General features: G+C 36.0%; 2 protein-coding genes across 2 annotated transcripts; one reads left to right on the top strand and one right to left on the bottom strand.

Moving 5' to 3' along the window:
- The first annotated feature begins 62,319 nt into the window (after positions 1 to 62,319).
- On the top strand, positions 62,320 to 100,380 carry LOC107853110 (poly(ADP-ribose) glycohydrolase 1). Its single transcript, XM_047406472.1, has 11 exons — positions 62,320 to 62,792; positions 62,866 to 63,054; positions 63,589 to 63,692; positions 68,533 to 68,737; positions 68,821 to 68,925; positions 93,250 to 93,368; positions 93,562 to 93,705; positions 98,517 to 98,661; positions 98,838 to 99,038; positions 99,409 to 99,471; positions 100,111 to 100,380. The coding sequence occupies exons 1-11, from the start codon at positions 62,544 to 62,546 to the stop codon at positions 100,282 to 100,284; spliced, it is 1,698 nt and encodes a 565-aa protein (XP_047262428.1). The 5' UTR covers positions 62,320 to 62,543; the 3' UTR covers positions 100,285 to 100,380.
- A 29,996-nt stretch (positions 100,381 to 130,376) lies between these two features.
- LOC124895913 lies at positions 130,377 to 130,847 on the bottom strand. Its single transcript, XM_047406458.1, has one exon. It carries the CDS (start codon positions 130,845 to 130,847, stop codon positions 130,377 to 130,379), a length of 471 nt encoding a protein of 156 aa, XP_047262414.1.
- Positions 130,848 to 144,179: the final 13,332 nt, after the last annotated feature.

Here is a 144,179-nt window from a genome sequence, read left to right as displayed (position 1 = left end):
TCAGGAAATTAAGAACAAGCTTAAGAATTTCTTCAAGCACCTTCAAGAATTAACTTTTCAAGGTATGATAGGTATTCATTTATGGGTCCCTTTCACCCATAGAGTACACGAATCCATTTTCCAATTACAAAATTATTGAATTATGAACTTTCATGCTTGAATTGAATTGAATTCATATTCATGTTATTGTTGGGTTTTAGTCCATGATTAAATTACAAGCTTTTAAGAAAATTGATCATTTATGTGTTGAATTACATGATCTTCGTGATAAACCCTTCAATTTGCAAGTTGATTTATGTAGCCATGATAACTATATGTGTTTATTATTGTATGATCTAAGCATGTTCCCTATGTGTTTGATAAAATGCCTAAGTGAATGAAATAGTGTCACTATGACATGATAACTTGTATTCTCCCTTCATGTATGAGTAAATGCATTACAAGTGTTTGCTAAAATGTCTTAATGAGTAGATTGTGATCAAGTAGCCATTATTTTTTTTTCAATATTATGCTATTCTTTACTTTTCATACTATCGAGTCCTAGGGGTATTTAATACCCCACAATTTAGTTGTTTACCTAGAGCCAGTGGCAGTTACAAAATAATATCAGTCATGTCATGATCAGTAGTACTCTATGTCAGTTACAGAACTCAGTAGAACTCAGTCAGTTACAGAACTCAGGAAAACTCAGTAAACTCAATCTCAGTACAGTCCAGTTCAGTATAATTAGTTCAGTGTCTTTCTGTTGGGAGTAGGATTCAGCACCGAGTGAACCCAAGGATGGGGACTCATTTTCTAGTAGAGGGTGTGATCTCTAGAAGCAATCCTTGCATTCCGGAACTACATAGCCAGCGTAAGTTAAGACATTAAACCTGCTAGTTGAAGGTTGATGGGGTGTTTTAATCTGCTAGATAAGGGTTCTACCATTCTCATTAGAGTACCTACCAGATGAGGTTATCTCTTCAGTTGTCCTTACCCATGGCACAGTATTGATATCCTTCCAATTGGGGTTACAGATTAAACCCCAACTCAGTTATATTATCTTATTTGGGGCATGTATGTTAGATTATTACCTCCCACTATTTCAGTCTCAGTCTTTAGAATAGAACTTAATTCAGTTCTACAGACTCAGGATTGTCAGATATAGTCAATTAGTATTAGTAACTCAACTATCAGAAATCTCAAATTATTAGATACTCAATATCAAAACTCAGTACTTAGCTTCTAAAAAGCTCAGTTACAGGATTCATGTATATGCACAGTATTGCATACTCAGTATTTACAATAGTTATAGATTATCCATGTACTCTCATGTTCAGTTTCTCTATAATATTCAGTCAGAATTATTCATGCATATGAACCCTTGCATTCAGCATTACCTCATCTAGCGTACCAGTATATTTCACGTACTGACGCATACTCTTTCTTTGCGCTATGATGTCTCATATCATAGGTTCGGACGCTCAGGTTCCCGACCGCGAGTAGAAAAATTCAGATTCAGCCAGCATATTAGATTTAGCGGTGAGTCCTCATCATTCGAGGATATTCTTTTATTTCTTTATTTTAGTAAACTTAGAATTTTAGTAGATGGAGTTAGTTTGGGGGATTATCCCATCAACTCCGTTTTCAGACAGTTTTATTTAGGGGTTTTTCAGACTCATTTTCAGACAACATTCAATTTTACAGATTATTATTTCAGTATTTAAATTCTGAACCTGATGGCATTTTAGCCTATTTTTTGCATTTATTACAGTATATTATTTAGTGCTCACAGTAAATATCAATCATGGGTTAGCTTGTGGTCCTTTGGGGTCGTAATCACCATGTAGCGTCCAGGGTACAAACTCAGGGCGTTACAACTATGGGTGAGAATGGATGGGATTTGTAGGGGTGCTAGCCTTGGTATTGGCATTGGTATTGAGGCTAATACCATTTAGTTAAATTAATTTTAAACATGCACTAAATCATGGAAATATTTTAAACATGCTATAAAATTAAGGATATAAGTTATTTGCTGAAATATACATTTGAAACAAGACTATACGTAAAAATTGTAAATCATAGAGAATTTATAAATCATGAGCTGAAAATAATTTTGTAAGCTAGGAGGTGGTAGGAACATAAATGTTGTAAGCAATTCTCTTATGGAGCTGAATATGTTATAGAAGTCGTACTAAGGATGATGTATGAATACTGGGTTTGAAACTATGTGGTGAAAACTAACTTAACTTAAGGATCTGATTATATAAATATACTAAGCATGAACGAATAAACATACAAAACCAGCGTAGCATATACTAATTAGATCTGATTAACTGAATGACTGATGTTTGTATGACCGAATAACTAAAATTTAAGAAACGGGATAACTAACATCGGTATACTGAGTAATGGATATATGAATATTGATCACATAAAACTGAACTGTACTTAGTTTGAATAACTGGACTGAAACTGTGAGGTACTGTGCATATAAGATAAGGACTAACTATACAACATGAGATAACTGAGCATGAATGGATGAAAATTGTAATATATGAGAATTCAAGACCAAGCATAAACATATTTCTGAAATAATTTATAAATTGAAATACTAAAATCTGATAACTAAAAAATTGAGAATCTGTACACTTGGTCAAACAAACTGTAATACCCCGAAAAATCCAAATCAATATTAGAGCCATGTACCAAGCTCATGCATATTAAATCATGTTTCTTTTATAGTTTTATGAGTAAGTTACATGTATATTAAGGCTTCAAATAACTCCCAGCTATCAGACGAATCAAAACATTCCTTACCGATTGAATTCTTGAGAAGGATATTGCTATAGTCAACTTCAAACGAGAATATATCTCATTATACTTGGAATTTTTTTGAGCTCATGACCTATCAACAGATAGATAAAATTGAATTAGATTTCCAACGATACCAATTTCTCCTAAATTCGATATCGAAGTACAGAGTTATTCCTATTTTACTCTAGCATGTCAGGCTGGAAACAGTGTGACGACATTCGTGATAGCTTATCACATTTATCACGCCCTATCATGAAGGTCGTCAGCCTTAGGTAGAAATTAGCTCCTAAGTGACGACATTCGTGATAGCTTATCACATTTGTGATACCCTATCACGAAAGTCGTCAGCCTTAGGTAGAAACCAGCTCCTAAGTAATGACATTCGTGATAGCTTATCACATTTTTGATGCCCTATCACAAAGGTCGTCAGCCTTAGATAGAAACCAGCTCCTAAGTGACGACATTCGTGATAGCTTATTACATTTGTGATGCCCTATCATGAAGGTCGTCAGCTATGATTTTTCAGCAACTGAAATTTATTTCATAAGGGTATTTTGGTCATTTCCTTCACCTTCCACGGCTTATAACCCTAAAGAGGCATAATTTTTTCCATTTTTCTTTAGTTAAACATCTCAAAAACCTCCTCTTATGCTCTCAACCACAATATTAGGGTTTCCATCAAACTCATCTCTCAAAAGTAAGATTCAAGCCTTTTCCAAGATAATGGAGAATTAAGTTTCCCAATCCAAGAACTCTCCAACAAATCATCAAGGTTTCTTTTCTAAGGTATGCGTAGTGTTCATCTATGGATCCAATCCGTTCATAGAGCTCAAGAACCATGTTTTAAATATTATTTTGTAAATATTTTGTGGTGATATGAGTATGTACATGTTGACGATTGTTGTTTAAGTTTCAATATGATGTCTATAGGTGTTTTCATGGAATATATATGTTTGTTAATTGAAAACCATAAACTTTAGATGGTTTAATATGGTGCAAGTATGAAACCCACCTATGCCTTAAAGAATGCATGCAAGGTGTTTGATAAAATGCTTAGGATGCTAGAAATTCATATTTGTATGGTTCTATGATGTCTAAATGACAAGTCCATGTTAGTTATATACTTCAATACGAATTTCATGTTTTTCATGTGTTTCTATTGTGGTGGTATGAAGCATGTAAGATAACGGAGATATACAATATATACACAAAATATATCCATTCACTCCCTACAATGATTAAGATGTTGAATAACTATATGAAATATGATATCCCCTACTTATGATACTATGAATTGTGGACTCAAATCTTGTGATCAAGTCATGTAATGTCTGTTAGTTTCCTTCTACGAGTCCTGGGGGTATTCGTACCCAAAAAACATAGTTGTGTGCCTAGAGCCATGTCATGTTGTCATGATAATCTCAGTCAAGCTATAATCTATAGAACTCAGTCAGTCATGTGACTCAGGAAACCTTAGAAATCTTATGATCTCAGTTAACTCTCAGATAATAGTACTACTCCGTCAATAACAGAAGTCAGTTAACCTGTCCATGTATAGTCAGTTGAATCATGTTTAGTCTCTTCATATGGGAGTAGAAGTTACCACCGAGTGAACCCAAGGATAGGAACTCACCTACCAGTTTAGGGTGTGATTCTTAGCAGTCATCTTTGTGTTCCAGAACTACGTAGCCAGCATAGGTTGAGACATCTTAGCCTATCAGATTAGGGTTGATAAGGTGGATTAACATGTCAGTTTAAGGTTCCCACTATTCTCCTTTCGAATATATGTCATCTAAGGGTCACCCACAACTGTTCTTACCAGTAGAGCGGTATTGACACCCCTCCAGTCGAGGCAGATATTAGACCCCAACTTACCTATATGCATTATTGGGGCATGTCAGTTAAACAACTACCTCCCACAGTTTCAGAATCATTCTCAGTAAAAGAACTCAGATAGGTCTTCAGATTTTAGTATATCAGCATTGTCAAATACAGTCAGACTCAGTTACAGTATGGAACTCAGATAGTTCCATTAGATTTAGGATTGTCAGATACAGTCGCCTATGTTATCAGAATTTCAGTATCAGTCATGTTAGCCATCAGTAAACCATGTATTAGCACACAGGACTAGCTATCATGCAACCACGATTTCAGTTACTATGTATGCTTGTTTGTACTCTTATGTTCATATCAGTCAGACAGTTAGCATTATTCATGCATGTAAACCCTATTTATATTTAGCCTACCTCACTCGTATACTCAGTACATTCCCTCATACTGATGGATTTGCGCTATGGTGCTTTCTTTTCATGTTACACCATAGGTTCAGAGACACGAGCTCCAGATCAGCAGTAGCAGTAACATTTCCAGTCACAGAGATTCAGGGAGTCCTCTTCATTAGAGGATAATATTATTTGATTTATTCATTATTATTTTAGGTAGTTATCAGTTTATGGAGTTAGTTGGAGATATGTCCTTCAAATCCTTATTCAGACAGTACTTAGAGGCTTTCAGATTTAGTATTCAGACTTATGTTTAGATTTGATTCAATTTTTAGCTATTTTGGGTATCTTTCACCCATATAGATATTATGTTTTGACAGATTCTTTATTCAGTTAAACCTTATGGCCTATATGTTCATATTTTCTGCATTATTACATTATATATTGCAGTGTACAGGTACTGATATCATTCATGGGTTAGCTTATGATCCTTCAGGGTCATAAGTACTGTGTAGCATCCGGTTCAGAAAAATTAGGGCGTTACAAACTTGGTATCAGAGCCTAAGGTTCAATAGAGTCCTAGGAAGTCTGAAAGCCGCATTTAGTAGAGTCTTGTACATGGGTGTGTTGCGCGCCACATTTATGTACAGTAGGTTATGATATGTTTTAGGAATAGTTCGCTTTCTTCAGTATTCATGTCATTCTAGTAAACATAATTTCAAGTCAGTCTCTTAGTCTAATCCGCTCTTCTCTTATTTTAGAAACATGCCTCCAAAGAGAAGAAATCAGCCAGCTCTTCAACCCGAAGATCCTTTGGGCGAACATGTTTCTCATGAGGAGTTTAGGACCACATTTACCTCTCTTTCTCAGTCTGTAGCTGCCCAAAATAAACGACCAGCAGTCGTTCTGGCCAACCTAGTAGCCAATTCAACAACAGCTAGGATTTGGGACTTCACCCGAATGAACCCTCCGTCCTTCTTTGGGTCTAAGCCAGACGAGGATCCTTAGGAATTCATTTACCAAGTCTAGAAGGTCATTGATAACATGGGAGACTTCTTCTCAGAGTGTTGAGTTAGCCACATACCAATTGCAGGATATCGCTCATACTTGGTACAAGCAATGGTTAGCAGAAAGGTTAGAGAATGCAGGTCCTGTTGAGTGGGAAGAATTTGTCATGGCTTTCTTAGATAGATTCTTTCCCCAAGAGTTGAGAGAGGCCAAAGTTCTTGAGTTTATCAATCTCAGGCAGGGAAATATGATGGTTAGAGAGTATTCTCTTAGATTTACTCAGCTAGCCAGATATGCCCCTCATGTGGTTGCAGACAACAGGGCTAAGATGAGCAAATTCATGTCAGGGGTGAATGATAGCATGGTAAATGAGTGTAGGTCTATGATGATGAACAGTGATATGACTTTAGCCAGGCTCATAACCCACGCTCAAATGATAGAGGAGCAGAAGGTTAAGACTAGGGAGAGGCAAAATAAAAGAGCAAGATCAGGCAGTTTCAATTTTGCTCAGCCCAAATCAGAGGAAGGAAATTGTTCGTAGTTTCATCCTAAGTCAGTAGTTCCATACCCTTCCTCTACTAGTGCCAAAGTTTAGGGACGGCAATAGAGATAGAGCACCAGCCTCTAAATCTTAGGGTAGTGTTAGCAATGCCCGAACAAATCTTCTTTGTCACACTTGTGGTAAGAACCACAAGGGTATTAGTAGAGCCGGTAGTGATGTCTATTTTGGTTGTGGTAAGACAGGCCAAAAGATTAGGGAGTGTCCTCAGCCAGGCCCTCAAGGTCAGTAGAATCGTTCCACAGCTCAGTTCGGTCGCCCGAACCAACAGGGTGCCACGTCTAGTGCTACTAGTGGGCAATGCCCAAATAGACTCTATGCTCTTCAGACCCGACAGGATCAGGAAAATTTTCCTGATGTCGTTACTGGTACGTTACAGATTTTTCATGTTTATATTTATACTTTGCTAGACCCAGGTACATCCTTATCTTTTGTCACTCCATACAGAGCAGGCAATTTTGAAATCAGTCCAGAAATTTTAGCAGAGCCCTTTTCAGTCTCTACCCCAGTGGATAAAACCATCATAGCTTGGCGGGTATGCAGGAACTGCCCGGTTATGATATTTCAAAAATCTACGTCAGCAGATATAGTCGAGTTAGAGATAACTGATTTTGATGTCATTCTCGGCATGGATTGGCTTCATTCTTGCTATGCCATAGTTGACTGCAAAAACAAGATAGTTCAGTTTCATTTCTCGAGTGAGCCCATCCTAGAGTGGAAGGGTAGCACTTCTTCTTTCAGGGATCAGCTTGTTTCCTACCTTCGGGCAAGAAAAATAATTTCTAAGGGGTATGTGTATCATCTCATGCATGTTAAGAATTCCAGTTCCAAATCTCCCAGTCTCGAATCAATCCCAGTGGTTAATAAATATTCAGATGTCTTTCCCAAAGATCTTCCAGGCATTCCTCCCAAAAGGGAAATAGACTTCGGCATAGACATCTCCCAGATACTCAGCCTATTTTTATTTCGCCCTATAGAATAGCACCAGTAGAACTCAAGGAACTAAAAGATTAGTTGAAGGATCTCTTAGATAAGGGATTCATCAGGCCTAGTATATCCCCATGGGGTGTGCCAGTCTTATTCGTGCACAAGAAAAATAGTTCTCTCAGAATGTGTATTGATTATCGTCAGCTCAACAAAGTCACAGTCAATAACAGGTATCCGCTGCCTAGAATAGACGACTTGTTTGACCAACTTCAGGGTGCTCCAAGATAGACCTCAGATCAGGCTATCATCAGCTCAAAATTAGAGAATGTGATATTTCGAAGACAGCTTTTCGTACTCGATATGGTCACTTTGAATTTCTAGTCATGTCCTTTGGTCTTACCAATGCCCCTGCAGCTTTCATGGACTTGATGAACTGGGTGTTCAAGAAGTACTTGGACACATTCATCATAGTCTTCATAGATGATATTCTGGTCTATTCTCGGACAGAGCGTGATCATTCAGACCATCTCAAAATTATTCTTTAGACTCTCAGGGACCACCAATTGTTCGCCAAGTTCAGTAAGTGCGAATTTTGGCTAAGATCAGTAGCATTCCTTGGCCACATTATTTCCAGTGATGGCATTAGAGTAGATCCTCAGAAAACTGAAGCGGTAAGAAACTGGCCTCGCTCTGTCTCTCCATCAGATATCAGGAGTTTCTTGGGTTTGGCTGGCTATTACAGATGATTTGTTAAGGGGTTTTCTTCTATTATATCTCCTATGTCTAGATTGACCTAGAAGAAGGTCAAGTTTCAGTGGTCAGAACCTTGCGAGAAGATTTTTCAAGAGTTGAAGACTCGACTCACCTCAGCTCCAGTTTTAGCACTTCCCGACGATTTTGATGGATTCGTAGTATATTGTGATGCATCTAGAGTAGGTTTAGGTTGTGTCCTCATGCAGCATGGTAGAGTCATATCCTACGTCTCCAGACAGTTAAAGCCCCATAAGAAGAATTATCCTACTCATGACCTTGAGTTAGCAGCAATTGTCTTTGCCTTAAAAATTTGGAGGCATTATCTATACTGTGTTCATGTAGACATCTTCACAGATCATAAGAGCCTTCAGTTTATATTTTCCCAAAAAGATCTCCATCTTCGTTAGAGAAGGTGGTTAAAGCTCTTGAAAGATTATGACATGAGTGTCCATTATCATCCCGGCAAGGCCAATGTAGTGGCCGACGCACAAGAAATTAGCTCAGGAGATTCTTCAGCTTGCCAGACTAGGCGTTCATTTAGTCGACTCTTCAGAGTGTGGTGTACGTGTTCAGAGTACTTCAGAGTCATCTCTAGTTTCCAAGGTGAAAGAGAAGCAAGACAGGGATCCTAGCCTTGTCAAGATAAAAGAGTCAGTTCAAAGTCAGGAATTAGAGGTTTTCTCCCAACTGGGAGATGGTGTTCTTCGTTGTCAGGGTCATCTGTGTGTTCCCAGTGTAGATGAATTGAGGCAGAAAATTCTTGCAGAAGCATATGGTGCCCGATACTCTATTTATCCAGGGGCCACTAAGATGTACCACGACTTGCGGGAGATCTATTGGTGGAGTGGGATGAAGAGGGATGTTGCAGAGTTTGTGGCTAAGCGCTCTACATGTCAACAGGTTAAGATAGAGCATTAAAAACCTAGTGGTTTCATGCAGGAGTTCACTATTCCTACTTGGAAGTGGGAAAAAGTGAACATAGACTTTGTGATGGGTTTGCCTAGAACACGTCATCAACATGATTTATTTTGGGTCATTGTAGACAGAAGGACCAAGTCATCTCATTTCCTTCCAGTTCGTACCTCTTACTCAGCCAAGTATTAGGCCAAACTCTATATCAGGGAGTTGGTCAGATTACCCGGTGTTCCACAGCTATCATCTCAGACAGAGGTACCCAGTTCACCTCTCACTTTTGGAAAGCATTCCAAAAAGGTCTTGGTACCCAAGTTTATTTTAGTACAGCATTTCATCCTCAGACAGATGGTCAAGCAAAAAGGACCATTCAGACTCTAGAAGATATGCTAAGGGCATGTGCAATTAATTTCAAGGGAAGCTGGGATAACCACTTGCCTTTGATTGAGTTCGCATACAACAACAGCTATCACTCCAGTATTTAGATGGCTCCAAAGCTCTCTATGGTAGGAGATGTAGGTCTCCGATCGGTTGGTTTGAAGTTAGTGAGGCCACAGTCATAGGGCTTGACTTAGTATTTGATGCCTTCGAGAAAGTTCAGTTGATCAGAGAAAGACTCCGGGCTGCTCAGAGCCGACAGAAGTCTTATGCGGATGTTCGTAGAAAGGATCTCAAATTCGAGGTCGATGACTATATATATCTCAAGATCTCTCCCATGAAGGGAGTGAAGAGATTCGGCAAGAAGGGAAAGCTCAGTCCCTGATATGTCGGTCCCTTTAGGATTCTCAGTCGCTTTGGCAAGGTAGCCTATGAGCTCAAATTGCCTTCAGATCTAACCTCAGTTCATCAAGTCTTCCATGTCTCTTTGATCAACAAGTGCATAGGTGACCCAGCAGTTGTAGTCCCTATTCAAAGCATTGACATTTAGAATAGCCTCTCTTATAAAGAGATTCCAGTCGAAATCCTCGACTATCAGACTCGTAGGCTGAGAGACAAAGAAGTCCCTCTACTCAAGGTTCTTTGGTGGAATCATTCCATGGAGGGAGCTACTTGGGAAGCAAAAGCAGACATGCAAACCAAGTACCCTCATCTTTTCTCCGCTAATTCAGACATAGCTCGAGGTAACCATTTTCCTTAAGCTTATTCAGTTACATGTTCAAAATTCCAGTATAAAATTGGTATCAAATATCAGTGAATAGCTTATCATGCAATCATGTATCAGTTCAGTCAAGTGATCACGCATCAGATATGCATTCTCATTGCGAGAAATTTTAATTCATCCGAACATCAGTCATGTATTCATTAGTTTAGCTTATCAGTCATGCATCAGATATGCATGTTTAGTTAGGCTATATTCAGTTTAGAATTCAATTCAATCCTAAAATAATGTGCCAGTTGAGCATGATCAATGTATACGTCGTTTTATCTTTTCTCCTCTCTCAAGCAGTCATTATCGAGGATGAATATTTCCAAGGGGGAGATATTGTAGTACCCCAAAAAATCCAAACCAATAGTAGAGCCATGTACCAAGCTCATGCATAGTACATCATGGTTCTTTTATAGTTTTATGACTAAGTTATATGTATATTAAGGCTTCAAATAACTCCCAGCTATCAAACGAATCAAAATATTCCTTACCGATTGAATTCTTGAGAAGGATATTGGTATAGTCAACTTCAAACGAGCATATCTCTCATTATACTTGGAATTTTTGAGCTCATAACCCATCAACAGATAGATAATTGAATTAGATTTTCAAAGATATCAATTTTGTCTAAATACGATATCGGAGCAAAGAGTTATTCCTATTTTACTCCAGCATGTCAGGCTGGAAACAGTGTGACGACATTCGTGATAGCTTATCACATTTGTGACGCCCTATCACGAAGTTCGTCAGTATTAGGCAAAAATCAGATCCTAAGTGATGATATACGTGATAGCTTATCACATTTGTGATACCCTATCATGAAGGTCGTCAGCCTTAGGCAGAAACCAGCTCCTAAGTGACAACATTCGTGATAGCTTATCACATTTGTGATGCCCTATCACAAACTCGTCAGCCTTAGGAAGAAACCAGCTCCTAAGTGTCGACATTCGTGATAGTTTATCACATTTGTGACATCCTATCATGAAGGTCATCATCCTTAGGTAGAAACCAGCTCCTAAGTGACGACATTCATGATAGCTTATCACATTTGTGATGCCCTATCTCGAAGGTCGTCAGCTATGATTTTTCAGCAACTGTGAATTTATTTCATAAGGGTATTTTGGTCATTTCCTTCACCTTCCACAACTTATAACCCTAAAGAGGCATGATTTTTCCTATTTTTCTTCAGTTAAGCATCTCAAAAACCCTCTCTTACGCTCTCAACCACAAGATTAGGGTTTCCATCAAACTCATCGCTCAAAATCAAGATTCAAGCCTTTTTCCAAGATAATGGAGAATTAAGTTTCCCAATCCAAGAACTCTTCAACAAATCATCAAGGTTTCCTTTCTAAGTTATGTTTAGTGTTCATCTATGGATCCAATCCGTTCATAGAGCTCAAGAACCATGTTTTAAATATTATTTTGCAAATTTTTTATGGTGATATGAGTATATACATGTTGACGATTATTGTTTAAGTTTCAATGTGATGTATAAAGGTGTTTTCATGGAATATATATGTTTTTTAATTAAAAACCATGAACTTTAGGTGGTTTAATATGGTGCATGTATGAAGCCCACCTATGCCTTAAAGAATGCATGCAAGGTGTTTGATAAAATGCATAGGATGCTAGAAATTCATATTTGTATGGTTCTATGATGTCTAAATGACAAGTCCATATTAGCTATATACTTCAATATGAATTCCATGCTTTTCATGTGTTGCTATTGTAGTGGTATGAAGCATGTAAGATAATGGAGATATACAATATGTACACGAAATATATCCATGCATTCCCTACAATGTTTAAGATGTTGAATAACTATATGAAATATGATATCCCCTACTTATGATATTATGAATTGTGGACTCAAATCTTGTGATCAATTCATGTTATGTGTGTCAGTTTCCGTCTATCGAGTCTTGGGGGTATTCGTATCCAAAAAACATAGTTGTGTACCTAGAGCCATGTCATGTTGTCACGATAATCTCAGTCAAACTATAATCTATAGAACTCAGTCAGTCATGTGACTCAGGAAACCTCAAAAATCTCATGATCTCAGTTAACTCTCAAACAATAGTACTACTCCGTAAGTCAATGGAAGTCATTTAATCTGTCCATGTACAGTCAGTTGAATCATGTTTAGTCTCTTCAGATGGGAGTAGAAGTTACCACTGAGTGAACCCAAGGATGGGAACACACCTACCAGTTTAGGGTGTAATTCTTAGCAGTCATCCTTGTGTTCCAGAACTATGTAGCCAGTGTAGGTTGAGACAACTTAGCCTGTCAGATTAGGGTTGATGAGGTGGCTTAAACTATCAGTTTAGGATTCCCACCATTCTCTTTTTGAATACCTACCAGCTAAGGGACACCCACAACTATCCTTACCAGTGGCGTGGTATTGACACCCCTTCAGTTGGGGCAGAGATTGGACCCCAACTTTGCTATATGCGTTATTGGGGTATGTCGGTTAAAAAACTGCCTCCTACAATTTCAGAATTAGTCTCAGTAAAATAAATAAGATAGTTCTTTAGATTTTAGTATATCAGGACTGTCAGATATAGTCAGACTCAGTTACAGTACAAAACTCAGATAGTTTCATCAGATTCAAGATTGTCAGATACAGTCGCCCATGTTATCAGAATTTTAGTATCAGTCATGTTAGCCATCAGTAAACCTTGTATTATCATGCAGGACTAGCTATCATGCACCCACAATTTTAGTTACTATGTATGCATGTTTTTACTCTTACGTTCATATCAGTTTGACAGTTAGCATTGTTCATGCATGTAAACCCTGTTTATATTTAGCCTACCTCACTCGTATACTCAGTACATTCCCTTAAACTGACGTATTTGCGCTATGGTTCTTTATTTTCATGTTACACCATAGGTTCAGAGACATGATCTCCAGATCAGTAGTAGCAGTAGCATTTCCAGTCGTAGAGATTCAGTGAGTCCTCTTTATTCGAGGACAATATGATTTGACTTATTTATTATTATTTTAGCCAGTTATCAGTTTATGGAGTTAGTTGGAGACATGTTCCTTCAACCCCTTATTCAGATAGTACTTAGAGGCTTTCAGATTTAGTATTCAGACTTATGTTGAGATTTGATTCAGTTTTCAGCTGTTTTGGGTATCTTTCACCCATATGGATATTATGCTTTGATAGATTCTTTATTCAGTTGAACCTTATGGCCTACATGTTCATGTTTTCTACATTATTATGTTATATATTGTAGTGTACAGATACAGATATCGGTCGGATTAGTTTGTGATCCTTCGGGGTCATAAGCACCATGTAGCATTCCGATTCAGAAAAATTATGGCGTTACACAAACTTGGATTGAAAATACACTAAATATTGTACTGAGACTATGGGAGCTATCATGTAACCAGCATAAACCATGTGAGCTATCATGGAATACAACGTCTGACCCTTGTTGAGGAGGGTTGTTCTATCCTTGCTATCAGAATAGAACCTGAACTGTAGTGATCACTAAACTGATGTCCTGAAGGACAAGGGTGTCATCTAACAGACAGGGGACCCCTCAAAATCTATAGTGTCACTGTAGGCCTAGAACTTAGGGGCTGCTACTAACGTCTCATGCCTAACTGACGAGGGAGCCATCATCCCTACGTTTACTCGGTGCTAAATCGTACTCTCAACTGAAAGACACTAAAATACAAATTGGTGCGTGCATTGATAACTAATAAGCTCAGGTCATGGTATTCTGAAAATAACAGTGCATAACATATAAACTAATAATGCTCAACATGATCATGGTGTTCTGAATATGATATTAAAACCATGGTCTGACTGACTTATTACTTGAAAATGGAAATCATGTAAAAAACATAGGTATTGGGTGTTCAAAACCCACCAGCAATGAGTGATCATAAAACATGAAGTTTAGACTTAAGACTATAGTATTGAATCATGGTTCACCCAAGACATGGAAATACATCAAATATGTGGAAAGCATGGACTTGCACATGAGGATACTCTAAACATAAGCATTTGACAACATGAAATTTACTTGAATAAGAAATGGGAAACTAAAATTCATAGCATGAGGAAATCAAATTTTACATGGGATCATACATGGACTGAATTAATATAAATCAATATGAAAATATGAAATTCAATCTTTCTTGAATATATAAAATACCATAATGATAGAAAATTCATTCTTTAATTGAAAGAAAAGGGGTTTTGGGCTCCATGGGTGAAAGGGACCCAGGAATGAATACCCCACATACCTTAAGCCTTTAACTTGAGAGGAAAACACAATTTTTGATGCTTTCTTGAAGATTCTTGAACTTGAGGGAACTTGAATTCTAGATTTCTTGGGGAAAAAGGATTGAATTCTTGTTCTTGGGGGAAGGGAATGATTTTCTTGGTAGGAAAATTGGAGAAGAAGGGAAAAACTATGCCATAACTGATGCCCATGTCGTGTTATGGACAAATGGGATAAGGGGAAAAGACCCAACTGCCCCTCAATTATTTAAATCAAAAAAAACTGGACACAACTACATCACTGCGATGCGGTCTTATCATGGTAGTTTACTGGTTCTAACAAAAATGATCATAACTTTTTGGTCGGGTATCGAATTAAGGCAAAATTGGTATCGTTGGGAAGCTAATTCAATTATGTATAATTTGGTGGGTATTGAGTAGGGGTGGGCATGGTATGGTATCATATGGTATTTGAAACTTGGTATGATAATTTTGGTATTCAGTTTTTAAAAACATTACACCATTACCATACCATATTAATTCGGTATGGTTCGGTATTTTGACATTCGATTTCGGTATTTTGCGGTATGGTAATCGGTAATCATAGTTTGTTTAACTTTGACAATATATACTCATATACTAGAGTATTATTACTTTGAATTTTCAAAAGCATGTCTTAATTGTATCATAAAAATGCATTACACATGCAGAAATATTGAAAAAGAAGTACAAATAATTCCTTTTATTAGTCAATTACACCAAAAAGACATTTCAATCAAGATAGAGTAACGAAAGTTTCAAAATCTAAACATTTTTAAACTAATACTAAGTATTTTTCTTTTGTGTGTGTATATATATATATAAAAAAGTTACTTATGTAACTATATATACTTTGGTATGGTATTCGGTATTTCAGTATGTCATTTGTAAATACCATATACCATACCATATATCAAAAAAAAATTAAAACAATACCATATACCATACCAAATACCATAATACCAAAAATCACGGTATCATAAATTTTGGTTCGGTATGATAATTCGGTATATACCATACCATGCCACCCCTAGTATTGAGCAGAAAATTTTTGCATATATAAAAAGTTATACACCTTCAAAGTTGACTTGTAGTACCAAAATTTGATTGAATAAAAGGCCCTTAGCTCAACTTTATTCTAAGTGATTCCTGTGAATATTTTTCACCTCATAAGCACTCCACACACTAGGATAAAGATCATGACACATGTATTCAATTATAAATCAAGAACTAAACACAACACCTTCACTGTGATGCGGTCAACATGCGATCGGGACTAGTGCCACTTTGCGGGCCTATCGCGGTGACCCATTAGATTCGTGATCCAAACATACCCCAAACATTGTCCGAAAAAACCAAAATTCCCCTTAGGCATACTTCTTACATCCCTGAACATGAATCAACTCAGAAATTAACGTTTCAGGGTTGGAAAAGTCAACAAAATCATCAAAGTTTAGGGGTCTTGAAGATGACTAAGTCCCTAACACTTAGTGAAAATTTCAAGCCTTAAGCTTCATAAGCATGCAACTAAAAGCTGAATCGATCTAAGAATAGTACCATGTATTACAATATCTCCCTCTTGGGATCATTCGTCCTCGAATAAAACTGGTTAGACTAGAGTACTGTATTAAGGTAACTGAGATCATATACTGAATATGCATGACTTGGAACATGATTGCATAGCTGAGTTTGAGCATAATACCTGAACTGAACTGATTTTGTGAATATATGCAGTGACATGAGAATGGTTATAAGGCTAAGATAGAAAAAAAAGAGTCAACTTATGAGTAATCATTACCTCAGGGTGGATTTGTTTCCGTGAAGAAAAGTTGAGGGGTTTAGGACATGAACACTCGGGATATTATAATATCTCCCCCTTGGGATCATTCGTTTCCCAAATGATACTAACTTGGCTGAAATACTAAGAAAAGACTAAGATAATGCTCGAGACACTTACAAACTAAGTCATAACTAAATATCTGAATCTGAAACATGAAGCATGAACTGAACTGAATTCAAAATTTACATAGATGCGAACAAATTACCTCTTGGAAAGACCATACTCATGAAACTTCAAATAGTAAGACTAGATCAAAAGATAGAGACACCCTAGGAACTTGTCTGCCTGACTGCTAAACTGAATAGCTGGCTATACAGAGTGCATTATACGGAAAGCTTATACTCAACGGGAGTATTTCTTCAACACTCTTTGTAAGAAGTTGTAATAACATTAGGGAGAAAAGAATTCTTGGGCATGATATGAATAAGATATCTGAATAAGGAATCGCAGCATGGCTAAAATTCTATAACATGGAACCTAAGCCTATGAAACATAAGTTGGGATAGAATTACTAGCACATAGAAAATACAACTAATACTTTCAATCCTAGACATACTTCTCAAATACTCCCTCAACAATACATTTTTCCCTTCAATGACATGCTTATTTAAGTCAACTTATAATTCTCACAAGGACATTGATAACTCCATCTACTAAAGTTTAAACAAAACTAAATCCTCACACCATGTTCAAGCCTACTCAAAGTCACAGGTACTGCACATAACACTATAATTCTAGTCTGACCCATGAAAACAAGAAACACTTACTCTCTCTGATCTAAATAATCGTTCATCATCACTATCTTGACCTAAGGAGTGGTCACTAAAAGGTTAGAACATGAGATCCCGAAGTTTGGAAGGATACTATGCATAACTTTGACACTTAATTGAGGCCTGAGTAATAGAGTATAGAAAGTATGAATTTATTAAAGAGATCAAAGTTGAAGACATATATAACATAATCTGAATTTCGCTGATCATTATGGCATACCATGAGTTCTGGGAATTGAGCATATTGTAAAGTATGAGTACATAATTCATGAGCTATATAAACTGAGTTTGGAGTTCATAAATTCATGGAATATGATTTGTACTTCTAAGCGAACTGGAACTCCTCATACTAGGAACTAAGAGCGTATATGATTCTATGGAAAGTGCATGAATATGATATATGATCATGGGGCTAACGTGTAAAGCACGAGTAGATAACGTGATGACTGAAGTAAAAAACTTTGCACTGAGATAAGAATGGTTTTTGGGCATTTTTCTCCCCTATTGATGTTCTATAGCATACTAGCATCACTACTAGAATCTGAGAGCCTGACTTGGTTACTTGTCTTATTGTCTCCCCCTTAGCTTTAAGCCATTATTCTAAGTCTGTGGACCCCTTTAATAAACTCTAAACTAAAATGCAATCGTTTTACTCTAGAACTCGAGGTATATCAATACATGTAAATAATAAACTCAACCTGAAAGACTACACCTGAAAGTGTAAACCCCACTTCTAATACTTTCTTCTGAGATACAACTCTTATATATCTATAGCCTCAATAGTCATCATATAATAACTCAAACACTAACTAACTTAGAATCTTTATAATTATCACCATACCTTGAGTTCACACTACCTAAAGCTTCAACTCTTCTTTCTATTAGCTCAATCTTCAAAGATTCAAACTTAGATTCCAACACTTAACATAGATATCCCCAAACCTTTAATAAACCATACTAATATACTTCATAGCCTACTAATATCACATCTAAATCATAAGAATTACCATACACCAACATCAACAACATATAATTTTGAATCAACAAGCTTAAATTCTTGCATACACTACTTCAAGCCTACTGATTCATCTTTCATACAACTAGCCCCATGGATACATAATCCATCAAATTCAGATAACACTACCCCTACTTTACTGCTGCTAAACTTCTGGGTTCATGCTTCTAATATTAGGTCATATGTTGTCATAGGATTCTGAGAAGGGATCTGAGGTATATCTGACTTTGGCTTAGTGCACGATTTTTATGAACATGAATGAAATATTTCATACTTTGGAACATAAAGGCACTGAATGGATAATTTTGAGCCTATTTCCAATCCCATAACTATGTGTGGGGACTTTCTGAGAAAACTTTATTTGTAAGAATTTAAGCTGTCTATTTTTGTTGCCTTAAGAATAAGGCAGAGATGGCATGAATGGATTAACTTAAGAATCTGAATAAGTTCCTTAGAGAAAACTTCCACTGCATAATCTGAGAAATGAAAGAAGGGAAACAATTCTTAAATGCTATGTAGCCTCTCAAAGAAAAGTACAGACGTATCCATACCATTTCAAAAGACTCTACTAGATACGACTTCATATACACCCTAGTACACTTAAAATCTAGGCTCTGATACTAAGTTTGTCATGACCCAAGACTACCCCTTTGTCGTAACACGGTTCTTGAAACCACGAGTGATCTTAGGTTAACCCATGAACTGGCATACTGTTGAGTAACTAATTCAATAAGTAAAACAAAACTTAATTTGCTGAGCGGAAGTGTACTCATGAAAAGCCTGAATAAAGTTAATGCTGATACAGTTTACATCATGATAAAATTGAAGAAAGAAACTCAAATTATATGACTGGCTCTAACTGACATCTATGAAGTCTCTACTATACTGGCTATAGATAGTTGGGACATGCCTCCAACTACTACTAATCAATACATATGGGAAATTTAAAATATAGTACATGATCTACAATTGTCTAAAGTTCTCGAAATAGGAGAACTTATCACCTATTGGATAAAAGCTGCAAACTGTCTCACCCTGGTGTAAGAACTACATATGATACCTATATTATGAAGGATATATCTACAAATGTATATATATGGTCAGTACATTAGAATGTACTGAGTATATAGATACATGCACTAAATCATGAAAATATTTTAAATATGTTGTAAATTTAAGGATATAAGTTATTTGCTGAAATATACATTTAAAACAAGACTATAATTGAAAACTGTAAATCATAGAGAATTTATAAATCATGAGCTAAAAATAATTTTGTAAGCTAGGAGGTGGTAGAAACATAAATATTGTAAGCCATTCTCTTATGAGGTTGAATATGTTATAGAAGTTGTACTAAGGATGACGTATGAATAATGGGTCTCAAACTATATGGTAAAAACTGACTTAACTTAAGGATCTAAATATACAAATATACTGAGCATAAACGAATAAACATACAAAACCAACATAACATGTATTAAGTAGATTTGATTAACTAAATGACTGATGTTTGTGTGACCGAATAACTGAAATTTAAGAAACGGGATAACTAACATCGGTATGTTGACTAGCAGATATAAGAATACAGATTAAGTAAAATTGAACTGTACTTGGTCTGAATAATTGGGCTAAAATGGTGAGGTACTATGCATATGAGATAAGGACTAACTAAACAACATGAGATAACTGAGCATGAATGCATGAAAATTGTAATATCTGAGAATTCAAGACCAAGCATAAACATATTTTTGAAATAGTTTATAAACTGAAATATTGAAATCTGATAACTAAAAATTTGAGAATCTGTACACTTGGTCAAACAATCCTGGACTGAAAATACACTGAATATTGTACTAAGATTATGGGAGCTATCATGTAACCAGCATAAACCATGTGAGCTATCATGGAGTCTAACATCTGACCTATGTTGAGGAGGGTTGTTCTATCCTTGCCATCATAATAGAACCTGAATTGTAGTGATCACTAAACTTATGTCCTGAAGAACGAGAGTGTCATCTAATTGATAGGGGATCCCTCAAAATCTACTGTGGCAACCATAGATCTGGAACTTAGGGACTGCTACTAATGTCTCATGCCTAATTGATGGGGGATATGTTATCACTACTTTCACTCGATGCTAAATCCTACTCCCAACTGAAAGACACTAAAATACAAATTGGGGTATACACTGATAACTGAAAGCCGATAAGCTCAAGTCATGATATTCTAAAAATAACAGTGCATCGGGATTATAAGGTAATTATAAACATATAAACTGATAATGCTCAACGTGATCATGGTGTTCTGAATATGATATTAAAACAAGAGTCTGACTAACTTGTTACTTGAATAATGGAAATCATGTAAAACACATAGGTATCGGGTGTTCATAACCCACCAGTACTGAATGATCATAAAACATAACGTTTAGACTTAAGACTGTAGTATTGAATCATGATTCAATGGTTCAACCCAAGACATGGTAATTTATCAAACATATGGAAAGCATGGATTTGCACATGGGGATACTCTAAACATGAGCATTTAACAACATGAAATTTCCTTGAATAAGACTTAGGAAACTAAAATTCATAGCATGAGGAAATCAAATCTTACATGGGATCATACATGGGATGAATTAATTTAAATCACCATGAAAATATGAAACTCAATCTTTCTTGAACATATAAATTACCATACTGATAGAAAATTCATTCTTTAATTGAAATAAAAGGGTTTTTGAGTTCCATGAGAGAAAGGGACCCATGAATTAATACCCCACATACCTTAAGCCTTTAACTTGATAGGAAAACACAATTCTTGATGCTTTTTTGAAGGTTCTTGAACTTAGAGGAACTTGAATTCTTGATATCTTTGGGAAAAAGAATTGAATTCTTGTTCTTGGGGAAAGGGAATAGTTTTATTGAGAGGAAAATTGGAGAAAAAGGGCAAAATTATGCCCTAACTGATGCCCAAGTTGTGTTATGGACGAATGAGTTGAGGTGGAAAAGACCCAATTTTCCCTCAATTATTTGAATAAAAAAATTAGGCACAACTACATCACCGCGATGTGGTTTTATCGCAGTAGCTTACTGGTTCTAACAAGAATAATCATAATTTTTCATTTGGGTATCGAATTAAGAAAAAATTGGTATCATTGGTAAGCTAATTAAATTGTGTACAATTTGGTGGGTCTTGAGCTGAAAAATTCCTCATATTTTCAAATTTTACTCTTGTAGGATCGAATATTAAAATATGGCTGAATCAAAGGCTCTTAGCTCAACTTTGTTCTAAGTGATTCCTATGAACATTTTTCACCTCATAAGCACTTCACACATGAGGATAAAGATCATGACACATGTATTCAATTATAAATCAAGAACTAGACATAATACCTTCACCGCGATGCGATCAGTATGCGATCAGGACTAATGCCGCATCGCGGGCCTATCACGATGACCCATTGGTTCCGTGATCCAAACATACCCCAAACCTTGTCCAAAAAATCCAAAACTCCCCCTAGGCATACTTCATACATCCATAAACATGAATTAACTCAAAAACTAACATCTCGGGATCGGGAAGGTCAAAATAAAAATTCTCAAAATTTAGGGATCTTGAAGATGACTAAGTCCCCACCACTTAGTGAAAATTTCAAGCATTAAGATCCTTAAGCAAGAAACTAAAAGTTGAATCAAGATAAGAATAGTACAGGGTATTACAAAATCAACTGTTCTTCTTGACCCATTCACCATTGTCACACCCTTTTTTCACTCCCAAAGATTATGCTTTAAGGGTCAAAAGGGTTTTAATTATTAAAGTGTCAAAAGATGAAAATTTATTTCGAAAAAGGATTATTTTTAACAATCAAAATTCAGAGTCGCCACTTGGCATAAATCTGGTGTGCCGAGTCACCCATAGATATCCTTTTTCAAAATGGTTTTGACTCTTTAATATTGGTTTGCGAACAGAGATTTCGGCTAAGGAATTCTATTGACCGAGGGGAAGGTGTTAGGCACCCCTCGATCCCGTGGTTTGACCACGGTTGCTTGGCAGAGCGTATCGGCTAAATTGACATTACAAATGCATAAACCATACAAAGCACGCAAAAATAATCACTCAAGCAAACAAAACCAAATAATCCAAAACATAATGTCCAGTCCAATTATACAGTCCTGAAAAATAAAAAATGCGAAAATATTCTATTCTAAACTAATCCTAAACTACTCCTATGCTTTACCCGACACCCCGGGCCTTCCTCACGAACGTCTTCAGCCAACATAATACGTCGGGACATTCCCCGGTGAATAAACACAAATCCCTCGGGGCATTCCCTGGCCAAAAATTACAATAGATCTCAATGCATAAATCAAAACCACTCCACAAATATTTCAAACATTCCAACAATCCACCAATTCTAAATTTTTACCTACCCGAGCCTAGTGCTTGCCTACCCGCTCGATGACATATCACGTTTAACATCAACAATGAATCAAAATACTATAATATTCACTTTTATCAATTTTCGATTCTCATTCCCCAAATAATTAATTTAATCCTCCATGAGATATTATTTCATCACATACCTTATAATTAATCCATAATCAAGAAAATCAAACACCAAATCAAAACAAACAATAATTCACATCACCACGGATCAACCAACACACCGGATTCAATTCAACGCATAGAACACGACAAATAATGAAATAAAAAAGAGAAGAAAGAGAATTAGACCTCGATTCAAAAAGAGAAGGAAGAGAATTAGACCTCGATTCGAAGGTTTCAAAATTCAAAATGCTTCAACGAAAGGATAGAAACTATGCCGAAGAACCTCGAATCGAACCTCAACAAAGGACTCACCAACTCCGTACTAAATCAACCGCAAGAATCCCAAAATTAGACCCGAATACGAATTCACGAAAGCAAACCCGCAACCCAAAGCAAAGATCACAAAGCCCGACTAATTGTATCTAATTAGCACACTCCATTACTATTTTTGGTCGCTTTTCGGTGGATGGTCGCTGGAATTGATGCTGAAGGTCGGATTCAGTGGCTTCCCAGCATGCTCCGATCACTGTTGTAGCATCGTCGGAGCTCTGACGAGCTTAACAGTGGCGGTGCTGCTCTCCTCCGCCCTGAATCATCTCTCGTTTGATCTCTCTCCTATCTATCCTTCTCTCGCGGTTCTCTTCTCTCTCTCTTTCTCTCGTTGCTTCTCTCTCTTTCTTTTGCTTTTTTTCTCTTTTCTCTCCCGCAGCTCTCTCTTTCTATCTTTCTTTCTTTTTCTCTTCTCTCTCCCACAGCTCTCTCTCTCAATCTTTCCTTTTTTTCTCTTCTTTCTCCTACAGCTCTCTCTCTCTCGATTTTTCCCTCTTTTTATCTTTTCTCCCCCATAACTCTCTCTCTCGATCTTTTCCTCTCCAATCTGTACGTGTGTAACGGTGTGCGTATATAGAAATAGAAGATTTGCTGAGAGTATTTGATGTCAATTGATCAAACTATGACAAGGCTCCCTTATGTATTTGTGTTTAACAGTGAATTTATCCAAAGAAAAATAATCCCCCCCCCCTCTTCCGTGTATTATGGAAAATGTCACCCTTTTTGTTGTTACTCCATTGGAAAAATTCCCAGAATATTCAAAGTGGGCCCCCTCCTTTTGTTTCTTTTGTCAATTGGTTTTAAATTGAATAAAAACGTGGGGTAGGGGAATTGGTGGGTAGGTAGAGAGTGGGGTGGTAAGGTGTGAGGGTATGGGTGTGATGTGGTTTAGTTTGATTGGGTAGGTTGTTAGGATAAGATAAAATTAGTTAGGGGATTGGTATTTTTGTCATTTTGTGGAGGGATTATCACACGGGTGAGGGTGCATGGTAGGATAAGGTAAAAATGGGTAAAAACGATATCGTGGAGGGACGAAATTAGGTGTCTACATCATGCCCCCTTTAAATGTAAACACGAAGTGTTTTCAGACAAAGAAGTAGACAGCGAGACCAAATTTTGACCCGACCATTATTTAAAGAAAGAAACAGAAGGAAGAAGGACAACCGGGTCTTGACTTAAGACATCCTACCTACCTAAGTTATGAGAGAATCAAGTCACGGGTATTTCAAAGGATCGAAAAGAGATGGACTATACCGAGTTGGAGAGTCGAGTGAGGTTCCATCGAGGTTCCGATCTATGGCTCTGTCATTATATCAAAAAATGAAAATTACAAGTTAAAACATAAATAAAATTACAAAATCCTATCTATACAACTTCTGTTGGCTATTGACTCGACTTTTATCACCCTATTCTTCAGGCGGGCTCCTGACTTGCTATTTCTTTAACTTGTTGCTTGCCTTTCAATTTCTTCACCTTGTTCTCCAGGCGGGTTCCTGACTTGCTATTTCATCAACTTGTTGCAATGCTTTCAACTTCTGTACCCTGTTCTGCAGGCGGGATCCTGACTTGCTATTTTTATCAACTTGTTGCTATGCTTTCAATTTCTTCACCCTGTTCTGCAGGCGGGCTCCTAACTTGCTATTTTTCAATCTGTTTAACTTTCAATTTCTTCACCTTGCTGCTTGGTTTTCCATTTATTCGTCCTGTTCTTCGGGCATGCTCCTGAAATCACATCAAAACTGAAAAGAAAATTATCCCAAATAAAGAAATGCAATTTCTATGAGTTAATTGGAATGACTCAACTAAAAGGTACGTCTTTTAGGAATCAAAGGGAATGACTAGACTAAAAGGTACGTCTTCTAGGAATCCAGGGGGATGACTCAAATAAAAGGTACGTCTTCTAGGAATCAAGGGGATGACTCAACTAAAAGGTACGTCTTATAGGAATCAAAGGGGATGACTCGACTAAAAGGTACGTCTTCTAGGAATCTAGGGGGATGACTCGACTAAAAGGTACGTCTTCTAGGAATCAAAGGGATGACTTGACTAAAAGGTAAGTCTTATAGGAATCAAAGGGGATGACTTGACTAAAAGGTACATCTTATAGGAATTAAAGGGGATGACTCGACTAAAAGGTACGCCTTCTAGGAATCCAGGGGGATGACTCGACTAAAAGGTACATCTTATAGGAATCAAAGGGGATGACTCGACTAAAAGGTACGTCTTCTAGGAATCCAGGGGGATGACTCGACTAAAAGGTACGTCTTCTAGGAATCAAGGGGATGACTCGACTAAAAAGTACGTCTTATAGGAATCAAAGGGGATGACTCGACTAAAAGGTACATCTTCTAGGAATCAAAGGGGATGACTCAACTAAAAGGTACGTCTTATAGGAATCAAAGGGGATGACTCAACTAAAAGGTAATTCTTATAGGAATCAAAGGGGATGACTTAACTAAAAGGTACGTCTTATAGGAATCAAAGGGGATGACTCGACTAAAAAGGTACGTCTTATAGGAATCAATAGGAATGACTCGACTAAAAGTTACGTCTTATAGCAATCAAAGGGGATGACTCGACTAAAAGGTACGTCTTATAGGAATCAAAGGGAATGACTCGACTAAAAGGTACGTCTTCTAGGAATTAGAAGAAATGACTCAACTAAAAGGTACGTCTTCTAGGAATCAAAGGGGATGACTCGACTAAATGGTACGTCTTATAGGAATCAAAGGGGATGACTCGACTAAAAGGTACGTCTTCTAGGAGTCAAGGTGAAGTTAGGAAGTGCATTACCTAAGAAGCAAAATTCAAATTACCCAATCAAGGAAGTGTGTTTCCTTATCAATGTTGTTTGAATTATCCAAACAAGGAAGTGCGTATCTTAGAGATCTTGAATTATGAGTTTTACCGTGGTTTTGATTACCAAACCTGTGCAGCAACCTTACCTCTTGCATTTGTTGAGGTGAGAAATTACGGCCTTTGATGTTTAGGCTCTGAAATCCTTGATCTAAATGCAACATGTATTCCTATTACATACAAAGAAAACTTGTGAGTTTAAAAATATGGTGGCTAGTTTGTGGCTTTGGCTTTTGAGGCAATTGCTCCTGCCCCCATCACATTTAGCTTTGCTTCCAACCATTAGCATATGTCATTGACTTGTTGTATCATTGACCCAAACTTAGCTTATTAAGAGTGACTCTGAAACAAAGACAGTATTTCTACTTTGTCGTGTTTCTCAAATAAACCCTTTGAACCTTGGTATTTCCATAGTTCCCCGACTTCTCTGTTGACAAAACTTTCTGCATGCCCTTTTTGGGCTCACAATCATGTCTCTTTCATGTGCGATTTTTTGTCTTGCTTTGTGCAATTAAAGAAGCTGGTAGCCAGGTTTGAAATCTTTTCTCACTTGTTTTGACATGGACTTGACTCAAATTCAAGAAATGAAAAAAAAAATGGCAATTTTTGTTTTGATAACTAACTCAAGAAAGATAAAATTAAAATAAAGAAAAGAAAGAAAAGACAATGAATGTTCCCTTTTAAAACAAAGAAACGAAAAATTTATCTAAAAATGATAGTCAACACTAATGATTATGCCATGCATTTTGGATTAAGCAGCTTGATCTTTCATCCAAACTTTCTACCCATTGTTGTTGAGTTAATGTCCTTGAAACTGAGTTGCTTTCTTAAGTCAATTGCATTTAAGACACCATTCGGCTAGTGGAGCCTTGAAGGGTTTTCACCAACAAGCTTCTTTCATTTTCTCTGGGCTCACTATCGCCTTATGGTGCCCGTGAGGGTTTTCACCAATAAGACTCTCTCATTTTTATTTCTCTTAACTTACCATCGCCTTATGGTGCCTGTAAGGGTTTTCACCAATAAGACTCTCTCATTTTTATTTCTCTATTGATTCCCTATGCTGAGGAAGACAAATAGTTCCCAAATACATCATCATATCCCTTGCATACTCAGCCTTAACATTCTCAAAGATTGATTTGAAGGTCTTTCTTTGGTTGTAACTTGGTTTTTGGATAAGGTTAGAAAGAAAGGATGACATGGGGCCCAAACGACACTTGAAGTGGGGTAGGACTTACAACTTTTGGAATCGACTCAAACAATGAGGATTAACTCATGCCCCAGTTTCTTTTGACTGGGTGACTCTAAATTGTTTATTTGGTTGGACCGAGCCCTGAGTAGGCTAGCCTACGTATCTCACACCTGAGAGAGGAGAATCAGGTCATGCGTAGTTCTGGCAGCTTGTTCTTTCACTTGATACTATTCTTTTTTTTCTTTTTTTTTTGGATTTTTTGACTTTATTTTTCTTCACACTCTTTTTTTTGGACATATTTTTTCTCTTTTTTCTTTTTTTTTTTGAACTTTTCTGACTATTGTTTTGCTCGACATTTTTCTTTCAAGCTTTGCTGACTATATTGATTCCAAAAGAGGTGTATGAAAGAAAAAAAGACTAAAGCTCAAATGGGGTAAATAAAGGATGACACGATGTTTGAATGGCAGAATGAAATGACTTCATCATATCAATTCTTGAAAATGCTAGTACATAGCATGCAATGCGAAAGTGCACGATCAAGATCACTTATGAAATTTTTTACAACACTAACTTTCCCCGAGCATGTGTGCCACCTCTTTTTCTACACTTGCGCAGCATACAACTCCACTTTGTTGTACATTCCTCATGCTGAAGGACTCATGACTTTGTGGAGCTAATTTTCTTCCTGTTCCTCTTGACAGGATCACGTAGACACTGTTTGACCTAATTAAGACATGTCTTTCAATTGATGATCAAGTTATTCTCACGATTTTCAAAATAATAGCCTTAATTTTCAAAGAAGGTTTCAACTTGATCACCAAATGCCCCAGCACTCTATCTATTTCCTCAGATGCTCTCTTTTTCTAACTTTAACCCTCTGATTCAATGTTTATTATTAAATTGGATGTTAAGATCTAGCTGTAAATTTCACTAGCATATCATATCACTAAAGTCAATATAAAATGTACTATGTAAAAAAAACACATATTTAAAACCCAAAGAAAAAGGGGACACTCCATTTAATAAAAATGAAAGATATAGGAGTTTGAACATAAACGACAAAGGGACAAAACAAGATAGATCCCGAACTACAACCCTGAAATAATTCAAAAAACAGAAAAAAAGACAAAACAAACTACCAGACCTCTTCCTAATAGGGAGATGGGTGAATTCTCAATTGCTCACCTGACAACTTAGCCGCTGGTTTGCATATCAGCATGACTAGAGCTTCCCTCAGTATCAATGTTCACCATAATTGATCCATCATGAATCATCTTTTTAATTTCTGTTTTCAAATCTCGACAATCTTCAATACTATAACCCTGAGCCTCAGAATGATACGCACATCGTGTGTTAGGATTAAAATTTTTTGAACGTCGATTAAGGGTGTGCCCAAGGAGAGGAGTGATCATTCCTTCCTGTACCAATCTCTGAAATAAACTGGCATATGACTCTCCAATTGGTGTGAAGCTATCTCTCGACTTCTGCCTCATTTCATTGTTTGGCTTGGATAGAAAATCTAGCTTAGAAGGGTTTTGGTATGTTTGTAGAGTTAGAGGATGACTCTGGGGCGTTGAGGTATGCCATTGTGGGTAAGATGAGGGTTGAACATGTGGTTGTACATTATACACTAGATATGGATGTGGAGGAACAGAGTACAATGGATTTTGGGAGTGATTATGTGGAGCCTGGGCATAAACTTGAGCTTGAGCCTGAGATCGACGACGACGTGGTCTTCTTGACCTTTCATGCTGTCCAACTGTAATTGCAGATGCATCTTGCTCATTCGTTTTCTCTCCAACACTTTCTGAACCCTTTTGAATTACTTGAGTAGTCGCTTTCAATGTTGCAAAACTCACAATGCGATCAGTCTTAATTCCCTCTTCTATCATCCCCCCCATTTTAAGGACCTCAATGAACGGCTTGCCTAATGCAGGTAACAAGTGTTGATAATATGTTTCGTCCTGCGCTTGAATAAACACCTCCACTATTTTTCTTTCTTTCGTTGGCGGTTTTACTCAAGCAGCCTATTCACGCCATCAAATTGCATACTCCCTGAAACTCTTAGTATTCTTCTTTGTTATACTAGTTAGGGATTTTTTGTCAGGGATCAACTCCACATTTTATTAAAATTGTTGCACAAATTTGTTAGCTAGGTCATCCCAACTAATCCATTTGTCAATGTCTTGGTCAATAAACCATTCTAAAGCTAGACCTGAAAGACTCTCACTAAAATATGTCATGAGTAATTCTTCCTTCCCTCCAGCGTCCCTTAGCTAGTTGCAATAGCGTCTCAAATGTGCTACAGGATCTCCATGTCCATCATACTTCTCAAACTTTGGCATTTTAAAACCAAGAGAAAGATGTACACCAGGAAACATGCACAGATTTTTATATGAGACACTTTTGTACCCCCCAAGTCCTTGCAAGTTTTTCATAGTCAATTCCAAACTTCTCAATTTTCTGGCTATTTCCTCTTGTTCTTCTGTCATAATAGGCTTCTCAATGTTAGGAATAAATTCAGGCGGTTGAGGGCAATCGTAAGGACCAGTCGACTTAAATGTAGGCTCGAAAGAATAATGCTGATCACTAAAAATTTTCAATGCAGGCTCTCTTGTAGAGTAAGGAGGCACAACTTGTGGATGAACATTAGGAGGTGGGGGTGGTGCCGCAAAAGCATGAACAGCAGTTGAAGCCGAGTATGTGGTAGTCTTGGATTGGGGAGTGAGGAAATAAACATTAGAAGTGGTTGGATATTATTGCCCCGGAGTCGATCCTGATGCATGTTGTGGCATATCAACAAAAATGGGAAATTGTGCATGTGACACGGGAGGCAAGCTAGAAAGATATTTCAGATTATCAGTAGGAACTGGAGGAGGTGGCAAACCCATTAGCCCAAGCTTGATGTATTTCTATTATTTGCCACCTTAATTTCCGAATCTCTTCATTATCTCCTACATTCTCATTCCCCGAACTCCCTATCTGATTAGTGACAACTAACTCGGTATCCTTGTTGGCCATAACTTCCTCTGTGACTTGGAGCAATATGGAGGACCAGCCAAAATGCCACAAACCAACCACCTTATACTAACTGGACAAGAGATAGCAAATGCGTTAGAGTTCAACAATTTTTCAAAACCTCTTTTTATTTTTATTTTTATTTTTTTTTATTTTTTAAAACAAAAAAAATCACCGAACCCTAGAAGGGCGCCTACATATCTCACCCCAAAAGGGGATAATTAGGTGTGCGTAGTTTGTGAAGTCTTGTCAAAATGGTCAATTAAACTTTTTTTTCATTCTTTTGCTTGAAACTTTAAGAAGCAAAGAAAATAACAATTTGTCAAAAGAATTGACGAAAATCTTTTTGCATTTTTTTACTTTTAAAATACCTATACAAAACGAAACCTATGATTACCAAAGAAAAATCTTTTGGGGTTTTCAATTTTGAATTTCATATGAAAATAAAACTTGAAACTATTAAAGGAAAATATTTTTGTGGTTTTCTCTTGAAGATGTATATGAAACACCTACTCTAAATAAAGAGTGAAGAAAATCTTTTTTTGAATTTTTGGAATAAGATCAACTAAAAATAAAACCTACGACTATTAAGGATTTTTTTTTTTGTATTTTTATTTCAAGACATGTATGAAACACCTACTCTAGATGAAAAGTGAAGAAAAAAAATTTTTTTTTTAATTTTTTAAATAAGATCCCAGAACCAACAATAGGCTGCCTACGTATCTCACTCCCGAAAGAGGAGAATCAGGAGTGCGTAGTTCATCCAGATTAGACAATTAATGATTAACTAATAGATTGACCCTAACTTAAGAGACACAACCAAAGACAAACAAATAAAATCTTTTTTGGACTTTTAATTAGACACTTCAACTAAAACTGACACCAACAATTACGAAGGAAAGTCTTTTTGGCATTTTCACTATATAAGAATGTACAAAGCTCCTATTGAAAGGAAAAAATATTTTTTGAGTTTTCGAATTATGAATGCTTACTAAACAAATAAAAGAATTTTTTTTTTTAACGTTTTTGATTTTGTGGGAAATGAGTGCAAAAAGTAAAAAAATATTTTTTTTATTTTTTTTTAGTTTTGAATTGTGAAAAACAAAAGCCGTAAAGAACCCTAAAATCTACCAAATCTTTTTTTTTTCACTCTTTTTTTTTCTTCTTTTTTTTTTCAACAATTTCTTGCCTACACACTTTGTTTCTAACTAATGTTTTTGCCCAAACCAATCGGTCAAATAACCTCGTTACCCTCAAAGATGCAACATTTAGCACGTAGGGATGCCTTCGAGGTGAGTCTCCTACAAAGGGTCAAGTGGGCCCTGCTAGGTCTTCAATATGATGCACATAAGCATGACCTAAAGGCTGACCTACATTGTGGTTCACTAACAAGGCTGTTTGGGGGAGCGTATGGTCGATAGTGGCTGCTTTGCTTTCCACCTACTCCATAACACCGACGGCTCTCCCCCTAAAATAAGGGTGACTCAACTAAAGGTCATGTACAACACTTGTACTACGGACTTGTTGCAGAACAGAGGCCTGGAGGTAGACACATGATGCCAAATATAAAAGCGGTAACACATAGGATAAATTCTATAAACAAAGAGCACGAAAAATGCACAAAAAGTGATAAGAATAACACAAACAAAAATCACAAACAATTCTTATACACTCGTAATGCCAAACAAAGCCGACACGACTCCAAAATAAGCTTGAATTTTGAAAAGTCCCCGGCAGAGTCGCCAGAGCTGTCACACCCTTTTTTTCACTCCCAAAGATTATGTTTTAAGGGTCAAAAGGGTTTTAATTATTAAAGTGTCAAAAGATGAAAATTTATTTCGAAAAAAGGATTATTTTTAACAATCAAAATTCAGAGTCGCCACTTGGCATAAATAGGGTGTGCTGAGTCACCCATGGATATCCTTTTTCAAAATGGTTTTGACTCTTTAATACTGGTTTGCGAACAGAGATTCCGGCTAAGGAATTCTATTGACCGAGGGGAAGGTGTTAGGCACCCCTCGATCCCGTGGTTTGACCACGGTCGCTTGGCAGAGCGTATCGGCTAAATTGACATTACAAATGCATAAACCACACAAAGCACGCAAAAACAATCACTCAAGCAAACAAAACCAAATAATCCAAAATATAATGTTCAGTCCAATTATACAGTCCTGAAAAATAAAAAATGCGAAAATATTCTATTCTAAACTAATCCTAAACTACTCCTATGCTTTACCCGACGCCCCAGGCCTTCCTCACGAACGTCTTCAGCCAACATAATACGTCGGGACATTCCCCGGTGAATAAACACAAATCCCTCGGGGCATTCTCTGTCCAAATAAATACAATAGATCTCAATGCATAAATCAAAACCACTCCACAAATATTTCAAACATTCCAACAATCCACCAATTCTAAATTTTTGCCTACCCGAGCCTAGTGCTTGCCTACCCGCTCGATGACATATCACGTTCAACATCAACAATGAATCAAGATACTATAATATTCACTTTTATCAATTTTCGATTCTCATTCCCCAAATAATTAATTTTAATCCTCCATGAGATATTATTTCATCACACACCTTATAATTAATCCATAATCAAGGAAATCAAACACCAAATCAAAACAAACAATAATTCACATCACCATGGATCAACCAACACACGGGATTCAATTCAAAGCATAGAACACGACAAATAATGAAATAAAAAAGATCACAAAGCCTGACCAATTGCACCTAATTAGCACACTCCGTTACTATTTTTGGTCGCTTTACGGTGGATGGTCGTCGGAATCGACGCTGGAGGTCGGATTCAGTGGCTTCCCAGCATGCTTCGATCACTGTTGTAGCGTCGTCGGAGCTCCGGCGAGCTTAACAGCGGCGGCGCTTCTCTCCTCCGCCCTGAATCGTCTCTCGTTTGATCTCTCTCTTCTCTATCCCTCTCTCGTGGTTCTCTGCTCTCTCTCTCTCTCTTTATCTCGCTACTTCTCTCTATTTCTCTTGCTTTTTTTCTCTTTTCTCTCCCACAGCTCTCTCTCTTGATCTTTCCCTCTTTTTCTCTTTTCTCTCCCACAGCTCTCTCTCTCGATCTTTCCCTCTTTTTCTCTTCTCTTTCCCGCAGCTCTCTCTCTCGATCTTTCTCTCTCCGATCTGTGCATGTGTAACGGTGTGCGTATATGGAAATGGAATATTTTCTGAGAGTAGTTGATGTCAATTAATCAAACTATGACAAGGCTCCCTTATGTATTTGTGTTTAACAATGAATTTATCCAAAGAAAAATAATCCCCCCCCTTCCGTGTATTATGGAAAATGTCACCCTTTTTGTTGTTACTCCATTGGAAAAATCCCCAGAATATTCAAAGTGGGCCCCCTCCTATTGTTTTTTTTGTCAATTGGTTTTAAATTGAATAAAAACGTGGGGTAGGGGAATTGGTGGGTAGGTAGAGGGTGGGGTGGTGAGGTGTGAGGGTATGGGTGTGATGTGGTTTATTTTGATTGGGTAGGTCGTTAGGATAAGATAAAATTAGTTAGGGGTTTGTTATTTTTGTCATTTTGTGGAGGGATTATCACACGGGTGAGGGTACACGGTAGGATAAGGTAAAAATGAGTAAAAACAATATCGTGAAGGGACGAAATTAGGTGTCTACAACCATGACAATCAACCCATATTGTTATTGATTCCTTCATTAATGATACCTAAAGAAATTTGTTAAAAAAGTTAATAATGATAGTGTAGTAATAATTAATAATGATAGTATAGTATATACAAAAAAAAATTATATGCAATATCATCATCATTGTCCCAACGGATGAGCCATCTGTTACAACAGATGATGCATCTGTTGAACAACTTCAGGTTCTGTCCCAGTGCTGTAACATGAATCCAATAGATATGTCATCTATTGTAATAGATGAAACATCTATCGAATTCAACTTCAGGTTATATCCAGTGTAGTAACAAGAATCTAACAGATGAGTCATATGTTGCAACAGATGACCCATCTATTAGATTGAGCGGTATGTTCTATCCAGTGTTGTAACATGTATCCAATAAGTAAGTCACCTGTTGTAACAGATGAGTCATCTTTTGCAACAGATGACTTATGTATTGGATTCATGTTACATAACTAATTCAACAAGTAGGTCCTCCATTGCAACAGATGAATCACTTGTTGGAACTACTTTAACAGTAATGGAAACTATCTAACAACTATCGTAAATGAATATAACAATTGTTGGATAAGCTACTAAAAATTGTTAAAAAAAAAAATAGCAGATATATTCAAATGAGAAATTAAATCAAAAATTAATATTTTACTCTCCAGAATCACCTATGAAGTAATGTCTAGTGATATCCGAATCAAATTTAATCTAAAAATTTAGCCCAATAGCGGCAGCAGCATTAGCAACAACAATAACAACGGTACGACAAGCAATAGAAGAAGAAGATAAAGAAAGGTTGTAGAAATAATAAACAACAACAATAAAGAGTAAAGCTCACCAAAAGCAAAAAAAAAAGAGAAAACAAGAGCAGCAGTCGTGTTTTTTTTTTCTCTCCATTTGAAGTTATTAGGATTTTATATTGGTCAAAAGTATAAAATAAAAAATTTAAATAGAATTTACTACTATATATAAGAGAGAATAAAAATATTGATAGTCCTCACATGATTTTTTTGATCTCTTTTACTCTTAATTGAAGTTTTTATTACTTTATAAATTAACACATATTTTAGTAAAATTTAAGAATTTTAAGGTCTTTTACATAACACTAAAAATGAAGTTTTTATTACTTTATAAATTAACACATATTTTAGTAAAATTTAAGAATTTTAAGGTCTTTTACATAACACTAAAAATGAAAAAGGTGGAAGTGGCCCCCACTAAACATACTCACACGTATTTGAGACTTTAGTTTATGTGAAAATAGATCACACTTGTTTTATTTTATATTTTATATTAAGAATTTATTATAGACATACAAATAATTATTCTATTGTCCAATTTCTATCATAATATATGCTTGATTATTAAATTAAAATATTTTTCTTATAATATTATTCGTTGATGTTATTTATACCTTTTCATTTGTAATATGAATTTTTAATTGTCGATTAATAAGTAAAGCTTATTGTAATTTAACTTTACCTGTACTTTTATATTTTACATGCTAACAAATATAAATAATTAACAAAGATTTTATATAAGATAAAATTAAATTTTACATTAAAAGAATAACCACATTTAAATTATATCAATGTTAAATACTTTTAAAAAGTGTCAAAAATGTCAACTATAATCCTTTCATTTCAGTCGAATTTTTTTTTTTATAATATGATAGTTGCTTAATTTAATTTTATGTGCTCGCATTTTTAACATAAAATTTACTTGATAAATGATTATATTAAAAGATGAATAATAAAATATTATTTTTGTATATATTCTGAAAAATGCTTGTAAAAAAAGTTATAGTTTAAGAAAATGTAATTTGATCTCCAAATAATTTATGATAAAAGCTCAGTTTGAATCATCGGAGATTAGAATCTTGAAAGATTTCAGTAAAATAGAAATTAGAACTTTCAAACATACATTTGTTTTGATTTTTTTAAAGTCTAATATTTAAACTAAGAAAAATATGATCCTTTAACTTCCCAATACAATTTTGTACGGTACTATTTTAAAAAACCTTAAAAAGTATTATATTGATGTCACAAAGAAGAACGAGAAACATTTTAAAATATCTATAAATTTATTTTTTTTAATGGTTGTTTAGGCCCGGGCTTAGCACAGGTCAAATGACACTAGTACTTGCACATAAGAGAGGATATCAAAAGTTGGTAGTCCTCACAATGGCATTATGGTAATTTTAATTTTCTTAAAATCCTCTAAAATTGAGATATTTGTCGGTAGATTATTTTTCTCCTCTAAAATTATGACATATAGTTGATAAGAATATGGTAATTCTATTTTTTTTAAAGTCATCTAAAATTGTGATATGTAATTGGTAAATTACCTTCCCTATCTAAAATTGTTATATATAGTTGATAAAATTACTTTTCTTCCTCTAAATTTGTAACATGTTGTTGATAAAATGACTTTTTTTCAACTGAAATTGTGATATGTAGTTGATAAAATTATTATTTCATACATTTCCCTTCTTGTCACTTGGGCCTTTGCACTCGGGACATCATAATAATATGATAAACTACTTATTGAGTTTGTCTTTGTATTTTTAATTATTTGACTAATCGGTAAATTCTCTTAAAAGTTTTTATTATAATATTTAATTTCAGATAAATTACGCATTGTTTAATTAAATTACTTGTATTTCATGACTTTATTAATACATCTTTCAATAAAGGTATTTGTACAAAATTCTGACAATACTTATTTGATGACAAAATTTTAAAAGTTTTATTTTAAAACTATCTTTAGCATGTTTATTTATCTTCAAAAACTTAAAATAATTTTTAAAAAAATAATATTATACACGTATTCCTATTTTATGTATTTTCAAGAATTTATCTTGTTTAATACTCTTTTTTGATGCACCTTACTTTATGTTCTTTTTGTATATTATTAAAACCTACTTTTTTAAGGGTTTAGTAAAAGAAATTATTTATAAAATATTTAAAATTAGATAATATCTTTCATTTAATAATAGTTTTTTTACCAAAAAACATATTATGACTTGTGGAGAATTTTCTTCGGTTGCATGGACATTTCATTACTCGTTTTCTTTTTTCTTGATATTTATATTAAATAATCTTCTATGGAAGAATTTTTTACGAATACTTAGGGGATGAAGAAGAGGAAAAAGAAACATAGTTAAAATTGTTTTGAACTTTTGTGATTATACAGATTTATATTTTGTTTTCGATGAAGCAACCAGGATTTTCATGTAACTATTTTTTGAAGTTATTTTTTATGAATTGCATATAATTTTTTGTGAACAATTTTATTCATTGTTTAAGAAATATCAATGACATATTTCAAATACAAAAATTTAAAATTATTGATAATGTTAAATATGGAGGTGATGATATCAGTCACTATCAAATTATTTTTAAAAAAATAATCAAAAAATAATATTCTTAAGCATAAATTTTGTTAGAAGAACTAATTGTTTGAGGTTCATTTTAATAAATTTAATTTTTCTTAATTTTGTGTAAAATTAAGTTTAAATCATCACATTTATTTAGCTCGAATTTATGTTTTTTTTTATTGAACTAGAATTGTTTTACATATTTTAAGTCGTGCTATTATAAAATATCAAATTCCTGAGTTTGGGATAAATTTTATAAGAAGAACTAATTGTTTGACGTTAATTTTAATAAATTTATTTTTTTCTTAAATACAATTCTCATACATATGTCAAAATTTCTTAATCATCATTTAATATTTTTTTTCACAACCACTCAATAATTAAGGCTTGACGTAACCCTCATTTTAAAACTTTTTTGTCACTCTTTGTAAAAGTGTTTGAAAATGAGGTGTAGGTGACTCAAGTTTTAATAATTGAGAGTAGGTGACAATTACTCTATTAGTGATTAAGAAAGATGGAAAAGTTTGAGAATAGCCCACAAGTTTTTTAATTTACATTTTGATCCAAATATTGACCTAATATAACTAGAAATGGAGGAAATAAAAATTTATTTTCTCTCTCTTCACCATTTTGTTGTTCATTGTTGTTGTTGTTTTACTCATCATCTTGTGCTTCATTACCATCTCTTCTTCTTTATTATCATCATTATCTTCTTCTTGTTTACCGTTATTATTGTTGTTACCGCTAGTGCTACTACTTGACCAATTTTTTAGGTCAAATTTAATTTCGTACATCACTTTGGCATAACTTCATAGGCGACATTGGTAAGTAAAATTATGATATTTAGTTGAATCTCTTATCTGGGTACACTACTACTGTTTTTAAAACAATGGATAAAACCATAAATATGACCCAATAAAAAATTTATCTATTTCAATAAATAACTCATCTGTTGGGACGGATAAGACACATATCACAACGGAAGACTCATATTATAATTCCCAGAGAGTACACCCTTGGTGCTACGCGGTGCTTACAGTCTCGAGGGACCACAAGCTAACCCATAAGATGGTACCTGCTGTGAGTACTGAGTAAAACTGATATGAAAAGATCATATGTAGAAATAAGCTGAGGAATTCCATAAGGTTTTAAGTTATGGATCTGATAAGTCTGTAAAACAAAACTGATAATGACAACCAAAATCTAAAAACTGACTAACTGTCTGTACTAGTCTGAAAGGCTCTAACTGAATAACTGAGGAGTTAATGGGACAAGCCCCCAACTAACTCCACCTGTATGCTAAAACGAAGAAACTGAAATAAACATAAGTGGTCCTCGAAACATGAGGACTCACCACTGTTGCTGCTACTGGTGCGAGGGGATAACTAGGTACGGTCGGGAACCTGAGCATCTGAACCTATGATATGAAACATCATAGCGCAAGAAAAGAGTATGCAATCAGTACTTTGAATGTACTGGTATGCTAAATAAGGTAGGCTGATATGGATGGTTTCATGAATATGAATAATAACTGTCTGAATTTATGTATGTAAGTATAGGTAACGCGTAATACTGAATAGAGTACATGAAATCTGTAAGTACTAAGGATGTATGACCAAGCATATAACATGTTCTGAATAAAATCTGTAAATACTGAAATACTAAAATCTGATAACTAAATATTTGATATCTATATGCTATGGTCAAGCAAACTAAAACTGAATTACTGAACTGATTACTGGACTGAGACTGTAACTAAAGCTGTGGGAGGTATCATGTAATGACATGCCCCAGTCTGAGCTGATCGGGGTCCAACCTATGACCTCAGTTGAAAGGGTGCTAGTAGCGTGCCACGAGTACTAACACTGGTTGTGGAGCAGTCCTAATCTGACGGGTGACTCCTGGGATTAGTCCTAAACTGGTGTGTGATCTCTGAGAGTGTCAGTCCTAAATTGGCAGGTGACATATCATTACCTACGCTGGCTACGTAGTTTTGGAACTTAGGAATTGCTTCTAAGAACCCAGTCCTAACTAATGGGTGAGCACTCATCCCTAGGCTCACTCGGTGCTGAATCCTACTCCCAACTAAACTGACACTAATTATGGGACTGAGCTAAGATTAACTGGACAAGTAACTAATCATGATGGCTAACTGGCTAAATATTCTCATACGCATCTGAAACTATTCTGAAACTACTGAGACTAAGTAAGTGGCTAAATTTCGGGTATTCATAACCCCCAGGACTCGATAACAATAACAACAGGGTCACATGAAAGCTTTGAAACCATGGAAGAAAATTATTGTTCATAATTATTCACCTAAATATTTCATCAAATACATGAGGACCAAGACTTCAACATGAGGATATCTCTAGACATGATGAGATAGAAAGATCACATGATAAAATCATAAACTAAGGATTTATTTCGAATTTCTCATGAACATGATATGGAAATCACAATATTTAAAACATACTATAATGTTTTTCACTTGAAAACAAATTCCAAAATCTTTACTTGTATAAGTAGTCATTATTCAATACCCAATCATTTAGGCATTTCATCAAACACTTATAATTTATGGTTAAAACTAAGCATGGGAATAGTTTTAAAGCATATAGTAATACCAAGATTTTGATTAGGGTTTAAATTCAACAAACAACACTATTTAAACATGTAAGGTTTAATATCACCAACAATTTCATGAAAACATGATAAAGATTCGAAATTCATGTAAGTTCATGGACATAATTCATGAAATATGTAATAAGGGCTTCTTTCAATGAAAATAGATTATAAACATCGTGTATAAGTAAAATCATAAAAGCTTTATGGAGACAAATCATTATAAACATGCAATTTCATGATTTTAAACATAAAAGATAAATTCTTGGACTCCATAGGTGAAAAGGACCCATGGATGAATATCTAACATACCTTAAAGTTTTAATTCTGAAAGATAATTAAATTTTCTTGAACGTTCTTGGACTGGGAAACAGAAATCTTGATATTTTCTTGATATTTCTTGAACTTAAAGAACTTGAATTTCTTAGTTTCTTGAAGAAGGGTTTGAATCCTGTTCTTGGGGAATGATCTTGAAAGAAATCCTAATTTTGATGTTAAGGATGAATAAGGAGTTATGTTCTTTAATTTGATGGAATTAGGGGTTAAAAAGGGTGTAAAAAGACCAAAAAATCTCATTAAAACGTCGTTATAGTGCTGTTTCGGACTTAGTTGACGTTCTAGGTGACAGACTGTCACTCTGGTGACTGACCATCACTCAAGCTGTCATTTTATGGCAATAAAACTAGCTTAATAGCTGAGTTACATTGGTTTAGTTGACGGGCCGTCACTGGCTTGACGGTCTGTCAGCCTGGCCGTCGCACCTCGACAAGCTGATAGCTTTCTGGTAAAACGGGCATAACTTTTTACTCCGATATCGAATTTTGGTAAAATTGATATTGTTGAAAGCTAATTAAATTATCTATCGATTGTTAGGTAATGAGATCAAAAATTCTTAGTAGAATGAAATATATGCTTGTTTGAAGTTGACTATAGTAACATCCTTCTCAAGAATCCAATCGGTAAGGGATGTTTTGATTCCTCTAATAGCTAGGACGTATTTGAGACCTTAATATACATAAAACTCAATCATGAAACTAACAAAGAACTATAATTAATTTCTAATGAGCTTAAATCATGGTTCTAATATTGTTTTGGATTCTCGGGGTATTATACATATATTGGATTCATATTTATGGTTCTATAGTGCTTTAAGATAAGTCGAACAGATGGGTCATCTGCTGTAATAGACGAGTTATCTATTACGATATAGGGGTCATCTATTGACACAAATTACTCACCTATTGCAATAGAACCTGAACTCAGTTCCAACAAATGAACTGTCTATTGCAACAGGTAACTAATCTATTGTAATGGGTTATTTATCTGTTGCAATATGTCACTCATCTGTTGGAATCAATTTCAAAGGTTCGGTAGTACATCCCAATAAGCGATTCATCTGTTGCAACAAATATATAATCTGTTGCAACATAGGATTTAACTTTTTCAAGAGATAACTCATTTCTTGAAATTAGCTTCAGGTTCTATAGTACTGTAACATGAATTACCAACAGGTGATTCATCTGTTACATCATAAAACAAACCTGTTGTAATATATTATTCACCAGTTCCAACAGATTACTCATTTGTTATGGTTCATGTTACGGCACTATAAAATCAATATTAATTTTATTATGATGTCATTATTAACTTTTTTAACAAATGTCTTTATTTAGGTACGACTAATGGAGGGATCAATAACAAATGTCTTTATTTTGGTACCACAAGATGTAATAGCAAAACTTATGTTATTGTTTGTTATGGACTTTGATATTTTTAACTCATTATTGTGAATGTAAATATTATTATTTATTATATAAAATATCTTTTTATTAACTTGTGCAGCAATAAAAAAGAGGTAAAACAAGAACTAAATACAACAAACCAAATATTAATTTTAACAGACTACCTATCTATTGCAACAGATAGATATTTTTTGGAAGTCAAGATGGAATGTGTTCCTCCAATGTATAACCAATCTGTTGCAATAGATGGATAATCTGTTAGAACAACACCTACCACAAATCCAACAGATGACCAATCTGTTTAAATAGATGGTCCGTCTGTTGAAAGAACTCAAAAAACTTGCTTGCTACTGGATTCAAAATTGTTCCTTAGTCCAACCGTCGACATGTTTGTTGAGAATAAGAAATAGATAAAATGAAAATTAAATAAAAATTAAAAAGTCAAACTCGACCAAATATAAAGTTTACATTAAACAAAAATAAATACACTAGGTAGGTAGATCCGATATAGAAAAATAAAAATACATACTCTAAAATAAAAAAACATCACCTAATTATTATTATTATAACTATTCTCAGCTGGTCAACCGTCAACTAGCAGCAGCAAGGCACTCCTCAACTTGCGAATCTCTCAGAGCATCCTTGCTCTCATGGTGCACAACTCTCATTGGAGTTCATTAATCTGCCTCTAAAGTTCCCGCACGGTGTCACGCAGAACAACAATATCCCAAATAGGATCAACCATATCTAGAACATGCATGAATTAACAAAAACCCTAAGAACAAAAGTAAAGAAAGGAGTTCGTATGTAATACAATGTATACCACCAACTGGTAGATTTACACACAAAAAAAACTTACCTAAACGAGAAAGGAATCTGGCCTTTGAAGAGAAGTAGTTGAAGATGTAACATGAAAGACAAAATGCAAGAAATAAATAAAGTGGAGTAGAATGAACGAGTATGGAGGGACCTATTTATAGAGGATTGAATCTGAATGTGGTAGGTAAAAATTCACGACTGTTCGCCTCCTTCGTTAAATATAACTGGTGATGTTTTGATTATTGTGAAAGTCATAATTAAATCTGACATATGACTTCTTGATTATTGTGAAGGTCATGTCTTTTAAGTTTTTCAATAATATAACCATTTTTATTGAATTGTTGCAACTCTAGCATACATCTGTTGCAACATATTGTCTATCTGTAACAATAGATTAACCATCTGTTGCAACATATAGTCCATCCATTGCAACAAACACTCAATCCCTACCTCCAACCATCGACATATTGAGAATAAGAAATAGATAGAATAAAAAATAAATTAAAATTAAAAAACTAAAGTCGACCAAAAATACATAGATTTTTAAATCCATTATATACAAATATACAATAACAAATAAAACATACATTAGCTTCCTCCCTTAGGCAGATCCGATGTAATAAAAAAATACATACACAAAAAGGAAAAACATAACCTAATTATTATTATCATCATTATTATTATTACTATTATTATTATTATTATTATTATTATTATTATTATTATTATTATTATTATCAACCAGCGGCAGCAGGGCCCTCCTCAACCTTGCTCTCATGGCACCTAACTCCCACTGGAGTTCATGAATCTGCCTTTCAAGCTCCCTTACGGAGGCGCGCTTGATCACCTTATACAAACCTGGATCATCTATATCTAGAAGTAGAGTAGACTGAAAGAGTAAGGAGGGACCTATTCATAGAGGATTGAATTTAAATGGGTTAGTCAAAAAGCCACGACTATTCACATATTTATCTTTATTAAAAATAGATTTAAATATAATTTTATCTTTATTTTATTTTAAGAAGAAAATTGCTTTAAAATAAATCCAACATATGGGTAATCTGTTGTAAAATATATTCTATCTATTTGATAATTTATAATATTTTGGTTATTTGTTGCAACAGATGCATATATCTGTTAGATTAATTCCAACAGATAAGTCATTTGTTGCAATAGATTGATCATTTATTGTAACAGATGCCTATAATTGTTTGATAATTTTAACAGATGTGTCATCTGTTGTAACAGGTTAGTCATTTATTTATTCAAATTAAGCCATAGATGAGGTAGGAAGAATAAGGTGCGTGCAGATGAATAGATCCACTTTCATGTATAGGAGTTATATATTACTATAAATTGATCATGACAACACACATAAAGTATAATAATTTTGTGAATGTAGTTTTTAATCGATTATGTATTGATCATTCAAAAAAGATCCTTCATTGTAGAGTTAAGTTTGATAAGTTCGAATTGATAAGGCTGGGGGACCATAAAAATGGTGCCGATACCCTATTATAATTTAATGACAGTTGTTGGTCATATTTATGCGTGTCAACTTTTGAGAAGGAATCAATATTTGGTGGCATTGCAGAGATCCAATAAGGATAGGATTGACGTTAAGGGTGCACTGGACTTTGAAAAGGCCTTCGAAGTCTCCCTCTATAGCAAACAAAAATGAAAAACCAATAAAAATTCCCTTGGCTAAAATTTATATGGATGTGTTGTACGAGAATATGATTATACGCTAGAAGGAGACGTAGGAGAATACCTCCGAGGGAAAGAGAAGTTAATGAAAGACTATATCATCTGAGACCTTATTGAAGAAGAAACATAGGGTAGCGAGAAAGGAACTTCAAGCAAATCTGGTTGATGAAATTGACTTTAGACATGAGAAATCTGAATCAAGTGCAAATATGAAAGTACAACTAAAATGAAAATCCATTTGTCATCTCTCTCAAAGAAAAATACTGCAGCTGGTATTTTGCTAAGGAACTATGACTAGTTAGCGTGGTCAGAATGATTACCTTTAAAGAAAATAACAAAAAACAGCAAGGAAGTAGCTTTACAGGAACCGAGGGTTGAAATGATGTACAGTAAAGAATGAAAACTTACGCCAATAAATTTTGAAGTTTAAATAAGGAATCCAGCCAAACCGACAATTTTAGAATTTTAACATGCATCCCATGCCTTCTAATTGCGGTTCTGATTAGGTCAATAGCAATGGAAACATAAAGGTATAAAGTTGGGCAAAAATACCAGGCCTTTTTATTTTTATTGCGACTGACCTGATCAGAACCACAAACTGAAGGCCTAGGATGCAAGTGTAACTTCTACAATTGTCGTCTTGACTTGATTCTTTATCTCAACTTCAAAAGTTCTTGGCATAAGTTTTAATTCTTTATTGTACATCATTTCAACCCTTGATGCCCACAAAGTTGCTTTTTTTATGAAATTCAAGAGGGGGTGAATTGAAATTTTTCTGTGAGTCGACTACTGACTCCTTTCAGTCTACTCGCCTGCAGATCAGTGCACTTCACAAAGCAAATTAGATTTAACACAATTAAGCAAATAAATAGTTAAACATAGAGTAAAGACACAGAGATTTATCATGGTTCAGAACACCAATGTGGTGCCTACTACTAGTCCCGTAGGGTTTCAAAGTTTCCTTAGATCATTCAATGTCGGGCTCGAGTACAATGATAGGAAATAAGTTTTTAAGACTTATTTTGCTCTTCAGATCTTGTGACACAGCTGCAGTTGATGTTACAAAGTTGACTCGATCCTACTATTTATACAACAATTGCAAACTAAAAGTTACAAAGCCTTGTGAGACTAAGATTAAGACACTTTGATTTTTTTTCTTGAAGTTGTGTAACCCGTGTCTGTCTTCAGTCTTTATCTTTTATAGTCTTCGGCTACTACTCTTAATAAGGAAACCTAAGAGATTTATTCTCAATCAAGAATTTAAATTGATTCCTTGATTGAGGAATATAGTCGTATGATATGTCCATATACAGTTTTAGATCACGTCTATATCAGATACGTTCGTGATCTATTTTTTCTTTTGGTCTTGTATAGATTGACACTTTTCCAAATGTGCTTGTGACATTTTTTTCTTTTTCTTTAGTCATTGTTGATCTGATTTGTCTAGACTTTTAGGGCAGAGATTCTCTGTGATTGATTTGATTTGTCGAGACTTATGGGATTAAGATTTTCCTTCCATTTGTTATCATTCTGATTGATTTTCTTTGGTGTAGCGGATCATAAGTTGATGTCCATCCATTCCTGGAGTCGGCTTCCTTTATTAGGTGTCTTCAATGTCCTACAAAGATCCATTTGTTAGTTTGTCATTATTAAAACATAGACTTTGGAGTCTAATAATCTCCCCCTTTTTGATAATGACAAACAAGAGTAAACATTAGTTAACTTCCCTGTCTGTCAGCTTTCTCCCCTTGACTTGTAAGCATCTTTGCTGTCCTGGGTTTCTTAGGTATCCAAAAGTCAACTTGCTCTCCCTGACGTGTGAGCATTGCTTCTGTCCCAAGTTTCTTGGGTATTAGTCGACCTTTATGTGTTGAAATTCAACTTGCTCCTCCTGACTGATGGGTGATTCCATATTTCTTAATGTTTCTATATTCCTCCCCCTTTTGGCATAACCAATAAGAATAGTAGCGAAAAAAATAGAACACATAGAGTTAACAGCACACGAGATGCAATAGACAAACATGGACAATCCTAATCTATTAATTAGGTAGAGCAGTAAAAAAAATATGTCAGATAGTATGATAAAGTTTATCTTACAACACATCAACATAAGGGACAAGACCCACTTTTGAAAAAAAAATTCATAATTCACGTTTCGACAATAAGTAAGTTAGGGTATTATTCATATTATGATAAAACTTGTCATAGGATTTTTCAACATTTTTGATAAAAGGATGAGTAGGAGGTTTGAACAGAGACAGTCAAATCTTTATTCGAGGAAGATACTTGGGATTTGAAAGAGTCCATGCGAGAGAGAACTCAAGAGAACGGCTTGACTCCTTCTTGTTTCAGCCCATCGAGTGCTAGTTGGACCACACTTATGTCAGAGCTTATACTTTTCCCAAGATCTAGGAGTTTTGTAGTTCACTCCTGGATTTGCATGACACATTCCTCAATGGATTTAAACCTCTCCATGAGTTTTTTGAGTTCCTTCAACAAAGAGGCAGAGAGGTTAGAAATAGATTTACTTACCTTTGGAGGTTCAGCCTTTGTATGGTCAGACTCTTTCTTACACCATTCATATTCCACCAGGACACATCCCATGATGCTAAACATTCTTGAATCATAAGTTGTGGAAACTTCTACAGGGGGATAAGCAAATATATCGATAGAGTAGAACAGAAGGAACTGGGTGATGAGCAGCCCGTATGGTAAACTCACAGAGGCATTGACTTTTCTTGTACTCTCAAGCATGTACTCACGTATCCAAGTTGCCCAATTGATTTTGATCTTTTTGACCAGATAGTACAACATGAAGATATCATGATAAGTGATGTTGCTTAGGGATCCTTTTCACGAAATCAAAGTTATAGCAATGATATGGTCCATGATGCAACATTTGAGACATAAAGACAAAGGACCAAAGTTGGTTGACACAGAGTAAAGGTCAGATAAAAATTTCTTGGCTTCTTCAAATCCCACTTCAAAGTCCTCGGGCCAACACTGTTCTTAAAATGGACCACATAGAAAAACTTTGTATCAAAAATGTTTTCAAATAGGAAGTCGTTCAAGAAAATTCTTGTACCTAGAACAAGAGTCTCAAATTTACCACTGTCTGGGGAAATTCGGAGATTAGCATAAAACATGCAGACAAGGTCTTCATAAACTAAAAGTCCACAAAGGTAAAAAAGCAAGGATAGATCTTGAAATTTAAAAAAATGACTGACATTGCAAGAGGCATCTTTTAATAGACTAAGATTGACGATGCAACAGGGTACGATGGAGCAACTTTTAAAGGAGTGAAATTTTTCTTTGTGATAGTTTGTTTAGAATTGGTGCATCTCTTTTGGAGGAAGGGAGTTAGAAAGATTTGGATGAGTTTTTTTATAGAGGAGATGGGGCTAGAAGAGGGTTGCTGACTCATTAGGAGAGAGAATTGAGATGAGGATTCATTGGAGGACTCAGAGAGAAGAATGGGATCATCGAAAGATATTCTAAAAACGTTAGCCATGGAATAAGTCTTTTTCATGAGAGAGAGGAGAAGAGATTTAAAGGATGAGAAACGAAGGAGAAGAGCCGGTGAAGAAAACTAGAAGCAGAAGGGTAAGATACAACTATTTAGAAGGGATAATAAAGGGAAAAGTGAAGAGGCATAAAGTGAAAGAAGATTGATGGAAGTAAAAGGACAATACATGGGGAAGAGAAAAGGGCAACAGAGGAAGCACGGGAAACGGTGAAGTTAATAATGACTTCCCTTTTAGAAAAACTCTTTTTTGGTAAAATAGGTAAAGTTGGACAAAGTAAAAAGATTTATGTCCAAGAGTATGACTCATGAATCATTAATGCCAAATCCTTTTCTGAGAAACAAGATTTTTCTTCTAGCAATGGTTTTTAAAAAATTTATGAGCTGATTTTCAGAGTCAACAAACTTAAAAAAATCCCCATTTTCTACACGATCATGAATATATGATGATTAATGTCAATATGTTTTGCCCTAGATGCACAGAACATTTAGATAGACTAACAACACAAGTATTGTCACATATTCTGGGAGCAAACTCAAAAGATAAATTAAAATCAAGTAGTTAACACATGATTTACAGAATTTAAGTACAACAACTCCTAAAGGTTGTGTATACTGCTCCAATTATTGGCGAGTTAACTAAAGTTTGCTCCTTGCTGAGATATGAACTTGGGTCATCACTCATGTGACAAAACTTCCATCAGAATAGAAAAATTCTCACAGAAAGATGTTAGAGCTATCAGGGATAATATTAAAACATGAAGAAGATCTTTAAAGGAAAATGTTTTTGGACATAGAATTATATCAAAATTATTTTTTAAAAAAAATATAGGGAAGCACTCAATTTCTCATGCCAAGCCTTTGGATCTCGCTTAAGATTGTGGAGTGCTTCAGCAGTTTAAAAACATGGTTTTGGGTATAACAGATTTTCAAATTCTAGAAGTTGTCTCATGAAAATTTCTTCATGGATAAACCATATGAAGCAGCTTAAAATATTTAAGGGAAGCAATTGATAATAATGATTCGTATTGATTCTGATGGGGTCAAATATTTTATTAAAGTCAGTACCTTCTTAGAGGGAATAGCCTTGAGCTATATATATGGCTTTATTTCAGTTTCGCCATTTCAGATATAGAAGTCAACTCTAAAGGGGGTATAGTCTACCCATCTTGTGATGGCTCAATGATTGTGAGAACATTATCTCTGGATTATAAATCACTTACTTGTTCTTCATCACTGCATTGTTATGGGTGAAACATCTGTTGATGATGTGAATTGTTATATATGCTTTTTTCTATTTTGGGCATTCACCAAAGGGATAGATACCAATGTTATCATGTTTGATGAACTAATTTTTTTATTTGAAGGAGATTCCAAACCCGTCATCACACCGTTGACCGATGCTGAGTGGGTTATACTTAAGTCCATCTACCAAACGTACTTTGGTAGATTCGTATGAGAAGTTAAGCTTTACTGAATTGACTTTGGTGACATTGCCTCTGCCATTGTCACTGATTGATCCTTCACCGACATTCTTCAAAGCAGAGGAGGTCCTATTTTTCCAATCACGTGTTTGGAACATCTGATATCAGGAGCCCATATTTTTTCTTATAGTTTTTACGGACATATTCTTGCAAAATAAAAAGATTAATTCTTCTTAGGTACCCAAGTGGTCTTTAGTCCTTGCGGGTTAGATGCGCTTCCTTTGGGCTGCCAAACTCACACATTTTAGGCTTATGCTTGTAACTTTAGGATTTGTGCCTTCTCTATCCACAGATAAAACAGATGGGTCCTCAAGAGGAGAAAATGGTTTTAGCTGATTTAAATAACCCTGATGAGGAACTTAAATTATTTTTTAAAGAATCTGATCTTACGAAACTGTGGCTTAGGGATGTCTTAAAACTGTTTAATTTTATTTTTGCATCATTAAGCTCTTCATAAAGTAAGTCAATTTCAATTTTACATGCTTCAATTTTTATTTTCCAGTTTCTTCATTCCTCTTTAAGTTAGATTCAAGAATATTAGAGTTATGATAGTTGTGTTGTCTTACCTCGCTAGAGTTACCTGTTTCCATAAGGTATATATTGCCGGCCTATGTTCTTCTTCAATCTTTTCGTCATCACTCCAGGCTCCAAAATTTTAGTTCTTTTAGATGTTCTTTTTAATTCTGGATAGTTTTGCTTGAAGTGGCTAAACTTTCCACAGTAATAGCAGTATTCATCATTTCTAGAAAAATTATCATTCTCGGTTCCTTACGATCTTTGTTTTCTCTGTCTCATGATTTTCCTTACTTCATGGTTTATGAGCGTCATTCCTTTACTGTTAGCATCTTAAAGAATGACCACCTCTTCGGTTGGAGTAGCATTGAAGGCTATTGATTTCTTCTTCTCCCTCTTATGGTACCTATTAATATAATTTTTCTCATATGCCATAAGGTTAACTCACAGTTCATTATATGTCATGTTGTGAAGATCTCCGTCTTCCAGAATGGCAACCTTGGTTTCCCAAATCTTTGGAAGACTTTAAACCATCTTTTGGACTTCCAAGCTGTGTGGATAAATCATTCCTAGTGATTTCAGTTTGCATATGATCTTACTGAATCTGGAAAACATTGTTTTGAATATCCTCATTCTCTTCCATTTTGAACAGCTCGTATTCATTTGATCAAGGTAATAATTTTTTACTTCTTGACCCTAGTGGTTCTTTCATAAGTTACCTACAATTTGTCCCATATTTCTTTTGTAGTTTTATAATTTGATATCATATAGTATTCTTCCTCGCTAACTAAACACAAAAGTAAAGTTATAGCACGTGCATTAGTTTGAATTACCTTTTGTTGATCTTTGGTGACCTCAAAGATGTCAAGGTCTTCTATGTCAAAACTGCTAGACTCCTTAAGCCACAGTTTCGAGTTAACTTATAGAACGTGTATTATTTTGAATTACCTCTTGCTGATCTTTGACTTCTCTTTAAGTCCTGAAATTTGCTTTGGACCCTTCTTGATGACAACCCAGGCTTGAAAGTCATTTGATTGACAAAAATTCTAAACCTATTTTTCCAGTAAGAATAACGTTGTCCATTAAAGTACGGTGGTTTTGTGGATCAAGGACCATCCTGGAGAAGAGCACTAGGAATATGATAATTTGTCATTTGATCTTTGCTCACTTGCGGTTAAGATATGTTGTTGATGAGACCTGCTCTGATAACAATTGAAATTAGAGAAGGGGATGAATTAAAATTTTTCTGTGAGTTAACTACTGACTCCTTTCAGTCGAATCACCTGCAGATCAGTGTACTTGACAAAGCAAATAAGATTTAACACAATTAAGCAAATAAATAGTTAAACATAGAGTAAAGACACAGAGATTTATCCTGGTTCGGAACACCAATGTGGTGCCTACTTCTAGTCCCCTTGGGTTTCAAAGTTTCCTTAGATCATTCAATGTGGAGCTCAAGTACAATGATAGGAAATAAGTTCTGAAAACTTATTTTGGTCTTCAGATCTTGTGACATAACTTCAGTTGATATTACAAAGTTAACTCGATTCTACTCTTTATATAATAATTGTAAACTAAAAGTTACAAAGCCTTGTGAGACTAAAATTGAGATACTTTGATTTTTATTCTTGAAATTGTGTAACAACCCTATCTGTATTTGGTCTTCATCTTTCATAGTCTTTAGTTGCTACAATTCATAAGGAAACCCACGAGATTTCTTCCCAATCAAGAATTTAAATCGATTCTTTGATTGAGGAATGTAGCCATATGATATGTCCATATACGGCTTTGGATCACGTCCATATCAAATATGTCTGTGATCTACTTTTTACTTTGGTCTTGTATAAATTGATGCCTTTCTAAATATGCTTATGATCTTTTCTTCTTTTTCTTTAGTCATTATTGATCTGATTTGTAAAGACTTTTAAGCTAGAGATTTTTCGTGATTGATTTGATTTGTCAAGACTTATGGGATTGAGATTCTCCTTCTGTTTGTTCTCATTCAAATTGATTTTCTTTGATGTCGTGCATCGTAAGTTGATGTCCTTTCATTCTTGGAGTCGGCTTCTTTTATCAAGGGTCTTCAATGTCCTGCAAAGATCCACTTGTTAGTTTGTCATTATTAAAACATAGACTTTGGAGGCTAACACTTTGTGTTTTGTTATTTTCTCTAGAGGTGATCATTATGACCACGCTAACTAGTCGCAGTTCCCTATCAAGTGTCCAGCTACAATATTTTTCTTCGAGAGAGGCAACTAACGAATTTTTATTTTGGGTTACACTTTCATATTTTCACTTGATTCAGATTTCTCATGTTTTAAGTCAATTTCATCGAACAAATTTGCTATACTTTCCTTGGTACCCTGTGTTTCTTTTTTAATAAGGTCTGAGATGAGATAATCTTAATTAAATCCCCTTTTCCTCGTAGGTAATTTCCTACCATACCTTCTATTGTATAATCATCACCCCGAGAATTGGGCTAGGACAATAACTATATTGATTTTCATTCTTGGTTGCAGCAGTGTGACGCTTCGAAGTTCTTTCAAAAGTCCATTGAGCCCTTAAAATCAGTCCAATAACAATTGAATCTTTTTATAATGCCGCCAAAACTTGATCCCAAACTTGACTCATAAATATTTGCAAAACTATCATTAACCGCCTACAAGCTTCCTCAGCTTTATCAGTTTGGATCTATCAAACTTAATTGTAAAATTATAGATATCTTGTTTGAATGATCAATGCCTAATCGGTAAAAAAACTCCATTCACAAAATCGGTATACTCTATGTGTGTTTTCACGATAACATGATCAATAATACATACCTCTCATAAATGAAGTGGTTCCATCTGTAAGTAGTTTATTCCTCCGAACCCATTTTTACTCTAGCCTTTTATGTTGGTCGGGCAAAATTTGATCCACTTTCACTTCCTTATATTTGAAAATAAGAGAAAAACAAATGATATCAAACAAGAAAAGAACAAAAAGAACATTACAATTGATGTATGCAGAATTTTTAAAAAGGGTAACACATAATTGAATAAATACAACACATTACAACAAGCATTCCAACTTATGATCCATCTATTGCAATAGATTCTTTATTTGTTCAATAAATGAGTCATCTGTTGTAACTGATGACATATCTGTGGTAACAGATGGTTTACATATTGCAACAGATGGCTCATCTGTTAGAATAAGTAAAACCAGCCTTGCTACTGGTTTGATTTCTTCCAACAGTTGCTCCATCTATTCCAACAACTAATTCATCAGTTGCAATAGTTAGGGAATTGTTACAACACTACCAACACCAATAACAGCATCATCAACAACAACACGATATATTCCACACCATCAATAACACAAATATCACATGTTCCACACCATCAACATCACCAACACCACATGTTCCAAAAACACCAACACCAACATCAACAACAAAAAAACAAATAAAATACATACAAGAAAAAGATACTGCCAACAAGGCTTTTTGAGTTCTTCCAACAGATGACTTTTTTGCATATTTTAATAAAAATAATGGTTTGTTCATTCAAGACTTAAAATTCACCTTTAATTCAATTTCCTCAATAAATAGGATATAGGTAATGACTAAATAAATAAAAACAATAAATGTAAATAACTAATTTAACTAACATGCAAAGAAAAGATAAGAAGGAACAAACAATAGTAACCTACCTGCAATGTCAAAAGTAAGGGGATCAAAACGCCAATTTCAATCGAGAAAAAATATAGATCAATTGATATCAAGAAGAATCCTCATACAAAAGAGGAGAGAAAAGAGATAAAAAAGGAGACAATTGTGATTACCTAAAAAATAAAAGAAAAAAGAAAGAAGAGAGATGAATTAATTTATGACCGAAGGAGAGATAATTCTAGAGATAGATTAAATATTCATTAATAACTTTGAGGGACATGAGACGATAACATTGCAAATAAAAAATAAGACAACTCAAGGAGATGAATTTTGAGTTATCCAAGAAATATTGTTTACCGCCTTGGTAATTTATCTTTTCTATTTCGGATAGAAACTTGCTTTAAAATTAAAAAAAAAACATAAAATAGATAAGTCATCTATTGCAATAGGTGTCAATATCAGTTTGATAATTTCCAACAGCTCAGTCATCTATCACAACAGATGGCAACGTCTATTTGTTAATGTACAGTTGATAAGTCATTTGTTGCAACAGGCTAAACATCTGTTTTAATACAATTTCAATTGAGTTTATAGGTTCAACGACAATTTCAATTGATTTAGATAAAATTATGGATGAGTTCACATGGTCAACTACAGTTTTGATTGAGTCGCTATAGTTGTATGATATTGCTATTGCGTTCCTCCTGACCCAAGCAATCAATCGATCAATCTGACTTGAAACGATACATATTAACTCATTATTTGAGATACCTAAATTATTTTATCTAGAATTATGGATGATTTTGCAGGGTCAACTACAATTTTAATTGAATCACTGTAGTTGCATGATGTTGCTTTTGCGTTCCTTCTGCCTGGGATTTGATTCATTAGTTTCTGCGTTTGAATAAGATAAAGATATGATTAAATATGTTAGAGGGAAGAGGCCATATCCACATGGCAAGGACTGGACCAAAGCATAGAGGATTCTTGCAATCATGAACGTGGAGGTCAAACATTTCATGGCTCTTGAGATACTACTCTGGGAGGGAAAGATAAAAGTTTATGACTGCAATTTACCTATCTTCGACGAGGCTTTTTTTTCACCCACATGCAACCACTGTTGGAGTTGTTCCCCAACTTGTTAAGGCAGAGTAAACTGATGGATCATTTGACAGTCAAAGTGTTGAATAAAAGATGAGAATTTGAATGTCGAAATAAGGACATGATCCTTCCAAAAAATCAAACCGACACTACATTCTGGTTGTACGCTCTTGCACACATCGAGTGTTTGATACCCGGCATGGAAAGAGCCAACGACCTTTATGTAAGACAATGTTGTGGCAAATATGTTAGAGGTCTGGGCTTATGAGGTACTAACTAAATACTTGGAGCCTATGTATAAAAACGAAGATGTAGAAATACAAACACTATGAAAAATTTTATTTCATGAAAATTTTTTATATTTGATGAAAATTGAATATTTTATAACGCAACAGATTTTCTATCTATTATAACAGATAGTCTATCTGTTCTGATAGATAGTTTATCTGTTGTAATAGGTTGGTCATCCATTGCATTATGCAAATATTTATATCTAAGCTATCTATTGCAACAAATAGGTCATCTGTTGGAACAAACCAAAATAGTAGGAAGACCTATTTGATAATTTCAAATAGATAACCTATATGTTGCAACACATGTCTAAATCTGCTTGATAATTTCCAACAGATATGTCCTTTGTTGCAACAGATACATTATTTATTGCAATATTCAAATTTGGTATTCCATTTTAATTAATAATTTCAAACCTAAGGATAGCATAGACAAAATAAAATAAATCAAAGCCTTCAGAAATTATATGAAATAAATCAACAAATAAATAAAATGTAAAAAAAAAATTATGGGTACGATCTCAATAATTTAAGTTTTGGTACCAACAATTTCTAAGGAGAGATTATCACTTTGATGGACTCATGCTGTAAAGATCTACTCAATATAGACAAGTTATTCCTCATCCGGTGCTATGAAATTCGGCTTTGATCGTTGTGGATCTTTAATGTTTCTTGCGTATGGTTTCTGAGATTTTGCTTCTCTGTATTTCCATAAAGAGTAGTATATATTTTACGGAGTAATCCGGTATCAATTCCATTATTTGGTACTTGTAATCCATCGCTCAAATACTCGGTGTAAACGGTAACAAAAAGACCACAATCCTTGCATTTGTAAAAATCAGATAATCCATATCATTCAATTAATATAAGCGTTGTGAAATTTATGAAATGAAACTAAATCATGATACTTGATTGATACTTACAGGCTACCAATGGATTGTTGAGCAATTCCTTCAACATATTCTACATCAAATGGATTGCCTATTTTATCCCAGTATACTTCAATCGTTGACCAATTAGTACGAACTTTTTGGTCTAAAAAGCCACTTACATCAAGGTAAGTAGGCAATATTTGGCCAACTTTTGTATCTCAGACGATAGCCCTGAACGTCTCCTTCCCAACATCGAGTCGTAAACTCAGATGCGCTTCTTTTTTAAAACGATGATAACCAACACCCAATTAAATTCATCACCGTAATTAATTGGGATACACACTTCATAGATCAAATGCCAAGGTAAGCCAGCTGGAATGCTAAAACCTTTGATGATGTTGATTAAGCATTCCCCATTTTGAGAAATTTTTGGCTGTCGTTGACAATACCTATTGTAGGCATTATTGATGTAAACTTTGTACAAATAATTGCCTGTTGTGTGTCTCTATTATTCTTATGTTTGCAACTTAGCTTTTTTTGGAGGTAGTAAAAAATGACATCGATGTATTGCACATATTATAAACGAGCCATATGTTACAGCAAATAATGCGTCTGATGCAACTTTTTAGTTAACTATTGCAATAGATGCATATATCTGTTTGATAATTTTTAGCAGATATGTCAGCTATTGCAACAGATATATAGTCTATTTTATTGTTGAAACAGATGATATATATTCACTTTTTTAGCTCATGCGGCTCTCCCGTAACCTTTGCACATTGATCAAAAGTGCAAGACAAAGACAGATGAGTTTTTATGTTGCAACAAACGTGTTATCTATTGCAACATATAACAAACCTATTGCAACGAAAGATTGATCTATTATAAACAATAAAAATAGTTTCTATACTGTTGTAATTTCTTTCAACAGATCATTCATCTATTGAAACAGATGATTGGTTTGTGCAACAAATAAAGTATCAATATTATTTAGATTTCTTTCAACAGAAGCCTCATCTGTCGTAACAGATAAATTATCTGTTAGGAGAAATTAATCTGTTGCAACAGAAGCGTAATCTGTTGTAAATAATAAAAGTAGTTTATGTACTATTGTAATTTATTTCAACAAATTACTCATTTGTTGAAATAGATAACTAGTTTGTGCAATAAATCATATGTCATTATTGTTTAGATTTATTTCAACAGAAGCCTCATCTGTCACAACAAATGAATTATCTGTTGGTAGAAATCAAAGACTTTAACATGTCGTCCTGTTGAAATAGCTAGTAGGATTTCAAACAACATATGATTCAGTTATTGCATCAGATGGTTCAGTTGTTCCAACATATAATTAACCTGTTGCAACAAAAGAGTAATCTGTTGTAAATAATAAAAATAGTTTCTATACTATTGTAATTTCTTTCAACAAATAACTCATCTGTTAAAACAGATGACTAGTCTGTGCAATAGACCAACTCTCAATATTGTTTAGATTCCTTCCAACATCAGCATCATCTATTATAACAGATGAATTATCTGTTGGGAGAAATCAAAGTCTTTGAAATGTCATCCTGTTGAAATAATTGATAGGATTTTAAATAACAGACTATTCATTTGTTGCATCAGATGATTCAACTGTTGCATCAGATGGTTCATCTGTTACATTATATGGTTTAACTATTACATCAGATGGTTCAGCTGTTATATTAGATGGTTTATCTGTTGCAAGAAAAAAAATAAGTAGCAGGATTTTATTCAATAGAACGGCAACAATATCACCATTTAATATTAAATACACAATTTTTACCAAGAACAACAACAAATCAACCCAGCAACACTAATACAACACCCTCCTAAGAACATCAACAATGACCAAAAACACCAAAATTGTCATTTTGTTTGTACAAACTCAAAGAACAAAAATCAAACTTCAAAAAACTCAATCGACACCTACAAATCGAATCAATAGTTCGACAACAAGAACTACAGTAACAAGAAAAAAACATTTTTCACTCCAGAGAGAGAAGAGAAGAATAAGAAATACCAGAAATTAGTTTTTTCTTCGATCCCCATTTCAAATTTAAGCAGTAAATATGGAAATCGTTAACCGATTCTAGAAGAGAAGTTGACTCAAGTTCCTTTTTTTCTTAATAACTGAAAGCCCTAATTTTTACCTGTGAAAGAAGAAAAGGGACGATAGATAACTCGAAGTTGTGGTCGCCAGAGAGCAATGCTGTCACGTCGGTTAAAGGTTGAAAGATGAAAAATAACTCAAAGCCCAACTATTTGTCGCCAAAAATTGAAGTAAGAAATTTACAGAACTGTTGGTTGAGAGAAACAGTCAAGATAATGAAGGGGGGAGGGGAGAGACATTGTTTTGGTCTATTGATGAGAAGGGGAGCAGCTCCTCTCCAGTACCTTTATTGTCCAGTTTGTCCAGTAGAGGAGTAATCTACTGACAGCTAGACAATTGTACATCTAAGGGTTATTAAGTGATTAAGCCAAAAAGTTGTTTTAACCATGGTTAAAATATACAACACTTTTCTATTTTATTTATTTTTCTTATAGCAACGTTAATGGCGAGAATTGCTGCTCAAGTTGGTTGGTTTTTCTTTTCCTGGGAAGCTAACTTATCTTCATGATTTTTTTTGTTTATTTTTTCAATTTAATGTTCTTCTTTAGTTCATTATTTTCAATTATATTCTAACTTATTTTTTCAATTTAATGGTTTTTCTTTTCCTGGGAAGCTAACTTATCTTCATAAATTGTTTTCGTAACTTTTTCAAGAAAATGATGTAAAACTTAGAAAAATCTTAAATTCTAACATATGCAGCATAGCAAGGAGAAAATATAGGTCCTATGGGTCAGTGGCGGATCAATACTATAGTCAGAAGGTTCATCCGAATTCCGTTCGACGGAAAATTATGTTATATATACAAAGTTAAAATTATTTTTAATGTATATATAATAGATGTTGAACCCCCTTCGATTAGTTTTTATATTTACTTATGAGCCCCTTAGCAAAAATCTTGACCCCATCACTGCTGTGGGTGCACATTACACAACATCTATATGAAGCCTGGTGAAGACATATGGACTCATGTTCCTGAAAAAGATAATTAGCTGGTATTGGAAACAACTGAACAAGATGAAAATAGTTATGCAAGCCTGGTACCATCTAGGAAAGTACATCCTCACTAGAAACGAAAAATGGCACCCATATCTGTTATTGATGCTTTCATGAGTTCTCTTAGATTTCTTCCCTTTCGTAGTTACCATTTTCTTGATATCTATGAAAATAAAGGGGGAAAGGATCAACTCATAGAAATGAATGTCAATTACGCTCGAATACAAAGCCCGAAGTTAACCAACCTGCTACTCCAGACAAGGATCATAATGTAATCTCTTCTTTTATGAATTTTCCATAATTAATGTTGAGAATAGTTGTTTGAATCAGGAAAAGAAACATCCTGTAATTGATATAAACGACATCTTATGATGAATAACATTGCTTACTAGAAAAATACATACATATGTGAAGTAGTAAAAAAGTTTTTCACTAACTCTTGAGAGTTGAGTCAGACTTCCAATGGATGATTCTTGAGATAATTGTGAAGAGCACCATGGAGGAAAACTTTCTTCCGTAACATCCTATTAATTAAAAGATAACGAGATTTTTTACGTTATACAACAACAATATTATTAGTAAAATTTCGTAAATAAAATATTTATTTTTTACAAAAATAAAACAAACAACTAAAAATGTAAAATGTCGTGAGATACCATAGCATTTGATGTGTCAGATAAAGGCGAACATGAGACCTGAAGGCTTGGAAGGTGATCTAACTGCTGGCTAGTTTGACATAGAGAAGATGACAATGAAGTCCTACTTTTCTTCTTGGACTTTTCCGTAAAACTCTTTGGACGAGTATTAGAACGACGAGTTGGTTCCTTTCTTTTCAGCCTAATCACCTTTGTGAAGTTTGTATTGTCAACAAATACTATTTCACTAAATTCGTTTTGAATACTATTGCTTGGAGCCAACTTTTCTTCTAATTCATTCATCCTCTTAATATCCTTTAACTTGACAATTATTTCATTCGCACCTTTTACAGCCAATTCATATCCTTCCTTGTATTCTGAAGCTTCATTTGAAATTTGCACAAAAGTATGACATAAATGTCTATACCTTGTTGTTACTTCAACTTTTGGATCAATGTCTTTTTCAAGTAGACTAGCATTCATCTAGTTTATATTTGTACCATCTTTGGTCCACCTCTTTAATATGTAATGTACCGGAATCATATCCTTTATATTCAGTATGTCTAGGATCTTCAAGGCATGTCTACATAATATACCTAAAAATTCAAATAATTTACAACTACAAGAAACTTGAATTACTGATTGCTTAACTGCTACAACATGCTTCTTAACACTTCCAAGACTACTAACACTGTAGGTAACCACTTCTCCTTCGTCATAACAATCCTTTATTGAAACCAGTAATGACCTTTCCATTCATTTTGAAACATATTAAATATAGTTGGGGTGTACACTTCCGTAGCGTGAATCAATAAAGGAAGTTTAACCTTTAAAATAGGTATTCTTTGAGTCATGTCAAAATTTGACTTATTCTCATTCACACGTTTATCATCAACTAATCATTGAAAATGTTTAAAAAATTGAACAATATCCAAATCAGATTTTAAATATCCCTTAAAAATGCATTAAAGCTCTCACTTAATTGTGTGCTTCGCATACCTGCTAGGAATGTATTTCTTTCATATGTTATGGACCATTTCTCCCTTATTGCAAACGTATTTTTCAGCCAACTATTATCCTCAAGATCATATTTCTCAAGCATTTCCTTCCACGCACTTAAAAAATCCTCCTCATACTCATAATCATAAAGTAATTTGCTAAAATCTCTAGGAAATGACTCATTAGCTCTAAAGATATGATTAAGATATTTAAATGCATTTTTTTTCAAGTGCCATACACAAAGACGATGATATGTTTGTGGCATTACCAATGAGATAGCAGCAACTATTGCAGGATCTTGATCAGTAAAAATTGTTTGTGGTTTATCTGCAGACATAATCCTAAAGAATGCATTAAAAAGCCATTCAAAAAATTTAGTTGATTCTTCATATAAAAGGGCTGCTCCAAATATAACCATTTCCCTGTGATTATTTAAACCAACAAACAATGCCAAAGGTCTATACTCTTTATTTGTTCTATATGTCGTGTCAAAAGAAATAATATCTTCATAAATCTTAAAATCTCTTATCATCTTTGCATCGGTCCAAAATATATTTGTTATCAAACCATCATCATCTAATTATAAAGAATACCGAAAAACCGGATCTTCTAATATTCTTTTCTCAAAATAATCAATCAAACTTCGAGCCACTCCACGTTTCAAACTATCTTTTCTTTTATCCCGAAGATAATTTTTTTGATCTCTCTTTGTGTAACCTAGAAAAGATTGTCCTCCAACTTGACGAGTAGAAAAATTAAATGAAGCTTTAGGACGTATCCCTGAATCATCTAATAAGTCAATTTCATATGCTTGAGCAACGTTTATCTTTCTTTGTGAGGGCAACATATGAGACAAAGAAGAAGGAACAAGAGGATGATTATGATTCTCTTCAAACGAAGTGACGCGAAACATTCCACTTGACTGACGACAAACAATAATATGAGCTAAGCATCCTGTTCTAGTTTCACCTTTTTTTCTTTGAACCGCTGCATCTCTTTTGTCTTTGTTTCTATAACCTTCTTTATAACATGTCAATTTTCTTGAAGTCACATATCCTTAAATTTTGTTTTTGTTAACATATTCTTTCCTAATACTAAAACCAACTGCACTAGCGTATTGATTATAATATTCATATGTATATTCTTCCAAATCAAACTCCATCCCAAGTTTTATAGGCACATTACATCCACTTTGAAACCCACTAAATCCAATGTCTATTAATCTAAATACAAAGAATATAAACAAGAGAATAGTTAGTAAATTCTATAGTTAAAAAGAATTTTAATGTGAAACATGGAGTGAACCAATTAAAAATAATATCCAGAATAATGTTTAAAAGGTTCTATCCATCCATTATTGAATAATAAATAGAATGAAACGGGAAACCAATCAAAATACGTAGTTAAAGTTCTATGTTACTTCACAAACAAAAGTTAATTTCGCAGGTATATTACATTGGTGATTGGTAAAAGGATGTTAAATAATTTGATTACTACAAAAGTTTAGTTAAGGCAGTTTATCAAACATGTGATAGACACTTCTACACATTAACATTTGCAGCTATTTATCGACATTTGCAATTATAAGAAAAGGTTAAAGCAACGAATAACCTGCTTTTGTGTCTTTACTTCTTTCCGAGAAAATAAAATTGTTCTTCAACTGATTTTCTTGTTCTTTGCGATCTTTTGTTGTTGATCCTTGTAAATGGTTTAATTTTCTGTAATGTTGTATTGATTTCTCGTTGAAATTTCCTTTTTTTCATGGTAAGAAAAACTTTTTCCAACAGAAAAAAAATTTCTGCATAATTTTTGCCGCAATTCTCGCCATTAACATTGCTACAAGAAAAGTAAATAAAATATAAAAATGTTGGTATATTTTAATCATTATTAAAATAATTTTTTAACTTAATCACTTAATAATCCTTAGGTATAATTGTTCAGCTGTCAGTAGATTACTCCTCCACCGGACAAACTGGACAATAAAACTACTGGAGAGGAGCTGTGCCCGATGAGAAGGAGCTGGAAAAAGCTTGAACCCAATTCTTACGGTAATGAATATGAGAGGAGACGGGTGTATATTAATTTATATTTTCAAAAATATTATAAAATTTTAAAAATATTAATAAAGTAATCATTAACTTGATTAAATTTTCTTTTCACCCTCACCTTTCTTTCAATTTCCTTTCAATTTTCTTAAATCTTAAAAGCTTTGAGAACAAAGGAAAAGGTCCATCAATGGAGAATAGAGAAGACTTGAATTCAATCCTTCCCTTTTTGCCACTTTGTCTCCGATCATCTTCCCTTTTCTGGCCACCTCCAGTTGTTGAAGCATTCAAAGCCCTTTCCCAGGGCCCTCATTACAGCAACGTTAACTCCGGCCAAGTCCTCTTCCTCGCAATTTTTGACATTCGAAACTCCCTCTCTCTCCCTGATTCTTCAATTTCCTCTGCTGCTTCAGACGGATTTGCCCTCTTCTTTGATGATGTAAACCTTTTTTACTTCTCGCCTACTCTGTTTGTTTATTGTGTGGTCTTCAATACTCGAAATGTTGGTGCAGTTAATTACTAGGGATGAAGCTGCTAAATGGTTTGAACAAGTGGTGCCGAAATTGGCAGATTTGCTATTGCGATTGCCTTATTTATTAGAGACTCACTATGAGAAGGCTGATGGTGGAATTGTTAAAGGAGTCAACACTGGTCTTCGCTTATTGGAATCACAACAGCCGGGAATTGTTTTCCTGAGTCAGGTTTTAAGATTATTCTTAGGTTAACTAATATTTAAGGAGTATTTGGTAATTCGTAGTTTTGTGCTCTAAAAGAACTCAATTACTCATTGTAAAGCTTGGGCTACTTGAAGTATCAAATCACTCCATTCTATTATGCCTATTTTCATTCCAATGGCAAAAAGAATATCTTTTGAAAAAGCAGAATTGGGATGCCGCGCCTGGGACTCGCCCAGGGATGAGGCAGTCCTAAGATGCCCTGGTCTAACATATGGGGATCTTGTCTCACGAGACATACACCTAAAGCACCTGCGCCTTCACAAGGGACTCACTCCACAATAACTAAGATTTTTACTAACAAAAATTCACAGACCCACTTGCAGATTATGGTGGCATGCAGTTGAATGAATGATAAAGTTTCTTTGGAATTTAAAAAATAGCATCATGAGTTGCAATTTTGATAAGTTACACTATAGTGTGAATCGAAATTTGATTCTTAACTTTGCAGTAAGTATTTATAGCGTAGAGTGATCATGATTGTCAACCTTTTTCTTTCAGGAATTAGTGGGTGCTCTTCTTGCATGTTCCTTCTTTTGTCTATTCCCTACCAGTGCTAGAGGCGCCAAACATCTTCCGATGATCAACTTTGATCACTTGTTTGCGTATGTTTTATCGACTGCCTATCTTTTTATAGCTGCTTTTTCTTTTTTTTTTTTTTTTTTTTTTTTTGGAGAATGGTGTAGTCTATTTCTTTTTATAGCTGTTGCACTTATCTCTCACATTGGTTCTTTCATATGTCTTTCATGTCTGTTGCATTCTAAGTTCTGTGTTGAGGTTTTCGAACACAATCTTATTTCTTTTCAGCTGTTGGAAAACTGCATCCACAAACAGCGCCACATTTCTGTTATCTCTATGTTTGAATCCTTAAATTCCAACATTAAGTACCATCTGCTACAAAACAAGCCAAATTTATCTATAGCACTTGATGCTACTTCACTTGATCCTGATATAGTTATAATTGTGGAACTCTCCTCAAAGAGCAGATTTTACATTTCAATAACTTTAACTTGTGAGAAGTTTGTTCATAAGTATTTTGTGTTAAAAATAATATGGGAGAGTTGAATGTCATGTTTTATGATGCAGCCTTCTCCAACTATTGGGTACTGTGGCCTTTCACAATCCTATCACTGTTGTTTTCTAGTGCTCTTGAGTTCCATCCTGCATTTTTCAGGCATCCCCTTTTTTTCTGTTTTGTATGCGTAAAGTTGCACATTGTTAAGTATCCCACATCGGAAAAGGGATGGGTAATTGGTCTCCTTATATGGACTTGGACAATCCTCCCCTCATGAGCTACGATCTTGGTAGAGAATCAAAGAGCTTCCGCTGCTGGCGGGCGGCTATAACCGATATATGCCGCTCGTCCGGCCAATGATCATGTTAGCAAAAGTTAGGCCATCGCACTTCTTTCCCCTACTTTCTCATATCGAATTTGTGTAGCACCATGCATCTTTCTGGTGATTACTTTCTTATATCTAATTTGTGTAGCACCATCTTTCTGGTGACTACTTTCTCATATCAGATTTGCGTAGCATCGTGCATCTTTCCAGACTACTCATATTTAATTTGCGTAGTACCGTGCATCTTTTTGGACGACTTTCTCATATCTGAGTTGCATAGCACTATGCGTCTTTCCGGTGACTCCTTAGATATGGTATGTGTAGTTCCATGCGTCTTTACGGTGACTCCTCAGATCTGATTTGCGTAGGGTTGTACCATTATTCCGACCCTATCCATATAAGTTCTCTTTTTCAGTAGGGTTGTGCCGTCATTCCAACCCTGCCCATATAAATTCTCTTTTTTAGTAGGGTCGTATCATCATTCCGACCTTGCCCATATAATTTCTATTTTTTCAGGAGGGTCGTGTCGTCATTCCGATTCTACCCCTATAATTTCTATTTTTCAGTAGGATCGTGCCATTATTCCGACCTACCCATATAATTCTCTTTTTCAGTAGGGTTGTGTTATCATTCCGGCCCTACCCATATAGTTTTTTCTCAAATGGTGACCACTTTTCAGCCATCAAATCTAATAGCCATCAAATCTAATAATCCGGCGTGTGAGTATGTTCTGGCCAGTTCTCTGGTGACTATCTTGTTCAACATCTACTATCTCTTGATTTCGAGATGACCTATATATTTTAACCAGTTTCCGGCAATTTTTCAGTGACACATCGACTTTCCAGAGATGTTTACTGCTTTTCGGATCACTTTTCAATTTGTTCCGCTTCAATTGAGGTCTCCCAGACGTCCAAAGAAGTCCTTATCAGTTTTCTTGCAGATATCTTCACCAAGTCCCTCACCGGTTCTCGTATTAGTTACATCCATAAAAAGCTTGGCACATATGTCTTCTATGCACCAGCTTGAGGGGGAGTGTTAGAATATGAGTAGGAATCGGAATAACACATAGAATCCTACTTGGAAAGGGATTGTAATGTAGTGTCCTATTGGGAAAAGGATTGGAATGTAATGTCTATAAATAGGGCTTTAATGTAATCATATAATTATAACAATTCAATAATATTCTTCTCTTATATCTCTTCACGTGTAGTGTCCTATTAGGAAAAGGATTGGAATGTAATGTCTATAAATAGGGTCTCAATGTAATCATATAGTTACAACAATTCAATAATATTCTTCTCTTATATTTATTCACATGGTATCAGAGCCAGGCCCATCCCAAATCTTTGTTCATTCTGATGGAACTCTTGATCGATACAAAGCTCGGTTGGTTGTTCTCGGTAGCAAACAGGAGTGTGGTGTGAACTATGAAGAGACTTTTGCACCTGTAGCAAAAATGACGACGGTGAGAACTATTGTTGCCATTGCGGCTTCACAAAACTGGACTCTTCATCAAATGGATATCAAAAATGCTTTTCTTCATGGTGATCTCAAAGAGGATATTTATATGAAACCTCCACCAGGTTTGTTCTCATTGCCTACATCAGATGTATGCAAGTTGAAATGGTCTTTGTATAGATTAAAACAAGCTCCCAGAGCTTGGTTTGACAAATTTCGATCTACTTTGCTACAATTTTCTTTTGAGCAGAGCAATTATGACTCATCTTTGTTTCTTCAGAAAACATCCACAGGTTGTGTTCTTCTTTTGGTATATGTCGATTACATTATTATTACAGGAACTGATTTTTCACTAATCACTAGCCTGCAACAACAACTTAAGGATTCTTTTCATATGAAAGATCTTGGTACTCTTACATATTTCTTGGGTTTGGAAGTTCATCGTGATTCATTCGGTGTGTTTCTAAATCAACACAAATATACCCAAGATTTGATTTCTTTGGCAGGTCTTCAGGATTCTCCTCCGTGGATACTCTATTAGAATTGAATGTAAAGTATCGCCAGGAGGAAGGCGATCTTCTTCCTGATCCAACTATATTTCGGCAATTAGTTGGGAGCTTAAATTACCTTACTATTACCAGGCCTAATATCTCTTTTGCAGTTCAACAAGTTAGTCAGTTCATGCAACCTCCCCATCATTTTCATTTGGTGGCTGTCCGTTGCATCATTCGATACCTTCGAGGAACATCTAATCGTGGATTATTCTTTCCTAGTGGTTCGCCTATTCGTCTTAATACTTTTAGTGATTTTGATTGGGCGGGATGTTCCGACACTTATCGTTCGGTTACTGGTCGGTGTATGTTTCTTGGAGTCTTTGATATCTTGGAAGAGTAAGAAGCAAGACTGCGTGTCAAAATCTTCAACAGAGGCTGAATATCGAGCAATGTCTACTGCTTGCTCCGAGATTGTGTGGCTTTGTGGACTATTTGCTAAGATTGGATTTCCTCAATCTAATCCTACTCCTTTCCATGCTGACAATACAAGTGCTATTCAGATTGCTACTAATCCGGTTTATCATGAGCAGACCAAACACATCGAAGTAGACTGTCATTATATACGAGAGGCTGTAGATAAAGGTGTCATTACTCTTCCGCACGTGTCCAATGATCTTCAAATAGCTGATGCATTTACAAAATCAATGGCACGACAATGACATCAATTTCTCGTTGGCAAATTGATGCTTCTTGATCTACCAGCATCAATTTGAGGGGGATGTTAGCATGATGTAAATATTGTATATTAATGTAATCATATATTGTTGTATATTAGTGTAATTATATAGATTTGATTTAGTAGTTAAAGAGAATAATAGTGACTTTAGTAAGAGCAGATTTGGTGGGATAGAATAACGGATTTAAAGGGATAGAAAAACTGATCTTTAAGGATAGGAAGACGGATCTTTAGGGATGTAATCATTGAATATTTTCTATTTAATGACAAAACTCTCAATATTGAGAGGCATTCAACAGAAAATTGACAATTATATTGTCACGCTCCAGTTAACAAGGCCTGGGCGTGCGGGGGAGTGTTAAGTATCCCACATCGGAAAAGGGATGGGTAATTGGTCTCCTTATATGGACTTGGACAATCCTCCCCTCATGAGCTAGCTTTTGAGGTTGAGTTAGGCCCAAGATCCATTCTTTACACATCATAATGTAACACTGAGATAGAAACATATAATTTTTTTTGTTGGTTACTTGTAGATGGTGGAGTTCAAGAACCAATACTGCACTACTTAATATGTCTAGACTCTGGATTTACTGATTAGCAAGAGTATACATGGCTCTTCCATTAAGGAAAGAAAGACATCATAGAGATTCCACTTCCCAGCAGCGCCCTCTGACACCAGAGAAAATGTAGCATTGATAAGTTAAAAGCATATGGCTCAGTATGTTCTATCAGCTCATAGAAATGGGTTCAGGATAACTAGAGGTTACAAGAGCTCTAAAAACAGTCTGTTCTGAATTCTGAAAGAGGTTAATATGGTAAACCATTTTGTTACAGTTTAGATGTATTAGTGGCGTTAGTCGATATCAAAAGTAAAATCTTCGAATAAGCTGAGGAACTTTCAAGCAGAACATCTTATAGAGAATGACGAATCAAGTCACTTGTGAGTTGTTTTCTTTATGCTTCAGAATTTTATTTAATATGCATTATGTTTCTACATCTGAGTGTTTTATTTTTCTCATTGAGAAGTTTCCATATAAGTCTTTGAGAGAACAAAATTGTGCAAACAAAAGAAGCATGTTGAAATTGAGACCCTTACAAGATACTGACATTTTGTACTCATAGCAATCACTTAGTGAGGAGTTTGACCTAAGAAATCAGAGACAGAGAACGGCTGTCGAGCTATTTCACAAGAAAAAAAAGGTCTAGATAGCATCCTAACTATGGTGTATCAGGAGTAACCCAAGCCTGTATAAAGCACTAAAGTAGATTGTGGCTTTGTAGTTCTGAAGCTATTTATAGAAATTATCTACTGAAGCTATTGCCTTACTCTCTTTTATGGTTGCAAAATGCCATTTTATGTGTTAGATTCTTGGAATGCAGAAAGGAAGTTCATCTGGTTAAAAAACGTGTTTTTCAGGTATCTGTATGATCATTTTGACGAGAAACTTGAAAATAAATTAAAGTGCATTCTTCACTATTTTGAGAGGATTGGCTCAATGATTCCTGTGGGCTACATCTCCTTCGAGCGAAAAGTTATTGCTCTAGAACATGGTACATTTTCTTTTCCTTATCCAAAGGAAAATTTCTGGAGCCAATCCAGTATTTCTCTTTGCCCTTTTAAGGTAATAAATTAAACTATATTTTTCACTATTTTTTGATAGAAGGTGTTAGTTTTCGCAGGGATAACTTCTTTGTTTCTTTATAGATTTTCAATTCAGGCTTCATTGAAGATCACTCAAGTGAAGCTATTGAAGTGGATTTTGCGAACAAGTATCTTGGAGGTGGTGCTCTCAGTAGGGGCTGTATACAGGTTTTTTATTTCTCAATGTATTTTCAGCTTAAATTATTTGATATATTTGTTTATCTCAATTTTTTTTTTTTGATATATTTGTTGGCAGTTAGTCTATTACTCCCTGTGTCCTGTTTATAAAATGATATTTGACTCTGCAGTAGTTTAAGATGTTAGCTATGACATATGCATGTACTCCTATTTATGTGACACTCCTTCCTTGTTAGCAAGTTCCAAAAAGAATGACACCTTTAAGAATTTGACTTCAAAAATTTTAGTTACCCTTAATGAGATAATTTATAGCCACACAAATATCTATGGCTTATTTTAGACTACAAGATTTAAAAGTCTTCCTTTCCTTGATAAACTCGGTGCCCAGTCAGATACCACCACAATTGCGATGGAGTGTTCTTGTGTGTGTGTCTGTATGTGTGATATATATATATATATATATATATATATATATAAAAGAACTAAGATAGATAAATAGATACAAGATATATATAGTAGTAGAAGAAAATATCAAAGTAATGGTTGGAAAGCTAGCATCAAAAGTTTAAAATTTGAATATTTTAATGAATTTGAATTTTGGAAGTTAAACGGAAATGTGTCAAAATCATGAGACGCCCCAAAATAGAAATGGTCTTTTTTAGTTTTTATGGACCTTTTTGGTACTAGTTATTAATAAAATTCTTTACCTTATCTGGAAAGAAAAAAAGTTTGTCCAACCTTTTGACTACTGATACTAGTACAGAGAATAATGACTTGGTATATGCTGGTAGAGAGTTGAAAACACTGTTGATTAATATAAGCTTACCATCAAGGGAGAGAATATTTTTCCTCCAACAAAGACAACTTTCTTTCAAGCTTTCCTATATGCCATCCCAAAAAACAGATGTTTTTGCGTTTACACCATTGGAAGACCTAGATATATACAACAACAACAACAACAACAACAACAAACCCAGTGTATTCCCACCTAGTGGGGTCTGGGGGGTAAGATGTACGCAATCCATACCTCTACCTCTGATGAAGTAGAAAGGCTGTTTCCGATAGACCTCCGGCTCAAGGCACGAGATACCACACAAACACATAGTAAAGCACAGAAGCAGATTACATAACATAAATACGGCACCCATAAGTATTATAAAACAGAGGAAAGCACACAGATTCGTAATAAAACATGGAACACAGAACACGGAATCATAACAGGAATAAAACCCCCACCAAGTAATTCCCTACACTAGCGACCCAAACTGGCCCTAATCCTCTGCCGTAATTCGCGTCTTCCAGATCTTCCTATCTAGGGTCATGTCCTCGGTGAGCTGTAACTGTTCCATGTCCCGCCTAATCACCTCACCCCAGTACTTCTTCGGCCTACCCCTACCCCGCCTAAAACCATCCAACGCTAGCCTCTCACACCTACGGACCGGGGCATCCATGCACCTCCTCTTCACGTGTCCGAACCATTGCAAGACCAAGATATATATAGCCAGAAAATAGCTAACATTGCAAGCCAGGGTTCCTACAACTTCATGTAGATCGGGAATTTCATTCACGGGGTAGAGAACACTCTGTAAAGAAATAGATCTCGAGCCTAACTCAACTCCAAAAGCTAGCTCATGGGGAAATTATTGCCCAGGTTCATATAACGAGACCAATTACCCATCACTTTGCCGATGTGAGACTCTTAACATTCCCCCGCATGCCCAGACCTCGTTAATTGAAACATGGACAATATATTATGGGGCCAACATCGGTAAACAAAGATTGGGATGTGCCTGACTTTGATACCATGTAAAGAAATAGGTCTTGGGCTAGTTTAACCCCAAAAGCTTAGCTTATGAGGGGATGTTGCCTAATTCCATATAAGGAGACCAATCGATCATCCCTTTGCCAATATGGGACTCTTTACACTCCCCCATACGTCCAGAACTCGTTAGGTGGAGCGTGGACAGTATAATATGGGGGTCCAACATCAGTGAACGAAGATTGGGATTGGCCTGACTCTAATACCATGTAAAGAAATGGCACATGGGCCTGTCTCAGCCTCAAAAGCTAGCTCATGTGGGATGGATTTTCTAAGTCCATATAAGGAGACCAATTGCTTATCCCTTTGTTGATGTGGGACTTTTAACACTCCCCGCACGTGCCCACCTCGTTAACTTAAGCGTGGACGATATAATATAGGGGTCCAACATCCCTATAAAGAAATGACACATGGGCCTAACTCAACCTTAAAAGCTAGTTCATGAGGGGATGATTGCCCAAGTCCACATAAATAGACCAATTACCCATCCTGTTACCGATGTGGGACTCTTAACCTCTTTCGCATGCCCAAATCTTGTTAGCTGGAGCATGCCCAAATATGGGGGTCAAACATCGGTAAACAAAGATGGAATGGGCTTGCCTCTTATACCATGTAAAGAAATATATCTTGGGCCTAAATCAACCTCAAAGCTAGCTCATGATGGGAGGATTGTCCAAGTCCATTTAAGGAGACCAATTGTTCATCCCTTTGCCAATGTGGAACTCTTAACAATAATCAAGTGGAGAATTTTGAAGGAGACAAATGGGATTCTGAGAATTGCCTTGACCCAATGAAAACCTTCTTGGACTTTGGACAATAATCTAACCATTTCAGAGGAAGAGAACCAGTACATGCAAAGGCCATTTGAGGAGGATGAGATTCCAGGTTGTTATCATAGGTTGTTTTGAGGACAAATCTCCTAGTGCAAATGGGTTCACCATAGATTTCAACAAAAAGTGTTAGGGCACAATCAAATCAGATATTATCATGGCTCCACACTGAAGATTCATTAGGGAAAAGTCTCAATGCTTCTCAATAGCGCTAATTCCAAAGAAGAATGGTGTCAGTGACAAAAGCCACAGAAGTGATTTGTTGGAACTATTCCTGGGAGAAGAACCCCAGAAAAATACCTTTCAAAACACAGTCAAAGAATTCATGAGTTGGACTGAGACGGAGACACCCTCGAATGTTCGTTCCATGTTTCCTAATATCATATAATCATAATGTTTGAATCATCAACCTCCAAAGACAGAAAATCTTCCCTTCGACCAGGTTCAACTGACTGAAAAATGTTGTGGGAAGTGCTGAGCTTTTGTTTGTTTGCTGGCAGAGAAAATTCACATTCCTTTTCCTGAATAGTAGCTTCAAAAAACGCCATTTTTTTTCTAACCCCCCTTACATTCTATGACATGATTTTTGATTTCATCAATACATCATGGTGGGAACTTCCCTAGCGATAATTGATATTGAGCTCCAGATAATGCTATACATCTCTAATTAAAAAGGTTCTCTTAAGAATTAAGAGTATAACTTTCAAAAAAGAAAAAAGAATCGAGAATGAATTAAGAATCTGAAGTAAGAGGTATCATATTTTAGTATTATAGCCTGTTTGGACAAGCTTCTTGGAGGCGCTTTTTGAGGTGTTTGGCAAACAAAAAAGGTGTTCTTGAGAAACAGTCATAACAGTTATTCCGCTATTAGGAAGGAACTACAAAATTTTTGCTCTTTCCAAGAAGTAGAAGCAAAAATGAATTTTTCAAGACCAAGATATCCTTATCATGCAATTTATAATTACCAAATTATCCTTCATTAATTAAATACTTATAGTTTCTAATTAAATACAGCACTTTTCTTCTTTTTTTGACAAAGGTAACATTTTGTATATTAATCATCAGCTCAGAGGCTGGAATCCAAAAATTTACAACCCAGCCTACATCCTATTGTGTAGGAACAGACAACCAAAAAGAAAAGGAAAAAAGGAAACTATTCCTAGATCCTACTTCATCTTACAAGATCCTAGTATGTCTATAATAGCCAGAGGGTCATGCATATACTCAGATCTACACCAATAGCAAAAAGTGGTAATGCAGTTCGTTCCATCTATTCTTGACTATGTTGCCACTTCCCTCCATGTTCCAGTTTACTAGAGCTTGTCCTGTTCTCTCAGGTACAGTCCAACAGATACCCCTGAAGCTAGTAAACAAATTCCACAGCTGACCAGCCACTTTACAGTGCAAAAACAGATGATTTATTGTCTCTGCATGATGCTCGCAGAAGAAAACACCTTGGACACATATGTATTCCTTTCTTCATGAGATTTTCCTGTGTAAGAACCGCCTCTTTCACCACCAACCAGGTGAAGACTGTCCCTTTGTAAGGGATTTTCACCTTCCATTTTACTATTGCATTTCCATCTAAAAGTGTCTTCTTCTTCCTTTAGGCCTGTAAACTGTTCAAGTGTGCTGTAAAATTCAGCTAGTCTCCATCTCCCAGTCCTGCATTATTCTCTTGTAGGTCAGGTTCCACCCATGTTCAAACTTCTGAAGTGTGGACATCTGTTGTTGGTTCAACACATAGATATCTGGGAACAAAAGTTTGAGACTTCCATTCTCAAGTCAATTATCTTCCCAAACCTGATTTTTCGGCCATTGTTCACACTGAATTCTGTTTTCACATAAAATCCATGCCATAGATTCCTGATTGATCTCCATAAACTAGTCCCGTATATTGAGTTGACTTCCTTTGTTTTCCAAGGCTCTTCCTTTCCATATTTGGCTTGAATCACCTTACACCATAGAATTTGTTCTTTTTTTTTGGGAACCTCTATAGCCATTTCATGAGAAGGCTCCTGGTACGTTTTCTTAGATTCCTGATGGCCAAACCTCCTGATTATTTGCTAGTAGTAAGGTTTTCTATTTGGCTAAATAGAATCCTTTGTATTCCTTCTCACCATGCCACAAAAAATTTCTCCTCAAAGCATCAATTCTTTCTTCCACTTTGACTGGAATTGGGAACACTGACATCAGGTAAGTAGGCAGAGCATCCAGGACTGAATTGATCAAAACCAATCTGCCACCTCTGGATAAATATTGAGACTTCCATCTAGACAATCTCTTTTCATATCTCTCCATAACTCCATTCCAAATCTCTTTTGATTTGCTTTTGGCACCTAAAGGCATGCCCAGGTAGAGAGCCGGAAACTGTCTAATTTCCCCACCTAAAATATCTGCAAGTTGTTGTATCTAGGGCACTTCATTGATCGGGAAGATGCGACTCTTCCTCCAATTGATGTGCAGCCAAGATGCAGACTCAAATAGTATTAATATCCTCAAAAACTTCAGTTGGCTATCTTCTGCTTCGCAGAAAATCAGAGTATCATCTGCTTATTGCAAATGAGTGACTTCCACTAGCACCCACCTCCTTGGCAGCATTGAATCCCCTTATCCATTCATTGTTGTGTGCAGTTTTAAGTATATTGTTCAGACCTTCCAGAACTAGTAAAAACAAAAAAAGGTGAAAGAGGATCGCCTTGTCTTCGACCTTTACTTGCCGGAAAAAAACCTTCTGGAGAGCTATTTATCAGTACTGAAAATTTGACAGTGTTGATGCAAAAAATTACATCCATGTAATCCATTTCATCCCAAAACCCATATTACGCAAAACCCCAAGCAAGTAATCCCAGTTGACATGATCATACTCCTTCTCTATGTCCAATTTACACATTATTCCTGGATTCTTATCTTTAAATCTTGAGTCTAAACACTCATTTGCAATTAGGACAACATCTGTAATTTGTCTTCCTCTCAGAAAAGCCATTTGTTGAGTATCCACAAGCTTTGGCATCAACTTTTTCAGTCTTTCTCTGAGTATTTTGGAGATCAGTTTGTATACACTTCCAATCAAACTAATTGGTCTGAAGTCTCTCAGCGATTGCAATATAGGTTGCATTGAAGCTTTTTTCAGAAACTTCATGTGAGTGGAAATTTTGGATAGTTGCCATCACATCCCCCTTCAAGATCTCCCAGCATTTTACAGAAAAATCCATTGTAAACCCATCCGAACCTGGTGCTTTGTCTATTACACAAGCCTTGAGTCCCATTAAAACTTCTTCTTCAAAAGGTTTCTGTAAGTCTTGCTGCTCCTCTAGGTTTCTGTAAGTCTTGCTGCTCCTGATTACCGGACGTGAATTCATGTTGAAAGTAGGTCTCCAATCTTCACTTTCACTACAAAGTTTCTTATAGAATAGAACCATCTCTCTTGTGATGTCTGCAACCTCTGTTAGTTCTAATTCTTCCACCACCAGTTTATCTATATGATTGACTCTCTTATGCACATTTGCAATCCTCTGGAAGAACTTAGTATTCTTATCTCCTTGTTTAATCCACAATGTCCTTGATCTCTGCCTCCAAGCTATTTTTTCCTTTTTAGCATAGTCTTCAAACTCCTTGACAAGATTTGCCTTTTGAATTACTTCCTCATCAGCTAGGGATCTGCCCTGTTGAATATTGTCAAAATCAACAATATTGTTGAGCAATTCTTTTTTCTTCTTCTCCTGATTTCCATTAGTGGCTGAACTCTTCGCTTTTAGTTTGATCGTCAAAGCTTTTAACTTTGAAGCTAGTATATGATCAGGTCTCCCTTCAAACTCAAAAGATGTCTACCACTCTTTCACTTTATCATTGAATCCTTTTGTCTCTAGCCACCACCCTTCGAATTTGAAATAAGATTTTGTGTAAATCCAACTGCCACTATTGAGCGCGATTGGTATATGATCTGTGCATACTCTTGGCATCACTTCCTGTTTGATGTTGAATTTTCCCTCCATTCAGTTGAATATAGAATCCTGTCTATTCTAGAAGCAGTTTTCAAGTTGTTTCCTCTAATCCACATGTAAGCTCCCCCTTCAAGTTGGGGGTCGGCCAGCTCCATATCCTCAGTCATATTGGAAAAATCATTCTTATAGATAGAGGTTCTCAAGCAATTCTGCTTTTCTGAAGCATATTTGGCAACGTTGAAGTCCCCACCTAGAACCCAAGGTCCGATGAATAGACTTCTAACTGCTCCTATTTCCCACCATACTTCTTGCCTTTCCGCATTGCAAGTTGGTGCATAGACCCTTGTCATATGCCATTCAAATTCACTGACTTTTGATTTGAAGTTGCCAGTCAAAGTGTGCAAGCCAATTTATACAACTTCCCCCTTCCAAATCTTGCTATCCCACAACATGAGAATCCCTCCTCTAGTACCACTAGCTTCCAGTTGCCCGTATTTGACTCCCCTGTTACTCCACACCTGTTTAATTGTTTCCCCGTTTTCCCCTTCTAGTTTTATTTCCTGTAACATCTGTCTTTCACTGTTGAAACACACCATTGATAATCCTCCTCTTATCCCTGCAGTTCAATCCCCTCACATTCCACGAAATTATCTTCACATTCATCGTGCACCTGCTACTTTTCCTTTCCCCCTGGTTCAAAATTCATGTCAATTGTCAGCCCTTTTAACTCCTGCATCTCCTTGAATTTGATGTTTTCCCCCATTTGTCTTTTTGTTTCCTTGATGCTAGTTTGCCTCTTACTGTCTATTTTCATGAAAAGACATAACTTCCTGCATCCGTTAAAAGCCACTCCAACCCTCTTTCTCAACTTAATGATATTTTGATGCACCCATATTGGTACACCTATCTCTCCATCACTATCCTCTTGGTAATTCAAGGGTTCACCTCCTTAATATTCCAGGGCGTTGTTTCTACACCATCCGCTATTAGCATGTTTCATTGAAGGTCATTGGTGGCAGCATTGTCTTCTCCTTCATCTATAATTGTTATAGCATCGGCAAAGTCCTCTTCATCTCCAGAATTTTTAATTTTCACCATAGTATTTCCTTGCTCTTCTATCGTGATCTAGTCACCAGCAGAACTGTCGAAAAATTCACGATTAGTGGTGTTTGCTTCAACTTCAGTTAGCATAGGGTCTAACTTGGGTGGCGTCGCCTCTTTAATCTGTGAAAGTTCCAGCAGATGGGCTTCATTAAAAAGAATTGGGCCATCATTAGAAAAAAGCCCCACAAAAATCTATTTTTTTCTTTTGCCCAAAATCAACTCATTATTAAGAAAACCCTCCAGGGCACATGCAGTTGGACCCACGCCAGCTGTTGGATCTAAGAGTGGCAACGGACCGGAACTAGTACCGCCGAACCGGTTTAATCGGAACCGGTACCGGTACAGCCTTACTGGAGTTCGTCGTCGGAATCGGTACTAGAATCGGAATACCGGACATTTTTGGTGGTTCGCACCGGTCCGTTGGTTACCGGTGTGGAACCGGGTCGGACCAGACCGGCATCGTATCTATACTGGAAAAGATGACTAACTTCACGTTTTTTTTGTTTTAAATTTAAATTATATTATATAATTAACTTATATTATATAACTTATATTTTAACAGGATCAATTTTAATCTTTTCTACAAAGCGTGTAGATGCAGGTATAGATGCAGAATCAAATAGTATGTAAAGATGCTGCACGATTCCTAGCTGGACCATAAAATGGTTCAATAGGAGATATATGATGCATAACAGGCAATAATTTTGGCATAGAAAAGGAAAGTCGGTTATCAACCGTGGATTTGTTGTCAAATTGAAGACAAATCCTTTCATCTGGATTTTGAGTTACATGGGATAACTCAAAGTTTGTCACATCATCCGTGACTTGATTCGGTGAAATAACCAAATTTAAGATTCATGTTTTGGGAAATTCAATTTCATCCCATCTTATAGGTCTCTTGGTGGTGACTTTGGATCTTGCAAAGTTTGTTTCGACTAATAAGGTCTGATTAGATGCATCATCTATCAGTTTGCATCTTGGGTTCAGAGTAGATAATAATTTGTAATAAATTTTATAAGAAAGACAAATTAACTCAGAACCAGGGGCATAATTATAACCTTGAGTTTTTATATTTAAAGTCAAAGCATCAAGAATATTTAATCAGTCAAAGATAATTGCAAATTTGGCTGTGTTAAAATATACTGGACCATAGGCTATAGTGGATTCAATTGAACCTATAATAGACTGTCTGAAATTTAAATTTCTAGCATGCCGATGTGCAACTAAAAATGTCTCTGGTAACCCTTTAAGAGTTAAAGGTTTAAATGCAATTTGCACCATTCCTATATGCATAAAATTATAATGATGTTTATACATTTCAATATCACGTTTATTTAACAGTCTAATAGTCTGCTCATCCGCATTTAATGTTAAAGACTGTTCAGTAGTTTTTATAATTTGCTTATAAAGCACTTTATCAAAAGAAACCATATTCATAAATGATTTTTATATCTACCTTGGGGATAGTCCATTTATTTAATAAATCAAGATTTAGAGGTATATCTACCTTTTCAAGTTTAGTACTTTTAGTACTAACTTCTCCTATATCTATGTTGAAAAAGTTCATATCTATGCCAAAAACTTCAAAATTAATATTTGCAAGGTGGCAAGCTCAATTAACCCCTTTTGATTTTGAAATTCAATATAAAAAGGGAATTGATAATTCTCTGCCTGATTTCTTAGCCAGAGAATACTTAAGTGAAAAATGAATTTTTACACTCTTTTCCTCTCTGAAAAAATGATATTCACTATTATAAAGGCTATCCCTTTAAATGCAGATATGCATATACTTATTCTTGAAAAAATCATACATTCAATAACTAAAGATGAATTTGCTGTCTTTAATTATGAAGAAATTAGAGACGAAATTGATTGGATTGATATTGATTTATCTGATTAGTCTATTATGTGTAGCATGACTACAGATCTACCCTGGCAAATGGCCAAAGGAAAAGGTGGAGGCAGAGGAAGATACTCCTCTTCTGGGGGAAGATCCGCCCCCTCATCTTCACAGCCTCGGGCATCATATGCTCCATCATCAAATACCCCAGTGATACGAAGGGAAAATATGAGTTTGATAAATTCCAAGATTCCGCTGATAGGCGAATCTTCTTCACAATCGATCCATCTAGAAGATATTCCGGAGGATCATCCATTATATGAACAATTGCAGTCATATTTAACTGTGAAGCAAGCAGATACGTTTGCTAACATTGCAAAAGAAAACGCTGATAGCAAACCATACGCACAACTTGATAATAGAAAGCTGATAGTTCTTGTTGAAAACTCTGAAATTTAGAGACAAAATGATCCGTGGAAGATACTCCACAAATATTTGATTTCTAACCTCTATTTTGCAGGAGAGTCTAATAAGACTCGAACATATTATGAAACAATTCTATTATCCACGGGAAGTGCAGAGATTGAACATTTTCTGGCTTATGATGGAGAACCAGATGTGCATGGGTTCTCAAAAATTGTTATAAAAAAGATCATTACCCTTGGGTACAACCTCTATGGCAGAAAGACAGATGTTGCAATCAATTTTACATATTGAGACTACATTCAAGCCTTCACCAACACATTATATTACAATAATAATAACCATAAACATACATGGTTCATAAAGATTTGTGCGAAGATATTCGATGAACCAATCCCTAACTGGTTTATTAATTGGTGGGCATATCATGGCCCAACTATTCAGATATTACCGGATATATTTCTAAAACTATACAAAAGATGGACAAAGGTGTCCCCATTTCTGACTGACAAGATTGACCAGATGTACTTCTATATTGAATTCTCCATTCCATCGATTCACAAATGGAATATTGAATTTGGATTTACTAAAGAACAAATACCTTGTATTTATAGGGTATTTTATAATAACTTCTGGGATAAGCTGATGCTCAAAGGTCTCACAACTAAAAAATTAAAAGGTCAAGAACTCCTGGATACTATAGACTATAAAATTTAGGAATATGTTAATGCTCCTCAGAAAAATATTGTTGAGGATAAATCTTTAAAACATATCTCTAGAAGGATCGCTGTTTATGATGGAGATAGAATGGGGATGATAGAACAATATCTGGAAGAAGTTCGAAAAAATTTGATGAAAACTATCGAACAACATTCATATACTTCTATGAAGAGCATCACCAGCGATGATATTGCGGAATATGTTCAAAACTCTCAGCCAATTAATTCAGGAGACCCTGAATGAGGAAGCCATAGCCAGAATGGAGGAATTTCTCCGCGAACTAAAGAAGAAAATTTTTTATTTTCTTTATTTCTCTCTCTAAGCAAAGTTTGCTCTCCCTTCTCTGTTGTGTAACATAGTTCAAGGTTTGAATAAAAGGGCTAATAGTCGTTGTTTAGTATTCCGGCCTTGCATCCGGCCAGTCTTAAGGTATTTACTTTAATTTTGACATACTTTAGTACTTTCTTCCCCTCTCTAGCCATAACTATGTCCGGCTAAAAACTTTTCATATCTATGCCAGAGATCTAACTTCTCTTACTTAGTAACTATGAAAGATCCAGACTCTATCAAAATATGCAGGAATTTTTTTATAGTTTCTTGACTTGGTTTCGAAATGGTTGGTACAGTCGAAATTAGTACTGCTTATGGTGGCTTTATCTTAGGCTGCATTTGTTTTTTTTTAAGATTCAGACGTCTGAATCTGAATGCACATCGGAATGATTTAAGATGTCTCTAGATCTGAAAACTGAATGATTAAGACTTTATTTTTCAATATCTAAATGTGCAAAAATATTTTATTTTTATATAATAAAATAAAAAATACAATTCAAATAAAAAACTAATTATATATCAGAAAAGTATGTAATTTAATACAATAAATTATTTATTTGGTTGACAAGAGAAATATTTATGTTTGTTAGTGATAGTGGAGATGGTTTATAATGGTGATTGGGGTGACAATGATTGATGTTAGTGATTAGTAATGTTAGTGGTGATAGTTGTGATGGTTGGTATTGTAGTGACTGTTATGATGGTGCTAGTTGATAGTGGTGGTGGTGGTTGTGATGTGACGTTGCTTGATGTTAGTAGTTGGAGGTGTTGATTGTGATGGCTGAAAAATAAATGCATGATGGTTGACAATGTGTTGGTGTTAGTTGGAGATGTTAGTTGTGATGGTGGAGATGGTTGTTAGTAGAGATAAATTGTAGTGATGATAGTGATTGAAGCGATGGTAGAGGTGTCGTTACTAGTGACAATGGTGGTGGCTGTCGAAGAATGTGTGGAGGTTGTGATGTATTAGTGGTAGTTAGCGGTGGTGCTAGTAGTGACAGATGAGTTGGTCGATAGTACGGATTGGCCGGTAGTGGTTGATGATGGTGGTGCTGCTGACGGCGGTGGTAAATATAATTAGAATAATAGAGGTAGTAGGTGTGGTAGCGGTTGACCATTGTGTGGTAGTGATATTTGTTGTCGATGGTTGTTGTGATTGTGTAGATCGTTGGTGGTGGTTGACAATGATGGCGGTGGATGAGGTGGTGACTGATGATTATGAATAGAGTGACAATGAATATTATCCAACACCAGAATACCCCTTCAGACCTATTAAGAGTTGATTCTAGATCTGAATGATTAAGACCTATTCAGACCTATTAAGAGTTGATTCTAGATCTGAATGATTAAGACCTCTTCAGACTTATTAAGAGCTAAAATCTCAATAAAAAACAGATGCACTTAATGGTTTGAAGTCTGAACCTTTCAGATTCAGACCTCCATTAAGTGCAAATAAATGAGCCCTTAGTGACTACGTCTAGCAAGCTGTGACTTTTAAGCCCGTGATAATGAAAAAGGGACATCTCTCTTCACGGTTAGAATCGCTAGACACATGAGCTCATCCTAAGTATGTATTAATATTCTGACAGGCCCCTTGTTTGGGTAAAAGAATTCTTTCATACAATCATTAACCTATTTGAAATTCTTTTATATTTTGGTTGGTGCCTTGGTTGGTTTTCCGACTAGGCTTCTTGATATTAGTTAATAGGTCTGGTTGGCATGGCGGATTACCGCCCGCCTGTATAGCTTGCTAGACGTAGTCACTAAGATAAAGCCACCATAAGCAGTACTAATTTCGACTGTACCAACCATTTCGGAACCAAGTCAAGAAACTATAGAAAAATTCCTGCATATATTGATATAGTCTGGGTCTTTCATAGTTACTAAGTAAAAGAAGTTAGATCTCTGACATAGATATGAAAAGTTTTTAGCCGGACATAGTGACGGCTGGAGAGGGGAAGAAAGTATTAATGTATGTCAAAATTAAAGAAGTAAATACCTTAAGACTGGCCGGATGCAAGGCTGGAATAGTAAACAACGACGGCTATTAGCCCTTTTATTCAAACCTTGAACTATGTTACACAAGAGAGAAGGGAGAGCAAACTTTGCTTAGAGAGAAATATAAAGAAAATAAAAATTTTTCTTCTGACCTTCCCTAACAAATGAAGGTCCTATATATAGAAAAGGAAAAGCAAAAGGAATCTATGCACAGTACTTATGGGTCCCACATTCGGGTCCCTATGCTCAGTGGATCTATTATGTACATAGTAAAAAGGAAAAGGAAAGTATTAAAGTATGTCAAAATTAAAGAAGTAAATACCTTAAGACTGTCCGGATGCAAGGCTGGAATAGTAAACAACGACGGCTATCAACCCTTTTATTCAAACCTTGAACTATGTTACACAAGAGAGAAGGGAGAGCAAACTTTGCTTAGAGAGAGAAATAAAGAAAATGAAAATTTTTCTTCTGACCTTTCCTAACAAATGAAGGTCCTATATATAGAAAAGGAAAAGCAAAAGGAATCTATGCACAGTACTTATGGGTCCCACATTCGGGTCCCTATGCACAGTGGATCTACTATGTAAATAGTAAAAAGGGTCCCACATTCAGGTCCCATGCATCATGAAAGTTTTTTCAGATACTCTTTCTAAACATTTTGGCTTCTTTCTTCTTTAGTTTGCGGAGAAATTCCTCCGTTCTGGCTTTGGCTTCCTTGTTCAGGGTATCTCCTGAATTAATTAGCTGGGAGTCTTGAACATCTTCCGCAATATCATCACTGGTGATGCTCTTCATAGAAGTATCTGAATGTTGTTAGACAGTTTTCATCAAATATTTTCGAACTTTTTCCCGATATTGTTCTATCATCTCCATTCTATCTCCATTATAAACGGCGATTCTTCTAGAGATATGTTTTAAAGATTTATCCTCAACAATATTTTTCTGAAGAGCATTAACATATTCCTGAATTTTATTGTCTATAGTATCCAGGAGATCTTGACCATTTAATTTTTTAGTTATGGGATCTTTGCGCATCAGCTTATCCCAGAAGTTATTATAACATACCCTGTAAATACTAGGTATTTGTTCTTTAGTAAATCCAAATTCAATATTCCATTTGTGAATCGATGGAATGGAGAATTCAATATAGAAGTACATCTGGTCAATCTTGTCTAAATTGCATACATGATCTGAGTGGTATAACTCAGTCAGAAATGGGGACACCTTTGTCCATCTTTTGTATAGTTTTAGAAATATATCCGGTAATATCTGAACAGTTGGGCCATGATATGCCCACCAATTAATAAACCAGTTAGGGATTGGTTCATCGAATATCTTTGCACAAATCTTTATGAACCATGTATGTTTATGGTTGTTATTATTGTAATATAATGTGTTGATGAAGACCTGAATATAGTCCCAATAGGTAAAATTGATTTTGGAACCTTTCAGCAACATCTGCCTTTCTGCCATAGAGGTTGTACCCCAATCTCCGAGGGTAATGATCTTTCTTATAATAATTTTTGAGAATCCATGCACATCTGGTTCTCCATCATAAGCCTGGAAATGTTCAATCTCTGCACTTCCCGTGGATAATAGAATTGTTTCATAATATGTTCAAGTCTTATAACTCTCTTGCAAAATAGAGGTTAGAAATCAAATATTTGTGGAGTATTTTCCACGAATCATTTTGTCTCTGAATTTTAGAGTTTTCAACAAGAACTATCAGCTCTCTATTATCAAGTTGTTATATGTTTTGCTATCAGTGTTTTCTTTTGCAATGTTAGCAAACATATCTGCTTGCTTCGCAGTTAAATATGACTGCAATTGTCCATATAATGGATGATCCTCCGGAATATCTTCTAGATGGAACAATTGTGAAGAAGATTCGCCTATCTGCGGAATCTTGGAATTTATCAACTCATATTTTCCTTCGTATCACTGGGGTATTTGATGATGAAACATATAAATGCATGAGGCTGTGATGATGAGGGGGCGGATCTTCCCCTAGAAAAGGAGTATCTTCCTCTGCCTCTACCTTTTCTTCTGGCCATTTGCCAGGGTAAATCTGTAGTCATGCTGCACATAATAGATTAGTCAGATAAATCAATATCAATCCAATCAATTTCGTCTCTAATTTCTTCATAATTAAAGACAACAAATTCATCTTCAATTATTGAATGTATGAGTTTTTCAAGAATGAGTATATGCATATCTGCATTTAAAGGGATAACCTTTATAATAGTGATTATCATTTTTAGAGAGGAAAATAGTGTAAAAATTCATTTTTCACTTGAGTATTCTCTGGATAAGAAATCAGGCAGAGAATTATCAATTCCCTTTTTATATTGAATTTCAAAATCAAAAGGGGCTAATTGAGCTTGCCACCTTGCAAATATTAATTTTGAAGCATCATGTTTTAAAGTCTTTGTCAAACATATACTTCACCGATTGAGCATCTGTTTTAATAAAAAAAAATTTGATTATATAAATCGTCCTGAAACTTAAGAACGCATTTAACAATGGTTAACATTTCATGTGTAACCGTTGCATACTTCTTTTGACTAGCAGTCCATTTCCCGAAATGAAATTGTATCAATTCTTCAATATTATTATGGGGATTAACTTGTTTAAGTATTCCTCCATAACCAACATTAGAGGCATTACTTTCAATAATTTCTAGCCAAGCAGGGTTAGCTAAAGTTAAGCAAGGCAAAGATTTTACACGTTGCTTAATGCGTTTTACAAGGTTTGTGTAACTATCAGTCAGGGACCTTGAAAACCCTTTTTTAATCTATCATATAAGGGAGCTAAATCTCTTGACAAATTTTCATAAAATGGGGATATATAATTCAAACTCCCTAAGAATCTTTTCAATTGGGTTTTATCAGTGATAACATCAGGAAATTTATCAGCAAAATCAATAAAACGCTGAATAGGGACTATCTTCCCTCGACAAATATTGTGACCTTAAAGTCGAATACTTTTCTGGAATAAACTCATTTTAATCATTTTGTATCACAATCCTTTTAAACATATCAAGATGTTTAAAATGTAATTCTAATGTTTTTGAAAACACCAGAATATCATCAATATAAACAATAATGAAATTCATATATGGATTAAAAATGTCATTCATTATTTTCTGGAATTTAGAAGGAGCATTTTTCAATCCAAAAGGTATTACATTCCATTCAAATTGACCGAATGGGACATTGAAAACAGTTCTATAAGTACAAAAAGGGGGTCGACCCGGTTCATACCCACTCCGTGGGTGTCGGGGAAGGGATGTCTAGGCAGCCTCACCCCAGCTTCGCTGAAGGGCTGATTCGAACCCAGGACCTGGCACACCACGGTAAGCAAGCTTACCGCTGAGCCAAGCCGGCTCTTCTAAAGCAGTTCTATAAGTGTGCTCTCTAAGTATCTGAATTTGCCAATAATCAGATTTTAAATCAAATTTAGAAAATATATTGGCATCAAATAATCTGGACAATAAATCTTTTTTTATTTGGAATAGGGTATCTAATTCATTTCAAACATTTATTAAGAGGTTTATAATTAATTACTAACCTCGGCATACCATGTTCTTTTTCAGCCGCATTATTCACATAAAATGCAATACAAGACCATGGTAATTTAGAATGTTTTATTAGACCCTTTTGTAAGAGATTATCAATCTCTTTTTTTTGCAGAATTCGACTAAGCCTGCATTCATTTGGCAGGGTCTTGATTTCGTTGGGATCTTGTTCTCGCAGAAATCATTTTTATAAGGAAGAGTTACAATATGCTGTTTACGATTCCAAAAAGCATTGGGGTGATCAGTACATATATCAACAATCATTTGTTCGGAGATCATTTTTATTTTCTCCTGTATTCTAGTAGATTTCATGGTATTACCAATATTCATGCTAAATATTTCAAGCTGTAAAAAGTTCACATGTTTTTGCTTCATATCAATTAAAGCATTTATATCCCTAGTTATTGGATCTATAACAAAAGGGTAAGATATTTCTTTATTTTTATAAGTAGCAGTAAATCCTTTAGCATCAATATGAGTATAAGGATAAATTGCATTTATAAAGGGGTGCCAACTATAATTGGGGGATATAATTAATTTTTTACCAAAAAGAAGAAATGCGGAATGCAAACTTTGTTTCGGCAAATATATGCATTGGGAAGTTTATAATTAATATCAAGAGAATGACCAGATGCAGATTTAACAATATGTGTAGTCTTATGAAAATATCTGATTAAAATCAAACCTTCTTGAATGCAACTAACATCAGCACCACTATTAATTATGGCCACATTAGTCACAGAAAAATCATTAACAATTAATATAGTGCAATTTATATACCATTTATGAGCTGTAACAATTTGCATCATACCCAAAAAATGATCATTTTTTACATCGATGTCTTTGACAATATCATCGTGTTCTCCTACATCGAACATTTTTTCCTTCCTTATGGAACTGGAAGAAACATCATTGTGAGAAATATCTTTCTCAATTTTTGTAATCCTGTGATCACAAATCATTTGATTTTGCTTCAGAGACATAATCTTTTTTTTAGGTTTTCAACCTCAATTTTTAAGTCATTGAAAGATGTATCTTTGGTGGGTAATTTACTTATAGCAAGACATCTATTAACCTCAGCTAAAGAATAAGGTATGTAATAATCATTATCAGTACTTCAAGAAGTGTGAGTGCTATCAACAATTTTAGAAGTACTAGGGGCGCTATCAGCAGATTTTTTAGTAGCAATAGTAATAATTTTTTCACGAAGTTTTTCATCGAAAACTTTCTTTGATAACTCAAGAACGCTATTAGCACTGAGAGTTTGAACATTCTAATCTAAATCTTCAAATTGTGCTTGCAATTTATAAAAAGTTTCATCACAAACACAATTATCACCATTGCAGTCAGCACAAATATTGGCATGATCACTATCAGATGAATTAGGCAATTCAACATTATTTTTAGATTCAGAATCACAATTATAATCAGACTCGGAACCAAAAGTGTATATAACTAACCATATACTTGATCATGAATATCATCAGCAAGACCCAAAGACTTAAGCTTTTGGAGCTTGCAATTAGGAGCAATATGCCCAAAGTTACCATATCTGTAAAACTTAATTTTAGCGAGATCGCGCTTAGACCTATTTTTCGTAAATCTAGTGGACTTATGCTGGGCTTTGCGAATCTCACGATCTTCTTTGGATTTATGCCTAGATCTCTTCTTCTTATAGGGTTTATCAGACTTAGAATATCTTCGACCCTTTTCCTGAGAAGTAGAAGCCGGTTTATCCATACCAAATGACTCACAAAAATCTCCTAATTAGGATCTTTCTTTAAGCTTATTAAGCTTAATTTGTCTAGCTAATTTTAGCTCATTGCACAAAGCTAAACCTTGCTGAGTATAGGCTGCTATCAGTTGACCATAGGTAAAATTTTCATAGGATATTTCACCATAGGAACCCGAGCCCTTAAGCTCCTTTCTAACTCATTCAGCAAATAGAGAAGGAAGACTATCTATGAACTTCGCCTTCCAATGTGTATACTTACCTTCCGGTAAATCCATGACCTTGCTTAGAAAGGTATCTTTATACCATCTAAATTCTCCTAAGGTCCTACATCTAAGGTCATTTAAGAGTGTTCGAGTATTCTCATATTGATTGGTAAATCTACCACCAAAATGCTCAATAATAGTAAGCATAAGAGTATAAACATCTTCTCTATTCACAGGTAATGCTCTTCCTAGGTTATCAACACCTTCGATGGAATTCCTAGCTTCGAATATAGCATTTCTTTTATCATTATCTAAGAAATTGTCCCACCAGCCACGAAGTTCGCCAGTAAAGCCAGCAACAATCATTTTACAAATAGTTGCATCTGTACGTCTTTGACAATATTAAAATAATATATTAATATAACACTTTTTTATTAACTTTTTTTTTAATAAGTTTAAGTTTAAGTTTAATATATCTAAAAAATTTAAAACTTTAACTTTAAAATATATCTTTTAGTTTAAGTTAATAGATATAACATGTTTTAATATATCTTAAACTTAAAAAATATATCTTTTAAGTTTAAGTTAATAGAACATTTTTAATAAGTTTAAGAAGTTAAATTATATTTATATAATTTTAAGTTATAAAGTTAAAATTTTTCCTAACTTTATAAAGTTGAAAGTACTAAACTTTTTTTCTCCATAACTTCAAAGTTATAAATATAAAATTTGTAATTTCAGCTAAGATAATTGCATCAAACAAAAGACAAATTTTAAAATAAAATTAAGGCGAATAGCTGTTATATTTATTCAAATTTCGTATATTGTACATTTATTACAAATATTAAAAGAAAATCTAATCTACGCAGCCACCTTTTAGGAAGGGTTCTATTTGAATTAGATCTCTACCCTAGACTCTTATTAATATCTATAACATCCATAATATTCTAGGCGTAACTTTTCTATTTCTTCGGCGGATAAATTTTTCGAAATTGGTCTTTTTCCTTGTTCCTCCATTGCTTCCATTCCATCATCACTATTTTCCTAAAAAGTTTCATCTATTTCGTCTTCAATTTGGGGCGGTAATTTTGGAAGCCCAAAATTTCTTTGTTCGACATTGATCCAATCTCTAAATAATACCAAAATATCCAAACTATCCTTTTCTAATGAATATCGATGATCTCCAATTATAAATCTTTCTACGCTAAAAGCTTGCTCCAAAGCAACTGAAGAAGCTTGAGTTGATAGCACATCTCGAACCACCCTTGAAAGTTTTGAAAATTGTTTGATATGGGCTTGCACCATGATAAAAGTTGTTATCTAGTTTCATCTCTTATATTTTCCCGATCCTGAGAAAGATACGAATCAAAATCAGTGTTCCTACAACATTTGAAGACCAAGTTCTTCACCCATGTCGTCATCTAAATCATCATATCTATGTCTAGAAGTAGGAGGTTCGACCGACGCAATATTTTGTTCCATAACTTGATACAAGTTATATAAACTCCTAGCTTTAGGTACTATGTTAGCACAATAAGTTTCAACTGATGGCTTTTCACGAGGTCCAATTTCTAAATTATTGTATAATTTTTGAACCAACATCATTACACCATGTTCTTTGTAAAATGGGTTGAATAAAGTAGCTGTCAAATAAATTTGTGGAATGGGAAAATAATATTTTTTAAATTCATCAACCATAGCATTAATTGCCTCTTTGTAAGGGCAATTTTTTTTATATTCAACAAGTACTTTAGAAATAGCAGTAATAGTTGTTAAAACAGAAGAAATAGTTGGAGTATATTGAGCAGTTACTGTGTTCGTTGCTTGATAAAAAGTTTTCAAAAATTTACAAAGTTCTTTTTCTTCAGTCTAATCATCTTTATCTAGCCTTAAATCAACATTCGAATTATAAGCATTATAAATTAATTGTATAGGTTTACGATATATAAGAGCAACTTCAAACATTTGATACAAAGAATTCCATCTAGTAGGAACTTCTTTTGGAACTTTTCTATATGGAAGCTCACATTCTCTACATTGATATCTAAAGTTATCTATTAAACCTTTTTTTTATTTTTAAAAATATAACTACAAACAATTTGAACTTTACAACAACCATTTCCAAACAACTCAACACCATCATGTACTATCAAATTTAAAATATGTGCAGTACATCTAACATGAAAATGATCTTCATCCATAGGACATAGTCTAGTTTTTAACTCTTCAACAACTTTCAAATTATTAGAAACATTATCTAATGTGCATGCCATCGTTTTATCAACAAATCTAAGATATTTCAAGTTATCCACTATTGTACCAGCTATAAAGATACTAGTTTTAGTCTCGTCAACATATTTATTAGCAATAATTCTTTTTTGCATGTTCCAATGGTGATCAATTCAATGAGCCGTGACAGTAAAATAATCATTAGCGAGAACACTACGACCTATATCAGAAGTAATAAATATTCTACCATCAAATTTATCAAATAAGCAACAAAGATAATGACAATGTTCAGCTTAAAATTTAAAAATATCATTTTTAATTGTATTTCGTGAAAAACCTTTAAAAGAGGGATTATATACTCGTTGTCTATCCTGGCAACACAACACACCATCTCCCCCTTGGGAAAAAACCTCTACTTTCTGATCTCTGACTGACTCTTTCAACTTAACTAGACTGGGATCTCCATCGTGTTTTTCCTTCACTTCAGAAACCAGAGATGGTTCTAAACTATTCTGCACCAACACACTACCCTCTGTTGAATCGACTAAGCGAATACCTAGTCGGGCAAGCTGATGAACTTCCTGAACTAACTTCTTCTTATCATTCTGAACATGAGCAACACTACCCATAGACAAGAATATAATGAATAAAACCGGGATGCGAAGGAAAACTAAAAGACAAACCCATAATAACAACCATTTTCGATAGTTCTTCTCTATCTACATCTTCACTATATGTCGATGATGAACTTGGGCCAACCGGGTTAAACATGTCTAAACGCGTTTGAGCTATATTACCTCCTACAGATTCTTGCGTAAATGGTCTACCATTTTTTTTTTCCTTAGCCTCATTTTCTAGACGAATAAATTCTTTATTACATTTCCTTAAATGCATAGTTAGCAATCCTGTCCTGCCATTCTTTCCCCCCGTCAAATGTTTAAAAACTCTTAGGCATTTATTGTAAGTAACAGTACTTTTTACCTTATCATGCTCCATTAATTTTCAAATTAAAGACCTTTTAGGACGTTCGGTACCTTTGGCCCTAGTAAATTCCTGTAAAAGGGAAGTTCTTCACCGTCTTTCGGTAATTCCGTAACGGGACTAGTAGGGGTAGGGGTATCACCTAACTCTTGTTCTTCTATATCATCTTCTTCCGGTAAGTTTTCCTCAAAATTATCATAACGCCTACTTAGGGACTCATGGTCTAATTACATACCGATACCAACATTGAAACCATTAGGTTGTGATAAAGAAGTTTCACTAAATCTAGACGGTAATGAACCGGTAGTAGCCCTATTTTTTTTATTTCTACGAAAAACCTTACCAAAGATTGTTTTTTTACCACTAGTATTTTTATGAGAATCCATAATTAAATTTAAATAAAATTAAAATATTAAAACAAGCAATATAAATATTATAAATTAAAAAATTAATGTAAGTAAACAAATGTAGATACTAAAAAATAAAAATATAAATATTAAAGTAAATAAAAAGAGATTAAAGTTGGAACGAATATACCGAATGTCTGCGTAAAAGCAGATGTATACCAAATCGGAATTAAAAGATGATAATTGAAGCTTGTAATGTCTTCAAAAAATCTTCAACTCCAACTAATACAACACAGCAACATACCCAAGTGTATTCCCACATCGTGGGGTCTGAGTGTACGCAGACCATACCACTACCTCAGGTGAAGTAGAGAGGCAACTCCAACTAATACAATAACTATAAATATTTAGAGAGATTATGAGAATATTAAGAGAGAGTATGAGAAATTGAGAATATTTGTGAGGAAAAAGAATAGATATAATAGGTTATATATAGTGGAAATTTAGTGGGGTAATTGGTGGGAGGAGAGGGGGGGGGGGGGGGTAGCCGTTGTTGGCTAAAACAATTATAAAAAAAAAAATTAAACTAGCCATTGTTGGCATTTGGCAAAATAGCCATTGGCTGCCATTAAAACAATTTTAAAAAAATAAAAATTCCAACGGTCAAAACACTGTCCGGTCGTCGTCGGACCGGAACCAGTCAACCGGAACCGGAATTACCGGAAATTTCATCAGAGATGCACCGGTACCGTATTCCGGACCATTGGGTACCGGTATACTGGTTGCAACCTGTACCGTTGTGTTACTGGTAGCGGAACGTTACTGGAATTGGAGCGGAACGGAAAATTCCGGTTCCGTTGCCACCCTTAGTTGGATCTGATGTAGAACCCACATGTCCGTACCTATTTTTACCAGCACAAAATCCATTGTTTCTTCCTCTGTTCTCTTCTATTAACCAGCGGTCATTATCTTTCGTCTTCTTCACCTCGCCGGCCACCACTAGAGTTTGTGTTTCCAACCAGATCGGAATAAAGAAGGTGAGTCCTTTTTCCGAAATTTTGACTTCTTTCGGCATATTTGCTCCGTCACCTTTAACTCTTAGCGTTGCCCATTTCAGATGGTTCTTTAGAGATGCTTCTTCCTCTGTCTCCAACCATCCTTCGCATTGATCACCAATGGCTTTAAAAGCACTTTCTGTCCAGAGGTGAACCGGTAGACCCACAGCTCTTATCCGTGTTGAGTTTCTCCGTTGGGTGCAGCATCCCACTGTTGGAGACCACCATTTAAGGTGGAGCTTCAGTTGCGCCCAAGTCCAATCTCCATGAAGGATGGTTTCTGCCGTATGCTTATTTGGGAACTCAAAAAGAAAGGAGCTTCCCCCTATCTCGTATATGTTGATACCAAATGCCTTCTTCCATGTGCTGGTGGCCCATCTTCTGATATCTGCCAGTGTAGGTGTCTCCTTCTCATCAACATTAAAGCTTCCAACTATGCACCTTCCGAGAAGACCATGTTGATGTTCTGTATCGACATCAAGGGTGATAGTGTCCTCCTTGTTTTGGCAGCTCATTGCTGTAGATATGGCTTTTGATTGCCATTTGCTGGTTCTAACTGAATCAGTGTACAGGATTTTTGGGTCTGTCATTCTAGGTCTGCTTGTACTAAGAACTTCCTTTTGGTCTTTAATGAACTTGTCTATCTTTAATCTCTTTTCTTCTTTTCTTTTTGGTTTCTACCATATCTTTTCCTTTTCCTTATTTTTCTCTGTCTTGGGCTCTTCTCCTTCTCTTTCTCTTTGGAACAGTCCATCAACTATAAACCCAAAGTTACTTTTCCCTTTTTTCTACCATCTCTTGCCACAAACTCTCCTCTTGATCTTTGGAATAACAAAAACATTGCCTAAATATTCACAAGTTCTTGGAATCAAGTTAATATTTTTTTCTCCATGTATATCTCTTTTTGTTTGCACTACGCCTTTTTTTAAGATTTCTTTTAATAGATTGATCAAATTCAATATTGTACATTGTGAAACTTGTGAAGGTATTTGAAAAATTGTCGAGTTCTTGATTTTATTATTATTAATCATCAATAATGTAAACAGGCTTTTAATTTGAAGAAGATACTATTTACTGGTCTCTTAATTAAATATATCAAATTTGCTGATTTAACTTGTATTTCTCTTGTCCGTTTCCATTCTAAGTTCATGCAACCTTTATCTGTCTCAAAATATGTTTGGGAAATTTTAAAATGTTTTGTTGTTATTTCCTTGATTAGGAAGAGATACGCTTTATGATAAATCCAGAGTTGATTGCTGGCATGCTTTTCTTGCCTTGCATGGCAGACAATGAAGCAATTGAAATTGTTGGTACGGAGAGGTTCTCAAATTACACCGGGTGAGTTTAGATGGAGAATTTATTGCTTATTACATAAGCAAGCTAACTTATAATCAAAGTTGCTTGCTAATTTATTTTAGCTGAAATTTCCTTGTTTACAATAAAGTTTTGTCGACATATTTTACCTTTGACTGCAATTCCATAATTTACTAATATCCTTAATCTAGTGTTAAATGTTTTTTGAATGGTCTAGATATGCTTCTTCGTTTCGTTTTAATGGTGACCACGTGGACAAAAAAGAAATTGATGTTCTTGGAAGGCGTAAGAGGAGAATAATCTCAATAGATGCACTAAGCAGTCCAGGAAAAAGGCAGTACCTGGTCGAATGCCTCCTAAGGTATGTGAGTGTTTGTTACTCTTTAGAAATCTTATTTAGAGTAAGATTCTCTGTTAAGGTCAATTGGTCCATAAACCAGATTACTGTCAACCTGTCAGTACTTCGATCTTTAAGCTCCAATTGGATTCTTGATCATTAGGAAGTATTAGTAAGGTTTTCACTGTCAAAGCTGAGAAGGAAGTAAAAGCTTATGAGCTGATGTTGCGGAGTTGGTCTGAGATAAAAGTGGCTGACATTTAGGTGCAGTCAATCAGGAATTTATGTTCTATTCCACCTGCACCTTCGATAAGAAATGAGTGGATTAGTACATATCAATATCATCTATAAAACTATCTTCTTCAATAATCCTTGCCTATCAGGATTGCCCTATGCCTTGGAATCTACCAGAATCGGTTGAGATAGTGCTTAATCTGGAAGTTCCTGAGCGGATATGGTTTACTTTTAGGATAAGTTGCTTGGCGATTCTGAAAAACGCAAGAAATGGATGACCTTGGTCTAAGTATCAGCATTTAACAATATGCCTTCAGTGAAACGCTTTTCATTTATTACACCATTTGGGTTTTAGGTAATTTGAGTTGGTAGGACCATGAAATAAAAATCAGTGAGATTGATGCCAGTATCAGTTGCTTTTAATCTATTTTAATCTTAGAAATTGATGAATTTGGTATTTTTTTTTCCCCTTAGCTGTGTTTATAATTGCAAACTTACGTATTCAATTTGATTGACATTTAGATGTAGAATTAATCCTGATGATTATCTTTGTTAAAGATTGAGAAGAACAATCCTCCTCTTCATGAGCTAGCTTTTGGGGTGTGAGTTCGGTCCAAGATCAATTTTTACATGGTATCAGAGCAGGGCCCATTCTCACCCAATGTTGGGTCCCCGATTTAGATTCGGGGGATTGTCCACGCCAGTTAACTAGGCCTGGGTGTGAGGTGGGTCTTAAAGATTGAGAAGGGCAATCCTCCTCCTCATGAGCTAGCTTTTGGGGTATGAGTTAGGTCCAAGACCAATTTTTATATGGTATCAGAGCCAGATTCATCCTAAATCTTTGTTCACCGATGTTGGGCCCCCATATTATATTGTCCATGCTTTAGTTAACGAGGTCTGGGGGTGCGGGAGAGTGTCAAGTATCCCACATCGGAAAAGAGTTAGGTAATTGGTCTCCTTATATAGACTTGGACAATCCTCCTCTCATGAGCTAGCTTTTGAGGTTGAGTTAAGCCCAAGATCCATTCTTTACAATCTTCGAAGGTTTTCTAGTTTGTCTTACATATAGAATCAACATAAAATCAAATAAAGAACATATTTCCTTCCTCATTGGTTCATGATGTTTGTATTTATAATGTTGTGCAGATTAGTTGGTGTGTACTTGTTACTTTTATTGTTCTCCTGATTATTGTATAAAAATTGAGTGTGTGGTAAATTCATCTGCATATTTTTGTTGGATGTTTGATTTCTACAACAATCGAAGCCTCAAGTATAGTTGGGCATTGTAGTTACTATAGTTGCACTGACATGTCGTGAATTTTTATTCACCAATTTTCAAGTTTTTTCTTGAAGTGAGAATTCTTAGGCTTCTATTTTCTCTGCTACTTTTTGCTGTTTCGAATAAAAAATCTACATGCTTAAAGAGATGGAAGATTGTCCCAGCGTGCGTTTGGTGGACAGTGTGGAATGAGAGGAATCAGAGATGTTTTCAAGATAAGCAGAATGACATTCAGAGTCTCAAGATGAACTGCTTAGCTTTGTTTTATTTTTGGTGTAGGATAAAGTAGTGCAAACCGAAAACATTTTTGATGTATTAAACTACTTGTGAGAAATAGAGAAGGAAGGACTGATGTAGTATGTAATACTTTTGAATTGGTGCTACATCTTTTGGACGTAGTTCCCTTTGGATATATATGTGGATATATATATATATATAGACTAACTGTTGACATCCTAAAAGAAAGGGTAATTGTTCAAAAGAACAGCACTTTTGTTTTGCTCATATAGGCTTTATGCTGAATTGATAGGTCATGAATATTTTGAAGTGAGGTGAACATCTTGTTTGGATTAAAATACTGTACAGGGTTGAGTGAAGAAAGCTGTTAGAATATGAGTAGGAATAGGAATAGTATATGAAATCCTACTTGGAAAAGGATGGTAAAGTAATATCTATAAATAGGGTCTCAATGTAATAATGTAGACACAACAATTCAATAATATTTTTCTCCTATATTTCTTATAAGGTATCCACAACAGGTTTGGTGAGAAACTTACGGGGAAGAAAACTCAATCAGACAGTCACCGTGCGCCAATTTTCACGACTGTCAAGGCTAATTTGAGCCATCGTTTGTTTTATAAGTGTTGTGCAAAAACCAACACTACCACGACGTGCGAAACACTCAGGCGAGCAAATCCAGTGATCCACTCTAAGTTTCGGTGATCCACGTGCCGTCGACAGTCTCATATCTGCGTCACCACGCGCATCACACGTCGACACATGTAGCTATTTTCGGCAAGATTCCTTTTTCCGGTGAGGTCACTCCTTCATACCAAGGCCGTCCCTTTAGCTATTTCTTGATTCTGGCCAGTTTTCGATAATCAAATTCAATTTTTCGACGACTGACTTTTTTTCTATCAACTGACCAATTTTTTGGTGACTGACCATTTTTGCTCAGTTTAGTCCTATGATTAAATCTGAACCCTTAATGAGGAGATCAGAAAATCAAACATCACAGTCCATGAAGAATTGACGAGGGAGAGGTCAATTTGGAAGATCTCGGCCTAGGAATAGTTATTGTAAAAGGTTTGGACATACTCGTGGAATATGCTATTCTTTGCATGGTTGACCACCTGAAAATGCTCATGTTGCTCAGTCTAACACCACAGGTGATGAATGAATGTATTTATCTGACAAGGAATATAATGAGTATCTTCAATATCGAGCAAATAACATATATCTCTACTAATAGCCTCAACTGCACAATCTCCTTCCTTTGGATCATGGGTTGTGGACTCAGTGCTTCCGATCATATTTCTATTAACAAATCATTTGTTTGATATTGTTTATTCACAATCTCTTCCTGCTATTACTTTAGCCAATGGGATCCGAACAAAATCAAAAGGAGTTGGACAAGCCAAACCCCTATCTCTGCCACTCTAGACTCAGTTCTTTATGTCCATGGTTGTCCTTTTAATCTTGCATCTGTTAGTCATTTGACACGTGCCCTTCACTGTAGTATAACATTTTTCGATAATTCTTTTCTAATGCTGGACCACAGTACGGAATAGACGATTGGCACAGGACATGAATTACAAAGTCTTTACCATCTTACCTTTTCAAATTCCTTCACAGCATGCTCCGTTACAAACCCTCCAGACCTTATTCACAAACATTTGGGACATCTGAGTCTATATGAGCTACATAAGATGGTGCCTGGTTTGTCTATTTATTCACATTAGATTGTGAGTCGTGTCAACATGGGAAACACACCCGTGCTACATGTTCACGTAGTATTGAGAGTCGTTCAAAGTCTATTTTCTCATTAGTTCATTCTGATATTTGGGGTCCTAGTAGAGTCAGTTCACCATTAGGATTTTGATACTTTGTTAGTTTTATTGATGATTTTTTAAGATGTACTTGAGTTTTCTTAATGAAAAATCGTTTTGAGTTATTTTCTATATTATAAGTTTTTATGTTGAAATACAAAATCAATTTGGTGTTTCTATTCGTACTTTTCGTGGTGATAATACCTTAGAATACTTATCCTCCCAATTTCAGGAGTTTATAACTCACCAAGGAATTATTCACCAGTCATCATGTCCATACATCCCTCAACCAAACGATATAGCAGAAAGGAAAAATAGGCATCTCATTGAGACTATTCGCACTCTTCTCATTGAATCCCATGTTCTGTTGAGTTTTTGGGGTGATACAGTCCTCGCATCTTGCTATCTCATTAATAGAATGTCATCATCTTCGATTTAGAATCAGGTTTCCCATTCCATACTATTTCCTCAGTCACATCTCTACTCTATCCTCCCTAGTGTGTTTGGGAGCACATGTTTTGTTCACAACTTGAGGGGAGTGTTAGAATATGAGTAGGAATATGAATAGTATATTGAATCCTACTTGGAAAAGGATTGTAATGTAGTGTCTATAAATAAGGTCTCAATGTAATAATGTGGACACAATAATTCAATAATATTTTTCTCCTATATTTCTCACAAGAGCGATGCACAATTTTCATTTTGATGAAACCTTGTGGATAGTGTTACTTCCAGAAATCAGATTAAGCGGGGTGGAATTCATTTACTCCCTCCGTCCCATTTTATGTGGCATAGTTTGACCGGGCACAGAGTTTAAGAAATAAGGGAAGACTTGTTGATGTCAAATTGTCCTTTATTAAAAAATGTGCTACTATTATCTTTAATTAAGTGGGACCAATAAGTCTTTAATTAAGTGGGGCCAATAAGGATAAAAGTGGAATTGTGTTTTTAAATTGTTACCAAATAAGAAAAGGTGGCATTCTGTTTGGGACGGACCAAAAAGGAAATGACGACATATAAAATGGGACGGAGGGAGTAGTAAATTTGCTGGTAAATGACTTGATTTAGTTTAGGGTTTCATATGCTTTCGCTCCTTACATGTCACTTGGCTGAATTGCAATTTATTTTCTTACATTAAATATGTATATGTACTTTTTTCATCTGCGTGCTTCTTAAGCTGTAGTTGCGTTCATCTTTAGAGTCATAAATATTTGGTGCTTTTTTTGTCCCCTTTCACCCTTTGACGACCCTGGGTCCTTTTTTTCATTTTGTAGGGAAATTAACAAGGCTTTTTGTGGTTTTTTGGATCATTTTAAGTGTCATCAATATCAAAAGTTTTTTCAAGATGCTAGCTTCATGGGAAGTCAGCATGATCCAAATGTTGTAGGATCTTCTAGACATTCTGAAGTTTATCATTTGGTAGTACCTCCCTTCTTAATAATTTTAGATCCTCCTATTTTTCTCATTTTCTTCACCACTTCTCCCCTTTATCGCCTCTTTTCCAGAATCTCTCCAGTTATACTATCCACGTCAATATTTTTAATCCTTATTTTTTGATTGACTTACTTCTTTGCTATTATTTATCCTGTAAACAGTCTCTTGGAAATCCTTCGACATCATCTCAAACAATTGAGGAGACTTTGGCTAGCCAGTTACTCAGAAATCATGAGGCGCGCTATTGTTCACCTTTAGGCTATCAGCAAGAAATTGGAGTTGTGACTGGAAATTGGGGTTGTGGTGCTTTTGGTGGGGATCCTCAAGTTAAAGCTGTGCTTCAATGGCTTGCTGCTTCTCAGGTTGTTCTCTCCTTGGAAATTTTTTCCAGCGTTTTGTTACATACATTTTTGCTGTCATTTGAGGCAAAGATTAGTCATTTGCTTTCGTCCTTCTAGATATAATTCTCATGCCTTATGTTCAAGATTTTATCAAATGCCTTAGTTTTTTTATTTTCTACACTTCTCCATTCTTCATGCACATCATGTCATATAAAATGGATGGTGGTAACATATAAACACTTTACATCCCGTGCATCAACTCTTTAATGAATATATTCATGTACAGGCGTTAGCACTGATTTTTTCCATAAACTTACTTTTCCCAATTCATTTCACTTTGATTATTTCTTCTTCTTTTCTCTTCAATTTTTCTCTCCTTTCTTTCTGACAGGCATTGCGACCTTTCGTCCTGTATTATACATTTGATTTGGAAGCATTGCAGATGCTGGGTCAGGTGCCAGTCTTCTAAACTTATGAAATTTTCTTCTACAAAGGAAAAACAGTTTTGAACTTCTTTCCATAGTACGTTTGCCATTTGTTAATTGTGAATCTCTTTGGTATAGGGTCAGAACTGCTGTATCTGACTGCTTTCTTTGACATTTTATGACAAAAGATGTTCCCTGCTATATAATTGGGTAATCTTTAATACTTACCGTGTTTTTCAACTCCTATTTGTATCCTGACCAGGTTTGTAGTTTCACCTTTCCGCCACTCATTGTTTTATCTTTTATTGCTTGTTGGGGAAAAAAGAATTGCGATCACTGATAATTCTGAATGATAGATTCACCCTTCCTAATTGATGGTTACTGATGCTAGAAGTGGTAAATGAGGTTTGTCCTAAACAAATCTGGAAATGTTGGTATTGCCTTTTCATATTGGCCCTTGTGTTGGTGCATAAAATAGATGTGTGGATTTGCAAATTAGGAAATCTGGACTTCTTGTTTTCTGTAGCTCATCTCCAACTTGGTGCTAGGTTGTATTAGCTTATCCTGTCTTGTATATTCTTGTGTCATCATAAAGCACAATCTTCAAGATTTGGGAGCGTATGTATATATTTCTTTGTGAGATTTTCTTTGTTGACAACCTGTTACAGGTGGTTCAGTGGATTTCTTCACAGGGGTGGACTGTTGGGGAGCTTTGGAATATGTTGGTGGAATATTCAGTCCAAAGATTGAGGGGAGAAACTGGAGCTGGCTTCTTCAGTTGGCTCCTTCCATCGTTGAAATCCCATGATATTATTTTGCTCAACATTTCTCATAATGTTTAAGTCATTTTATTGTTGTGCTGCTGCATGATCCTTGTATAAACAATTTAAAGCCTATTTACTTGTACTACCACAAAAAAAGGAGAATAATTGAGTTGATGTCCTCTGGCTGATGGTTGTTCCTCGTAGAGGTATCATTCATGGGTTTCTTTCATGACCTTTTCGGATAATTAGGTGGGTTTTTATCAAGCGGCCTCCTAGAGGACGTTTGGATTGGCTTAAAACACTTTTTAATCTGTCTCGATGTTTGCAAACACTAAGGGGGCGTTTTGTGTGAGGTATAAGGAAAAGTAGTTTCGGGATAAAGTGAGATTATTTTATTCCATGTTTGGTGTGAGTTATTAGCTAGTACGTGGATTATTTACCCGCCATTTACATCATAATAATGTGATGAGGTATCCCATATACATGGATTAATTATTTTGGGATAACTCTTTTCCAACCAAACGACCCCAAGTGTTTAAGCTAAAGAAAAAAAAACAAACATCATATGTTGGGCATAGCCCAACTATAACCTTCTTGATGTTTGCAAACAGCAAGTGTTTAAGCTAAAAAAAACAATCATATGTTGGATATAGCCCAACTATAACCTTTTTTTATCTTAAATACATGGAAGTTTGACCAAATAAGAAGTGTGAGCATAATCTGAGATATCAACGGGTCTTCTTGGAGTATTTTTTTAATTAATTGAAGGTAACTTTGTCATTTCAATTCGTGTGGTTCTCCACGTACAACACGGTGGCATCTATGCTTTTCAGCCACACTCTGCTTCTTCTCCTTCCTTGTCTCATTTTTCTCTCTTTTGATTTCTCTTTTACTGATTTTACGTTTGCTCATATGTTTCATTTTTTCCCTCTCCTTCTATTACCTCCTTTAGATTTCTCATGATTAGTCGCTAATCACTTACCTCAGCTATAGTTCATGTTGTGTTTCATATTTCTCTTTTTGTTTTATGATGTGTTTGATATTTGTTATTTGTAATTTTTGTTATAAATAATTTGTTCTTGCTGTTTCGGAGGTAAACTAATTGTCCTGTGAAAATTTGGGTCCCCTATTTTTTTTCTCAGATTTTCACCCCCATATTGGTTAACAGTTAAATATCCACAAATTTGAATTCATTGTGGACTTTAGTTGCATCAACATTGCTCTCTTTATAAAGAGCTTAGATGACAGACAAAAAGTTCATGACTGTTTTTTTCCGTTAAAAGTGAAAAGAAAAGTAAAACAACCTCATTGTCATAATCATTCTATATTTGAGTTTGGTTATTGAAAAGCTGTTCTCGTGTCTCATTGTCAGTCATTTTAGTTTCAACTGACTACGAGATTAAGAAATTGTAGATTATGCTTACAATCGTGGTTGACCTGAGATTTGGCTTGCGGAAAGTCTCATATTGTTGGTAAGTTCTGGAGCGTGTCCGCTTGCACTACTGTTAATCTCCTTATGTTTCTTCTAGCATTAACTAATGAAGAAAATTATGTGGCTTCGGTTCAAGACATTTGCTCTCTCACCAGCTTTGGAATATAGATGCACAAGTCTTATTTTTCCCCTTTATTAGTTTCCCTCAAAGCCTTTTTTTGAACTTGCCAACAAGTGCTGACGAAAGCACCATTAAATTGCTAAGTTTGGATTGCACATTAAATTTGAAAGCATCTGCGCATGGTGTTTATCGACTTGGAGAAGGCATACGACAAAAGCCCCAGGGAGGTGCTTTGGAGATGCTTGGAGGTGAGTGGAGTTCCGGTGGCATATATCAGAGCAATTAAGGACATGTATGATGGAGCTTAAACCCAGCTGAGGACGGTGGGAAGAGACTCAGAGCATTTCACTGTCTTGACAAGATTGCATCAGGGATCTACTCTTAGTCCCTTTTTGTTTGCTTTGGTGATGGATGTGTTGACGCAGCGTATTCAAGGAGAGGTGTCTTGGTGTATGTTTTTTGCAGATGATATAATTTTGATTGATGAGATGCGGGGGTGGGGGTGGGGGTGTGAATGATAAATTAGAGGTGTGGAGATAAACTCTTGAGTCTAAAGGGTTCAGGTTGAGTAGGAGCAAGACAGAATATTTGGAATGCAAGTTTAATGACGTGAGGCTGGAGAATGAGGTGGTAGTGAAGTTGGAATCACAGGTGGTATATAAGAGGGATAGTTTCAAGTATCTTGGGTCCGTGATTCAGGATAATGGTGAGATTGATGAGGATGTCTCGCATCGTATTGGGGCGGGATGGATGAAGTGGAAGCTCGCTTCGGGGGTGTTGTGTGATAAGAAGGTGCCGCCCAAGCTTAAAGACAAATTCTACAGGGTGGCAGTTCGTCCGTCCATGTTGTATGAAGCGGAGTGTTGGCCAGTTAAGAACTCCCACATTCAAAAAATGAAGGTGATGGAAATGCGGATGTTGCGTTGGATGTGTGGGCTGACTAGGAGGTGTGGAAATAAACTCTTGAGTCTAAAGGGTTCAGGTTGAGTAGGAGCAAGACAGAATATTTGAAATGCAAGTTTAATGACGTGAGGCTGGAGAATGAGGTGGTAGTGAAGTTGGAATCATAGGTGGTATGTAAGAGGGATAGTTTCAAGTATCTCGGGTTCGTGATTCAAGGTAATGGTGAGATTTATGAGGATGTCTCGCATCGTATTGGGGCGGGATGGATGAAGTGGAAGCTCGCTTCGGGGGTGTTGTGTGATAAGAAGGTGCCGCCCAAGCTTAAAGACAAATTCTACAGGGTGGCAGTTCGTCCGGCCATGTTGTATGGAGCGGAGTGTTGGCCAGTTAAGAACTCCCACATTCAAAAAATGAAGGTGACGAAAATGCGGTTGTTGCGTTGGATGTGTGGGCTGACTAGGAGGGATAGAGTTCGGAATGAGACTATCAGGGAGAAGGTTGGTGTGACTTCAGTGGAGAATAAGATGCGGAAAGTCCGATTGAGATGGTTCGGACACGTGATGAGGAGGGGCATGGATGCCCCGGTTCGTAGGTGTAAGAGGCTAGCTTTGGATGGTTTTAGGCGGGGTAGGGGTAGGCCGAAGAAGTACTAGGGAGAGGTGATTAGGCGGGACATGGAGCAGTTACAACTCACTGAGGACATGACCCTAGATAGGAAGATCTGGAGGATGGGAATTAGGGCAGAAGGCTAGGAGGGTCAGTTTGGGTTGCTAGTGTAGGGCATTACTTGGTGGGGGTATTATTCTTGTTATGATACCTTGTTTTATGCTTTATTACGAATCTGTTTACTATTATTTGTGGGTGTCGTATTTATGTTATGCCATCTTATCCCATGCTTTACTATGAATTTGTTTATTATTCTGTGTCTTGAGCCGGGGGTCTATCGGAAGCAACCTTTCTACTTCTTTAGAGGTAGAGGTATGGAGTGTGTACATCTTACCCCCCAGACCTTACTATGTGGGAATACACTGAGTTTGTTGTTGTTGTTGTTGGATTGCACTTTTATTTAAATGTATCAGTTTTTCGTTTCTTTTTTCCTTCAGTAAATTGATTTATATTTCAAATTTGAATGATAATTTAATATCAATTTAGGGGTTACCGGAAAACTTAGAGAGCTAAATGAACAAATTTATGGTACATCTCCAGGGATGATTCGGTTGTTAGGTTCAATCTTATCAAAGAAGTGCTTCCCAACCGTGGTGCTGCTACTCTATATTTCAAATGAGTATAACTCTAGCACTTGATTGATCTTTAGTTTTGTACAAGTCGTAATATGATGTGAGGGAAAAAAACTTCAGAAACTTTTATGACAAGTCAGGCTTTTCCATTTTGATTTCATACTTTAAAAATGCAAGAAAATCACATGCACCTCCCGAAAAGATGGAGTACCTTGAACCAAGGCAATCAAATAGTACAGTTAAAGATAAAATCAAAGGTGCCTCTGTTTATGTAATGATTCAACTATGCGTTTTATGAATTGCCAAGAATAGACAACAAGAAATTCGAAAAAATGAGTAGTGGTTCTAAATCACCAAGTGTAAGGTCCATGAAGCAGAGTACTTTTTCATAATTAGAGGCGGTTTTAGCTTATTTCTTTTATCATGTAAGCTATTTTAACATGTATGAGGATGACACAAACGTGTTTGGAAGAGCTTATAAGTTGATCAAAATAATTTAAAAGTTATTTTTTGTTTTTAGAAGTGTTTGATAATTTTAAAAATTGCTTAAAAAAAAAAAATTAATTTTGGCTTAAAAAAAGTCAAAAACTAAAAGTTCAAATTTCTAACTTATTTTTTTTTTTTGCTTTTAAGCCATTTTAATTTGACCAATTAAAAGATATTTTTATCCCTCAAAATTCTCCCTTATTCCAAAATTATTCTTGTGTAGCCTCAAAATAGCTTTTAATGCTTAATACTTGTATTAATTGAATATTTCTACTTTTTTGTATTTATGGCGAACTTAACTCTAACTCTATATTAATAGTTCTTTTGTTTGAAACTTCTAATTTATGAAATATGAATTTTTATATATTATTTTCTTTCTCTAATATATTCTTTTAAATTTGAACAATTATATTGTACAACATATGAATTTCTCTAATAAAAAAAATAATTCACCAACCAAAATATATGGAGAATACTCATTGAAGATATACAACTTCATGGACGATTAGTGAATGATCCATCTATATTTCAAGACGCAACATTCATATTCGGCAATGTTTTAATAGTGATAGTCATTACTCAATCAACGAGTAATATGTTTTCTAATTAAGAGTTATTTTATCAAACAAATAGTATCATTTGTGACCAACTATTTATCTATTAATGTAATTATAATGATTAGTAACATATATATTTCGCTTAATGATTAAAACTTTTTTAACCTAAAAATAATTTTTAGCGCACAAATTAATATTCATTCATGAAAAAAAAAATATATATATATATATATTAATTTTAATTTGAATCATTTTAGAAATAAAAATTAATAATAACCAACTCTATATATTGTTAACAACTTTAAGGGTATTTCAGATATTTTGACAAAAAAAATGCTTAAAAGCACTTGTTTACCAAACACATCAATAATTTTTTTTTAGTTTCATTACTTTTATCCAAACACTTAACTCTTTATTTTTAAAATAAGTTCAGCACTTTAAAAAGTACTTTTAAAAAAAAAAATTTCAGCCATTTTTTTTTCAGCTTATCCAAATGGACCCACAGTTGTGGATATTTATCCAAATTGGATCGACATAATGAATTGTGCAGAATTTTATGAACTTCGGACATAAATTTTGTCGTGTATTTAATTGTGGATTGTATTATCCAAGCCTCTGGATTTGTGTTATAAGCTTAATAAAATGGCTTGATAAAATAATCGGGAAGATAATCCTGTTATATTATCATTTAGTGAAAATAGTATAGACACAAATATTTCTTCACATGAGTTCTTGCTAATTGCGGTTGATGAGTGATGACCCTAACTCGAAAGATTCACTCTTTGTAGTGAATGAATAATTATCGATTGCGGTACCTGGTAAGCCCCTTTTTAATAGTGTGGGTATAATTGTGATATTAGCATGTCTTATGGGTAATACAATTCAAGTTAAGGGTATTTGTGACTTTTAAAAGATTTGCTTATACTACGTGTCCTTTAACCTGTAGTTGTGTTGCCACGTCTGTCTATATCTTCACAATGTAATCTGTATCGTCTTCATCAATTTTCAGAATCTAATTGAGTTACCATCATCTTCAAGGCAGTTTTTCACTCAATCTTTTCTCTAATTTGATTGCGATTCTCTTCAAGTTTTCTGATTTCATGGCTTTCACTTCTTTTCAAGTTTAGAATTTCATAGCTTAGATTCATGCTTGTCTCTTTTCTTTGCATCATGTGTTTCATGATTTGCATTCGAATCCATGAAAGAGGATTATCTTCAAATTAATTATGATTTATTATGAATCCCTAATATTTAGAATTAATTTTAAAAAAGAAACAAAAAAGAGTTTAGCTTGTGGAGTTTAAAGTAATCAACTGACCTTGAGTAAGAAGCCCATTGACGGCTTTATCAGGGTACTATATAAACTTTCTTATTTCTCTTTGTTGTTTAGAATTGGTCAAACATATCGAAATATTCTTAAATTTGACACGAACTTTCACTTTAACACCTAAATTTGGACACCTCTACTAGTATCCAAGTGTATCATTTTGACACTTTTCTGTACAAACTGCTGTAAACATCAGGAGCATGGGTAACAACCATTTCTTATGTGGATTAATTGACCAATTAAATTATGCCAACTCATTTTAATTGTCCACCTCATTAATATATACACAAATAAATTAAAGATAAAAATAAAGAAAAAAACACATGGCAAATATCCAATTACATGCTGACAAGTGATATTTTTTTTCAGATAATTACAAGACTATTTAAGTCTACGTTTTAACCCTCCCCCCCAAACCACCTACCCACCCTAAGTCATTATCTCCACAACACCCACCCACCCCATCCCCCTATGCCAAGTCATTTTCTCCATAACACCTACCTGCCCCCACCTTCATCCCCCTCACTTAAAGTCATCTTCTCCACAACACCCACTCGCTCTCCACCCTCACCCCATCTCAAGTCATCTTCTCCATAACAGCCACTCGCCCCCCACCCCTAAAATCATCTTATCCACAACACCCACTCGCCCTCACCCCTAAAGTTATCTTCTCCACAACACCCACTCCCAATAAAATTGTCTTCTCCAATACATCCCACCCCACCTTCTCCACCCACCTAAATTGTCTTCTTCGACACACCTAACCCCCTCCCTCATAGTGTCTCGCATTTTCATTTCTACCATATCATTTATTTTCAATACTATCAAGCTCACATTTTTTATCGAAGAAATCATTTAAAGTTTTTTTCAAATCATTTATAGCAATAACTCAAAAGTAAAGAAAATAACAAGTAAAAACGTTGAAGATTTGAAAATTCTAATCATCATCATTCTTTATTTTTTTAAACCCAAAAAACATAAAAAGCTTGAAAAATTAAAAGTAAAATATGGGTATAAAAAAATTGAGACTTTGTATATTATTTCGATCATTGACATCAATATTTTTAAGGTTCAATTTTTGAGTTTATAATTTTTTTGTTTTATTCTGAAAAGATGATTTTCTAATCAAGAAAACAAGAAATAATAGTGTTGGGGGAGAGGGACTACTGCTATTGAGAGATTTAAAGAGTATATTTGAGTTTAAGTCTGATACAAAGGTGAAAAAATGGAGAATAATGGCTGGAGAAATTGGGAAGAAGAAGAAGAGGAAACCAAAAATAAAAATTGACTAAATCGGCCATTCACGCGCCTATTAATTAATTCACCTTTTTATGTAAGTTAAAAGTGTCAAAATGACACATTTGGATACTAGTTTCGGTGTCAAAGTGAAAGTTCATGCCAAATTTAGGGGTCTATTGATGTATTTGGCCTTTAGAATTTTATTGTCGCTCTTTATTTTTGGCCTTTATTGTGACTGCGATCTGTGACCTTTTTTTTTTGTTCTTTGATATCTATTTACCCTCGACACAAATCAAATCACCTTTTACTTTAATTAATTAATTAGACAACCCCAAAAAATAATATAGTAGCTGGTTTAAAGAAGAGGAAGCATGGGCAGGTTTATAGCAAAACTAACCATTTCAATTGAACTGACTAAATTCTGTTGTATATATGCATATAATATGTTCGAAACTCGAAAAATTGAGTAAACCGATTCAGTTGATTTTAGAAAATTTCAACCTTTAAAGTTAAAATTCGATAAAAAAAGTAAAGGACTTAATTCTATGCAGACATCTTGAGAGGACAAGATAGAAAACTTATGTCAGGGAGTGGTGAAGTTACCTCTCAATTGCACATGATAAAAAGTGCACTGCCTTGTGAAAGTCTTGAAACAAAGAATGAAAGCTATAAACAATGAAAATAGTTAACCAAAAAAATGAACGAAGATTTCTGCAGTTTCTTAAATTTACTCAATTATTGTTCGATCTTATAATCATGTAAAAGAAAAAGATATTGAGGAAAAAAAGTAAACAGTGTGAAAAAGGATGGCAGAGAACAACCGAAAAAAGTACTAAGTGAACTCATATAAATTTTTAAAATGAATCTGTGTTTTTTATTGTTCCTAGATATTTTTTTCTTTATGTTACTGATACGATCCGAACCAGGGCCAAGTCATGTCTTGTGCCTCAAGTTCAATCTGGACCGAAGACCACCCCTAATACCCACCATAACCGCCCTGTACCCTATGTCAGATGAATTCTGAACATATAACAAGATAAAATAATTATACTCAAAGATAATAATAGAATCCATAACCATAACCAACCAATAATACAATCAAATATCTAACCAGTGTTAGCCCCAATACTAATACCAATGCCAAGGCTGACACCAATACTGACGCCGCTTATGTACATAGTAGTCACACAAAGCCTCTAGCCAAAAATAAAGAATATCCGATCGGGACATGCTCCGAATCATAGGCAAAATCAAAGTCCAAGAAATAACCAAAAGTATGAAATGATATGCATAACATGAAATGGAGTCTTCCGGAGTATGAAAGCTCACCACTTCAGTCAAACACAAGCTGTTCCCAAATCCAAGATCACTGAGCAGGAGAAGTGGTATGACTTGTTCCTGCATTGCGTGGGGATACAAGGCCCGAAGACGGGTTAGCGGGTGAACGCTAGCATGTACTCAGGAATAAGGATAAAATAACACCATTATTTAAAACCAAAGTAAATAACCATATGCAATCACATATATGTATACATATATACCATGTCGAAAAATGGAATCGGGTTTAACATACATTTAAATCTTTAACCTAGGTGGTGTAGCTTGATTGTCCTAAAACCACCAACGGGCTATATGGTCCTGTGTCACCCCCTGAACGGGCCCTAGTGCGTGTAGATACACGAACTAGAGATATCATAGGGGTAGGGGATTCCCGTGTACCCTTCGTCCTCCATGATATATATATACGATTATAAACTTAGGGGATTCTTGTGTACCCGACAAGTATATGGTCACCATGACCAATCTTATGTTGGCAAACATGAGTTTTCAATGTTTGTCCATTGGAGTCACACCTTCATGGTTAGCTATCACAATCTGTCATTATTGCCCAATTAAAACCTTTAGCACATAGCAAACCACCAATTCCAGAGTTAATTACCAAGGCATTATGAAGTGGTATCGTCATACCGACTATAGCTTGCAAGCAATGTCATTAGCCAACACTTAGGGGATTCCATGTACCCTATAGAATTTCTAATCAATCAAAACCAAGGCCTATACAAATAATTTAATTCAATCAAACTATTTAGGGTTCCATTACCATATTATGCAATGCAAGGTTTTCAATAAAAGTCAAACTATGTGACAAAAACATTCTGATTGGCATTTTAACAAACATGTTGAGGGCATAGAGTTTTCAAACCAAAACCCAGAACCAATTAGCCATTCCCATGCAACCACATGTTCAAACCAACAATATAACATGAAAACCCATAAATAGAACATGGTAAAACACATCCAACCATTAATAACTGAGACCCCCAACATATATTTCAAAACCAACACAAACCCACAATAATGCCATGAAAATCATTAAGTAAAACATACTTTTAGTTTGAACTAACAATGAGGGAGGAGTAACATGCCTTAGATACCAAAGAAGATGGAGAGATCTACTCTTGAAATCCCCTAATTGAATCACCTTAAGAAAACCCTAGCCCTTTCTTGAACCAAAAGCTTGAGAGAGATTTAAGAGTGACTTGAGAGTGTTTGACTTAGGAATAGTAGGTTAACGAAGTCCCATGAGTGTTTTAAGTTGTGGGGTCAAAAGAAGTTAAGAGAGAAAATATCCAGACTACCCCCATCTTTAATTGTAAAAATTCTTGCAGGTGGATAGGGTTTGGACTCCTCACTCGTACCCACATCATATGAGTGGTACCCTCCACTCGTTTGTATATTGATCAGAATGTTGGGCATCACATTTTGTCCAACTTATGACTCAGTAGCCTAAATCGTACCCTATCATACGACTAGTACCCTCAAACCATACCTTAAGCAGAAAACATCTAGGTTAGATACTGGATCACATACAGTTTAGCACTATACTTCTCGTATCATGTACATACGACTCATATGGAGTCTTTTCGTACCTTGGACAAAAAATAACCAAAACATACTGAGTAATATATGACCAACACCCCTAAACCGTCCCCACATTATACGACAAGTAATCCTGTGTCGTATGATGATTAGAAGGCTCAAACTCAGGAAATTTCTAAGGACCAGAACTCAGGTTGTTTCAATTCTTCCCCACTTGGATCATTTAACCTCGAATGATAGAATGACGCATAACTAGCATGGTTTAAACCCCAAACGTGCCTACCCTTATCTTTAACCAAGTTAGAAAACAAAGACACCAAAGAATTCAATCTTTCCTTTAACAAAGTATGAAAACAAAGACGTTATAAAGAACACATACCTTTCGCATGAATTTCCAAAGCAGAAAATGTTATGAAGAACACATGCCTTTCGTACGAATTTTCAGAGCAGAAAATAGGAACGGATACTTAGACTTCATGTTCTCTTCAGCTTCCCAAGTAGTCTCTTCAAAGTTTTGGTTCCTCCGTAGAACCTTTACTGAGGCCACGTCCTTGGTCCACAACTGACGAACCTGAAGATCCAAGATCTCAATTGGGATCTCCTCGTATGATAGGGAATCCGAAATACCAATATCTTTGATAGGCACGATTTGAGATGGATCACCCATACACTTCCTCAACATATAAACATGGAACACCAGGTGAAAAGAGCTCAAACTAGAAGGCAAGTCCAACTCATATGCAATATTACCGACCCTCCTCAAAACCAAGTACAGACCAACATACCGGGGACTGATCTTCCCCTTCTTGATAAACCACTTACTCGCTTCATAGGAGACACCTTCAAAATACCCTATCCCCAACTTCAAGCTCCAATTCCTTTTGTATCACGTCTGTATAGGAATTTTGTCGACTTTGGGCCTCCTTAAGTCTATCCCGAATCACCTTCACCTTCTCCATGGCTTGGTGAACCAAATTTGATCCAAACATTTCCGCCTTACCAATCATGAACCACCCAATAGGTGACCTACATCTCCTACTATACAACACTTTAAATGGGGACATTCCAATGTTAGAGTGTTAGTTATTATTGTAGGCAAACTCTATAAGAGGAAAATAATCAACCCAACTACCACCATAATTAATCACGCAAGCTCTAAGCATGTATTTCAGTGTCTGAATAGTCCTTTTTTCTTACCCAGCCAACTACAGGTGAAAATTATTACTAATAAAAACCTTAGTCCCCAAACCTTTCTGAAACTACCGCCAAAAGTGAGATTAAAACTACATATGGTGATCCGAGATAATTGAAACAGGTACCCCATACACTCGCAATCTCTTGGAGGTACAACTTTTCATAGTCCTCAGCTGAGAAATTTGTCCGCATGAGCAAGAAATGAGTTGTAATACCCGTGCCTTTTTCCTAGCTAGAAATCATCTCAATGATGCTAGGACTTACTTTAAAATGAAAACCTATCTTTCTATACGCAGTATTTTTGATATTTTCACTTTCTATCACATGGGAAATTAAGTTAGCTTTCCAACGGTACCAAGTTTTTCCAAATCCGACATCAGACGAGGAAGTTATGGATGTTTTACTTGGAACTTTCGGAAACGCCCAGGTATGATGGCCAAGTTGACAGACCGCCACATAAGTGATGGACCACCACCACTTTGACTATCACAACCAAGGAAGTTGAGCCACGTACTGGATAAGGACTGATGGACGAGTTGACGGACCATCAAAGTTGTGACAAACGGGCATCCAGGCCGTCAACTCTTATCCAGTGAACCTCATTTCTAGTCCACGTCTGACGGGCTAAGTGACGGACCGTCAAGTGTCTGACGGACCATCAGTTGGACCGTCACATGCCACGTTTAGTTTATTTCTAGGTCGTTTTAATAGGGGTATTTTGGTCACTTATCACTAGCCTATATATACCCAGATGAGTCCGAGTTCAGCCATTATGCTCATTATTATTTCACAAACAAAAACTATGGTTCTCTCTAAATTTAATCTCCAAGAACAAGACCCAATCCTCTTCAAGAATCAAAGCATTTCTAACCCTTCAAGTTAAAAAACGTCAAGAACCTTGAGTCAGGTATGCATAGTGTTCAGCTATGGACCCCTTTCGTTCATAGAGTTCAAGAACCATGCTTTTAAATGAGAAACTTTGATTTCCTTGTTGTTATGTGATGTTGTTCATGTTAATGATCATTGTTTAAGCTTTAAGATATTAATTTAAGTTAATTTCCATGATGTATGTATGCTTGTAGTTAAAACCCATGAATTTGGGTGGTTCAAGATGATTAAAATTGTTGAGAAAACCTATGCCCCAAAGTGTGCATGCAAGGTGTTTGTTAAAATGCCTAGAATGCTAAAAATCATGTTCCCATGACCCCATAGTATTTAATGACAAGCTATGTCAACTCTTAAGATGATTCCATATGAACTTCCATGCTATTGATATATATTGCTAGTATGATTATGCAATGAACATGATATTAAGGTTGTGCAAGTACTTTCATGTGACATGAAATCCTTTCCATGCAATACATTGTTGATAACCATGCTTAGTATGAAATCCCTTATGTACGATATTATGAATTATGGACTCAAATTTTGTGATCAAGTCATGTCATGTGTGTCAGTTTCCTTCCATCGAGTCTTGGGGGTATTCGTACCCAAAAAATATAGTTGTGTGCCTAGAGCCAAGTCATGTTACCCCGATAATCTCAGTCAAGCCATGATCTATAGAACTCAGTCATTCATGTGACTCAAGAAACCTCTAAATCTCATGATCTCAGCAAAATCTCAGATAGTAGTGCTATTCCGTCAGTCAACGGAAGTCAGTTACTCAGTCCATGTACAGTCAGTTAAATCATGTTCAGTGTCTTCAAATGGGAGTAGAAGTTAGCACCGAGTGAACCCAAGGATGGGAACTCACCTGCCAGTTTAGGGTGTGATTCTTAGCAGTCATCCTTGTGTTCCAAAACTACGTAGCCAGCGTAGGTTAAGACATCTTAACCTGTCAGACTAGGGTTGATGAGGTGGATTAACCTGTCAGTTTAGGGTTCCCACCATTCTTATTTGAGTACCTTCCAGATGAGGGTCACTCATAACTGTCCTTACTAGTGGTGCGATATTGACACCCCTCTAGTCGGGGCAGAGATTGGATCCCAACTTAGCTATATGCATTATTGGGGCATGTCAGTTAAACAACTACCTCCCACAGTTTTAGGCTCAGTCTCAATAAAAGAACTAAGATAGTTCTTCAGATATCAGTATACTAGGACTGCCAGATATAGTCAAATTCAGTTATAGTACAGAACTCAGATAGTTCCATCAGACCCAAGACTGTCAGACACAGTCACCCATGTTGACAGAACCATAGTTTCAGTCATTTTAGAAATCAGTAAATCATGTATTAGCGTACAGATCCACTATTATATATTCACGTTTCCAGTTATTATGTATGTATGTTTGCACTCCCACGTTCATATTAGTCGGTCAGTTAGCATTGCTCATGTATGTAAATCCTTTTCGTTTAGCCTACCTCACTCGTATACTCAGTACTCTAGTTGTACTAATGTATTTACGCTATGGTGCTTTCTTTTTATGTTACACCATAGGTTCAGAGACACGAGTTCTAGACCAGCAGTAGAATTCGCATTCCAGTATATAGAGTTGCAGTGAGTCCTCTTCATTCGAGGACGATATGATTCAATTCATTTATTATTTCGGTTAGTTTTCTGTTTACGAATTTAGTTGGAGACATGTTCTTTCAACTGCTTATTCAGTCAGTACTTCGAGGCTTTCAGATACAGTTCAGATTTAGTTCAGTTTTGATTCAAACTTCAGTTATCTTAGGTATTTTTCACCCCCATGGATGTTATAATTATTTCAGTTGAACCTTATGGTCTATTGTTTATACTTTCCACATATTACATGTATGTTATGCAATGTACAGGTACAGATATCAGTCATGGGTTAGCTTGTGGTTCCTCGGGGTCTGAGCATCGTGTAGCATTCTAGTTTAGAAAATTGAGGTGTTACATGAGTAGACTTCATCATCTTATCCATGATGACCCAAATCGAATCAAATTGGTTCCAAGACCAAGAAAGACCGGTAACAAAATCTATGTTGATCACTTCCCACTTCCATTCAGCAACACAATTTCTTGATATAATCCTCTGGCCCTCATGTGCTCAACTTTTACTTTTTGGCACACCATTCCCTTTGCCACAAAATTAGCCACATCCCTTTTCATATTGTTCCACCAATACATCTCCTTGAGGTTATGATACATTTTTGTCGAACCAGGATAAACAACATAGCGTGATTCATGCGCCTCAGCCAAGATCCTTTCACGCAAACCATCAATGTTGGGAACACATAATCTCCCTTGGTACCGCAAAGTACCATCACCACTAATCTCAAAGGCCATCACCTTCTACCAACCTACATCACCCTTGATCTTAATTAAGACAGGATCTAACATCTGCTCCTCCTTGATCTCAGCACCAAGATACGACTGTGCCATTTTCTGAACAAACACACCACCATTCTCAAAGCCCAAAAGACGAACTCTAAGGTTAGCCAAACAGTGAATGTCCTTCACCAATTCCCACTTATCCTTATCCACATAAGATAGACCCCCCATGGATAACCTTTTAAGAGCACCAACAACTATATTAGCTTTACTTGAATGATAGTGAAGACTCATGTCATTATCCTTGAGAAGCTCAAGCCATCTCCTCTGCCTGAGGTTAATTAAGATATTTCTAGTAAACACATACTGTCGTCTCTTATGATCAAAAAAGATATCCATATACACTCCATACAAATAGTGATGCCAAATTTTCAACACAAACACCACAACTAATAATTCTAAGTCATAAGTTGGATAATTTCTCTCATGCATCTTCAACTATCTAGAGGCATAAGCTATCACCTTTCTATGCTGCATACGAATGTAACCAAGTCCCAATGGGATGCATCACAGTAGACCACAAACCCCTCAGTATCTTCAAGCAAGGTCAAAACCAGAGCTGAAGTGAGCTTATCCTCCAGCTTCTCAAAACTACCCGCACATGCATTAGACCACAAGAACTTTAAATTCTTTTGAGTTAATTTAGTCAATAGGGAAGCTATAGTAAAAAAAACTTTCCACAAACCTCCCATAATAACCAGCTAAACCCAAGAAGCTCCAAAAATTAATTGGAGTCGTGGGTCTAGGACACTTCTTGACCACTGCAACCTTCTGCAGATCCACCATGATCCATTCACTAAAAATGATATGACCTAGAAAAGTGACAACGTTCAATCAGAATTCATATTTCAAAAACATGGCATACAACTGCCACTTCTTCAAGGTCTGTAATATAATGCAAAAATAATTTGCATGATCCACCCCACTGTTAGAATACACTAGAATATCATTTATGAAAACAATGATGAACAGATCTAGAAACTGATGGAAGACCCTATTCATCAAATCCATGAATGCCGCCGAGCATTGGTCAACCCGAAAGACATAACCAAAAACTCAAAAAGCCCATACCGAGTATGAAAAGAAGTCTTAGAGATATCCTCCTCCCTAATCTGTAACTGATGATACCAGATAAAAGATTGATAATGCTCAAATTACACTCTTAAATGGGTGTAAGCGATCATTGTCAATATAATAACCCAACTTAGGTTGGGGTCGAATCCACAAGGAGTGAAAGCATAGAATTCAAACTCAAGAGTATTAATAGTGTACTAAAAGATGACCCGTAGTATAAATAAAGCAAGCATAAATGTAAAATGGAGGATTTAGTTTGAATATGTTTATAAATGGCAACTACTTCAATTTTAGTGCACTAGCTTGCCGTTGAAGAATGCTAAGAGTGAATTCAATTGAGAATAAGCCTTGGGGTTACACAATTATAGGTGTAGGATCATGCACGGGTATTTGGACATTTATTCAACTTTTAGCTAAAAGTCATGGGTAGGCTAGATGTCAATGTATTGGGGTCAATCTTTCAATTACAACACCAAATTTCACAAATGGGTTCTTTCAAACATCTCACAAGTGTGACAATTTCCCACATCTATTGCCTCAATTGACATCCTTATGTCTAAGAGATATCATTAAATAAAATGAATCAAGTTATTGGTTGCATTTATTCCTCACCCTTGTCCTCTCCCTTGTCCTCTCTTTCAAGAATGACATGGGTTCTAGGGTGGTTGGAGTTTGCAATCCCCAACTCTTTATTAATTCATGAAATAAATGCAACACTCATCACAACTAACTAATTAGAAAAATAATTATCTAAAACCTATGCACTACCACTACCTAAGCAAGCATAACCCTAAGATTGAAAATTAGCTACTCATAGATAAAAAATGATAAGAATATACCAAAGTTATTATTAACTTTATCCATGAGAGATAGAGACAATGTAATTCCACACTTGGGGTTTAAATAATTCTTGAAAGGAAAATCACTACATGTATTTTTCAATTAAGCTTAGTACAAAATTCTCAAAAGATGAAAAGATAGATGCTAAAAGAGAAGAGAGAAGCTAAGAGCTAAAAAGGAGGCTACCTTCCAAAGGGTGAAAACTAGGTCTTGAAAGATGAGTTAAAAGCCTCATTTTAAACTCCACTCTACATTTGATGGCAATTACAAAACTGCCACCTTATTATTGATTTACTTGAGCAGATTCAAAGCGGATGAAGAGCAGACAGAGAGCAGATGGCTAGTAGCTCCAAAGAAGATGTGAAGCGGATGCGAAGTGGATGACTCATTTCCTTCACAATTGGCCTCTTGATGCTTGAATGACTTGCCACATCTTCTCTTTTTACTTTTACCTACATAAATGAGCATTACGTAAGAGAGTACCATCAAATCAATGGAAAAGCATGATAATTTAGGCATAAAAGGTGCTAGCAAGTCGTCAAATTGATGACTTATCAACCCCCCAAACTTAAACTATTGCTTGTCCTCAAGCAACCAAGAATAATTCAATGAGATAGGGTTTTTAACTCAATCCACCTAGAAGAAAGCTATACTAAAGGAATAGGCTACAAAACTCTACAACACTTTCTACATATGTCATGGTAACAGGTAAACCAAAACTTTTCAATAAGCACATATTTATGAAGCAAGGATGCAATTTTGTATCAAATGAATTTTCCGAATCACAAAACATCTTAAGATAAGACACAAAATCATCAAATATTGTCTCAATCTTCACAATGCAGCTTACTTCACTCATTTACCCAAATCGATAGTTAAACATAACCCTCTACCTAAAAGTACCGATACCGATCACATGCAAGAGTTTGCTCCACACACCAAAGATATTTAAATTCTCAAGGGAGATCAAATAAATAAAGAATTCACACTCACTCTCACAAAGAAATTTAAGTACATTAATAGAACCATAGGCTTCCCTTTGTGTTTTTCGCTACTAATGTAGACTTATTTAGTTTGGAATCACCAAGGTCTTGCAGGTCAAGATGAAAGTTTAAGGTGCGGGAAGGAATACATATGGATCAAGTGACTAAAGGACCTCCTTCAATGCAATCGTTCAATCCTTTCTACCGTTAAAATTTTTAAACCACCCACCTTATTCTTTTTCAAATCATTTCCTATATTTTCCCTACTATTTGTTTAGCATTTACCAAACTATTCAAAGCCACCATTTTCTTTCTTTCACTTCTTTGACTTTTTCAAGAGATTTTTTAACTATAAGCCTTTCTTAGCCCCTCACTCATTCAATTTTTCTTTTTTTCAAGTTCTATAGGCTAGGCTATTCAATTTTATCATCAAGCATATCTCTTGTATTTTAAGCACATGTATCGACAGCCTTACATACACCTTTCTTATCTTTTCTTTGATCATCTTTCCCCAAATACACAACCTCCTAAACTTAGGCTTTTGCCTATAATCCATTATCTAGAATCATGCAACACATCAAAGGAGGTCAGGTGCTAAAAGAAAGGTTTACAAAAGGGTTTAGGTGTTTTAGCATGACTATCATTACAATAAGAAAGAACAAAGGGCAAAAAGGTTCAGATAGGTTTACTAAGGAACAATGTTAAGGTGGGAATTTGGCAATGTGATGGGTCAAAGAGGGCCTCGGGTCATCCTCCAAACCAAGATTGCCCTGAATTTTGCTTTGAATACACTCGGGGATAAGAATTTTTCAAAAATCTCACTATTCATGGCATAGTACTCATAGAGCAAAAAGTTAGTCTCCCAACCAATTTGAGCAATTTAAGCTTCATAAGATACTCCGAGTCAACGACTCATTCTTGTAAAGAGAGAGCCAAAATTGAGTTTAATGGTCTCACCCAAAAGAAAACTTAAGACATCCTTGATCTTACACCTATATTTTTTGGTTTTTTCTCAAAAATATTTTATTCCTTGCCAATGACATTTTGGAAGTATTTTCAAATTTTTGCTTCTTCCTAGTTAACCAAAATCACTAGATAGTTCACCTAAGGATGTCGCCTCGCCATCCCTCATGGGTGGATTATCACTTGGTTTGACAAAGAAACTAAACTAAGCTAAAAATTAAGATAAAAAAAAAGAGAATAAAAATTTGCTCCTTAGGAAAGAACCGAGTTTCAAAGAAAACCCTTAGAGTTTATTAGACACGTATATACAAAAGGTGACAAGAGTAATGCGCACAGTCGATACCACATTTAAATTAAGTGCATGACACAAATTCAAAAACAAAAAGACAATATTTGACATCATTATTAAAATGCCTAACATGGGAGCATTCAAAACAATGTCAATAATAATAAAATAAAAACTAAATGCCATAAACATCAAAAGTAATAAAATAGAATGTCTCCACAATCTATCAAACCACATGCCATAAACTGAGACAATAGGTATCGACTATCGAATGACTCATAACAATAACCCACCTACCACTAAAAATATTGCATTATCCCCTATGAAAAAGTAAAAGAGAGTAGAGGAGGGTAAAGACTCCATGTAGCGCACTAGGCGCTTAGATCCCTATGGGTAAATAATCTCCTTGTCTTAATGAGAGCGTCGTCAGACTGGGCTCCTTTTATCGAATTTGCTATGAAAGGTGACTCATCATCACGTCGAGTGCTAGAACTAGCCCCAACCATTCGTGCATGCTCCTCATCCCTGGATAACTGCATGGTGAGCTCAACCTGTCGAGCCTTAAGAGCCCCTCTATAAGATCAACCTCGACCTTATCATCAATTTCCTTATGAACCTCTCCAAACAAATCATTAAATGGAAGCACTGGGCCTGAAGTCTTTGGTGAAAAAGCAATCTTCGCCTCATCAAGACCGAAGGAGGGCTATCCGTAGTGAATCTCCACCCGTAAACTATCAAGGTCTGCCCACACAGATGCCACACCCTCACAATCTCCTCTCTTCTCAAGCGTGGTCACCCTCTGCTCTAACTTTGCTACATGGGCACGAAGAGGTGCTATAGCAGCCTAAATAAATCGGGAAATATCCGCCACCAATCGGGTAAGAGTGGATTTATTTTCCAAAGTCATGGAAGCAACCTTGGCAAACGTCACTGTAGAAGACCATGCCGATTGTGTGGACCGATTTAGTGGTGCAATGCTTTATGATGGAGGAGTATCGACAGAATCCTGATGGGTCTCAGTATCAAGTGTAGAATCTGGAGAAATCTCCACCCCCTCTGAGCTCGAAAATCCTTCCGCACCCGAGTTTACCAAACCCAAAGCTTTCCTTTTTAAGCCTGTAGGGTTATCCTTATCCTTACACTGTGTGATGTAAATGAAGCCGGTGCATATAACCCGATAATTAATCTTAGAGAGTAGCGGTACTTTGAAGTTAATACACAGCAAGGATATGAGTGTCGAAAAGGGAAATAAAGTACCCAGATGCTTTGCCCTAAACTTAATCATCTCCGCTATCAACTCTCCCGAGTTGATAGCAATTTTTTCGATGATGCAGCCGACAACGATGGCCTTATTAGCTGCAACATCTTGGATATTTCTTGAGGGAAGTAGATGGTTACCCACAAATCCAAGCCAATGTTTGGCTTGAACCGAAAGATCTCTCCTCTTAATTTGACCCATACCATTAGACCATGGAGGAAGACCCTTAGAAATCCCCTAGCAATTCGTGGATAACTCTGACGTCTGCAAAATATCAACCTCTTCCACTGCACTACGGAATCTAAGTCACAAGCAAAATAAATCTCATTGATATTCGAGGCTGTGCAAGGGACTTCCACTCCTCGAACCAATACACTCTCGAGGCAAGGTTGTGCGGTAATGTACATTTTATATTCTATATTTTTGTTCATTGTTCCTAACAACATAGGAAGCATAGAACCCTCGAACAATCACCAAAAAATAACATAATGGGTGAGAAGAGGTATTCATATCTGTAAAGAGTTCCCAACCCCGTTCTTCAATTTCGACAATAATTTTGGGGAAATAGGTCTCCACTTATTTCATGCTAAAGATCTTCTTGGGATTGAACCCCTAAGTAGTTACCCACTCATCATATAACTCGTTCACACCTTCTACACCAAACCAAATTTGATTCATTTCCTTTCCTGCCTCCCGTGCACGATCATTGATAGCTTGGACATTTAGGACTTTCAGAGTATCTTTGGAGACCAGTGCTTTACCCCTTCCAAACATAAATTTTGCCTTGCCTTTATCTGATCATTACCCTTTCTAGTTTCTAGTGACAAGTTTTTCCTTGGAGACATACCTATGAGAAAGAAACAAAACAAAAACCAAAACAAAAGACAAAAGGTAAACCATGTTTTTGGAATTTTGCAAGTTAAGAAAGAAAATAAAGACAAGAAAAGAAAATAGGATGCAAGGTAACTCATCACTAGAGTCCATGGGTTTCATTTATTGCAAAACTTAATCATTTAGGTACGACATTGTCTCACATTCTTCACATTTGTCAAAACTAGCTCATAGGGTATCCATGACCTCCAATAAAAATAAGAATGACCAATACCCTTAAGAATGATGTCATCCAATCTATCATAGGGCAATGCCTAACATTTATGTTTGCCGATTAGGCTTAGTGACTAATAAGAACCATGGACGTCATATTTGTCGCTCAACCAATAACTACCAACTATTTTATTATTAGGTTCAGTTGGGCTCAAAACGACGCATAAAAAATAACCACATCATGCCCTAAGGAAAGTCACATTGGCCATTACAAGCATACAACACACTCCTCTCTTATTGTCATTTCAACAAACACTTAGCGGGTATGCCAACCAAGAACATAGAGAAAGAGAATAAGAGCACAAGAGAGAAAGCTCATCTCACCACATCATCTCCAAACATATTCAAGGTGTTCATACTATCGTACTTGAGCCACCCACCACACAAAATAAGTAAGAAAGGCTTTAATGAACATTTATCAAGCACATGGTGAACTAGCATCATTTAAGAGAGTATCATGAATCAACCTAGTGAAACAAGGTACCTATGTCAATCTAATTATTCCAAAAAATATTAATCACCCCAATAAGCTCACAAAAACCAACTTTAAATGACCAACTATCATAAGGAATCAAGTATTATGCCCATTCCTTAAGAGAGAATTCTCGAGTTAATTCATGAGAGAGCATACCTTTCTTGATTTAAGAGAGGAGAAAAATTAAAGCACAAATCCAAAAGAATTATTAACTTTTTGTTATCTCAATTATTGGTAGAGAAAGAGAGTATGTTGAGTTTGAGAGAAAAGGAACGTTGGAAAGGGGCTGTAACTAAAAAATTAGAAGATTGGACTGTTTTGGTGCTGTTTTAAGTGTTTAAAAATATTTTGGGCCGACCGGGTCAGGTCAGCCAACAAAACCGACCCATTTTTAAAACATCACTGGATTTTTAAGAGAATTGTGCGCCAACTGCTGTAAATCTATGACTGTACTGCTGAAGCAGTTCCAGCGCATACTTGGACAGTATGTACTAGCCCACTTGCGACCAATATGCACCTGGCCTTTGATTGAACTGCTGCAGCAGGTCTAGCATAGGATCAGGTAGTAACCTTCAGCTGTGCTTGCATTCAAGTGCGTCCAAGATGCGATGGACCTGCGCCTGGACTGCTTGAGTAGTTCTAGCGTAGGTTGGGATAGATTCCAAGCTTAAGAACTACTGCTGCTGCATCCCATTTGCAGCTGAGTTGAGCCTGGACTGCTTGAACAAGTCCAATGCTAGTCATGGCAGTGTAGCTGCTTTTCCTTGGCCTAAAACTTGGCCCCATCTGTATCCCACATGCCATTAACCTGTCGCTGACCTGCTCAAGTAGGTACAGCAGAGGTTGTTCCAGCTTTGCCCATGAATTTTGGAACAACATTCTTGGTTCGGAGCTCACTTTTGAGCCTCCGAATCTACCTTCTCATACCCTAATTCCGTGATATTACCTGTATCAATCAAAACTAAGATAAAATTAATATTAAAAACATTAAAAAATAAAAAATAAATCTTGGGTTGCCTCTAAAGAGGCGTCGTATTTATAGTCGTGCCACGACTTCATTTATTCATCATTTTGGATCTTTGAAGCGAAACGACTCAACCTTAGTCGGTCCAATTCCACCCACATAATAGTGCTTCAATCGTTGGCCATTCACCATAAATTTTTACTTCTCGTGATCTTCCAACTTAATAGGTCCACTCGGGTAAACATTTTAGATCACGAACGGGCTTGACCACTTCAATCTAAGCTTTCCCATGAAAAGTTTCAATCTTAAATTGAAGAGGAGGACATCATCACCTACATGAAAGTCTCGTTTTAGGATTTTTGCATCATGCCACCTTTTCATCTTCTCTTTGTACAACACAAAACTTTCATATGCGTTGAGTCGAAACTCGTCCAACTCATGAAGTTAATTTACTCTTGATTTTGATGCGTCCTCCCAATCCATATTCAACTTCTTCAAAGCGCATAAAGCCTTATGTTCTAAATCGACGGGTAAGTGACAAGCCTTCCCAAGCACCAATTGGTGGGGGGAAATACGGATAGGAGTTTTATAGGCCGTTATATATGCCCAAAGAGCATCATTTGGGGATGGTAAGGAATAACAACCTTATGCTTGATTTCAAAATTATTCAAAATTCTCACCATTCATGGCATCATACTCATAGAGCAAAAATTTAGTCTCCCAACCAATTTGAGAAATTTAAGCTTCATAAGTTACTCCGATTCAATGACTCATTCTTGTAAAGATAGATCCAAAAATTGAGTTGAACAAAAGATAACTCAAGACATCCTTGATCTAACACCTATATTTTTGGTTTTTTCCCAAAAACATTTTATTTCTTGCCAATGACATTTTGGAAGTATTTTCAAAATTTTGCTTCTTCCTAGTTAACCAAAATGACTAGATAGTTCACCTAAGGATGTCGCCTCACCATCCTTCATAGGTGAATTATCACTCAGTTTGACAAAGAAACTAAACTAAACTAAAAATAAAGATCAAAAGGAAGAGAAAATAAAAATTTTCTCCTTAGGAAAGAACCGAGTTTCGAAGAAAGCCCTTGGAGTTTATTAGACACATATATACAAAAGGTGACAAGATCAATGCGCACAGTCGGATACCACATTTAAATTAAGCGCATGACACAAATTCAAAAACAAAACAACAATATTTGACATCATTATCAAAATGCTTGACACGGGCCCATCCAAAGCAATGTCAATAATAATAAAATAAAAACAAAATGCCATAAACATCAAAAGTAATAAAATAGAATATGTCTCCACAATCTATCAAACCACATGCCATAAACTGAGACAGTAGGTACCAACTATTGAATGAATCATAACAATACCCCACCCCCCACTAAAAATATTGCATTGTCCCCAATGCAAAAGTAAAAGAGAGTAGAAGTTGTGGCATACTAGGCACTCGAATCCCTGTTGGTGAATAATCTCACTGTCTCAATGGGAGCCTCGTCAGACTGGGATCTTCTCATTGAATTTTCTATGAAAGGTGACTCATCATCATGTCGAGTGCTAGAACTAGCCCAAACCATTCGTGCATGCTCCTCATCCCTAGATAACTGCATGGTGAGGTCAACCTGTCGAGCCTCAGGAGCCCCTCTATAAGATCAACCTCGACCTCATCATTAATGTCCTCATGACCCTCTCCAAAGAAATCATCAAATAAAAGCACTGGGCCTGAAGTCTTCAGTGGAAAAGTAATCTCCGTCTCATCAAGACCAAAGGAGGGCGGTCCGGAGTGAATCTCCGCCCGTAAACTATCAAGGTCTTCCCACATAAATGCCACCCCCTCACAATCTCCCCCGCCTCAAGCGTGGTCACCCTATGCTCTAACTTTGCTACAGGGAACTAAGCAGCCTGAATAAATTGGGGAATATCCTCCACCAATCGGGTAAGAGTGGACTTGTTTTCCAAAGTTATGGATGCAACCTTGGTAAACGTCACCATAAAGGACCATGCCGATTGTGTGGACCTAGGCGGTGGTGCTGTGCTTGATGATGGAGGAGTATCGGCAGAATCCTGATGGGTATCACTATCAAGTGTAGAATCCAAAGGAATCTCTACCCCCTATGAGCTCGGGAATCCTTCCGCACCCGAGTCTACCAAAACCAAAGCTTTTCTTTTTAAGCTCGTAGGGTTATCCTCATCCTTACACTATGTGATGTCAATGCATCAGTACATACAACTCGATAATCAACCTTAAAGAGTTGCGAGACTTTAAACTTAAGACAAAGCATGGATATGAGTGCCGAAAAGGGCAATAAAGTACCCAATTTCTTTGACCTAAACTGAATCATCTCCGCTATCAACTCTCTTGGATTGATAGCAATTTTATCCATGATGCACCCGACAATGATGAACTTATCAACCGTGATATCTTGGTCATTTCTTGAGGGAAGTAGATGGTTACCCACAAATCCAAGCCAATATTTGGCTTGAACTGAAAGATTTCTCCTCTTGATTTGACCCACTCCATTAGCCCATGGAGGAAGACCCTTAGAAATCATCCTAGCAAGCCATGGATAACTCTGACATCCGCCATATATCAACCTCTTGGACTGTACTGCAAAATCTAAGTCACAAGCAAAATAGATCTCATTGATCTCTGAGGCCGTGTAAGGGACTTCCACTCTTCGAACCAATAAAATCTCGAGGCAAGGTTGTGCGGCAATTGACATTTTATATTTTATATTTTTGTTCATTGTGCCTAACAACATAGGAAGCATAAAACTCCCAAACAATAGCTGGAAAATAGCATAATGGATAAGAAAAAGGCATCATATTTATGAAGAGTTCCTAACCCCGTTCTTTAATTTCGGCATGATTTCGGGGAAATGGGTGTCCACTCCTTTCATGCTAAAGATCTTCTCAGGATTGAACCCCCGAGTAGTTACCCACTCATCATATAACTTCTTCACACCTTCTACACCAAACCAAATTTGATTTGCTTTCTTTTCTACCTCCCGTGCACGATCATTTATAGCTTGGACATTTGGGACTTTCAGTGTATCTTTGGAGATCGGTGCTTTACCCCTACCAAACGTAGTTTTTACCTTGCTTTTAGCCGAGGCATTCCCCTTTCTAGTTTCTCATGGCAAGTTTTTCCATGGAGACATACCTATGAGAAAGAAACAAAATGAAAACCAAAACAAAAGACAAAAGGTAAAACATGTTTTTTTAATTTTGCAAGTTAAGAAAGAAAATAAAGACAAGAAAAGAAAATAGGATGCAAAGTAACTCATCACTAGAGTCCATGGGTTTTATTTATTATAACACTTAATCATTTAGGCACAACATTGTCTCAAATTCTTCACATTTGTCAAAACTAGCTCACAGGGCATCCATGACCTCCAATGGAAACAAGAGTGACCAATACCCTCATAGGGCAATGCCAAACATTCATGTTTCCCGATTACGCTTAGTGACCAACAATAACCATGGACGTCGTATTTCTCACTCAACCAATAACTACCAAATATTTCATTATTAGGTTCAATTGGACTCAAAATGATGCATGAAAAATGACCACATCATGCCCTAAGGAAAGTCACATTGGCCATTACAAGCATACAACACATTTCTCTCTTAGTCATTTCAACAAACACTTAGTAGGCATGCCAACCAAGAACTTGGAGAAAGAGAATAAGAGCACAAGAGAGAAAGTTTATCTCACCACATCATCTCCAAACATATTCAAGGTGTTCATACTATCGTACTTGAGCCACCCACCTCACAAAATAAGCAAGAAAGGGTTTAATGGACATTTATCAAGCACATAGTGCACTAGCATCATTTAAGAGAGTATCATGAATCAAACTAGTGAAACAAGGCACCTATGTCAATCTAATTATTCCAAAAAGTATTAATCACCCCAATAAGCTCACAAAAACCTACTTCAAATGACCAACAATCATTAGGAATCAAGTATTATGCCCATCCCTTAAGAGAGAATTCTAGAGTGAAGTCATGAGAGAGCATACCTTTCTTGATTTAAGAGAGGAGAAAAATTGAAGCACAAGTCCAAAAGAATTATTAAAACTTGGCTCCATCTGTGTCCAACATGCCATTAACCTATGGCTGACTTGCTCAAGCAGGTGTAGCACAGGTTGTTCCAGCTTAGCCCATGAATTTTAGAACAACATTCTTGGTTCATAGCTCACTTTTGAGCATCCGATTCTACTTTCTCGCACCCAATTCCGTCATATTCCCTATATCAATCAAAACTAAGCTAAAATTAATATTAACAACATTAAAAAAATCATAAATAAATCTTGGGTTGCCTCCCAAGAAGCGCCGTAGTTATAGTCGTGGCACGACTTCATTTACTTATCATTTTGGATCTTTGAAACGAAACAACTCAACCTTAGTTGCTCCAGATCCACCCACATAATAGTGATTCATTCGTTGGCCATTCACCACAAATTTCTACTTCTCGTGATCTTCCAACTCAATAGCTCCACTTGGGTAAACATTTGAGATCACGAACGGGCCCGACCACTTTGATCTAAGCTTTCCTGTGAAAAGTTTCAAGCTTGAATTGAAGAGGAGGACATCATCACCACATGAAACTCTTTCTTTAGGATTTTTGCATCTTGCCACCTCTTCATCTTCTCTTTGTACAACATAGAATTTTCATATGCTTTGAGTCGAAACTCGTCCAACTCATGAAGTTAATTTACTCTCGATTTTGAAGCATCCTCCCAAGCCATATTCAACTTTTTTATAGCCCAAGAAGCCTTATGTTCTAACTTGACGGGTAAGTGACAAGCCTTCCCAAACACCAATTGGTTGGGAAAAATACCGATAGGAGTTTTATAGGCCGTTATATATCCCTAAAGAGCATCATCGAGTTGCCTTTCCCAATTCGTATGACCAACATTCACGATTTTCTCAAGGATGGACTTGATTTCACGATTCGAGACTTCAACTTGGCCATTAGTTTGGGGATGATAAGGAGTAGAAACCTTATGCTTCACCCCATGCTTATCAAGCAAAGAACTGAAGACCTGATTACAAAACTGAGAGCCGCCATCACTAATAATTGCCCTTGGAGTCCCGAACCTTGTAAAGATGTACTTCAAGAAAAAGGTGACACTCTTGCCTTCGTTGTTTGATAAAGAAATGGCTTCCACCCACTTTGAGACATAATCGACGGCTACCAAGATATATTTATTACCATATGAGCTCACAAAGGGACCCATGAAGTCGATCCCCCACTCATCAAATAGTTCAACCTCAAGATTGGGTTTAAGAGGCATCTCATGGTTCCTCGAAACACCACCTTGCATTTGACACTGAGGACACATTTTGACCAACTCATAGGCATATCTATGAAGGGTAGGCCAATAGGATCCACTTTGAAGAACCTTAGCGGCTGTTCGGATCCCACCTTGATGACCACCGAATGGAAAGGAGGGGCACGCCTTAAGAATATCTATCATTTCCTCCTCCATGGCACACCTACGGATCACACCATCCGCACACTCCCTAAACAAGAATGGTTCATCCCAAAAATACTTTTTCACATCAAATAGGAACCGCTTCTTTTGATAATGATTTAACTAATCGGGAAGCACGACGTTCACATTATTGTTTGAAATAGTCCGCATACCAAGGTGTAGTGCTCCCCGAAAGTGACATGACTAGCTTATCGGGGAAGGTGTCATCAATATCAATCTCACCCCACTTCTCATGATTAGATTCAAGGCGGGAAAGGTGGTTGGATACTTTATTCTCACACCCCTTTTGATCCTTCACTTCAAAATCAAACTCTTGCAAGAGCAATATCCACCTAATCAATTGAGGTTTCAACTCTTTATTTTCCATGAGATATCAAAGAGCGGTGTGGTGTGTGTGCACAACGACTTTCGTGCCCAACAAATAGGCCCGACCTTTTCAAACGCATACACCACCGCTAACAACTCTTGTTCCGTAACCGTATAGTTACGTTGAGCATTATTCAATATCTTGCTTGCATAGTAAATTGGGTGGAACAACTTCTATTTTCTTTGGAAAAAAACCGCACCTAGAGCAACACCACTTTCATCACACATTAATTCAAAGGGCGATGACCAATCCGGGGCTACTATGATAGGAGCCGACACAAGGAGTTCCTTGAGACAATTGAAAGCTTTTACACAATCACCATCAAACTCAAATTTTGCCTCCTTTTCAAGAAGCTTGCACGAAGGGTGAGCAATCTTCGAAAAATCTTTAATAAAGCATCGATAGAACCCAGCACAACCAATAAATCTTCTAACGCCTATCACGGAGATCGGTGGAGGTAACTTAGCGATCACCTCAACTTTTGCTTGATCCACTTGGATGCCCTTTCTTGAAATTTTGTGGCATAGAACAATGCCTTCTTTGACCATGAAATGACATTTTTCCCAATTCAAAACAAGATTAGTCTCCATACATTGTTCAAGGACTTTACTTAAGTGAGTGAGGCAAGAATCAAATGAATCACCAACCACGGAGAAGTCATCTATGAAAACCTCTATTGTATCCTCTACCATATCGGTAAAAATAGACAACATGCATCATTGGAACGTGGCTGGCATGTTGCATAACCCAAAGGGCATGCGCTTGAAAGAAAATGTGCCATAGGGACAAGTGAAAGTGTTTTTTTTTTGTCTTCTAGGGCGATACAAATTTGATTGTACCCCGAGTAACCATAAAGAAAGCAATACCATCCTTTTCTGGCTAGCCTATCTAACATTTGATCCATGAATAGCATGGGAAAGTGGTCTTTCTCGATCCATGAGTTCAATTTACGATAATCCATACATACTCTCCAACCCGTGGCTGGGCGCATAGGTACAAGATCATTATTCTCATTTAGGACCACCATCATGCCGCCCTTCTTAGGAACACATTGAACCGGACTCACCCACGTGCTATTTGAAATTGGGTAGATAACTCTCTTATCAAGCATTTAATAATTCCCTTCTTGACCACCTCTTGCATCGATTGATTTAGTTACCTTTGGTATTCCACACTAGGAACATGATTAACATTTAGCTTGATTTTATGAGAACAAATTCTGGGAGGAATGCCTATAATGTCTGTGATAGTCCATCCGATAGCACGAATAAACTTTTTCACAATTAATTTCAAGGCATCCACTTGACAAGGTTCAAGATCACTCGTAAGAATGATTGGCAATGTATTATATTCACCCAAGAAAACATATTTGAGATGGTATGGTAACGACTTAAGTTCGAGTTGAGGTGGTTCAATAATAGACGGCTTGGTGGGTGGACTCTCACGATTTTTCAAATCAAGATCCAATTTGACTGGGTTCTTGGTGTATGATCCAAGACCCGTCAATGAAGCTACCACCTCATCATATTATTCAACCACCTCACTTCTTAAGTTCCACAATACACCCACCAAGGGGTCATTTATAAGATCCATTTCGGTGTTGTTAGCGACCTCATCATCAACCACGACAATCACTGAAATAACTTGCAAGTCCATAGGTTACTTCATGGACTTACACACATTGAAGGATACTTCTTTATTGTTCACCCAAAATTTCATCTCCCCATATTCCACATCCACTAAGGCCCTTACGGTAGATAAGAATGGTCTACCAATAATGACTGGGACCTCATGATCAACCTCACAATCGAGAATCATGAAGTCGGATAGAAAGATAAACCGGTCAACTCTTACCAATATATCATACAACACACCAACGGGCTTTTTGATTAAACGATCAGCCATTAGAAGCCTCATAGTGGTAGGCTTAGGAGCACCTAAGCCTAACTTTCGAAACACAGCGAATGGAATCAAATTAATACTTGCCACAAGATCACACAATTCTTTTTTAAATTTGTAGACCCCGATAGTGCAAGGAATAGTTAATGGACCCGAACCTTCTTTCTTCACCATTGTGCTAGAAATTATAGCACTACAATTGTGGGTTACCACAATTGTTTCAAAATCCATGACTCGCTTCTTTGTAACCAAGTCCTTCATAAATTTAGCATACCCGGGCATGTCATGTGAGGCTTCTAGAAAAGGAATATTCACCGATAAATTGCTAAACTTCGCAAGAAACTTCTTGAACTTGGTATTATCATCCTTCTTCTTGAGCGTTTATAGGAATAGGGGAGGAATTTTGATTTGTGGCGATGGAACAATTGGATTTTCATCCACTTTTGAAATATCATCATCAATCACCTTCAGATTTTTCTCACTCTCAACCTTTTCTTGAACTACCGTTGGCCGTTCGACACTTGTCTCATTATGCTTTGGATCATTATCAATTGATTCTTCTAGCCACTTTCTCTTTGCATTGGCTTGTTTTGCATTTGCCTTTTCATTGGGGTCTTCACCAAGACCAACAACATCTTTACCAAGAGTCCGATCACTCCTAGTGACCATATCCATGATATGAGCATCATTTTTAGGATTGACTATCGTGTCACTAGGTAATCCACCCTTTGGTCTTGCATTAAGTTGTGCCGAGATTTGGCCTAATTGAGTTTCAAGTTGCTTGATAGAGGCTGAGTGAGATGTCACAGTTTGACTTAGTTGTGAGAAGTAAACTTTTATTTCTCTCACCATCTTATCAGTCCCCTCAACACTCATTAGAATCCAAGCAAGGGTATCTTTATTCTTGAGCTTATCCGGGTCAGTGGAACTTGACTCTTTATCCTTTGACCAATCATGTAGAGGTACGTACCAATCATAATCTCTCTCCTTATCTCTACAATCCCGATCTCTATCACTCTAATCTCTATCATGATCTCTTTTCTTCCAACCTTGATTCCCATTTTGCCTTTGATAGGTAGGGCGGAAACCCCCTGTCATTTCTTTATCAAGGGACTCTGTTTCCTCATCATCATAAGATTTAGCACTCTTAGAAGCAACGGCATTAACCGTCTTAGGAGGGGCTCCCATCACATGCTTGGTAAGAAGATCAAGTTGCGCCATCACTTTAGCCATATTTGCATCTCTTTCTTCATCCTTTTTCTTTTGCTCTTGACTAAAAAAATATGCGGAGAGAACTCCCATGACCACCTCGGTATCTCTTGTGTGCCACCCTCTACTTTGCTTGGTCACTTGATCTAATAAAGTTGATGCAATATCATATGATAATCTAACAAGGGAACCCCTGACCGCATTGTTGGCTACCGTTTTGTTCAATTGATCCAATGCCCTATAGAAAATTTGAAGGAGCATTTTATCCAGAACCTTATGATTTGGACATTGCATTAACTTGTTGAATCATTGCCGAGCCTCATATAATGGTTTGCCATTAAGTTAGCGAAAGTTGATGATTTCATCCCTTAGTTGCAACATCCGAGAAGGGGGGAAGTATCTTTCCAAGAATGCCTTCATGAGTCCAACCCATGAAGCGATAGACCCTGCAGGCAAAGACCACAACCATAAAACTGCTTCTCCCGTTAAAGAGAATGGAAAAAGACACACGTGGATCGACTATTGAGATATGTAGGGTATGTCAAATAGAGAACACACCTTAATAAAATTTGTCAAGTGTAAATTAGCATCCTCATGTGCTTGACCTCCAAATAACCCTTTCATTTGAAGTAAGTGAATCATCACACTAGTAACATGAAATACTCCATTTCATTTTGTCGGTGGAATACGAATAGCACAAGCTCAACCCGCACCACCGAGGTGATCCTCATCCTCATGATACCCATCAATCGACCCGGTATGACTACCATGTTGACTCATAGTATCGTGTATACTATTATGCACACCTGAGAAAGAACAAAAATACCAAATAATGTTAAATAAAACACTACGGCTAACCCAAAGTAACTAAAAATACTACAAGAGTGAAAACTATGTTTCACTCCCCGACAACGATGCCATTTTTGATAATGCTCAAATTACACTCTTGAATGGGTGTAAGCGATCGTTGTCAATATAATAACCCAACTTAGGTTGGGGTCGAATCCACAAGGAGTGAAAGCATGGAATTCAAAACTCAAGAGTATTAATAGTCTACAAAAATATGACCTGTAGTGTGAATAAAGCAAGCATAAATGTAAAATGAGGGATTTAGTTTGAATATGTTTATAAATGACAACTACTTCAATTTTAGTGCACTAGCTTGACGTTGAAGAATGCTAAGAGTGAGTTCAATGGATAATAAGCCTTGGGGTTATGTAATTATAGGTGTGGGATCATGCATGGGTATTTGGCCATTTATTCAACTTTTAGCTAAAACTCATGGGTAGGCTAGATGTTAATGTATTGGTGTCAATCTTTCAATTACAACACCAAATTTCACAAATGGGTTCTTTCGAATAGCTCATAAGTGTGACAATTTCCCATATCTATTGCCTCAATTGACATCCTTATGTCTAAGAGATATCATTAAATGAAATGAATCAAGTTATTGGTTGCATTTATTCCTCACCCATGTCCTCTCTTTCAATAATGACATGGGTTCTAGGGTGGTTGGAGTTTACAACCCCCAACTCTCAATTAATTCATGAAATAAAAGAAACACCCATCACAACTAACTAATTAGAAAAATAATTAGCTAAAACCCATGCACTACCACTACCTAAGCAAGCATAACCCTAAGATTGAAAATTAGCTACTCATAAATAAAAAGGATAAGAATATACCAAAGTTATCATTAACTTCATCCATGAGAGATAGAGACAATGTAATTCCACACTTGGGGTTTCAATAATTCTTCAAAGGAAAATCACTACCATGTATTTTTCAATCAAGCTTAGTACAAAATTCTCAAAAGATGAAAAGATAGATGCTAAAAGAGAAGAGAAAATCTAAGAGCTAAAAGGAAGGCTATCTTCCAAAAGGTGAAAACTAGGTCTTGAAATATAAGTTAAAAGACTCCTTTTAAACTCCACTCTACATTTGATGGAAATTATAAAAATGCTAACTTATTCTTGATCTACTTTAGCGGATTCAAAGAAGATGAAGAGCAGATGACTAGCATCTCCAAAGCATATGTGAAGCGGATGCAAAGCAAATGCGAAGTGGATGACTCATTTCCTTCACAATTGGCCTCTTGATGACTTGAATGACTTTCCCCCTCTTCTCTTTTTACTTTTACCTACATAAATGTGCATTATGTAAGGGAGTACCATGAAATCAATGGAAAAGCATGATAATTTAGGCTTAAAAGGTGCTAGCAAGTTGTCAAATTGATGACTTGTCATAGATCAATCTTGGAGAAAAACTTAGCACCTTGCAACTGATCAAACAATTTATGTATCATGGGAAGAGGATAATTATTCTTTACCATCACCTTATTCAACTATCGATAATCATTACATATCCGAAGGGAACCATCTTTTACGCATTAATAACACTGGTGTACCCCGTGAGAACACATTAGGACAGATAAAACCCTTGTCTAAAAAATCCTTTAGTTTCTCATTAAGCTCCTTCAACTCAGCTAGAGCCATCCTATATGGAGGAATAAAAATTGGACGAGTGTTTGAAACAAGATCAATTCCAAAATCAATCTCCCTATAAGGAGGAACACCAGGAAGGTCATCAGGGAACATCGCAGGAAATTCATTTACCACCAGTACAGAATGCAAAGAAGGGGCATCCGAGTTAAAATCTTTAATCTGGACTAGATGATAGAGATAACCCTTGGAGATTATTCTTCGAGCTCTAACATATGATATAAAATTTCCCTTAAGAGCTAGGGAACCACCCTCCCACTCAATAACCAGCTTATTAGGGAATTTAAAGACAACCTTACGAGTCTAACATTCTAGAGATGTATAGCACTAATGCAACCAATCCATCCCCAATATGACATTAAAATCCACCATATCTATTCAAATAGATCACCAAAGTTTCTTTACTACCAACAGATACCACATACCCTCTATAGACTCTTCTAGCAATCACAGAGTCACCTACCAGGGTAGAAATAGAAAAAGGGTTTGAAATACCCTCAGGACCAAAACCAAAATGCACATCCACAAATGGGGTCACATAAGAGAGAGTGGGCCCCCGATTAAGTAAATAATATATATCTCAATAAAAGAGTTTCAACAAACCAGTCATGATATCAGGAGATGCCTCAGACTCCTGGTGTGTAGTGAGAACATAAAGGCAATTTCGACCAGTATCGAAACTAAATGGTGCATCCTTTGGTGCCTGAGCTAATGATGAAGCAACTGTAACTTTGTTCACCCCCGAAGCAATCTTACCAAAAGAACAATTTCTAAGCATATGCCCTGACTGACCACAGTTGAAGCATCTGTCCTTTCCCTCATCACAGAAAACCCAGTGCAATCTACCACAAAACCTGCAGAGAAGATATGATGGAGCTGACTGGGCCCCACTAGACTAAGATTGGGCACCCTTTTTCCTAAAGTTGTCGCCATGATAGAAACACCTATCACTCGACGACTTTGGGTAGGGAGCACTAGTCGTCGAGTAATACCCAAAACTGCTCCACTTATTCTTGGGCCACTTACCAATATCTCTTCCATTCTACTGTTGACCACCACCCTGCTCAGAGAACCTAAATTTCTCGCCCCGCCTTTCTCCTATTTCAGCCTGCTTCTTTTTCTCTTTGTCTACCTATTGCATGTAAACAACAAACCTAGAGATATCCATGTTCTTGATCAACAAGGTAGCTTTACACTCCACTATCAACTCTCTGGACAACCCTAAAGTGAACTTTCTCATTCTATCCCTCATGCTAGAAACTATCTCTGGACCATACTGAGACAACTGGTGAAACTTCAAGGCATAATCCTTGATAGAAATCTTGCCTTGCCTTAGATTAACAAACTCTTGCACCTTAGCTTCCCTCAACTTTTGAGGAAAGAAGCATCCAGGAAAGCATTAGAAAAATCTTCCCACAAAGATGACTCAACATCGTCACCCCTTGCCTGATGCCATTCCTCGTACCATTAGTATACCACATCTTTCAACTGATAGGTGGCAAACTCCACACCCTCAATATTTGTGGCATGCATAACATGAAAGATCTTTTCTATCTCATCCAGAAAACCTTAAGGATCCTCCTCAATCTTAACACCCGTAAAGGTCAGAGGATTCAACCTCATGAATTGGCCATCCCTTGTGGCATTAGAAGATGGAGTAACAGGAACACCACACTCAGACTGAGTAGCTACCAACTATGCCAACATGTGAATAGACTGACAAAACTCAACATTCATCACTTTAGCTTGAGGAGTCTGAGATAGACCAGAGGGAACCGATGGAAATCCAAGAGAAAAATTAGGAACTGGACCCCTAGATCAGGTATGGATCTCATGAGTAGAGCATGTTCCATCAACATTGTCACCATTTGGGACAGAGGAGTTTTCGTGAACTTCAGATCATCGAGGCATGATCTGAAAAGCGAACAAACGAGAATTAGAGAAGATTTCAGGACTTAAACTCTATAGCTTAAAAATAGAACACAAGAAAGAGAAACATTCCTAAATGCCTTGTAGCCTATCTCTTATGAATGTGGCGCGCTACACACCCTTAAAAGAGACTTACTCGACACGGCTTTATAGACTCCCAAGTAAGCGTAAACCTAGGGCTCTAATACCAATCTGACATGACCCAAGACATGGCCTAGTCATGTTGGGTTCCTCAAGTCCAATTGGGACCGGAGACCACCCCCAATACCCAACCATAATCGCCCCGTACCCTAGTCAGATAAATTCCAAACATATAACAAGATAAAACAATTATACTCAAAAACAATAATAGAATCCATAACCATAACCAACCAACAATACAGTAAAATATCCAACTGATGTCAGCCCCAATACCAATACCAATGTGAAGGCTGACACTAATACCAACACCGCCTATGCCTATATTTGCCATACAAAGTCTCTAATCGAAATCAAAGAACATTCAGTAGGGATATGTTGATACAAGAGGACCAAGGAAATGCGAAACACACACCCAAATCAGTCCACAAGTTTAAGAACCCGAGGACCTATTTGATGACCACTCTCGGATTCACTACAACAACAAGAAGAACGAGATATAAAGGTGTATTTGACACAAAAACAGCCCCCATAATGTGATGAACACAAGAAGATAGACAACAATATGATAATATCAATAACAACAACAAATGACTTACAATAACAAAAACACAATAACTACACAAGATTACAAGAAATGTAAAGATAGTAGTGTGACATAAACTACTACAAGCACTAAGAACTAAGATGCATATTAAACATCAAAACCCATAGAACATGTAATATAAACACCTACACTCTTTGTGGACAAAAGAGGGACCTCGATCCTTTAAGAACCCCACGTTCTAAGCCAAGAACAAACAACACAAGTGAATCCACACTTGGTGTTCACCTAATTTCAGATTGCCTCTAAAAGGAAGAGAGGACTTGTGTTTCAAAGTGTCTTATGACTTACAACATCATGAAAAAAACTAACTAATGAAACCCTAAGAAGTTCTATTTATAGCTATTACAAAATAGAAGCTAAAATATCCAAAATGCCCTTTAAGAGCTAGGCGCCTTTTAAGTGTATTTTAGGGCTGCTTTGTTGTGTTCCAAGGCTCCTCTTTAAACTTCAAGTGTAATATTAGGGTTGTTTGGCATGTTTTAAGTCCTTCACTCGCACACTCCAAGTCTCGAGTTCATTACACTCTTATATGCGTCCATCTCCGTGTTCGTACTTGTATCACATGCCCCCGACCATAGCAAAAATCAAAGTCCAAGAAATAATCAAAAGTATGAAATGATATCCATAACATGAAATGGAGTCTTTCGGAGTATAGAAGCTCACCATTTCAATCCAACACAAGCTATTCCTAAATCCAAGATCATTGAGTAGGAGTAGTAGCATGGACGGTTCCTACATAGCATAGGGATACAGTGCACGAAGATAGGTTAGTGGGTTAAGGCTAGAATGTACTTAGGAATTAGGATAAAATAATTCCATTATTTAAAACCAAAGTAAATAACTATATGCAATCACATACATGTATACATATGTATCATGCCAGAAAAGGGAATTGGGTTTAGCATGCATTTAAATCTTTCACCTGGGTTGTGTATCTTGACCGTCCTAAAACCACCCATTGTTTATATGGGTCCTATGTTACTCCCTGAACGGGCCTCAGTGCGTGTAGCCATACGAACTAAAGATATCATAGGGTAGGGGATTCCCGTGTACCCTTCTCCCTCTATGATACATATATACGATTATCTATTTAGGGTATTCCCATGTACTCGACAAGTATATGGTCACCATAACTAACCCTTATGTCGGCAAACATGAGTTTCCAGTGTCCGTCCATTGGACTCAAACCTTCACGATTAACTATCACAACCTACCATTATTGCCCAATTAAAACTTTTAGTACATAACTAAACCACCAATTCCAGAGTTAATTACCAAGGCATTATAAAGTGGTATCGTCATATCGACTATAGCTTGCAAGCAATGTCATTAGCGAATGCCTAGGAGATTCCATGTACCCCATAGGATTTCCAATCAATCAAAACCAAGGCCTTTTCAAATCATTTAATTCAATCAAACCATTTAGGGATCCATTACCATATTATACAATGCAAGGTTTTCAATAAAAGTCAAACTATGTGATGAAAACATTCTCATTGGCATTTTAACAAGCATGTTGAGGGCATAGAGTTTCCAAACCAAAACCAAGAACCAATTAACCATTTCTATACAACCACATGTTCAAACCAACATTATAACATGAAAAACCATAAATAGAACATGAAAAAACTTCATCCAACCATTAATAACCAAAAACCCCAACATATATTTCAAAATCAACACAAACCCACAATAATTTCATTAAAATCATTCAGTAAAACATACTTTTAGTTTGAACTAAAAATGAGGGAGGAGTCACATGTCTTAGATACCAAAAAAGTCAGAGAGATATACTCTTGAAAGCCCCTAATTGAATCACCTTGAGAAAACCCTAGCCCTTTCTTGAACCAAAAGCTTGAGAGAGACTTAAGAGTGATTTGAGAGTGTTTGACTTGGGAATAGTAGGTTAATGAAATCCCAGGAGTGCTTTGAGTCATAGGGTAAAAAGAAGTTAAGAGAAAAAATATCCATAATACCCCCAACTTAAACTATAAAAATTCCTACAGGTGGGTATTGTTTGGACCCCTCACTTGTACCCATATCGTACGAGTGGTACCTTCCACTTATATATTGATCAAAATGTTGGACATCATATTCTATCAAACTTATGCCTCATTAGCCTAAATCATACACACCATACGACTAGTACCCTCAAACTGTACCCTAATAGAAAACATCTAGGTTAGACAGTGGACTACATATGGTTTGGCATATACTTCTTGTATCATATACATACGGATCGTATGGAGTCTTGTCGTACCTTGGAAATAAAACAACCAAAACCACACTGAGTAACAATGACCAAGACCTCTAAACCATACCCACATCATACAACAAGTAAGCCTGAGTCGTATGATGATAAGAAGGCTCAAACTCAGGAAATTTCCAAGGACCAGAACTCAAGGTGTTTCAATTATAGTTTTTTTTCTAAATCGACATGTTAATTTTTACTGCTTTCTTTCAGATTTCAATTTGTGTGATTCTAATTATTATTCTTGAGTGTGTTCAGTCCCTCAACTTTGTAAGTCTTTTTCTATTTCTCTGATTATCATCTTGTGGATTTTTTTATTTATCAGTTAATTCTCAGCTATTTTTCTTTTTTCCTTTAAATTCTAATGTATAAAAATTCGATAATGGTCATTCATTTTGGTAGTTTTCAACTATGATGTTATGTGCTGTAAAATTATTCTTTTATGATCCAATTTGATGATACTATATAGTTTCTATAGACATGGATCTTAGAAGTTGCTAAAGCAAGAACTTGCCTCTTACTAGGGCTAGCCAAGATACAAAGATATGCTAAATCCAAAGGTGAATCAATGAACATATCACGACCCAAAATTGATAGGTCATGATGGTACTTGTCGCGACATACCTTGATAGGTAAGTTTATCACTTAAACTGATAAACAGAGGGAAAAAAGATAGAAATAACCCTAAGGAAAGGCTTCTAGAACAAAGCCAAACTACACAAGTATAATAAATGAAGAAAGAAGCATAACAATTCAACCATAACTCCCAAAATATGGTGTCAAGAATATAAGAACTAATAATACAAATCATGAGTAACATACATAAAAAATACCCACACAGGGTCATCTTTGAATACAAATAAAGGCATAACTACAATAAAAGATAGAGGTGAACTCTAGATGCATGAATGTCCAACCGCTACCTTGAGTAATCTAAAGACGCTCGAAATCAACCTATTTGAGGCGTACTCGAGCTAGGACCTGCACCAAAAGAATGTAGTAGACGTGAGTATGATCCTCTTGTACTCAGTAGGTATCATAGGCCGACCAAGAAAAGTAGCAAATATAACATACAAACTACATACTAAGGGAAGCCACCTAGAATTAGAAAATATCCCACAATGGTAGCCTATACCACTTGCACTAACAGTTCTAACATATCATAATTATAACAACAACACAATATGTAAAACAGAAGTATAAATTATATCGCATGCAAGTAGAAACAGAGAAGAACATATATATACAAGATGGTCCACTATAAATAATAGGATGTAGAGCAAGTTGACATATAACAAGTCAATATGGAAATTCAATCACAACATCAATCATAATAAAGTAAATTCAATGTATGAGATGATGATGATGATGCATGAGATCGTCGCTGTAACGACCCAATTTTTTGGAACCAAAACATCACACGGTGCTCATGATCTCGAAGGACCACAAGTTAACCTTCTACTGATATCTATACTTGAGCACTACATAATATTTATAATAAATACAAAAAACTGGCAAAAACTAGCCATAAGGTTCAAAAAATCTAGAACACTGAAAACTAAAAACTGAATACTGATACATCTGTTTGAAAATCCTCTAAACTGTCTTAACTATGGAGTTGATGGGACATGTCCCCAACTAACTTCATCTACTAAAAATAAACTAAATCTGATGTGATAATAAAATAAGAATCATCCTCGACTAAAGAGGACTCACAGCTATGTCTACTATTGCTAATTGGGACTGAGCTGCTAAGGGTACTCTGGATCTCGTTCCTCTGAACCTATGGTGTCAAATAAAACACCATAGTGCAAATGCATCAGTACGGGAATGTACTGAGTATGAAGATGAGGTAAGGCTAAATGCAAGGGCTTATGCATGAACAATTACTTAACTGAATAATCACGAGAATCTGAATGAGGACATATGCATAAATGCACAAACCATAACTGAAAACATCACAACTCGAAATAGTAAAACTCAGATACCGATTTACTAACATCTGAACTTACTACTAATACTGAGATACTGAACAACTGAATCTCCTAATATAGAAAACTGAGTACTGAAATTAAGATTAGTCCCATCTAGTGAGTGATCTCAGAAACTGATGATACTGAAGCTGATTAACTGAATCTACTCATATCAATGACTGAAAGCTGAGCTTACTATTCTCGACTAACTGAATCTGAGATCAAACCTCTTTGACAGATGATCCCTGAATCTACTATCAATGGTAAGAAAATATTATGTTTGAGATCAAACCTATCTAGCAGAAGATCTCTGAATTTGATAATGAGAATACTCAACTGAATCTGAAACTGAGATCAAGCCTATCTAACGGGTGATCTCTGGATCTGATAATAAGATTTCTCAACTGAATATGAGACTGATGTCAAGCCTATCTAACGGGTGATCTCTGGATCTGATAATGAGATTACTCAACTGAATCTGAGACTGAGATTAAGCCTATCTAATGGGTGATCTCTGGATCTGATAATACTAATACTGAATAACTTTACATAAATCATAAAAACTCATGAAAACATCAACTTCAAAATTTAAAAAGGGTTCTTGAACTTGGGTGGAAGGAACCCAAGAATCAATATCCAACATACCTTGCTATGTAATTCTTGAAAGATTCACGGTGAAACCTTGATGATTTGGGTCTTGTATTAGAAACTCTAGGTCTTGTTCTTAAAGAAAATTGTGAGAAACCAACAATATTGGGGTGTAAATGTGCTGAATTTCATGTTAAAGAGTATATATAGGGGTTGGGAAAATACCCTTTTTTCCCTTGGAATTAAAATCTCGGAACTGGAAAAATCCCAATTTTATGTGCTGGTGTGACGCGCCATAATCGCGCCAGCTTACTGGAAATTGGGCAATTGGGAAACTGAGCCTTGGTATGATGCGGAGGAAATCGCATTGCCACCTTGGTTGCGAACTGGAAAGACACCACGACGTAGTGGAATTATGGAAGATCACTGGAATTTGATAATTTCCATTTTGGCTGGCTCCGCGATGCGCTAAAGTGCCAGGTAGCACACTGTCTTACTAAAATAGCTTTAACTCTTCACCCGAGTGTCAGATTTCGGGGAATTTGGTATCGACGGAACACTTATTCAATTATATACATGACAAAAGTTGATATTAGGGAAATTCTACGTGGTTCAAAATATTTCTCACTTGGGAAGACACTTCTCAACCTTTTAGGGCCAGATTAATACTTTACTGAACACGCTCTAAGGCTCAGACTATGAGAAAATTTTGTGGAGTCTTATAATATCTCCCCCTTGGAAACATTCATCCTCGAAGTTCTCTTGATAGACTAAGAACACTAATCTACTAAACTTACTCAAGGAACGAGAGCATCTGAAACATGATCATGCAACTGGAACTACTGATATACTTAGCTCTCATACTGGACACGCATATCTGATGTATGGAATACTCGACTGAAGCTACTTATAAGCTGAATTCTCATAATAAATATGTATATCTGATCCATGGATCCGTAATTGAGTTTCTCTCATGAATGCATGACTGAATACACTAAAAAACTAAACTCTTTCTACTGAACATGCATATCTAATGCATGAATATTTGACTATACTGACTCTCAAAAGCATGAATAGCTATGCAATGATAACTAATGTTAACTTCATAAGAAGAGTCTGAACATGCAACTGAATGAGTGTAAGGACATGAAAGCATTGCAATATCATGGGGTATCTCCCCCTTAGGACTCTATATCCCTCTAAACACAGTTTGCTGAAATATTAGGGTGGTGCACGAGGCACCTATGAGCTGGGTCATGATTTACCAACTGAGATCTGAAACTAATGCATGACTCATGCTGAAATATCAGCTCAAAATGGGAGCTAAGGATCTAACAATTCATATCATAAGGATGAAGGACTCATAATATACCCGAATCTATATCAGGGAACCTTTCCTAATCATGGTGAGCCTGAAGCGTATAGAGTTTGTTCTGACGCTGACCACTACTGGCACCAGAAGGGGTACCCTGCTGATAAAACTCTCTATCCCTCTGAGCTAGAAATATAGATTCTCGCATTCTGTGGCTTGGATTACCACACCCAAAGCACACATCACTATCGGCTCTACACACATATACGTGGCTCTTGCCACACTCTCCACAAAGCGGATAGGTATGAACACCACTAGTAATACTCTGGGATTTAGAGGCTGGCACTCCATCATGACTGACATCCCCAAACTTTGGTGAGGGTACACTAGCTGAGGATGGAGCTGGGACTAAAAATCTCTGGATATTCTTAGAACGCCTACCACCCTGGGACCCTGCCTGAGAGAAACCATGACTGCCTACTCTGGATCTCTTGCTTACTCTCTCTCTTTCTTTTATCTTGTCTGCCTTAATCTACTATGCATGCATCATCAGTCTAGCAAGGTCCATATCTCTATTAAGAATAACAACCCTACACTCTTTCAATACTAACTCGGATACACCAGTCACAAACTTACTCATACTCGCTCTAGGGTCAGCTATTAAGTTATGATACTACTTAACTAACTGGTTAAACTTAAGAAAATACTCCTTCACTATCATGGAGACTTGTCTTAGGTTCATAAACCCATCTACCATTGCCTCTCTCATCTCTAGCGAGAAAAATATATCTAGAAAGGCATCCTGAAACTCTTGCCAAGTCACGGGAGCTGCAGCCTTCCCTCTACCCTTCTTCCACATCACTACCCAATTATGAACAATATCCTTCAGCCTATAGGATGATAACTCTACACTCTCCTCGTCAGAAACATGCATAATCTGGGTGATCTTCCTCACCTCTTCTAGATAAAGATGTGGGTCCTCACCTGCTACTGACCCAAAGAATTTTGGTGGGCTCATCCTCATGAAATCTCTAATTTTGACTGCGGCTAAACCC

The sequence above is a fragment of the Capsicum annuum genome, chromosome 2 (assembly GCF_002878395.1).
Source record: "Capsicum annuum cultivar UCD-10X-F1 chromosome 2, UCD10Xv1.1, whole genome shotgun sequence".
NCBI lineage: Eukaryota > Viridiplantae > Streptophyta > Magnoliopsida > Solanales > Solanaceae > Capsicum > Capsicum annuum.
Note: the sequence above shows the minus strand (reverse complement) of the source record. Positions and strands in the feature narration are given on the sequence as shown.

Excerpts from the sequence above, each read along its gene's own strand:
- LOC107853110 (XM_047406472.1), top strand. The coding sequence starts at position 62,544 with ATGGAGAATAGAGAAGACTTGAATTCAATCCTTCCCTTTTTGCCACTT. Across the intron at positions 62,793-62,865 it reads TTGCCCTCTTCTTTGATGAT|TTAATTACTAGGGATGAAGC; the intron begins GTAAACCTTTTT and ends ATGTTGGTGCAG. Across the intron at positions 63,055-63,588 it reads GAATTGTTTTCCTGAGTCAG|GAATTAGTGGGTGCTCTTCT; the intron begins GTTTTAAGATTA and ends TTTTTCTTTCAG.
- LOC124895913 (XM_047406458.1), bottom strand. The coding sequence starts at position 130,847 with ATGGATTTTGAAACAATTGTGGTAACCCACAATTGTAGTGCTATAATT.